The following is a 144,179-nucleotide window of genomic DNA, read 5'->3' as shown; positions in this document are numbered from 1 at the left end:
CTCGATAGTTCGCCTACTCCATAATTTATGGGTGTGTTTTTGAATGATTTTCTTCGGTTTTGTTTTCACATCTCTGGAAAAGCTAAGGGAGTTACATTGCTATGCCAAGGCAGGAGACTTACTTGAAACTGGGTAAACCTTAAGACAAATCCCAGATCTGCCAATTACTAGCTCTGTAACCTCAGACAGATGACTTTGGTTTCCTCCCTCGTTCTCCCATGGCTGTGTTTATACTTCTATTACATGTGTCACATCTCTGTGTCCCCCAGGAGATTTTAAACTTCTTAAGATTAAGCTTTTCTCTGTCTGGGTAACAACCACAGTGTCTGTCACAGTGCCTGCCACACAGCAGATGTCCCCAAAATGTTAAAATTCAACCTCTAAAAATCTATGACATTGAGATAATTATACCAAATCGTAAACATTAAATAAGGCAATTCATATGATTTATAAACGATAAAGAATAATACATATGTCTAAAAGTTATAACAACATCATTATAAAAATTTGCATAGCTTTTTAAAGAATTTGGTTCTATTAAATTATTCTTACTTCATATTTGAAAAGTTTAGGGTAAGGGATTTGTGGGGAAAAGCTAAGAGTTCTCATTTGCAATGACTTTAGTATTCACATGACTTATTCTGTTTCTAGCATGAGCCCCTCCTTATGTTCTCAACTGTAGTGTTTTTTCATTCAACTAGTTACATCGTTTAATGGTTGATGTATTTGGTGTAAAGGATGATAGCTCTAAACCATGGTTTCTCAATCTCCACAGTATTAACATTTGGGGCAAAATAATTCTTTGTTGGGGGGGGGCTGGCCTGTGTTTTGTAAGATACTTAGCAACATCTCTGCTTCCCTCTACCCACTAGATGCCAGTATCACCCTCCCCCTAGTTGTAACAACCAAAAATGTCTCCAGATATTGTCAAATGTCCCCTGGAAGGGGGTAGGGGGCAAAACTGCTCTCCTCCCTTCCCTGTTGAGCACTACTGCTCTGAAGTTTTGACTTATACTTTTTTCTGTTGCATCTTCTATTATTAACTTTCTCAATATTTTAAATGTATGAGCTTAGGTCTCTTAAGCACTGCAAAATAAGACCACTCAGTCCTACTCAAAGCATTTTTCACTCACTTGGGGTTGAAGACATGCATGTCCTTCAACATATCTGATTAGTCAGAGAGAATTTCCTAGCTTGCCAGAGAAATTCCCTCTTTCTCTTTCATTCTTCTTCCGTATTCAGGGTTGGTACAGCCTTAGTATCTATCCTTACACCAGGACTTTGAAGATCAATCCTACAACTCCATCACCATTTCTTCTAAGAAGCAAGTGGGCTTCTTGTCCCTAGGGCCGATGATGGCTGACTTCTCAGAGTTCCCCACGTGGACACATAATCAAGCCCACTCTTCTAGCCACGCTGCACTGGAGGGACCCTAGGTTTATAGCTTATGTATATTTGGGTGTGGTAGCTTTATATTATCACAAAAAAACAAGTCTCTCCTAAGTGAACTATCTTCCTTTTTACACGTGTACATTTTCTCCTCACCTCCTTCCCTTCTTCTGCCTTTAGTGTCTTCATGGACTTACCCCAATTCACAGGCAGTGACTTCACTTTTCCATCCCCTTGATGGCTGGAGCCAGTGTCACAGTCTTCTCATGCAGACAAGATGCCTACTTTCCTCCCCATCTCCTGTCTAGCCTCCTTTGAAGAGCACAGACGCCCATGGTTTTGTCTGACATGCATTTTCTCCAGTGTGCAAAAACCGTAATAATAGTCTCCATTTGTTTGCCTGTGAACTGGTAAGCACAAATTTTCCAAGTACAAATGCTACCCACTCCTCTGAACACCTGTGATACTCACACTCACTTAATAGATGCTTCTTTCCCTGATGAAAAGGATACTGTCTCAGCAACTGAAAATGACCTTGCGTACCATGCACACAGCTTCCACTCCTCCTTGAGAAACCACATTCTTTTTTTTTTTTTGAGGAAGATTGGCCCTGAGCTAACATCTGTCTCCAATCTTCCTCTTTTTTCTTTTTTCTCCCCCGAGACACCAGTACATAGTTGTATACCCTAGTTGTAGGTCCTGCTAGTTCTTCTATGTGGGACACCACCTCAGCATGGTTTGATGAGCAGTGAGTAGGTCTGCACCCAGGATCCGAACCAGCAAACCCCAGGCTGCCGAAATGGAACACATGAACTTAACCGCTACACCACCAAGCCAGCCCTGAGAAACCACATTCTTGTGGGCAAGAAAGAATAGGACTTGCTGTTGTCTGATAGCATTATGCCCACACTGGAGGCTCAATATCTACCACATAACACTTCTACAGTTGCTTTTAGCAAGAGAGTTTGCTAACTCAAAATTGTTATCTTTACAAAGTAGCATAACCAGCTACTTTTTAAGTTAATATTGTGAAGATATGTTGACATCTTCAAAGACAGGAGAGTAGTTAACTAGGAATTCATCTGAAGAGGAAATTTGGAAAGGCTGTTTAATGTGTCCAACACGTCTCAAAATAATTCTCCTCTCGTTGACAACCACCATCACCATCATCACTTTGGGTGCCTACTTAGTGCTTGATGTACATTATGTCATTTAAACCTTACAACAATCCTGGTGAGATTTTATTGGAGAGAAGTATTACTATCTCCATCTTACAGATTAGCAAACTGAAACTCAGAGATGTTGTGTGAACTTGACCAAGGGCACACAGTTGTTAATTAGCAAACTTAGGATCCAATCCAAAGCCCAACAAAGTGAGATGCTGGATATCACCATCCAGAACAGGAATTTCTATGAAACTCGAAAGCAGACTAAAGAGCATCTTGTCTAATTCCAACAACTACCACACTAAGAAGTACTAAAAAACATCTCACAGAGTAGTGTGAAAAAATACAAGGTTAGGAATCAGAAGATCTGGATCTTAATCCATACTTGACTACTTTCTAGCGGAATGATCATGGACAATTGATTTGCCATCACTGAGCATCTGTTTTCTCATCTAAAACAGTGGTTAAGGACTGTTGTGAGTAATTATGTGCTAACAGTTATGCTCTACAAAAATGTAGTTTGACTATAGGCATTTCCCAGGAGTCTCATCATCAAATCATGGGAAGAACCTAGCTTTCCTACTCAAGTCAAGTTGGACAGCCATTGCTAAGGCTGTCCAAAGTGTTATCTTTCCCATAACATCAGCGGTGACACAGGGAGAGTGAGCATGTCAGGCCAGGGGGGCTGCCTCTCTAATAGTCTGACCACATTTGGAACACAGACGGGGCCTCTTCTGAGCAACCACAAGGAGAGGACAGACTCAAGGGCACACGTCCAAGTGGCTGGCCAGCGCCCACGGGCTTTGGAACACTGTGGTTAGCCCCAGACTGTCAAGAGGGAAAAGTTCCAGCTCCCAAGTTAGTCGCTTCCAAAAAAGTAAACCAAAATGAGTCATGTGAGGATGGAGAAACCACCAGAGACAGCCTTCCTTGTAAGGATCACTAAAGACTTAAAGCTGGAGATGGGAGAACTCTAAGAACCTGGGCGGCTGCTGTTTCCATCTCAGTGAGTCAACGTGTGAGAGACATGAGCATGTGTGTGTGCATGTTCACACTCACATGCAATGAAGGAAAAGCTTTGTGTATTCTTCTGCCTTCCTTAACTTGGTTTGCCAGCTGCTGCTCAATATCGTCCTTGTGGATTGGAAACTTACACAATAAAATTATTTATATCAGAGGAAGAGCCTGGTTCTTTTTAATATTATAAAATTGCCCTTTAAAAAGTTTGGACCAATTTGGACCAATTTTCAGTCTTGCAAGCAGAGATTAAAGGGTCTGTTTTCTTCACCAATGCCAACACTTGGTAATAGTATTATTTCCACTTTTATTTTTAAAGTAACACCTACATGTGATGAAAATTGTATTCAAATAGTACATAACACTATGAAAAATCTCCTTCTCCCCTCCTTACCCTGTTCCACTCCCTATGGTAACCAACTTTAGCCAGTTCTGATTTTAGTTCTTCTGGTGGTTGCCACAAAATACTAAATAATATGCTTATACCTCAATTTCTTGATTTGTCAACTTTCTACAGTATTTATTGGCTCCTACACATGAAGATTTTGCTAACTTACCCTTTCACTATCTCTGTCTCTTTTCCCTTTATAATTTGAGACAGTGTTCCACTTGATTCCTCACTATGAAAATGAGGAAAGTGTCCCTCTGCTCTTTCTCCCCACCCTTTCTCCCTACTTTCTTCACCTCCTGTCTTCAGCTATAACTGCCCCGTTTCTTTTTATATTTACTAGATTTACGATAGTTATATTCTATTCTGAAACCAAAGTTAAGTCTTTCATACTTTGTCTAAAAATTTATTCTAAAAATAGAAAACAAAAAGACAGATTTTATAATTCTGCAAATATATAAAAATTATTTACTGAAGAATCAAGTAAGGAAGAAAATAATTCTGAGCCACTCAAAAGAGAACGTTCAAAAGCCAAAATCAAATAAATCCTCTTTCCTTACTCTAATCACTTTCTCACAACTGTGCCTTAATTTAGGTTACTTCTTGTTTGGATTAGGATTTTTTACCTCTGATTTGGGGGTTTTTTGGAATTTCTACTTGCTTCTCTTTTTTTAACTAAGGACAATAGAAACATATATCCTCATTACCATATCATTAAGATCATCCAATTTCTTAAACATACCACTTTTGAATGGCTTAATTTTGCCTCATTGTCTTCTAGGCATGTACCACAGTTGCTGCCATGTTTTTTTTATTTGAATTACACTTATATTATTTCTAATATTTCTTGGATCTAATATTTCATCATCTTTCTTGGATTCTTCTTTCATCTTATTGGAGTGCACACACAAGTAATCTTTCCATGCTATGGTCTGAATGTTTGTGTCCCCTCAAATTCATATGTTGAAATCCTAATGCCCAATGTCATGGTATTGGGAAGTGGGGTGCCTTTAGGAGATGCTTAGGTCATGAGAGTGGATCCCTCATGAACAAGATTAGTGGCCTTATAAAAGAGGCCTTGGAGAGCTGGCTTGCCCCTTCTGCCATGTGAGGAAGTCGGCAGTCTGCAATCTGGAAGAGGGCTTTCAGGAGCACTCGTCCATGCTGCCACCCTGATCTTGAGCTTCCAGCCTCCAGAACTGTGAAAAATAAATTTCTGTTATTTTTAAGCTACCTACTCTGTGGTATTTTGTTATAGCAACCCACATGGACTAAGATAGTGGATAAATGTTCAAGTCTTTGTTTTGTCTATAGATAAAATTAATTCTGAAAATTGAAATCAATTGTCATTTTTTTAATATTATAACCATATAAATATTATTAACTGAAGAATTGAGTAGTGTGGTTCTGAAAAACTCTTTGTTTGCCTTGATGCTTGGTGAATGGTTTAGTTGGATTGGTAATTCTAGATGGAAAATCACATTCCCTTGGTACTACAGTGGCATTGTTCCACTACCTTCCAACATCCAAAATTACTGACAAGAAGGCCAAGGCCATATTAATTCTTATTCTTTTATGTATCCTGTCTTTATTCCCTGGAAGCATTGAGAATCTTCTCTTTATATTTTGTGTTCTAAATTTTATCACAATGTATATGGGTCATTTTTAAAATTCTTTTTGCTCAATCCTCAGTGGCTCCTTCCAAGTTGAAAACTCTTGTCTTTCCTTTGATAATTTTCCCCCTCATGTTCTCTGTTCTTTCTGGAATTCCTGCCAGATAGATGTTAGACATCCTGAATTGATCCAACGTGTCTTTTAACTTTTCCCTCGTATTTTCCATCTATCTCTTTCTGCTCTACAACCTGGAATATTTCCTCAACTTTGTCTCCCAGCCCTTCTATTGAAATGTTTAATTTTCAAGAACTCTGGCCATCCTTGTTTATCCATTCATGTTTATGAGTATATGTCAACAGGTAGAGCATATGGATTCGCACTGCTCACTCAGGTTACAGGCGTAGAAATCAGGCTGACAGGATGCTCCCCACTCCCCTGCATGCCCCCCTTCTCAGGGCCCAAACAAGAAGAACTTCGCCCTGGAGGACCAACCCTCACTCAAGGAGCCCTTAGACCTCTCCAGGCACACTATCGAATTCCCCTAAAGAGCAGACTCCTCTCTGAAGTGACCATGGCCAGCTGCTCTGCACCTGTGGCAGGGAAGTGGTGGGGGTAAGGGTGGGCAACGGCTCAGCTGCTTCACAGGTTGCCTTGCAAATAGTCATCTTGATGGCCAACCCACTTTCCATTCCTTCTTCCCCTTTCTGTCAACTCAGAGCTTGGTGCTCCTTCCAGACCCCCAGGAAGACGACTCTCCTTCCCAGGAATCTGGCTCCCTCTCCATTGCAGCATTCTGCCATACCTCAGATACTGCTTCTCCCTCTGTGTTTTATTCAGCAATTCAACCCTATTTGCTTTCTATCTCCCAGAAAGTTATCAAAAACTCTGTTGATGTCCCCACCTGCTGCACTCTATGCTGTGAATTTATTCCCTTTTGCACATCTTTAAGGCCATTTCAATAGGCCTCTGAGTGGGAGGGAAGGAAATATGTGGGCCCACTGCACTCTCTGAACTAGAAACCCAAAGTGGTACTGTTAAACATTTTAAACTTTGTCTGGGAGGCAAAAAATTAAATCTCATCTTGAACTTGCCTGTCTATAACTTTTAGTGAGGTTGGGTATCTCTCCTATTTGGCTGCTCATTTAGACTCTTCTTCTGTGGACAGCCTGTTTATACAACAAATGGGTTTAGACATCATTCAAGTCCAGCAGATGTTTTACTTCAGCTCCTTGCACAGACTATTTTAGGTTGCAAAGACATGCCACTGGTGCACTCTTAATCCTTGTAAGTAGTAACCATCATTTTTTGTGAATTATTAATCCACGAAAATAGAGCTGTCAGTTAAAAGAGCTTCATGTTCTCCTTTCTCCAACTTTTCCTCCTGCTCCTCCTTACTTACTTTGTTGAGAAATTAAGCGCAGAGAGGAATAGATGCACGACACCATGATAATCTCTCCTTAAGTCAGGTGTCCATCTTGCAGCCTACCTGAATCCTGACTCCCATGTGTTTCTCTGCTCTCAGAGTTGTCCCATGTGGGACTTGTGGTTGGAGCCCCCTCATAAAAGTCCTCTGGCACATGCCAGGCTGGCACCCATGCCCCATCTTCCCCAGCAGGACCTAAATGTGCGATGAAAGGCTCTGTGAGCGGCACCATTCCTGCAGCTGGTGGTCACAATGACAGGTACCGATGTCCACTTTATCAACAGCCCAGGGCCCCCTACCTTGGTTTATATAAACTGATCTCTCTCTACCCCTACAGCTCAGAATCGTGCTCATGGTAGCTTATTTCAATAACTTGAGCGCTCTTTGAGCATAGCTCTTTATTTGGGGAAATGTATCAAACCCTTTCTGAAAATTAACCCTTGAAGAAACAGTCATGATAATGCTGAGAAAACTTGAAGTCATGTATGTGCCTCTTAGGAGTTTTATTTTAAGTAAGACAAGGAATTTTAATACCCTCACTCAGCAAACTGGGAAGATCTGGGAAATGCAGAGCCCACGTACTCCCTCTCAGCCTGGCTGGGGCTACGGGGTTGTGAGTCTACTTGTGGCAGAAAGCCTTTGCAGCAAGAGCTTGAGAATGACTCTTCTCCCACTTACCTCATGAGTGCACACACTTCTGAAGTTAGGAGGGAGAGAAAAGAGCCAGAGGGAGTGGCCTTCTCTCAAAACTTCTTGGGAGGCCACAATTTTATCTTAAACCATATTGTCACAGGAAAAAATGCCACCTAAGGAGACTCAAAGAATGGGAATCAAACAGGAAAATCCCAGTGAAACCATTCAGGGATCCTCTTTTGCAACCCCCAAAGACAAAGAAAGGACTCTGTACACTGTAGGTATTTGTATCAGTCTGCCAGGGCTGCCACAAAAGAATACAGAGGCTGGGAGGCTTAAACAACAGACACATATTTTCTCACAGTTCTGGAGGCTCAAAGTCCAAAATTAAGGTGCCTGCAGAGATGGTTTTTGGTGAGGGCTCTCTTCCTGGCTTGCAGAACTTCTTGGTATGTACTTGCTTGGCTTTTCCTCTGTGTGTGTGTGTGTGTGTGTGTGTGTGTGTGTGTGTGTGTATGGAGAAAGAGAAATCTCAGGTGTCTCTTCCTCTTCTTGTAAGGACACCAGTCCTATCTGATTAGAGCCCCACCTTTACAACCTCATTTAACCTTAATTGCTTCCTTATAGGCCCTCTCTCCAAATACAGTCACACTGGGGGTTAGGGCTTCAACATACGAATTTGAAGAGGAACACAATTCAGTCCATAGCAGTATTCAATAAACACCTATGGTTAATTAATTAATTAATGCTCTGACTGCTTTCCTGGAGATGTGGGGGCCCTGATTTACTGCATGGAGGCTGTAAGGAGAAAGAAACCCTCCTTCTTGCCCACATCATTCTTATACTTCCTGAAGGTGAAAGTCATTGCCAATATGATGGCACTACCAAGGTCATCAAGGATGCAGCTTTTACTACATCCTTATGAGGTTACACGGACTTGTTCATCCATCACTCACATGTCTGTGACCAACCACCACCCCCATTCCTGCCTCCACATTGAGGCCTGGCTCCTTCTCTCTATCTCTGTCTCTGTCATTGTCTCTCTCTAGCTCAGGAAGTGGTGAAAGCCTGAGCTCTGTATTCAGAATTAGGGGATCTAGGAGGCCCCACTCAGTTTCTAGCCTTAACTGTGTGCTTTAATTCGGCATCCCAGAACTCTGCTCTGGAGGGGCAGGAGTGGGGACAAGCAGAGAAGCAGAGTGGGTATTGTGCATGGCCCACAGAAAACAACAGTGCTTTGTTTCCCATTTGCTATCATTCTCCCCCCACCCCAGAGAAGAGGCATCATTGGCAAGGAGAACATGGACATTCCCAGGGCCTCTGCCAAAATTCCGTCAAAATCTAGTCGACATCTTTAATAAAGACTATGAGTTTATTGTTCCAAAAGTCTACATGTCTTGTCTAATAAAGAGTCGTATAAACATAAAGAAGGTCTGGTTTCCAGCTATAAATGTGTTTGCTCACTGCCTGAGTGCCTAATTGAATGACTGATTGTGCTACATGAACAGACCAGAACTGTACAAGCATGATCCTCCCTGAGCACGTGTCACCCAGTATGATTTCTCCAGATGCTCATTTCCTTCCACCAGTTGTCCCAGGTCTTCTGTGTTGTATTCAGAGCTGTCCTGGTATTCTCCTGACTCCCTAGAACATCACAGCTCAACATCTTTCTTCTTTCACTCTCCAGGGGGCCTACTGAGCATGTTCATTTCCTCCCTAAATCCTTTGATCCTCAAAAATATCCCTAACACATTTACAGTTTGCAAAGTATTTTCACATGTCATCATTTAATTCTCACATGTACTCCGTGAGGTGACAGAAACTCATTCATTCATTCATTCATTCAACAAGCACTAATGGAGGGCTCAGCACCATGCCAGGCACTGGGGAGACGGAGGTGACTGAGGCATAGTGCCCACACATAGGAGCTCACAGCACCCTGAGGGAAATAGACGATGTACAGGCATCACCTTTCAGTATGATAGGTGCCCTGTGAGGAGGGCACCTCGAGGCCACTCATTGTGGCTCAGCTGTCCAGGAAGGTTTCCTGAAGAAGAATATGTATCTCAGGCCTGATGGGAGAGTAGGGGCTGGGCAGGCAAAGAAGGGGGCCAAAGAATGCCAGCCACGGGAGCAGGACAAGCAAGTTATAAAAGAGAAAGTCTGTCCCATTTGTGGAACTCTGAGTAGTTGAGTGTGGTTTGAGGTAGAGCGTAAAGTGGGAGAGGGAAGATGGGCAGGAAATGACTCAAGAGAGGAACTCAGGGGCCAGAATAAGGCAAGTATATTCCAGGACAAGTTAAGGGGTTTGTATTCTTACCCCAAGGGAAATAAATAGGTAATCACTAATCACTACTATAAATAGAAACAAATAGAGAGGCATATGAAAAGATTCGCAATTTATAAAAAGTAATCATGCAATGGGGACATCAGACTGAAGAGTGAGACAGGAGGATATGGAAATTCTCCGAGAGAGATGATGAGATTTCAATTCAGAGCAGTGGCAATGGGAGTGGGGAGTAAGCATGGATTCAAGAGATATTTAAGAGACCTATACAGCACTTGTGACCGAATGAACGTGGGAGGTATAGGAGAGGCTAGGGTAAACACCCAGCTTTCTTTTTGGGCTCATGGGTGATGACAGTGTCATTTACCTAAGTGCAACTAGGAAGAGGGGCAGGTGTGGAAAGAAAGGGGAACAGATCAATTGGGCGTGCTAAGCTCTAGGGACCTGCAAATTCTAAATAGATGTGCTCAGGGAATTTTAGATCAGGGCTCAGGAACTTAGGGGAGTGGTCTGACTTGGCAATTTGGATTTGGGAGATATTGGCGTATCAGCAGTAGTTGCTATAACTGGAACGTGTGAGGTCACCCAGGGGAAGGATGCAGAAGCCTGATGTCCTTTGACAGATGAGGAAACTGAGGCTGGCCCAAGATCTCACGGCTGATACATGGCAAAGCTGGGCCTGGACGCAAGGCCAGCGCCTGTCCTGCCATTTCAAAGCCTCTGCAGGGACTTCTGGAATGAGCCCAGGCTGTACCTGGGGGCCAGGGGGTTTTGCCTCTGTGGTTCTCCTGCATTATCTGTAGGAAGCAGCCCCTGAGCAGCAGCCCCAGTGGGCAGAAGCTGTGTTGTTCTTGGGAGGCTGAGAGGGTCGTCTAAGCACCCATCCTGGAAATACCCTTGCATGGGATAGGGCAGAGAATGCACACATTTGCCGCCACGTTCACACTCTCATTTGATTCTTACAGCTGCCCTACGGGGCCCGTCACTGTCCCGCCTCCTTCTCTCGACTCTGCCCACATTAGGACCTTTGCTTCATCTCCCCTCTCCCTCAAAATTTGCCTGTCTTAGGTGCCATTCTATCTCCATTCTAGAATCTAGGTTATCTGCTAGACCGTGTGATAAAGCAATTCCTGCTAAGATGGGTACTAATAGGTTACTAAGAAATCCATTCCATGATACCCACTCCTTTTAACCAGAATTCCTAGAGACATGTAAGTAGTATTGCTAAAGGCAAGAATTTTAAGCCACTTGGGAGATTACTGAGGAAAGCGTAGGAGACTGAGCAGGAGAGGAAGCAGAGAGAAAGTTGGGAGCTAGATCACCACGGGTATATTTCATATCACATTAAGGTGTTTGGATTTGAGTTCATTCAACATGGGGAAGCAGGAGTCTGCTGGTCCACAAGCCTCTCCTTGTCAGGACAGTTGATATTCTATTCTACCACTTGGCAAAACAATAGATGTGCCCTTGACTGTACACACACACATACACATACACATACCTCACAAGCATCTCTCTCCTCCAGGTCTGAAATACAACAGGAGCGAGACGGGGTAGTTGTCAAATCAAGGCTGCAAGTTCCAAACCTTCTTTCTCAAGTGCTGAGAGTAAACTCATTGGTAGATCCAGTGCTGGGCCAGCCTAGAAACCTACTCAGAAACAGTGTTTAATAAGGGGTGAGTTGAGAAGAAATCCTCTGGGTGAGGGATTTTTTTTCTCTTGGCAAAATATACTTTGCTGTTTTCAAGTTAATAAGAAGAGGAGAAAAAAAAAACCCTGAGAGGTCTTTTAAAGGAAGTACAAACTTGGACAAACAAAGAAATAATTACAAAAGAGCCTGTTCTGCTCTGTCCTGTTCCAGCCTTGCAAAACTCAAGCCACAGTGACTCCAAGGTCATTGAAAGAAGAGGCCCACTGGGGTTGGGGTTTGAGGAGGAACAGTGGTGTTGGGCACATGATGCTCAGAGCAGTGGTTTATCCCATGGGTCTAAAATTTTACAGCAGGCCTCAGGGCATGCTGCCTGCCCGCCTGCATAGCAATCAGCTACCCAGCTCCTCTGCTGTAATTCCTAGGAGGAGCACTGGGCCACAGGTGGTGGGGCAAGCCCAGCCTATCTCCCAGCTGCAGACAGGAAATGCTGGAGCACTGAGAATCAAGGGCAATAGAGTTCATGATATCACATGCTTTCCAGCTGGAATGGAATTGTAAGGTTGTCCAGTTACACGCCCACCAGTTGGCGTTTGAATTCCCTCCACGACATTCCCATCAAGTGGTCAGTAAGCCAGATCTTGAATAGCCCCCATGACAGGACACTCTTATCCTTCAAAAAAGTCCATTTTATCTTTATCTGGTGTGAGATGATCCTCTGCAATCACACACATTCCTTTCCATGTCTTAATTTTGAATAATTCTTGGAGTATTTTGACTTTACCCAAGCTTACTTTTTAAAAATCAATGTTTCAACTATTTCATTTAAAATTAGCCTAAAGCTTTTTTGGTCCCTTATCACAAACTCTGTGGATAAAATATTAGTAGTAACTAATAATAAGCCCTAAAACTATAGTATAAGCCCATACTATAAGCCCTAAAACAAGCACTGAAATAACAAATAAAGAATTTTGGTGAGCCAGACCTGATGGGCTAGTGGTTAAAGTTTGGCACGCTCCACTTTGGCGGCCCCACTTTGGTTCCCAGGCACGGAACCACACCACTCGTCTGCCAGTGGCCATGCTCTGGTGGTGGCTCATATAGAAGAACTAGATGGACATACAACTAGAATATACAATGGTGTACTGGGGCTTTGAGGAGGAAAAAAAAAGAATTATGGTAAGAAGTCAACAGAGGAGACAAAGTAGATTAATGAAAAAATACTGAATTAATCCCAAAAAAGGCAGAAAAGAGGAAAAATAGAATAAACAACAGAAGAAATAAATAGAAACAAACAAGATGGTAGATTTAAACTCAATCTTATCAATAATCACATTAAATGTAAATGCTCTAAACACCCCAATTAAAAGGCATAAATAGCCAGATTGGATATAACAAAGCAAGACCCAACTCTATACTGCCTACAAGAAACCCACTTTAAATAAAAAGACAAAAAAGTGAGAACTAAAAGAATATAAACACAAACAAAAACCAGAAAGCTGGAATGGCTAATATCAGAAAAAATAAATTGCAGACCAACAAATATCATCAAGGATAAAGAGAGTTTTTTAATAACAATAAAAGCATCAAATTATGAAGAGGACATTGGAATTATAAATGTTTATTTCTCTAAAAACCAAGCTTCAAAATACATGAAGCAAACATGGATGAAATTGCAAGAAGAAACTGACAGATTCATAATTATAGTCAGATATTTCAGCACTCTCAATAACTGATAAAGTAGAAAGAAAATCAGTAAAGATATGGAAGACTTGGATAACGCTATCAACCAACTTGACCTAATTGATATTTAGAGAACTTTCTGCCCCAAAACAGCAGAATACATGTTCTTTCAAGTACATATGGAGCATTTTCAAAGACAGAGTATTTCTGAGCTATAAAACAAGTCTCAACAAATTTAAGAGGATTCAGATCAGCATACAAATACACTAGTCCCCCCTTATCCACGGTTTTGCTTTCTACAGTTTCAGTTACGAGGGTCAACTGCAGTCTGAAAATATTAAATGGAAAATTCCAGAAATAAACAATTCATAAGTTTTAAATTGTGCAACATTCTGAGTAGCATACTGAAATCTCAAGCCATCCTACTCCGTCTGCCTGGGATATGAATCATCTCTTTGTCCAGTGTATCCACGCTGTATATGCTACCCACTCGTTAGTCAGTTAATAGCCATCTCAATTATCAGAGTGACTGTCACAGTATCGCAATGCTTGTATTCAAGTAACACTTATTTTACTTAATAACGGCCCCAAAAGTGCGAGAGTAGTGATGCTGGCGATTCTGATATGCCAAATAGAAGCCATAAATTTCTTCCTTTAAGTAAAAAGGCGAAAGTTCTTGATTTAATAAGGAAAGAAAAAAAATTGTATGCTCAAGTTATTATTTTTACAGTGTATTATTATTACAGCATATTGTTATAATTGTTCTATTTTATTATTAGTTATTGTCATTAGTCTCTTACTGTGCCTAATTTATAAATTAAACTTCATCATAGGTGTGAAGTATAGGAAAAAACATAGTATCCATAGGGTTCGGTACGATCTGTGGTTGCAGGCATCCACTGGGGGTCTTGGAACGTATCCCTGGCAGACAAGGGGGGACTACTGTATATTCTCTAACTAAAATGGGATTGTCAGATATCAATCACAGAAAGATGTCTGGAAAATCACTGACTATTTGGAAACTAAATTACACACTTATAAATAACCTATAGATCAAAAAGAAATCAAAAGGGCAATTAGAAAGTATTTTGAATTGAATGAAAATGAAAATACAATGTATCAAAATTTGTGAGATGCAGCTCAAGCAGTATGTGGAGCACTAAATGCCGTCATTAGAAAAAAAGAAAGGTCTCAAATCCCTGACTTCAGCTCTGATCTTCAGAAACCAGAAGAAAAAAAGAGGAAATTAAAAAGCGGTCTAAGCAGAAGAAGGGAAATAATAAAGATCATATCAAAAATCAGGACAAAGGCAGGGTTGGCCCAGTGGCATAGTGGTTAAGTTCACGTGCTCCGTTTCTGTGGCCTGGGGTTCACAGGTTCAGATCCAGAGTGTGGACCTCTGCACCATTCATCAAGCCATGCTGTGGTGGCATCCCACATACAAAAAATAGAGGCAGATGGGCACAGGTGTTAGCTCAGGGCCGATCTTCCTCGGCAAAAAAAAAAAATCATGAAAAAGGGGGTGAGAGAAAAAGGTACTGATGCAAGTAAAATTGGAAATGAGGGAAGTCTGTAAGACTTAAGGCAAAAAGAGTGATATATAAGCATTGTACTCTAATTGATAATGTTGTTTCCCATGGGAATACAGCCTAACAATTCTGATATTGCTATACATGTATGCTGGAACTGAACAATTAAATAAGTGGATGGTGGATGGCGGGAGACAAGTTTCTCTCTGTTGGAGTGGGAGGTTACAGATAACCAAAGAGAAGAGGCTAGAATGGTCAACGTAGTAAGACGAGAGTTGGAGACATCAGCACAAACTCATGTTTTGCTTTACGTTGATACAGCTATTATATATAGAAATATTTGTAGATGTCCACATACACATGGGTTAGTATACACACACATATTCCCTTGCTTCGTCAGCTGAGAGGGCCTAGAACCAATGACACCTCAATAACAACAAGCACCCCCAGCACCCAGATCTTGGTTTCTAATACCATTCTCCAATGAGATAAACCTGGGCTCCTTGGGGAAGTTGCTGATTCTAGGACTTAGAAGGAAATAAGTAATAGGAGCCTAGAGTATCTTGTAGTGACAGAAAGGAAGGAAGTGCTCAAAAAAAAATTTAAAAACCCACAATGATGGGGATATGTTAAAGGGATACAGGAACCAACTGAAAATGTTCCCAATGTCCAAAGCAGGAACAATGAGGAACAAAATAAATATTGTAGCATTGAATTATAAACCAAAGTATAAATTACATATCCATAAGGCAATACCGATATAAATAAATAATCAAATAAATAAATAAATGGGAAAGAACGGGAAAATCTCCCATGCAGAGGAATTCCAAGTAATTTATGCAGATACTCTGCCCTCAAGGAGGTGGAGCTTAACTCCCAACTCCTTAAGCGTGGACTGCACATAGTGACTTCCTTCCAAAGGGTACAGTGTTCGAAGGCGAAGGGAGAGAACATTTACAGTGGAGAAACATGACAAATACTCCTTCAGCCAGGCGATTAGGATTCATATGAACAGTGGTAAGTCATGCTGATACTACGTACCCTTGATATGATGTGACAAAAATGGCACTTTACCTTTGTGGTCTTCTTCCCCAAACCCCATAACCCCAGTGTAATCATGGGAAAAGCAATAGACAAATTTAAAATGAGAGACATTCTACAAAGTACCTGACCACTACTCCTCAAAATTGTCAGTCATCAAAAACAAGAAAAGTCTGAGAAACTGTCACAGCTAAGAGAAAGAAGCCTAAGGGGTCAGGACAACTAAATATAACGTGGTATCCTGTTTGGGATCCTGACACAGAAAAAAGACACTAGGTAAAAACTAAATACATTTGAATAAAGTATAGACTTCAGTTAATCATTTTTAAAAATCAATGGAATAACATCAAAAAATGTTAAATACTTGGAGATAGATCTGACAAAAGCTGGGAAAGACTTATATGATGAAAACTACAAAACATTGCTTAGAAAAATTAAAGAAGACCTAAATAAAAAGAGAGATAAACTGTGTTCATAGATTGGAAGACTCAGTGTTGTTAAGAGACCAGTCTTCCTCAGGTTTATCTATAGATTCAATGCAATCATAATTCAAATCTCAGCAAATATTTTTTAGAAAATGACAGACATTATAAAATCCATGTGGAAATGTGAAGGACCTTATATTAGTCTGCTAGGGCTGCCATAATAAGTACCACAGACTAGGTGGCTTAAACGACAGAAATTAATTTTTTTCGCAGTTCTAGAGGCTGGAAGTCCAAGATCAATGCGTCAGCAGGGTTGTTTCTTCTGAGGTCTCTCTCCTTGGCTTGTAGATGGCCATCTTCTCCCTATGTCTTCACATGGTCTTTTCTCTATGTGTTTCTGTGCCCTAATCTCCTCCCCCCATAAGGACACCAGTCATACTGGATTAGGGACCACCCATATGACCTCGTTTTACCTCAATTACCTGTTTAAAGCTCCTGTCTCCAAATACAGTCACATTGTGAGATACTGTGTTAGGACTTCAACATATGAATTTTGTGGAGGACATAACCCCCTAAACACTCACCCCATAAGGCCTAGATAAACTAAAATAACTCAACTCTGAAAAAGGAAAACAAAGTTGTAGAACTTATACTACCTGACTTTAAGACTTACTGCAAAGCTACAGTATCCAAGACTGTAGTACTGGTGTAAAGATAGACAAATCGATCAATGGACCAGAATAGAAAGTTTAGAAATAGACTCACTTGTATACAGTCAGTGGATTTTCAACAAAAGAGTAACATAAAGACAATTCTGTGGAGAAAAGTTAGTCTTTTGTACAAATGGTGCTGGAACCAAGTGGTTATCCATATGCAAAAAAAACAAACTTCAACACATCACTTTACCACTTACAAAAATTAACTTAAAATGGATCATAAGCCTAGATGCATAACTTAAAACTATAAAAACTTCTTGAAGAAAATATAGGAGGGGCCGGCCTGGTGGCAGAGCTGTTAGGCGCTCACACTCCGCTTTGACAGCCCAGGGTTAGCAGGTTTGGATCCCAGGTGCGCACTGATGCACCGCTTGTCAAGCCATGCTGTGGCGGCGTCCCATATAAAGTAGAGGAAGATGGGCACAGATGTCAGCCCAGGGCCGATATTCCTCAGCAAAAAAAAGGAGGATTGGCATTGGATGTTAGCTCAGGGCTGATCTTCCTCACCAAAAAAAAAAAAAAGAAAAAGAAAATAGAGGAGAACACCTTTGTGACTTTGGGTTGGGCAGAGATTTTTTAGCTATGACACCAAAAGTGTAATCTATAAAAGATAGATAAATTGAAGTTCATCAAAACTTAGAACTCTTCGAAAGACAAAATTAAGAAGTCTTTGAAAGACACTGTTAAGAAAATGAAAAGATAAGCCACAGACTGGGAGAAAATATTTGCCAATTACATAACTGATATAGGACTTGTATCTAGGCTATATAAGGAGTTCTCAAAACTCAATTGTAGGAAAACAATATAATTTGTAAAAATCAGCAAAAGATTTTAACAGGAACTTCACCAAAGACAGTACACAGATGGCAAGGATATGAAAAAATGTTCAACATCGTTAGTCATTAGGGAAATGGAAATTAAAACCACAATGAGTTATTACTATGCACCTACCAGCAAGTTTCAAATTAAAAGCACTGATCATATGAAGTGTTGGTGATGACATAGAGGAACTGGAACTCTCATACACTGCTGGTGGAATGATAAAATGGTACATTTTGGAAAGCAGTTTGGAAGTTTCTTATAAAGTTAAACATACACCTACTCTATTCTCCATCTATTCCCCTCCTAGGTATTTACCCAAGATAAACAAAAGCATATGTCCATAAAAGACTTGTATACAAACATACATATCAGCTTTATTTGTCACAGCCAAAACCTGGAAATAATCCAAATGTCCATCAGTAGGTGAATGGATAACCATATTGTGATACATCCCTACAACGAAATACCACTTAGCAATAAGAAGGAATGAACTATTGATAAAAGTAACAACATGGATGAATCTCAAAATCGTTATCCCGGGTAAAAGAAGCTAGACAAAAAAAGAGCTAGAATTTGCATAAAATTTTTGAAAATGCAACTAATCTATAGAAATGGAAAGCAGATCAGTGGTTGCCTGGGGACTGAGGACGGCGGGAGGGAGGGATGATGAAGTGCATGAGGAAAGTTTGGGAGGTAAGGGAAATGTTTGTTATCTCAATTTTGGTGATACTTTCACAGGCATATACATGTGTTAAAACTTAGCAAATTGTATAATTTAAATATATACAGTTTATTGTATGCCAATTATATCTCAGAAAAAGCCTTTTTAAAAAATATTCAGACTTCCAAGGCCCAGAATCAGAATCTTCAGGGATGAGACACAGGAATCCTAATATACGACTTGGATTTGAAACCACTGAGATTGGATATAATAGGAGATAAGCAAAAAGAACCAAAGCAAATGGGAAGGGATAGAGTATAGGGAGATGGGATAGCATGGGCCTTTAAGTTCTTGCTGAAAAGTTTTAAGGGGACTTGCAACACAAATACATGTGATTTCTGCGAAGGGAAATGATGTAATCAAAACAAAGCTGCCCAAACCGGATGCTTCAAGAAGGTTCAGAAGTGGTGGTTCCTGTGTATTCACAGAACAGTAATGACTGGTTGACTGACGCTTCGTTTCAAGAACGCCAAAGGCTGGGCGATGTTTTCTTTGCTGACCATCTTAATAGATAATTTAATTGCATCATATGATTCTACAATTCTGGATGGTGACTTTTCTAAATGATTTTGTGCTAGAAGTTCTTTACGTTTATTAACATATTCCTGGTGTCTAAATTTCGAATATTCTGCCATATACTCAGAAAAGATTAGAGTTTTTATCCTGTCATGATATTTATAGGGACTTTAGAGGTGAGCATCCAGCCCATGACACCTTCCTGAGAACTGTCCCCACCATGTGCACAGCAGTGCACACCTTTCAGCAGCTATGCATGAGCTGTATGACCTTGTTCACCCAGCTGGGCCAGAGTCCCCAGGAAGCTGGAATTGGGATAGAGAGACTTGATCTGGCTCTCTCTGGCCCCTTGACCTGTGCACAGGCCATTCGGGTGCTATGCGGTGGCTGAAGTCGTGAAGGTCACTCTGCAGAGAGAGACGCCAGCCTATTCGGGGAGAGGGAGAAGCAGAGAACAAATGGGGCTCTTGGAACTCTGAGACTCCGTCACTTGCTGTCTTGGGTGACCTGAGACGACCCCATAACCTTCCAATACACCGGTTTTTCTGCCAGAGCTGTTTTGAAGTGGGCTTCTGTTAGGAGCCACCTCGAGAGATTTGATTTTGATAGTTACACAACCACAAACCCACTTACACCTGTTATTTTCAGTATGTTTATTTCAAATTAACAAAGGAATTTAGTACAGCTATTTCCAATGGGGAATCCACATCCATTGCTTTTTGCTCCTTAAAGTAACAGTGATGCTGACTTTTACGGTCAAAGAGAAAACCACTGACCAAGAAGGGACTGAGCTGGTTTCCAGTAAGGGGGTTGGAAGGAGGCATCTCTTCCCATCTCCAGGCAGTGATGCAAAGATTTAAGCTCGGAAACAAAACCCATCCTGAAAGTAAAACATCTCCTGCTATCGGCCCCATTTGAAAATTCTTTCTTATATCTCCCCTAAACTCTTCAGACCTTAACTTGAGCCTTTTTCTGAGGAGAACAGGAAACAGCTGTTATTAGTCTCTTTGATATACATTCAAGCTACCATTAAGGTGCTGTTCACCTTTTTCTAGGCTAACCAATCCCATTTCCCTCATCTGCACAACCTGTCACCTCTGGCTCTACCCAGACTGTTATCCATTTGCTCTCGCATTCCCTGCTGCCCCCACTCTGCTCAATTCCCACACTGGGGTTGGGTGTAGGTAAATCTTCTCTTTCTGCCTCCCAAAGGCTTCTTTGGTCTCTTCTCTTCCCTCTCTTCCAGTCTCCGCCACTTCCAAAGTTCAGGCCCCGATCAACTCTTGCCTGCGTTTTGTAGCTAATACCGCTGCTCTCTCCTGTCTCCCTGCATCCTACATATAACAGCCGACAGACTTCCTCCTTGACCAATTCACTTCTCTAAGGCCGACCCATGATCATACCATTCCCTTGCTCAAAAGCCTTCCATCTTGCACGTAGAATAAAGTCCAAAGTAGTCCTGCATTCATTCCTCATCCTCCATTAGCTGGCCCATTTGATCTCCCACGAAACCGCCTTTGTGCTTCCTTCCTATGGTGCAATCAAGCATGCTGGTTGCCAGACATGATGTTACTCACGTTTTATGGCTTCCACGTGCCCTCTGCCCCAACTTTCCTTCCCTTTCTCAGCTTGTCAAGGTCCTACTTACTCTGCTTTTCTTCCAAAGCCTAAGCTGATGTGCCTTCCTTTGCAATTCTCCCCAGTCAGAATGAATTACTCTGCTCTTCCCGGTCACACAGTTTATATTTCTGTTTATAGTTTATAAAACTTTTTAAGGTCCGACTTGTAGTCCTTGGATATGCACCTGTCCTCCCCACTAGAAAGCAACCTCTTTGTGGACAAAGCCAGGCCCTGCCCCTCTCAGTAAGCTCCGGGTTCCTAATTTATGTGGGGCATGCAGTGTGTGATCTGTGACTATCGGTTGAATCGAGTGTGAAAAAAATATGTGTCCACCGGCAAGCTGTGGGCCCATAACAGTGTGCTCTGGTCATGTGACTACTCTTGCAGAAGATCCATGAGGTCAAATGACTCAGCAAAATTTGCAGGCCAAATGACAGGAAATAAGAGCTTCAGAAGCAGACACTATTAACACTGATCTAAAACACATGTGTCTGGAGCCCCGGGGTCTGCAGCCTGATACTGTGCCCCCGGATGGGGGCAAGACTGACGAACCACAGGCTCCCCACCCCGCCCCTTCCAGCGTCTGGTGCCCCATCGAGGGCACTTAGGAGGCCTGCAGAGCCTTGAGGATGCATACAGAGACGTGCCTCCTTTATCCAAGAAATCCCTCTGCCTGGATTTTCCAGATAACCAAGACTTGCCCCTATAGGCAACTAAAGTTTTCAAAGTAAAATTCATTTTGATAAACAGTTTTCAAAGGAGGAACACGATCTCACACTTTCCCACCTTCTTAAGCTGTCACGAATGTTATTTGACCGCTTCTTGATGGATCTGGGCTGACATCAGTGTATTAGTTGCTGTTTTTCCCACGGGATTGCCCGCCCCACTAATGCGGTATACCTTCAAATAATAATAATTACAACAATAATAAAAGCGAACATTTATGAGCACTTCCTATGTGCGCAGCACACTGAGAGGCACCCTACATACATTATTTCATTTTGGCTTCTCAACATCCCTAATAGGTAGATGTTATTTTTCCCAGGTTTTTTTTGTGTGTGTGTGTGAGGAAGATCAGCCCTGAGCTAACATCCATGCCAATCCTCCTCTTCTTGCTGAGGAAGACTGGCCCTGAGCTAGCATCCATGCCGATCTTCCTCCACTTTATGTGGGATGCCGCCACAGCATGGCCTGACAAGTGGTGCGTCGGTGCACACCCAGGATCTGAACCCGGCCACCAGCAGGGGAGAGCGAGCACTTAACCGCTACGCCACGGGGCGGGCCCCTGTTTTTCCCAGTTTTTAGTGTGAAACCTGAGGGAAGTTAAGTAACTTGCCCACGGTTATACGGCAAATTAAACAACACAGATAGGCCCTAACCCAAGCAGTTGGCTCTAGAGCCCGCATTGGCAAACCCTTCACTCTGCTGCCTCCTCAGACACAAGCTGGCCTAAAATAAGGTGATGGGCTTGTCCCGGGACTTTCCTGGTTTTAGCACTGAAAACCCTCAGTCCAGGAAAAAACCATGATGGTTGGTCACCCCAGCTTGTGAGCAAGAAAGCGCTCGAAAGAAAGGTGGGAGCTTGAGAAATCAAGAGATCTATTTTGGACCTGTTAAGTCTAAGATGCTTACTCAACGTTCAAATGGATTTGAAAACTAAGCAGTTTAGATATTTGGAGACCAGATGTTCCACTCCCAGTGGCCCATCCCTAGTGTTGAGGACAGGGAAGGAACCCAATAACCAAACAAGTCAAACCTGTAGGGCCGGAGACACAGGGGCCCCTAGGAGAGTTAATAACGTCGTTCCCCTTGAAAGTGTTTCTGTTCAACATTAATAGGAGCGAAAAACCTTCTATGAGTAAAAATCGTATATTTCTTTCTTTATGCAGTATTCAAAACAAGACAATGGCTATGTACACTTATTGTGGGCAATTTTCTAAGCCAGACTGTTTTGTGAGGCATCTTAAAGAGCTTATCATTTAGGTAATAAAAGATAATGAACCCCCTCACGCCCAGGAACAGCATCTTAGGAGCCAGGCATCATTCGGCTGACGGAAACGTGACTCCAGTCTCAGCGTGTGGACACAGGTGGTGGGAGGAGGGGCTGAGGTCTGGCCTGCTGGTGTGCCCTGCTGCTTGCATGGAGGCGTCACAAAGAGGAATGCTTCATTGAGAAGTCCCATGACACAATGATGAAGTTTGCAGGAAGGAAGTGCTTCCACAGGAGCAGTTGTAAGTCAAAACCTGAGTTAACTGACATCGCGTTTCTAGTTTATTCTGGTGGGGTTTTAGTGCTCCTTCAAAACCAGTGTCCTAGGCAGTGCCCATACTGCTCCGTGGGTCTCCTCGTTAATCTGCCTAGTCCTCCGGCCTGAGAAAAGAGGATGGGCTTTGTGACCGCCTTTTCCTTAAAGGCCTTTTCCAAAATCTTTTGTGGCTGGGCAAGCTGAGGTCGATGGCAGTCTTGGCCCCCAGAATGGAGGGGTTGCTGTTTTTGGAGGGTGTTGCTTCCGCAGGACATTAAGTGCTCCTTTGAGGGGTCAAGATTAACTTCCAGGGAAAACAAAGTGGCGTGGCTTTCTGCCTTGCTTCTTGCATCTGCACAAGCTGGGACATTATCTTGGCAAGAAGACTGAACATTTTAGGGAAAGAGAAGAGACGGAGGAAAGTTGATCAGCCTAATGGCAAGATGGGCGCTGCTCTCTCTTCTGAAGGCCCTTGGCTTGTCTTGGACGTGCTATGCAGCAGCCTCCAACGGGGACTGGACACAGAACCATGCCCTTGAGCCTCCCCAGAGGGAGTCCCCAGCTCCAAGCAGGAATCGGATGGGGCAGCCAGCTTACTCTTCAATGAGCTAAATAAATTACTCCTTTAGGAATTAGAAACCAAATAGTTTGAGGCTGCCAGAAAAGATGACTAATTTGCCTTTCCTTAACTATACAAAAGATTGTTCCATGGAAAATTATAAAGGCACTTTTAAAAGACATTGGGGTTTACATTTTTATTCATTTTATATTTCATTTTCTTCTTAAATTTAACTACTTAGGAAATTACTTTTTAACACCAAAAGATCAAGATATTTTCTTTCTTAAAGCCAAATCTGGTCTGTTTTCTTTCACAGGAAGCTCATAGCGTCTTCAGGGAGGAAAGTGGTCACCTCTCCTTGGTGTCTGAGTGCTGCTTTGGCTCAATCTCCACAAATACTATTATTTAGTTTGTGCTTTTCCCAACGTTCACCTACCCAGCCCATCCATGGGCTTTTGAATCTTCTAGGGAATTTCTGCAAATTGCCACTGACACAGTGTTGAAAGCCTGTCCAGTCACTCACCTTTGTACTAAGGTGGGATTCTGGACGGACTCGGCTATGTGCCAGAGCAAAATTAGATCCCGAAACACAATCTCTCACTGCAGAAGGCCACCTTCCCCAAGAGTGTTAAATGGGTACCCCAACTTCTATTCAGTTCACTGACCTCAGTGCCCAAATAGGAAAATCTGCTAAGAGCATCCAATTTGTGGGAACATAGGAAGAACATGCTGACCAAATGGGATAGACTCAGAAATGTTAAGCCGTTTTCAAAGTAATAGAATCTAATTTCACACTAATTAGATCAAAACAAACTATAATTTCAAGGTTATTTGTGTAAGGTGTTAAGCCCCAAAGTATTGACGACATCTTGAAAGTTAAAATATGCTGAAGTTGTGGCCCCTTCCAAATGGATGAACGGAGAAAAAGCTATAAAAGCCTGTTCTTTGGCCCTTTGTTTTCAGTTTAAGGCAAGTTAGATACCGTCATCCTCAAGATTCCCAGATTCTGTATTTGCAAATTTGCCTACTGGCAAAAATTTCCTTGTAATCCCCCAATCAATATTTTCGGTCCCTTTGCGGTTATTAGCAGACATGCGCAGAGCAGCAAAAACTCTGTCAGCAATGCACTAGTTTCTAGCTGAGGTCCTAGCAAGGAGACTGAGGTTGAACAAGGGGATGCTCTCCCTTCTTGTTTTGGCTCTCTTACTGTAAACAAGCATCCTTTTCAAGATCTATTTAGTGTCACGTTTTTTACCTCTTGTGCTTTTTGTTGGTGATTTCACTGTTTAAAATGACTCCCAAGCATATACTGAAGTGCCGTCTAGTTTTCCTAAGCACAAGAAGGCTGTGAGGTGCCCTATGGAGAAAATACGTGTGTTAGATAAGCATCGTTAAAGCACGAGTTATGGTGCTGTTGGCCATGAGTTTAATGTTAATGAATCAACAGTATATAATAAAAAAGATGTCTTTAAACAGAAACACACACAAAACAAGTTTATGTATTGATCAATTGACCAAACTGTTGTGACCAGAGGTTTGCAGGATCTAACCCTGTATTTCCACCAGGATGGAAACGCTGATGGTTCAGTGTTCATGAATTCAATGTTCACAGAACTTTATAGACCATTACCAGGATAATGAGAATTCACTACTTCCCTAAGCTTATAAGGGCCCTTTAAAGAGAATTTAACTTATATGGCATCTCTTTGTTGCTCCTTTCTGTTCACTCTCACTTATTAAGTACCTGTTGTGTGGGGAACACCATGATAATCCCTTTGAGGGTCCAGAGATGACCAAAGCTAACATATTTGACCTCCAGAAGCTTCTGATCCAGCAGAGGAGAGAAGAATTTGGATTGATGGAGCCTAACAGCCTGAATTAGAAATACTAATACCTGTTCAAGTGTTTATCATCACAAAATTACAAACTACAAGACTTAGAAAAATCTGGTCCACTGCCTCCTCCTTCAACACTTTTCTCACCTGGCTGCCAGGACACCACACGACATCCCTGGCCTCTCCTTATCAGTCTCATTTGCTCCACATTTCCTTTACTGTTAAATGTTGGAGTGCCCCAGAACTCAATCCTTAGATCACATTCTTTTCTACTTACAATACTTCTTTGGTCATATTATCTGGCTTTCTGATTTTAAATATTATACATTGATGACACCCCCTGACCTCTAAATTCACATATTCACCTGCCTGCTTGACTTCTCCATTTGAAAGTCCAAGGGGTATGCCAAATAAAATTATCTCCAACTCCTGATATCAGCTCCTGATCTCACCCCTCCCCAATCTCCTTCTTCTGTAGTTTACTTCGTGTCAGTAAATGCCACTCCATCTGTGGCAGATTTTAGTCTCCAAAAATAAATCCCACAACAATATATCCACTCCCATGTGCTCTTGCCCCTCTCCCATCAAGAGATGGGGTCTATTTCCGTCTCTTTGACCCTTGGCAGAACTTTGTAACTGCCTTGATGCATAGAATGTAGCAGAAGTGACACAAGACTTCCATGTTGAGGCCATAAAAGTTGATGCAGCTTCTAAGACCACTCTCTCTTTCTGAGGCCACTCACCCTTGAAACCTGGGAACCCAGCCAACACGTTGTGAGGAAGCCAAGCAGCCACATGGAAAGGCCACAAATAGATAACCCAACCTCAGCCAAGAATCAGCATCAAACACTGCACACGAGCCAGCAAACTTACAGATGATTCCAGCCCCCAACCTCAGAGTTGCCTCAGCTGACATTGAATGAGCCCTGCCCAAATTGCAGATTTTTGAGCAAAATAAATGTTGCTATTATTTATGCCACTAAATTAGGGAGTAGCTTACTATGCAGCAATAGAAATCTGAAAACTATTCTTAGAGTTGCTCAGGCCCTAAACCTTGGAGTCATCCTTGCCATCTCTCTTTCTCTCATACCCCACTTCCAATCTGTCAGAAAGTTCTAACAAAATGTATCCAGATCCAACCTCTTCTTACTACCTCCATTGCTACCAATCTTTCACCATCGTTTCTCATATGAGTGATTTCAACAGCTTCCCAACTAGCCTCCCTGCTTCCACCCTTGCCTCTCTTCAATCTAATTCTCAACACAGCAGACAAAGTGATCTTATTAAAATGTAAGTCAGATCACGTTAACTCTCTAATCTAAAGCTCAAATGGCATCCCATGTCACTATACAATTTGCTCCCACGTCCCATAACCTTTCTGACCTCATTTCCTATTATTCTCTGTCCCCTAGGTCCCATTGGCCTCCTTAATGCTCCTCATACACACAGGTCTGCACATGGGCCTCTGCAGATGGTTCACTCCCTCACCTCCTTCAGGTCTTCACTCAAATGTCACCTCTTGCGTGAGGACTTCCCCAGCCGCACTATCCTCCTTCCCTGCTTTGTTTTTCTTCCTAGCACTCCTTGGAACTCACATCCTTTTAATTGTTTATCTGGTTTCTCGCTTGCCAGCCCACACCAGCTCCACCCTCACACACAGACACCACAGAATGCATAGTAGACTGTTAGCTCCACGACAACAGGGATTTCTGTCTGTTTTACTCAATATCGCATCCCTAGTGTCTTAAACAGTCCCTGGTTGGCGCATTGAAGGCCATTGCTAAACATCTGTTGAATAAATGAATGGGATTAAATGCTTTGGTTGAAGTCATATCATCTAACTAGCCTTGGGAGAATTTGAACTAGCTCTCTTGCTTTAGCTTTTATACCAAGTAGTATACTTTCAACTACAATAATAGAATACCCAACTAAATCAATAAAGAAAATGTATTATTTTCTGAAACAAGACAAAAGTCCTTAAGATCCTTCCATAAGCTGGTTATGGCTACATGGGCTGTTCCTTCTGGACAAACTTGGCAGTGCTCCCGTCTTCATGGTTCCCTTATTTCCCTCCTCTCTCCTTTTCCCTCCATCTCTTCCTCTCTTTGCTATCCTCCCCTGCTTTCCTTTTCCTTTTCTCTTTCCACATAAATAGACTACCTAATATGACCTCAGAACAGCCCCAGCCCTCGAGGAGTTCACTATCTAGTAAAGGATATATCAATAATAATTATTATTCTTTTAATGAAAATAAACGCTAAAATGCTAACCGCTAATATTTACCGAGCTCTCACTACTCCCCAGATATCCTGCTAAGTGCTTTTCATGCATCAGCTCATTTAATTTAATTCTCGCAACACTCTGATGTGGAAGGAACTGTTATCCCATTTTGAGTTTCAGACAAGGCAAATGACACACCTCAAATCTCACAGCTCTTGTCTGACAGAGCTTTTGGAACAAATGAAAAATCACGACGCAATGTGGCAAGTGCTACCATAGTGGTATGTACAAAAGGCAGGGAAGCTGACAAGATGGAGAGGAAAAGGATCTCTCCCTACATAAATCCGGAAAGATTCTTCAAAACGGTAGCACTGAAGAATGAGAGGGATTTACCTGATGGAGAAGAATCTGATTGCCAGATTCGATGAACTCATGACTAAGAAAATGATGAAGAAGAAATAAAAAGTGTCACTGTCATGTAATAATATCACAATAACGGAAATTACGTGGTTTGTCATTAGGCTATATATTAACGCAGATGCTGAATTGTTGTTTTTTTTTTTTGCCAAAGAAAAAAAATAACCACTTCATGATTTTAATTCTTGCTTCATTTCCTGCTCTATGCTAAGTAATGCTGCCTATACTCATTGAAATGGTATGAGCCTTTTCTCTTAGCCTCTTACCTGCCCTTCCCCCAGTTTCCAGTCCATACGTTTGTTAATCACATGGTTAGTTTCCAGAACCAAGTGCTTGAGCATTCTTTACTTCTTAAGAAATGTTCTAGAACAGGTCAGTCAGGGAAAACCCCTTCACTTTTTAGGAAATGGCAGTTACATGAAGGCTTTAGGTGACTGGTCCTTCATTTAAGTTCTGGCTTTGATTTGTACCCACTCACATATTTCAGAGTCAGAAAACGTGGAAATGTGATGTTTTTGCTGCTCAGCACTCACGTTCTCCTCTTAGATGATAGGAACTCAGTTTTTCTTGGGGAACCGCTGCTTTCCCAATCTCAGTCCAAGAGGCAGAGAGTGATTACCTGCCCCAGGGCTAATCATGGTCATAGTCATACTACATGGCCCAAGCCGGGCCAAAGAGCATCTGCCTTGGAACTTTTACTGGTCCTCTTGGGAAAGAGGAAAACTCTTCCCATTTTGGCACGAAAGCTGGTAGGATACCAGCCTAGAGCTACAGGTTCCCCTCTTTGCCACCACTCGAAGAGAGCCTACCTCAAAAAGAAGATAACACCGTGTCAGTTTTTCTGCTCAGGTGGTTAATGCCCTTCATGGCTTTCTCTCTACCCACACAGGCTACTAGTGTCACTGCAATTGGACACTACCAGAGGAGCCCCTGATAGCGGACACAGTGACCCCCTAAAAATCTCTTACTTAGTGTCAGATTTCTGCTTCCAACACTGTCCTTGTCCTCTACCAAGACCTGCCAGTCCCTTCTTCATGTCCCAGGCAGTACATCTGAGCAGTCAGTCTGGAACTCTCTCAGAGCCAATATCAGCTACTCCATCATCAGGGTGACACTGTCTTACAGCCAGAAAGTCTTAGACTCTCCATCTTCCCCTGAGGTTCCAGGGTCTTCATGCAGAAGAACAAGATGTCAGGCTTCTGCTTGGATATCTGTGGCTTCAATACAGGTGCCATCTGAGACTGCCTGCTTCTCATACCAACCCCAATCTCCAGGAAGCAAGTTGCGGTGCCTCAATGAGTCTACACGGAGAATTTCCCTTCGAACTGCATCAATATGCAATAATGCTGTTTGTTATTTGTGATGGCCCAGGCGTTCCCCAGAGCTAATTAAACAGCATCACGCTCAACCTTATGATCTTCTGAAATGAAGCTCTGATTTGCTCTGGTTCATCTGCATCTCACTGAAAGTCATGATTGCTGGTGGCCCACCGTAATGTTTCTGGGCTACATTCTATTCAGCCAGATTATCTAAGAGATTAACATACCTGGAAGGACCCCTCCCTCGTCCATTTAAAATACTCTAGTCTTCCTAGGCCACTTAAGGAAATGTCATAGCCACATAGTGGTCTATAAACTCCAAGTCCACATTCCTGATGCTGCACCACTCTTCCTGCTAGGAACCAACCACAAGAACAAAGGCCATCCAGGTTTCCTAGCAATGCCTTGTTTGTGGACAAATTGCAAAACAGCCACTGTTGAACCAGAGTTTCAGGCAGGTCTCAACTCAGATTGATTTATATCTTCCAAGGTCACTTAAGCCAGATCTTGAGATGCAGATTCTTTTTTCCCGTGGAAACAGTGTGACAGAATGTATGAGGGCCTCAGGTCACGCCATAAGTGCCTACAATAGCCATGGTGCCAAGAGCACTATTTCAGTAACTTCCAGTCACTATATATGATATTGTTTCTGTAGAAAAATGCAGGTCAAGCTCCCATGCAGTGTTCTCAGAACATATTTCCCAGCCCCCACATTCATCCTGGCAGCGTGAGAGAATGACCTCCATTGATCAAGCATTCATTCATTTCTACAAACATTTATTGAGTATCTATTTTCCACCAGGCACTGCTCTAGGTGCCATAGATACAATAGTGAACAAAACTCACTCCCTAGATGTTCTAAAATGGGGACACAAGGTCAGCTGCCACCATATTGGCCAGCATAATGTAGGAAGGGCCACCCAACTGTTTCTTCCAAAATGACTAGGGTGCCCCAAAGGTAAATTTCCATTTATGTCCTTGAATGTAGAAATGCAGACTCACAAAATGTTAGTTTTCTAGCTTAACAATATTTAGATCTAGTCTTCACTTTGCATCTCTTTTTTCATGTTTGGCTGTTGATCCTCAAGTGGACCAGAAGTAAATCATCTAGATAAGAAATATTCCCTCTTCTTCCATGCGGCAGAGAAGATCCCGGGAGGCACATTGAGTCTCAGGTGGGTTTGACTGGCTTGAGGGCTTCAGGTTCCTTGGGAATTATGAAAGGGCTTGCAGGGTGGGAAGGGAGTGATGGTGATGTTCCTCACACCAATGGAACCACTGGGCCAGTGGATTTCCAGCCAATCTGGATGGCAAGAAGGAAGCTACATTCTTCTGCTTCTCAACTGATCTGGGAGAACCTTCTGGATAAATTCACCTGGACTGTTTATCTCTCTAACATTTGCTTGCTTCCTTACCCGACTGAGCATCCTGCTTCAAGGCTGACTGCAGAATGGAGTTTACAGATTTACCTAGCTCTTTACTCTCTCTCATTTATTCATTCAGAGCACCCAAAGTGTTCCTAAATTTAAAGGAATATTGATAATTTTCAAGTGCTCATTGCTTCTTATAAAGTGTTCCTATAGGTTTATCCCCCTCTACCATGTTCAATGGTTTTTTGTTATTGGTTTAAAAAACAAGACAAAATCCTTTTCCTTACAGAGAGAACAAGAAACTCCAAGAATAATAAATCTCTGTGACATTTTATAGCTCCTCCTTTTTCTTAATAGGCTTATTTATATGGATTAAAACTTGCATTAACCTTTTTTTCTTTTTTGGATTTGCAAAATATTCACAGTAAAGACCAGTGACTTCCCAATGGCATCATTTAGATCATGAGCTTCCTTAGGAAAAGGAGTGTCTTTAGTTCTGTTGGAGAGTGTATGATGAAAGTTAAACAAGAAATAATAATAAAATAAAATCTAACAGTTATACCAATATTGCTCAAAAACTGACCCAGACTTTCACTACCAGGGTAACACATTTTTCTATTGACCTGACACCAGAAAAAGCAAAACAATCTTCTAAAGACACGGACAAAATGTTTCTGGAATATGTCTGTTTAAGATTATGGGAGGGGAAAATTATACTTGTTTTATTTGGCAATAATAAATTCAACCTAGACGTGTGTAGAGGATAAAAAAAATTCCTTCTCCATAACTTTTATTCCCATAGCGAGTGCCTTCTCAAAGGTCACTAGAATGAGTTCAGAGACTCAATGTTGGTAAACAGCATTCCTCTGTCCTCCCTGGAGTGAGTGCAGCTGCGTTCCAAACCCCACCACCAGAAACTTGAGACCATGTACCAGCCCATCACACTAGAGTCCAGTCCACCCTTATCTCTGTGGCCCCTGGTTCCAAATATCAAGAAGGGAGGTGGAAGTGGCTGGGCCTCCTCTCCGTCTTTTTTACCCTTCTGTGGGGATAGGATGTGGAGATGGGAACAGAAGAGCAGAGACATGAACAAGTATTCCCCTCTGCCCTTTAGGAGTCTGAATGTGAAGAACAGAAGACCAGCATCCAGCAGGAGACAGCAGCTCAATGGCCTTCATCCCCAGGAGCCTCCCTGCTGTGTCTACAGAGATTTCTGGATTGGAGGGCTTACAGTAAGCCAGTTTGACTCCAGTCTCTGCCCCTTTCTAGCTTTGGACAAGCAATTCTTTTCATCCATAAAATTGGGAATAATATAAATTCTACCACTTAGGGCTGAGGATTGGATGAGTTAACATTTGTATAGCATAACAGGGCACGTGGAAAGTGGGCCATATTGGTAGCTAGTATTCCAGAGGATGTTCCTCAGGTTTTACTTATGTGAAACCACAAAGCCTATACTTTCTTCCCCACCTTGGAGAAGATGCTTTTCCATTTAAGCCCAAAAGATCCAGAGCCTTGACAGTTTGCTGGTGAGGCCCTGTGCCCAGCATGATGGTCAGCAGGAGGATCCTAGCCTCTGTGTGAAGTGCTCTGCTAGACCCTGAAAACAAGCTTGCTTTGGTTTTTCTGCTCAAGAATGAATGATATCACTGCCCAATTCCTTGAAAACCAAATGCAGAAGTCATGGAGGATGGCTTGTGGAGTTTCCCGACACATTTCTAGTGCATTTCCTGCAAGCCGACATCGCAATCCCAAGCAAATGAAAAGTTAGGCAACACTTTAAAAAAAAAATATCATCTATGTAAAGAACACTGTGCTCTGGTTACAAAGGCATGAAGAGCTGGGGGAAAGAATGCAATAAAGTACCCGGGGCTGGACATTTCAGGATGGAGGCAGTGTGGGTGGTGGACTGAGCACTGAGCTGGGTGTCAGAAAAGCCTGGGTCCTGGTCCCATTCCCTCCACTTAAAAGCTGTGTGATCTCAGGCATAACAGTCAACGTCCATGGGCCTGTGTGCTGAAATGGACAATGCAGGGGGTGGGCTAAATCATCCCAAAGGCCCCTTCCAGGCTGTGGTTCCAGTTAAGGAGGAGAAAGGAGACATGAAAAGATGTGAGATAAAGAACAGAGCAACTTCTCACTGCATCCTAAATCCTGAGAAGGCTAGACTAGAGCAAAGGGGTCATTGGGTAGAAAGTTAAACTTCCTACCACTTTTCACAACTAGGTTTGTTTAAATGTTTTAAATTCTTGAAGCACCCACTTTCCTCAGCTTATCAGAAGGAACTAGGAATGAGAACATGAGTTCACCAGATCAGAAACCTGCGCTGCTGGCGAGAGCTGGACACTCTGCAACGTGGAAACCCTCAGGAGCCTTAATAAGAAAATGGGCCATGAAACAGTTTATTGTGACAAAGGTGTTACAAAACTCTGGTTAGCCTGAGTTAGAAAGGGCTTTACCTCTGGGGCAGGAGCAAAATGATCTCATGGAAATCCGGGCCTCATTGTTTTTCACCTGTGAATAAAACCCCACCCACGCATCACTTGACATTGAGGGAAAACAAGGCCGCCTACTGTGCTGAGGAACAGACTGAACTGAGGGTGTGCCTCTCCCAGGCCTGCTGCCCAGCGGTCCACCCCAAAGATAAACCAGCCCCAACTGGCTAAGGCCTCGTTCTTCCACAAGCCAGCCGGGGGGCAAGCCCACTTGACTTTTCCACAGAGGTTTCAGACATCAGTGTCTAGGGGAGGGCAGCCAAACTGCCCGTTTCAGCCTCTTTCAATTCTGAGATTCTAGGAACCCTCAAGGTTCAGCCCCCCGACCTCTCCCACACCCTGGGAACCCCACTCCAGTTCCCACTCGAGTTGACAGGGCCTTGGCAAGAGGTCTTTCCATCACCAAAAAATGGAGAGACCATGGAATGAATCATAAATATGGAAACAGTGTTCTCTTGGGATCCCTGTTACAGGAAGTAGCTGAAAAGGGGATGCCTTCTCATCCCCCTACTGGTGTCAGCTGGCCAGGAGAGTGGTTTCTCAGAAACTTACCGGGTGACTGCTCTTGTAGACACTCCAAGGTGAGAAAGCCCATTGTCCCCTGGAACAAACACCACCAGACACTGCTAACGTGTTTAGGAACAAACAGTAACCGTTAAACCATGCCCACACCCTAAGAAAACATGCAGAGGTGGATTCCAACCTTGCTGGGAATTCTCACGCCTTGGTGGCTTTCATCCTCCTGTCCTTTCCACCTAGAACACCTTCCTTTCCTGGCTAATTTGCACTTGTCCTCCAAGACTCACTGGAGATCTGAAGGCCTCTCCCTGAGCACCTGCCTCCCGTGGCGTACATACACCATGTCCTCGCTACCATTGTGTGCCAGTGTCTGCATTCAGAGCAGCTTCTGTGCAGGCTCCAAGTGCCCAGCTCAGTGCATGGCCAAGAAAGAGCTCAACAAAAGCTTTTAGACAAATGATCAAGGACCAAATGGTGGCCTTCAAAGGCCCTCTACTCCAGAAGTTCCTGGAAATAGTTTCATACCTCATTTTCCTTCATAGCATGGCAATATCCATACTTTTGTTTGGGGTATAAATTAATAATTTCACTGGGTCTTGTCAAAGGTAACATCTCCTTCCAATTAATTCATCGGTGGGGAAAGAGAATAAATTGGTCATGGCTCCAAAGTACACAGCAGCCTGGAACCTCTATGGGAACAGCAATGTTTTCCAAACAATGGCATCTCCCAATTTAGAGAGAGGCAACTGACCCTGGAGAAAGGATATATTATTATTCCCATTTAATTGATTAGCAGCTGAGGCAGAAAAGTTTCATGGCCATCAGTCGTGATTGTGCAGAATTGCTACGAGAAGGCCAGTTTTTCATTCATTAACTTTGCACTCATTTGGCAAGGGCCTCCATTGCACCAGGCACTTTGCTAGACACACAAGGTGTTGAACAAAACACACTTGGCCTCTGTCATCACGAAGTGGGTGTGGGAGGACTGATGTCAGACAAATAAGTATACAATTAGAGGCTGTAATTAATGCTATAAAGGAAAATACAGGACACCATGGGAGATCGTATAAGGGGAGAGGGGCCTGATTGGCTGGCATTTATAAAGAATTTACTGTGTGTTGGGGATTCTGCGAAGCTCATGCTTGGCTCATTGGACCACAGCCCTCAAGAACCAACTCAGGGCAGGGATTCGAGATTCTCCCACAGGGAGGTCCTATGGCTTTTCCGTGGCCTCAGTTTCCTCATCTGTCAAAAGCAAAGGTAATTACAACTTCCCTACCTATTTCACATCCGAACCTGAAGATTAATGTTCAAACACTTTGTCTTGTAAACATACGAGGTGAAATTAATGCTGAATAAAAGCTTTGACAGAAATGAGCAATTATTTCCTTGAGTTCAGATTTATAGTCAACAAACAGAACTCACTTCTTCAACCATCCCAACTCTAATTTTTTATATTATAATTTTTTTTTCCACTTTTTAAAAGACCATGGCACTGCTAAAAGGTAAAACCACATGGACTAAGATGCATGCTTCCCTCGAAACCTGCATAGGAAGTTCACATTTCCCCGCTCCCCACGCCTTCCCAGAGTTGGAGAGACAGAGCTTCCCGTCTGAGACCAGCTGAGGGAGCCATTGGCCTCATGTTAGTTTGTGTGTTTCTCCTGCACGGCACCACTGCGCAAGGAGACAGCATGAGAACTACAGAGAGAACGAGATGGGGGTCCTCCGGAGCTGAGGGAGATGCAAAGTGAGGCCTCCACTCCAGCCCCTTCTCCACCTTTCACTCTGCCTGTCGGCAGCTCTAGGCCCCCCACTGCAGCCCTGGCTTTGACGCACTCACTTCCAGGTGAGTCAGGGAAGGAGAGAGGAGTTGCCTTGCCCTCATGTCCATGTGACAAAACTGTGGCCTAGAATGAGGTCCTGATGACAGGACAGAGCATAGCAGGCCTCTGTGGGCAGCCTCCCAGGAGGCTCAGAGCCCCGAGGGCCAGGACTGGCTGATGCTAGGGTGCAGCTCCATGGTGGATGAGCTGCAGGGCACCAGGAGGGCTGCCCTAGGGGAGCTGCATGGCAATAAAGTGGAGTTTGGGTCAAGCCCTGTCTCTCTCCCCAGGTCTGACTTTTCTCCAGCTCAGCCTGCCTCCTGCCTGGGGAGGCTAGGAACTCAGCACCAGCCTTTGTCCCAATGAGGGAGGAAAAAGATGCAGCTAGTGTCTTCATGGCCCCAGTGCAAGAGACTGGAAGAATTTCTCTGGAGAAGAAGCTACACAGGAGAGGCGTCTGCAGTGACAGGGCTGGGAGGCTCACCTCTCACCTGACAGGGATGAGCATGGGCAGTGTGGCTCACCAGCCCTTCCATACCTGCAGCCACATTTGATCTGCATCACCTTTGGGCAGGTAAGGCACCTGAGGCTCAGAGGGTTCGCTGAGCGGCCTGTGGCCACACAGCTAGGTGGTGATGGACTCAGCCAGTCGGGCATATTTGCTGTTACACTGCTGCCTCCTCACAGCCCAGGGCCTCCTACTACAGAGAAGACAGAAGATGATTCCTTGACCGTAGCCATATGACTTGCCTTCTCCCTCTTCCCTCCAAAACTGGAGAAACTAGTTCACCCAAACCCTAAATTGTGAATGACTGATAAGCCCACCTCCCAGCATATTTGTGATTTAAAGGAATAATGCCTTAATATAAAGGAATACTTTCCATAGTAGAACATCAGGCAAAAGATCCACAAGGATAGGTCCTCACTCCTTTCCACCAGACAGGAAGCTCCCCCTGCAGGGCAGGCCACGTCTGCTTAACCCTGTGTCTGTGGTGCTCAGCACAGTGCCTGGTGCACGACAGATATTCCATAAGGTATTTGATGATGGATGAATGAATGAGTGGATGGATGCGTGGGCCACCCACAACCTCCCAGTAAATAAAACATTCACTCACTTATTCAAATTATATTCACTAAGCACCAAGCCTGCACCAGGCAATAAGCCAGGCACTAGGAATATTGCTGTGGACTGGACAGACGGAGCCCTGGCCTCACAGAGTTTCAAGTCTAACAGGGGAGATGGTCATTAAACAAACAGTGGCCAAATAATTATTTAGTTATGGTTGAGACTACGTGTGCTATTAAGGCTAATGGCTATAACTGTCGATTCTGACTATTTTCGTGTCCAGCTACTAATTTACTAGTAATCTAGTTTTGCAATATGGCCATTATACCTGCAAAAATCCACTTTGATGTTGTTTAAACACAATCTATATGTTATAATTTTTTTTTTCAATTCAGAAGAATTGTATTTAAGGTCCACAAAGGAAAGCCAAGGCACATATATTAAAGCTCTAGGGAATCAGGTTTAAATTCCACCAAATGAATTAAGAAATTTCCACCAGCCCATTGAAAGATTAGTATTTTAAAGTTCAAAATAGCTTCTGCAGCGATGTTACAATTATATAAAAATTACATGCATAAAAACACTAAAAGGAAATCATAAAAATATTAATAGTTATTTATTAAGTGACATGACTATGGGTGATCTTTTTACTATTTCCAGTTTTTAAAAATTTTTATTTAATGGACTATTATTGCTTTGCAATAAAATAAACTTTTTTAAAAGCTGTGAAAATATATCGTAGTTTATCTCATTTTCCTTTTGGAATTAGTCATATTGCTCAGTCTGCAGTATCTTATACTCAGTGGATGTTTATTACATCTTTCTTTTTTCCGCACTATGTATATCTTGAATGAAGGAATAAATGAATGAATTTTGAATCTCAAGTCTATAAGACCAAAATATTGAAATTTTGGTCTTAAAGTATTAAGGACGGATTTCCCAAACAATGACCAAAGTCAAGATCTTCGGGCTTTCTCAAAAAAAGATTTATCATAAGTTTGTTTTAATTGCCTTATTCAGTTCTTGGCTATTTTATTTGTATTGTAAATATGGATTTCAAATATGGCAAATGGATGAAATTAAAGAACAAATACTTAAACACGTTCTGAAACTTAATACTTCTCTAAATTCCATTATTTAAAAATGATCTGTCTCTTATCTTGCAGGCTTCTCAAGAAATCTCATTTATTATAACAATCATTTGGATCACATCAGAACATTTGCTTTTCATTTGTAAATGTATCTCCTTTGGAGCCCTTCTGTGATCTGTCTGGTTATTATGACTCGTAAGTTAGAAAAGATTATCTAAAATGTATTCAATCATGGAATTTTACATTCTGAAGGGTCATTAGTGGTCATCCAACATCCCTCCCAAAGTAGGAATTCCTTCTACGACCTTGGTCAGTGGTCTGCTTGAATATCTCCTACACTGGGATGCTTAGTTTGTTTTTAAAAGCTGCTTATCTTTAAGTTCTATCCATCACAGAAGAAAGTTTCATGTTGGCTACACGTGTATCCCTAAACCCCAGCACAGAACTCAGCACCTCAAAAATGTTCAATAAATGTTCCTTGTGTGAACAAGTGGAATTTATAATTCATTCATTCATTCAGCATATTTGTTGAACATCTACTATGTGGGGGTGTTATTTGAAACACTAGGGGTTGCAGTGGACAAGAAAGACATGGTTCCCAGCATTTTCGTTCTAGCTGGAATGAATCATCTACCCATATTTCCCTCTCCTGTTTAAATCTTAGACGCAAGTCAGGGAGCAGATCGGGAGCAGTACCGTTGGGAGAAGTTGGGGAATATGTAGGGGTTTCTTGAACAGTCCTAGAAATTACTCGGGAACCCCAGAAGAATACTGGACTTCCTACCAGGCTGGGCTGGTGGACATTCTAAGTCAATATTGTTTGAACATTAGAGAAATGTAAACTTATTTTATCCCTAAAGCTAGTGAAGCAGGATATTCAATAAGTTAGAGTAGGAATTTCACCAGGAGAAAAGGAGAGATTAGGGTGAGGCTCTCCAGGCAGAGGAAACGTCAAAAGCAAACGTACAGAGGAATAAATGAGCAAGGTGAGTTTGGGCAGCTGCAGGTACCACGTCAGCCCCTCCTCTTTCCAGTCTATTGCAGAGAAGCACCTTCTTCTGTCTTCTACTGCCCAGAAAACAGCCTGGGGTGCTGGGCTGATAGGGAGATTCTAAAGGAACGAGTGTGCAGAACCCTGGCACTCTTTTTGCTGTGACCTTGATGTGGTGAGACAAGGCCCGATCCCCCTGGGAAGGGCAGAGTTGGTAAAGTCCTAGCTGAAGGAGATGAGGGACCAGAGAGCTCCCCACTTCTAGCAGAGCCTCGGGGAACCCACCATCAGCAGTAACTGAGAGAAGGCAGCCCAGGAGCTGAAGAGCAGCCAGCGGGATGCCCATCCAGCCTTCTCCACAACAATCACTGTTTACTTTGGATACTGGCCGTCCCCACAACTCACACAAAAGATTTACCACCAGAAGCTGGTCACACGGACTGTAACACTAACAAACTTCCCAAACACAAGCTTTCGCCCCGAGGCTAGGGGTGGAAAATGTAAAATGCAGAATAACATCCAGGTTGGGGGAAAATTTATCATGCTTTATGTATTTAGAGAAAGTAAGTTCTCTAGAAATGTTAGGAAGGCTTTCCTTCTATCTTTAGCAACTTTGGTATCTCATCTCCACAATGGGGTAATATACTAAAATTTTAGACTTCATTCATGCTTCTTGTATTTTCCCCTATGCTCATTTCAGTCTGGAAACCAAGCTTTGTAATTTCTTTTTTTTTTATTTATTATTTTTTTAATGAAGTATAGTTATATAATCGCGGTGATCATTTCATAGTGTATATAAATGTCAAATCGCTATGTTGTACACCTGAAGCTTTGTAATTTCTTGAAAGGGGATTTCAGCAAGTGGAAAGCAGATGTCAATTCTAGAGCAATAGAAGTCTATTCTTCTAGAGGCTGGGGCAGGAAGAGTGTCTTTGAAAAGCAGTAAGGTAGGAAATAGAGATTTTTGGAACTGGAAAGGAGATGATAAGGCTTCAGAGAGGAATGGCTAAGTGATTACAGACTCACCAAAGATTCCTGGAGCCCAGGCTTGGCCCTGAGGAGAATACGGAGAATGGACAAACAGGTGGTAATTAGAATGACCTAGAACAGGAGGGGCCTCACTAATGCCTTAATACTTAAAACCCTGGGACAAGGCTGAGCCTCAAAATGACTGGGTTGGAATTTCCTAATAGTCAAGTAACATGGGGACTCAAAAGAATCTTCTTTGGCAGTAGAAGCAGCCTTTCCACTCCCCTCTGTGGAGATTAACCTTGCATTGCCTGAGGAAACTAACATCCTCTCCTGAGGTAGCTGCCATGCAAGACACTGTTGGTTCTCCTCAGGACGCACCCCCACCACCCCTCTTTGCTTCCAGGCCTGTAACTAGATTCAAGTCCCAGCAGGCCCCGAAAGATGAGGTACAAAGCATGACCCATGAGGAGATGCACTACACTCCAAAAGAAGTACATTATTTCTCCAATATATACAGACAGAAATCTGGGGAACATGTGTGGGAATGGATACTAAAGGTGTGGGATAATGGCGGAAGGAACATAAAGTTGGATTAGGCCAAATTTATTGATATGGGCCCACTAAGCAGAGATTCTGGATTAAATGATGTAACTCAAGGGGTTAGAAAGAGCTTTAAGAGTTTGTTTGGTTGGTTGGTTGGCTGAAACATGGACCAAAGAGTGGCCTACACTAAATGAAGTTGAAATACCAGAACTGTCTTGGTATACTGTAGAAGAAGCTTAGGAGGATTGGAATAGCAGAGTGATTTCTCATGGAAGATCTGCTCCCTCACCCTAAGAAGGTCTAGAGAAACATCTTTCACCATGACCATGAGGAATAAGTTTCTGAGGGGAGCCCTAGCATCCTTGAAGAACTCAGTGGTTGCTCTTCTCTATAGCTCAGTAATCTCCGTGGTAACCGCTATCTCTAAACTGCAATTCTTAGATGCAGTGGGGATAATTAGATCCTAGGGTAGCAGGGGCCAAGTGGTGGCACTTAATCACCAAAGACAAGGTGGGTGTGGTTACCTGAAGACAACAGAGTCAAAGCAATAATCAGAATAGTGGGACTCACAGAGAACTATGGCATTGGCTGGTTGATCCTGGTGTCCCTAAAAGGGACATAGATAGGCAGTCTATTAAATTCTTACTTATCTGTATAAGCAGAAGCGTTCTAGGCCAAATGAATCAAAGTCTAACTTGAATCATAAAAACAGAGTCATGGCCCCTCAATCAACTCCTAGACTTAGGCTGGTTTACAGACCCAGAACCCCTTGAATAAAGAGGAGGTTGGACCCCACTACACTGCCAAAAATTTATACTATTAATATATCTTCTAAGGTGAAGGATGAATTGTTGTATCTGGCTCTTCTTACAACCAGAAAGTGGGATTCTTTGGGTTTTGGAGGAAACATATTTATCATTTGGGTGTGCTATTCTGGCCCATTCACCAAGTGATCTGAAAAACTGTAGTTTTGAGTGGGGCCCAGAACAAGAGAAGGATCTGCAAGAGGTCCAGGCTGTCATGCAAGCTACCAGGCCACTTGGGCCATATGGCCCAGCAGATCCAAGGGTGCTTAAAGTGTCAGTGGCAGGTAGAGATGCTGTTTGGAGCCCTAGAGATGAATCATAGCACAGACTCTTAGGATTTTAGCACAAAGCCCAGCCATCTTCTGTAGATAAGTACTTTCCCTTTGAGAAACAGCTCTTGGTCTGTTACTGGGCCTTAGTGGAGACTGGATGTTTAACTGTGGGCCACCAAGTTACCATTCAACCTGAGCTGCCCATCATGAACTGGGTGTTGTTTGACCCATCAAGACATAAAGTTGGGCATGCACAGCAGCACTCCATCATCAAATGGAAGTGGCATGTACAAGATCAGGCTTGAGTGGGCCTGGAAGGTACAAGCAAGTTTATATGATGATATGATATGGTATGCAGGCACCATTTGAAAGTGGACAGCTACAGTACTACTGCCTCTTTCTGGGACATCCCTGAAGGATAGTGGTGAAGGAAAATCCTCCTTATGGGCAGAACTTCAAGCAGTGTACCTGGTTGCTCATTTTGTTTGGAAGGAGAAATTTCCAGATATGTGGTTGTATACTGACTCACAGACTATGGCCAATGGTTTGGCTGGATGGTCAGGGACTTGGAAGGAACACGATTGGAAAGTTGGTGACAAGGAAATTTGGGGAAGAAGTATGTGTATATATTTCTCAGAACGGGTGAAAAACATGAAGATATTTGTGTTCCATGTCAATGCTTACTAAAGGGTGACCTCAGCAGAAGATTTTAATAATCGAGTGAACAGGATGACTCATTTTGTAGATACCAGTCAGCCTCTTTCCCCAACCATCCCTGTCACTGCTCGATGGGCTCATGAACAAAGTGGCTATGGTGGCAGGGATGGAGGTTATACATGGGCTTAGCAACATGGACTTCTACTCATTGAGGTCAACCTGGCTACAGCCATGGCTGAGGGCTCAATCTGCTAGCAGTAGAGACCAACATAAAGTCCCCAATACGGCACCTTTCCCCAGAGTGATCAGCCAGCTACCTAGTGGCAGGCTGATTACACTGGACTCCTTCCATTATGGAAGGGACAGTATTTTGTTCTTACTGAAATAGACACTCTAGATATGGATTTGTGGTACTTGCACACAATGCTCTGCCAAAATTACCACCTGTGGACTTATAAAATGCCCTATCCACCATCATAGTATTCCATACAGCATTGTTTCTGACTAAGGAACTCACTTCAGAGCAAATGAAGTGCAGCAATGGGCTCATGCTCATGGAATTAACTGGTCTTACCATATTCCCCACCATCTTGAAGCAGCTGGCTTGGCCTTTTAAAGACTCAATTACAGTACCAGCCAGATGGCAACACCATGCAGAGCTGGGCCAAGGTTCTCCAGAAGGCTGTATATGCTCTGAATCAGCGTCCAACATATGATGTTATTTCTCTCATAGGCAGGATTCACAGGTCTGAGAATCAAGGGGTAGAAATGGGAGTGGCACCACTTACTACTATTCCTAGTGATCCACTAGCAAAATTTTGCTTCCTGTCCCCACAACCTAATTCTCTGCTAGTATAGAGGTCTTGGTTTCAAGGGGAAAAATGCTTTCACCAGGAGACATAGCAATGATTCCATTGAACTGAAGGTTAGGAATGCCACCCAGCCACTTTATTCTCCTCATAACTGAATCAACAGGCAAACAAGGGAGTTACTATATTGGCAAGGGTGATTGACCCTAATTACGAATGGGAAAATGGATTGATACTACATGATAGAAGTAAGGAATGCTATTTCTGGAATATAGGATATTCCTTACAGCACCTTTTAGTACTACCATGCCCTTGTGATTAAAGTTAGTGGAAAACTATAACAACCCAATTCAAGCAGGACTACCCTACAGAAATTTAAAGGATTATTATGAACAACTTATTCCAACAAAATAGACCATCTAGATGAAATGGACAATTTCCTGAAAAAAGAAACCCCACAAATTATGAAAATTTACTTAAGAAAATCTGAGTAGATCTATATCAAGTAAGAACATTGAATTAGTAATTAAAAATCTTCCCACAAAGAAAAACCCAGGTGCTGATGGTTTTCACTGTTGACTTCTATCAAACATTTAAGGAAGAAACAATATCAATCCTATACAAATTCTTTCAGAAAACAGAAGATGAGGGAACACTGTTAAGTTTTAGTAGCCCAGTATTAGCCTGATATGTAAGCCAGACAGAGAAGTCACATGAAAAGGAAAACATAGATCAATATCACTCATAAATATAGATGCAAAACCCTTAACAAAAAATAGCAAACCAAATCTAGTAACATAAAAAAAAAAAAATCACCATAACCAAGTGGAATTTATTGCAGGAATGCAAGGTTGGCTTAATATCCAAAAATCAATAAATGTAATATACTATATTAAAAGAATAAAACATAAGCCCACATGATCATCCGACAGATGAAGAAACACATTTGGCAAAATCTAATATTTAGTCGTGATTTTTTAAAAACTCAACAAACTAGGAATAGAAGTAAATTTTCTCCACCTGATAAAGGGCATCTATGAAAAATCTATAGCTAACATAATATTCAATAATAGAAGACTGAATGCTTTCCCCTTAAGATTGGGAATGAGTCAAGGATGTCTGTTCTTACCACTTCTATTCAACACTGTACTGGAGGTTCTAGCCAGTGCCATAAGGCAATTGAAAGAAATTAAAGGCATACAGATTGAAAAGGAAGAAGCCGAATTGTCTTTATGTGCAGATAACATAATCTTATAGGTAGAAAATTTTATAAAATCAACAAAAAATGTCCTAGACCTAACAAGCAAGTTTGGCAAAGATCTTTTTTTGTAGAAACTGACATGCTGATTCTAAAATTTATATGAAAATTCAAAGGACTTAGAATAACCAAAAAAAACTGAACAAGAAGAACAACATTGGAGGACTTATACAAAACTTACCATAAAGTCATCAAAATAGTGTGATACTGGGGCATGGAACAACATATAGATCAATGGAACAGAGAGTCCAGAAATAAATCCTCATATTTATGGTCAATTGCTTTTGACAAAGGTAGCAAGACAATTCAACAGGGGAAAGGATGATCTTTTCAACAAATGATACTGGAACAATTGGATCTCCAAATGCAAAAAAAAAAAATTAACTTAGGCCTTTGCCCCATACCATACACACCATACATAGCTAAAACTGGATCACAGACCAAAATGTAAATCCTAAATCTATACAATTTCTAGAAGAAAACATAGGAGGAAATCTTTGTGACCTTGGGTTAGGCAAACATTTATTAGATATGATACCAAAAGAAAGATTCAGAAAAGAAAAAGAATGTTAAGTTGGACTTCATCAAAACTAAAAGCTTTTGGGCCGGCCCCGTGGCTTAGTGGTTAAGTGCGCGCTCTGCTACCGGTGGCCCGGGTTCGGATCCTGGGCGTGCACCGACGCACCGCTTCTCTGGCCATGCTGAGGCCACATCCCACATACAGCAACTAGAAGGATGTACAACTATGACATACAACTATCTACTGGGGCTTTGGGGGGAAGAAAAAAAAAAAAGGAGGAGGATTGGCAATAGATGTTAGCTCAGAGCCGGTCTTCCTCAGCAAAAAGAGGAGGATTAGCATGGATGTTAGCTCAGGGCTGATCTTCCTCACACACACACAAAAAAAACTAAAAGCTTTTACTCTTCAAAAGATACCATTAAGAAAATTAAAAAACAAGTCACAAAATGGGAGAAGATATTTGCAAATAATATATCTAATAAAAGACATATGCAGAACATACAAAGAACTCTGTGAACTCAATAATAAGAAGACAAACAACCCAATAAAAATGGGCAATTTGAATAGATTTACCAAAAAAGATATACACTTGGTTAATATGCACATGAAAAGATTCTCAACATTAGTCCTCATTAGCAAAATGCAAATTAATATCACAATAAGACTCTTGACCCACAACAATGCCTATAATAAAAAAGACTGACCATACCAAGTAATATAGTGTCGGTGGGAAAATAAAATGGTACAGCAACTTCGGAAAACATTTTCAGTTTCTCAAAATGTTGTCACATGACCCAGCAATTCCACTCTTAAGTATCTATCTATGAGAAATGAAAATGTGTCCACACAAAAACTTGTAAGCAAATGCTCCTAGCAACAATATTTGTAATAACCCCAAACTGGAAATAATCTAAATGTCCATCAAATCGTGAATGAATAAACATACTGTGGTTTATCCATACACTGGCATACTGCTCAGCAATGGAAAGAAAGAAACTACTGATACATGCAACAACATGGATGGAGATTGAAACATCATGTAAGTGAAAGATGCCAGACGCAAAAGACTACATATTCCCCAATTCTATTTACATGAAATTCCTAGAAAAGGCAAAACTATGGAGACAGCAAGCAGATCAGTGTTTGCCTGGAGCTGAGGGTGGGAGTGGGGATTGATAGGCAAAAAAGGAACTTTTGGGGGTGATGGAAGTGTTCTAAACTGAATTGTAGTGATCCTGGCAAATCCACAAAAGTTTACTCCAAAATCATCAAAGTATACAGTTACAATGGATGAGTTGTATGGTATATAAGTTATACCTCAATAAAGCTGTTTTTTTAAAACTGGACTAATTCTTACATACTTGAATTTGTAGATTTAAATTCAGACCTATTTCACCAGCTTTAATTTTCTCCAGGCAGAGATCATCCTTTTTACTATGAGAATCAGTTTGAACAAAAGCTGGCCACTTGCCTGCGTTATTCCGTAATTTATTTTGAAAATGCAAAAGCTTCTGTTACATGCCTTTCATTCCTTGTCCTTCAAAACCTTTGCTGCTTTGCAATTACTCCACTTGGGAAGGACTCAATCATTGGGTCAGAATACAAGAATCCACAGTAATCATGAGGCCCAGGTACATTTCATCCCCTTATGTACCATCTTTCTTCCAAATCTATAGCGACGATTACTTGAAGCCAAGATTACTGTGTTTTAAAGACTGAAAAACCCATCAGAAGACTTTTAATTTCTAATCGTATTAAGTCTTACTCTTACTAAGGTAGAGATGAAATTAAGTTAATTGTGAAGCCACTATCTAGAGCCTGTTCTATAAGCCTTCCAGATCCAGTGTCACCCAGGATCTGAGTTCTGAGATCTTGGAAACCCTGGGTAAACCTAACTGGGCCATTTGGCCACACTTTGCAAATCTTTCATACTTGGAAAGTTCTGTGAGTGGTTTAAAAGATTTTTTTTAACTTTTCACATAATATGAAACCCAAATTAAATCATGTTTATGATCTCTTTCTAAATCTATAAATTTCAACTTAACAGAATTGTTGATGAAACTATCACTCCAAATAATACAGCTCAATGAAATCTGAACCAAACTATACCTACCAGTTTGAGCAATGAAATCCAGAGTAAAATACACACACGATTCTGGGAAGAGTTGCCCAAATCTAGTAACAGAAAACCCATGGCTTTATTTACAAATGGTGGTTTTTAGATGAAATGCAACATTTAAGTCAAGATAATGGTTATTTCTCCAATGGAAATAGCAATAGTTATATCTTTACCCTTGTTTTTCGTTAACAAGTCACCAGTTCTTCCCAGCTACTGTCAACATTGCTTCCCCAGAAAGGAGAGTGTCTGTCACTGCCCTTTCGTTCAGATTATTTTGGTCAAAGCTCTCTGAGATTCTGGCAGGCTGACAAATTGTCTCCCGGAAGAAACTTTGATCAAAGACTCAGCAGAGTAAAAAGTCATAGAATGATATAATCTCAGGGGTGAAGGAGACCACCCCCCTAACTCAGGAATTCTCCCTATAATTACCCTGGTGTTCATCTATATAATTCTAGGAAACCATGACTCTCAAAGTTTGGAAATCCATATTCTAGTCATTTTTTCTATTTTGTTTAGCCATTTGCATATCTCAAACAGAGGAGGGAATCAGTTCTGGCTATCTTTGAGTTCGATGACCGGACCTGGGGAGGATTATACCAAAACCTGGGGAGAATTATACCAAAACTAAAAAGTAAATATCCTGAATTTAAGCACCAGAAAGAAAATGGTTCCCTCCCTCTTCCCAGGATCATCCCATTCACAGTACACCAGTGGTTTCATATTGTTGACTTCAGATACTATCCCCAGATGCCACCTCCTGCCTAAGGGAGGGCAGAGGAGCAGGCAGAGGCCTGCAGTTTCTGTTCCTGGTTTATGGTTTTTATTTTTATTTTTTTTTATTTTTGTGTTTTTATTTTTGTGAGGCAATGATAGGGAGATGCTTCCTCTACCCAACTTAGTAATCTAAACTGTGAGTCATTATACAGGAAGTAAAAGGAATTCCCAAAGCCCAGTACATACATCCTTTGGGGTTTTTTCATTAAATGAGATTTCACGTATCATAAAATAACTCGTACAAATTGTGAAAAAACAATTCTTAAGCCATTCAAAGGAGGACTTCAGAGTGATTATCTACCATTAGCATCATCTTGCCGAATAGCTATTACTCACGGGGTTGAGGGTTATTTTCATTCTTTCTAAAAATAGATCTTTCCATGAAAAAGCACAATAAGTTGTTCGTGTATGAGGTAAAACTACCAAAGAAGTTATTTTTATCTTTCAGGAGGTTAACTTTGTATTCTGAATGGAACCAACCCAAGTAGTTTACAAAAAGGGAACCCAGACATCCAGAAACTTGCTGTTTTTCTTTTCCTCCAGTTCACATTCCTGAAATGCCTTTTCCTATCACACAAACCCATACTCTCTTAATAGTTATGTCTGTTATTGAATGTCCCCAGCTCGTAGAAGTAAATTCATGCTACAAAAACGAAAGGAAAATAAATAGAGAGAGAAAGATCATATCATTCAAAGAGTAAGCAGCCCACTCTACAACATGCCGCCTTCTCCTATCATCTGTCCTAGGCTCCACACTGAAAGGCAGAGCAGTGTTTTGAAAGAGCCTGATCTGTAATTAGAAAGATCTAATTGCAGAGATCCGTGTGGGAACAGTAGCTCCCTCACTGACCAACTGATCTCCAGCAAGACTCTTCATCACTAGCAGCTCAGTTTCCTCTTCTGTCAAGTGGGGATAATAGTAGCTCCCCTGTCAGGGAGGAGGATTAAGTGAGTTATGTGAGCAAATACCTTAGCACACTGCCTGTCACACAAGCCCCGCAGGGATCAGCAAGTACGGTCCTCGGTCTTAGACTTACACAGAATTTTGCGGAAGGAGTGTTTGGGAACAGCGAGGAGAAGAAGAAAGAAAAGTAAGAAGGGAAAGGACAAGAACAGAGGCGGAGATTTGCCTGGTGACCGCCCACATACTCAGGTCCTTTAAGTACTGCAACATTTGACACCACATCTTTCTGTCCGGGTGATTCTGAAATCACACCCAGTTATTTTTCCACCCAATATATTTGTAAGGTGGCTAGTCATAAACTTCCATTGTTCATGAACCGAGCTGAAATGCCATAATGTTGAAGGCCCCAAGGGAAAGCCAGAAAGGAAACCTACAACTTATCGTGGGCATTCTGCTGCTCTGTCCATGAGCACCAAATGGGTCTAATTGCCATTTCTTTAAAAAATAAAAATAAAAATCTCTTATACATGAATTTAGGTGAAAATACAAAAATTTATGATGATACTGTAAACAGGTAAAAAAAATTACATATCACAAGAACTAGAAGGTGACATGAGCAATTAAAAACACAATTTTAATTTAGGATAAAATTATATGCAATATTTTTGTTGGATTTGCATTATTCGAAATTTTTAGAATAAAAACTACATTACCCATGCATAGATCTTAGCACAGTCAATATTATTCTTTTCTTTGCCTTTCTTTCTATCTCTTTCTCTAAATACTAAAATCCAAAATCACTGGATGATGAGTGAAGCCTTTAGCAGACCTACGTACTAGAAGATTCCCTCCCAATCTAGTTCCACGATGCATGGATATTCCTATGAGACAATTTCCTAGTAATTGTGGCCCATTCCTAGCATAATTATTTACCATAAACTAAAGGAAACCCAAGAAGAAAGTCAACAAACCATTGAGTACTAATTGCAAAGCACATCGTTTTTAAATCTTAAAGGCAGATTCCTAGGACCAGCTGTCTGAAAGGTGGAGCACTACCATCCTGAGCACTTGACTTGTCTTAGAAGCATTGCAGTCCTGAGTTACTAGATAGTCCAGAGCTGGAAGGGGCCTCTCAAATCACTCCTGAAGGAAGGTAATTATCAACATACAACCCAAGAGAGGGCAATCGCTTTCTGCTTAATCCCACTCCCATGCAAAGCCGCGTAGAACCATTGTGCGACAATCATTCCACCTGAAAACACATGCAAGAGAAGGGGAGAGAAGACAGAGGAGGTGGATGAGAGCAGAGACAGTGAAGAGAAAGGACGAGAAGGGACTTCTGCCATTCTGGAGTCCAAGAAGCTCTTTTGTCAGCTGAGGCCGCTGAATGAAGGAAAGATAAACTGTTCTTTGAGAGGGAGCGCTGTGTGCTGACAATTCCCCAGAAGTCTGATGCCTCTCCGGCAATGTGCCAGAGGCTGCCCACGCTGGGACAATCCATCCGTCCCTTTGAGAGCAGCAAGAACATTCCTATTTCTGGACAAGATCCACAATCTCATGCTCACTAGGACTGCCGTTGAGAAATTTCCAACATTGCATTCCCATTCCCGGAGGTAACACTCAGTGTTCTGTGACCAGTTTTCAAATGGCAAATAGGATATTTTTCTATATAGATTGAGCATAGTCATATAATAAATAGTTGGCTTTCAGCCAGTTTTATTTCACAAGAAGCTTGAGGACTTCCTCAAAGTGTGATATATGGGCTTGTTTCACAATGTCTTAAAAAATTGTATAACAAAACACACACACAGAGCGTGCGAATGTCTAGTAAGCGTCATGTTTTACTAACCATCCTGGTCTACTGCTCCACTTCCTGCCTTCGTGAACAGGATGTGACCCAACAGGATGTAGCTCTCCCTTGTTTTCCATTTACCAGCTCTAAAAAACCGCTCTCTGGGTTTGATGACTTGATCATTGACCTCTGGTGATGATGGCCAACAAGGGAAAAACCCACACTCCAATAATCTGAGCCTCAAACACTGTTGCACTTTCGGTTATTTCCCTAGGTGACTGGAAGTCTCCTCTCCCGAAGCAGGCAAAGGGCGGGTAAAAACTGAACAACTGACCCATCATATGACTGGATCCATAACTGTTCTGCTGCATCTTGGCCAAGGGCTGTGCTGCCCTGAGGGGTGAACATTTTACACTGTGGGAGAAGATGGCAGGAACCATAAGTGAACTCACAGCCCACCCACTACACCCCAGTCCCCTTACTGGACACTCCACTTGATGCTCTGAGATCTTGGTCACTTGCCCAGCTGGCTGTGTGGAGGGGGTCTGATCCTGGCCATCAGAGCTGGCTCCTTCTGAAGGGCTGTCATTTATCTAGTTTTTTAGGTGAGTTAACTGAGGCATAGAAAGGTTAAGCAACTTGCTCAAAGACAAAGATTTTTCTACTCCAGCACACTTCTAAGGGAGCAGTAGTAGAGGAACCTGGAAACTTGGGAATTGCCAAGTATGCCAATAGAAGACTAAAGACAGATGCCATGGGAGGGCATGAATGACCCCCTTTGACTTCAACCCCAGCTCCTCTTAGTCACTTGCCGTTCACCAATTTGTGCAACCCTTTTGGAATCTGTTTACCTCTCTCACCTGTGCCAGCCCTCAGGGTTCAGGATGCCACTCACTATAGACTTTACTATGCTGTCTTTGCTTCTCCAGACAGTGCTGTGACCAGAGAAGCAAAAACGTGAAGAAGGAGAGAGGGAGGGGGAAGGTTGCCCCAGGCTGGCCTTCTTGGGCTTTCAGAGCTGGAATCTCAGTGGTCAGGGGCTCCAGCCAGTGCTCAGGCCCATAGACCACCCACAGTACCCCAGACTGGTCTGGGCCAGCAAGTGGTATATTTCTCTAACTGAGGAGACAGCATCAGAGATGTACAGTAACCTCTGTTTTACTGCAAAGCACACGATTGCCCACTGTGCCACAAACAAAAGAGGGAAGACGAGTTTTGGGAAAAGGCGGGGGGAGCTAAGAACTCTACTGGGGAGATACATTAAATTTGGGGTTCCAGAGGACTATCTAGGTGGACTGTTGAGTAGGCAACTGGAACTGTCTATCTAATGGAACTTTGAAATCCATGCAATAAAATATAATGAAGACCTTAAATAGCACCTTGATTCTCCCACAATGTGATTTTATTCACGACAATCTAAACTATCTCCCGTAAGATGTTTCCTTGCGATAATCCTAAATCAGACTTAAATAAGCATAACTGTGATTTGTGCAGCTCCATAAGTGAGATGGAGTGAAGGCATACCTTCAGATGACTAAGGTATTTTTAAAATATGTCATGTTTAAAGGGAAAATAGAGTTTATTCAAATCCAGCTAAAAGAGTTTCCAAATTTTCTTGCTGCTTTTTGGTATAAATAATAAAATTTGTCATAAATACCATGAGGATTTCAGAAACATGGTTTTTTAATAGTCTTATTTCTAAATCCATATGATTATGAAATTACCACTCTCTTCCCGGCTTTAAAGTCCTTTGCATGCATAGGTTAAGGTACCGATTACATGGTGAGCTGCTAGCTCATCTTCTAACCCACAGGTCTGGCACTGTGCTTTGCACACAGTAGGCTTGCAAAAACTATTAGGAGACTTCAGTTTAAATGGCTCTTGGAAGTGGCACGTGCTTAGTAGTCAGAACTCTTACAATTGAACAAAACATTTTAGAAAGTTAATCATATTTATTTGTTTAAATGCCTGTCAAGTAAATTTTAAGATAAACATCGAATTCAAAGGGACAGCAAACCAAATGCAGTTGTATAAAGTAAGAATCTAGGTATGTCATGAGCAACATCATCACACTGATCTCTAATTCACTATAACCATCTATAGCAGCTGTTCTCAGCCTTGGCCACAAATTTTGATACCTGGGCCCAATCTCTAGAGGTTATTTGGTTCAGCAATTAATTTAAAAAGATGGGATTTTTTTTAAAAAATTCTAACGTGAGCTGGAAGTTGAGAAACAATGAACTACAGTTCACTCTCCTCAAAAACATGATTTTCCAAAATGTTCAGCCCCTGAGTACCTAATTAAAGAAGTTAAGATTGAAACTTGTCATTATCTAGATTATCAGATAGGCAAATACTAAAATAAATGTTAGTATCTAAGCATTGAGACATAGTGTTTTTCCAAACTGTGAGTGCCCACCCATTGAGGATCATGTAATTAACTTAGTGGACCATCTCTGGAATTTAAGAAAATTTTCAAAAGGAAAGGAAAGAGGAGAGGAGAGAAAAAGAGGTCATTGAATCTGGTCAGGAAAATAGTACACTTTGTTTAAGTGTGTGTACACTGAATCACTATATAAAATGTATTTCTTACAGTAAGTCAAGGTGCAGAAGGTTTGAAAAACACTCTAGAATGTAGAGAAAAACACACTCTCCTGTGCTGCTAGCGGGGAATGTAAACAGGCACACCTTTTCTTGAGGACCTTTTGGCAAGTATTTTAAGCCTTGAAAATGTTTACTTTGACTCAGACATTTCTCATCTAAGAATTTATCCTGATGAAATAATCTCTCAAGTGCACATTTGCGTGTAAGGATGTGCATTTCGTTGCTGTTTACAATAGGGAAAAATTTTAAATATCCAGCCATGTGGATTATGGTTAAATTCATTATGCGACATCCATGCAATAAAATATAATGAAGACATTAAAAATACTGAAGTAGATTTATCTCTGTTGACTTGGAATGCTTTTCAGATACATTAAAAAGAAAAAACAGGTTATGAGACATTAGGTACAATATAATCCCACGTTGGTAAATATGTGTTTATAAATATATCAAAGCCATGGAGAGAGAGGGTAAGTGCACAGACTCGGAGCCAGAACACCTGGGTTCCACAACCTGGTCCTGCCACTTCCCAGCTGCATGGTCTCGACAAGAAGCTGAACTTCACTGATGAAATGGAGACAATCTCTGTACCCACCGCAGAAGACTGCTGTGAGAGTGAACTTAGTTAACACGTGTAAAATTCTCCAAGCAGTGACAAGCTCGTGATAATCACCCAGGAAATGATAGCTCTATCCATTCCAGAGAGAATGAGAGAGTTCACATCACAAATTCTAACAGTGGCCGCTCTCTGTGTGCTAGCATGACGAATGGGCTTCATTTATTAATTTACACATTTTGTATATTTAAAATTTATAATCAGAAAAAGACAATACACAGCATAAAAATTTAAAGTATAAATAATTCTATCTTAGAGTTCTAAAATGTCTTTAATTTGATGACTTTAGGTTAAAAAATAAATAATACTAAAACAAGAATGGCAGAACATGTTTTAATTGGATTTTGCTTACTTCTTTAAAGCGATAAAGTTTGAGGGTTTTTTCCTCCCCAATCAGGCAATGAATTCTGCTCTGGAATTCCATTTCTCTGATTTTGGAATTTCTGTTAACTTCCGTGACTGGTACAAAGAATCTGCTTCCTCACCCTCTTCTCTAAATGTGTTCTGCTTTCTCTCGTTTTATCAGTCCAAGCAAGGCCACTGACAGGAATCCATGTTAAATGGCCCCATTGTACAGACCCCAAAGCCACTCCCCTGTCCCAATATCGTACCTTAGGTGATTGCATTTCTCATGAATAATGATGACATCCTGTCCAAAGAAAACAGTTCAAACTGAGCTGTCCTTTTTGTTTATCCCTGAGTTATGAACAGGGACCTTAAATGGCATTGTGTGGGGCTGAGAGATTCATTATTAAAGAAAACGGGGAATTACAGAAACACGTGGAAAAAAGGATTTAAAAATCATCCATTGTTCCTCCACTCAAAATCCATTATTAACACGCTAGTATATTTCCTTCCCGGCTTTCTTTACAGATTATCACAGGTGGCTGTAGTCATATTACAGACACAAGTAAATTGCTTCACTCAGTATTATATCATAAGCAGTTACCATGCTATTATATAATTTTCAAAAATATTATTTTAATGACTCCATAAAGTTTTCTTGAGTGAATAATTTAACCATTTTCTTTTAAAGGACATTCAGATTGTTTTCAAAACAATGAAAAATTTTGTGAATGAGCTTTTTATGTATGTAAAATTTTCAGCTTTTTTCATATGTAGAATCAAAAAAATGGAATTACTGTGTCAAAGGTAATAAGCATTTTTAGCCTAAGGACAGATGTTGGCACATTACAACTGACGTTACTGTCTAATTGACCTTGCTCCTACATTGGAGTTGGCATCATAAATTGATACAAATCTTTAAGAAGGCACTGGCAATATGAATTCTTAATTTCAATGCAGCCTTGTTCCAAAAAGGATTTGAAGCAGTTTCCAAAAGAAAACACAGCAAAACAAATATTTTTAAAAGTGGGAAAATTAGGGTGAAGGGAGAAAACAAGAAAAGTAACAACTAGCATTTCTTGAATACTTATTATCAGGCACCATGTTAAGTTCATCATATATAATCTCATTTAATTCCCACAGCGAAGAGGTAGGTATTATTATGCCTATTTTACAAAAAGAAAACTGAAGCCTGGAAAGTTCATAACTTGCCCAGTTTCGCAAAACCAGCAAGTGACAGAGTAGATATTCAAACTCCAGAATTTGAGCTCTTAGTTATTGTGCTGTACTTCATTTGGGGCTACACAGAGGTACCTTTGTTAGGAGTGAGCCAAAATAAGAGTCGGCTTTCCAGTGTTCTAAGCAAAGAGGGAGACAGAAGACATTAGAAGATTCACAGCATTCAAAAGATAAAGACAAACCAATTTCTTCTAAGTGTGAGCATACCTGTTACATCACACTCTCTCCAGCAATTATTTTATTTTTAAATGTGTACATTTAAACTGTGTATGTTAGTGAATGCTATTTCAGTGTGGTTTTCATTTTAACATCAGGCGTTGGCATTGTTCCATATGCACATTTATTCCTGTGTTTGTGTATCTTCCTTTGTGAAGTGGCCAATTCTTTCCTTTGCTCATTTTTCTATTGTTTTCCTCTACAATCTTTAAGATTATACCTTAGAATAAAGATACTAAGGTTTTTAGAAACTCTTTGCAGCAAATATTACAATCTCTTATTTAATTTTGAGTTCAGATAATTTTACATTAATTTATGTTCTGTAATCAAGTATTTTCCATTATGATTTTCTTTCTATCACTTGGAAACTCAGTCTTTCATCTTCTAGAAATTTGACATATTTTAAAACTTATATCTATTCAGCTTTCCTGTGGTATAATATCTGTTTAACTCTAATTCATCAGGAATGCATTGGGGCCATGGTATGAGAAGAGAACCTACACTGATTTTTTTCTTTTTATTTATTACTATTATTTCTTAGTTTATTTTATATATTTGTTTATGTACTGCCTTCTTCTAACAAAGATTAATTTTATTTACTCATTATTGTTTATTTATTCTTTCTCTTTATAATACACATTGAATTCATGTACATGTAATAGGCACTATCGTTAGGCCATTAATTCTGCTCTAGGGAACTGGATCCTTTCATCACATTACTGTTTCTTTACTATTTATGTGCTACCAGCTAATAACCCCAGTACTTTCTTAATGGCTCAGTCTCCTTTTCCTCCTCTTCTTTAGAATTTGATATGCTCTTTCCATGAATATATATATATATATTTTTTTTTTGGTGAGGAAGATCAGCCCTGAGCTAACATCTGTTGCCAATCCTCCTCTTTTTGCTGAGGAAGATTGGTGCTGGGCTAACATCCGTGCCCATCTTCCTCTACCTTAAATGTGGGACGCTTGCCACAGCATGGCTTGATAAGCGGTGCGTAGGTCCACGCCTGTGATCCAAACCTGTGAACCCTGGGCTTCCCAAAGCAGAATGTGGAAACTTAACCGCTACGCCACTGGGCCAGCCCCTGGATATACTTTTAGATACATTTTAAGACTATTTTGCCAAGACTTCTCCTCTACAAAATAATACCATTGGATTATTTTGAAACTGCATCAACCTTGTGAATTAATTTTGAAAGCAGTCACATCTTCCTAATGTTTACTTTTCTCGACACAGTGAGCCTTCTCTTCCAGTCTGCTTTTGCATTGCACAGAAAAATTTGTACTTTTATTTCTATCTGTTACATTTGGCTCCCCCTTCTCCTGTCCCACTTCAGTTTCGCCTTGTATCCTCCTGTTTCCTTAGAGAATACACATCCCAACATGATACAATAGGCCTTCTATTGCTGCAGATGAGAAATCCTGGATCAGTTCTCATTTATTAAATAATTCGCTAACCAAAATGTTGCCTAAGAGGCCGTGCTGTAACTAGAAGGGTAGAGTTCTCTAAGCCGTTGGTTTCATCTGGTTAATAACCACTTAGAATATGAGAGTCATGTGTTTTGGGGGGTGTTTTGGTGAGGAAGATTTGCTCTGAGCTAACATCTGTTGCCAATTTTCCTCTTTTTTTTTTTTTTGGCTTGAGGATGATTAGCCCTGAGCTAACATCTGTGCCAGTCTTCCTCTATTTTGTGTGTGGGTTGCTGCCACAGCATGGCTAATGAGCGGTGTCGGTCCGTGCCTGGGTTCTGAACCCGTGCACCCAGGCCACCAAAGCAGAGCAAGCCAGACTTAACCACTACGACACAGGGCCGGCCCCCATGTGTTTTTTTTAAAGTTACTTGGCTCCCTCTTCAGGGTCGAATTCCGAGTACTTGGAGGAAGGAGAGTTGGAAGTCACCAGAGCAGGGCCCAGACAAGAGTGAGGTGGGGGAGGTGCCTGGGGTGAGTAATTTCAGGAGGGCTCACTCTCAGACGGCCTGGGGGCCTCACTCTCCTCACCCTACCCCCGCCCTGCCCCAGAGGACTGCCTGCCGTGTGCCAAGTAGTCGGCCAAGCAGTTGGATGAGGAGACTGCCCCTAGAGTCTGCCTCGAGGCCGACAGGGGTGGGAGTTCACCTGTCCCCATCTGTGAGGGGCTCCTGGCCGTGTCTGACAGATGGGCCCCCACCTTTGCTCATCCAGGTGACTTTGGCGTTTTCGTAGCACAAGAGATGTGCGAGCTAGAACAGCTGGAGAGTCTGACACCCATCCAAACGCTCTCACAGACTCCCTAAAGCCAATCGATTTCAATTTGAGAAATGCTTTGTTGGAACTGTTTACTGGGTTAATGGGGTCATGACTTGCACTCTGACTTTTGCCACTCAACTGTCCAGAGCAATCACTGACCCAGAAGGACCCAGAAAAGCCTCGGGCACAAGACCAGTTAAACAATCCAAGAAGAGCTGGAGATAAGCACATGCAAGCAGCTACAATTACACACATTATAAAACCTACGTATCGGGGCTAGATGCATGTGAGGCTTGATTCTGTAGGCTGTGTGCTGTGCAAACACACAGCAAAATGGTTTGGGTTTTGTGCTATTTATATTTAGATGTTTCAATATCTTTATGTGTTTTTATCTTTAGTTCTATGCCTTTTGAAATACTCATCAGTAAATCATCAAAAGATGAAAGAAAGGTTTGGGTGAGGAGAAATTTATTTAACTGTCTTAGTTAAAATAGAGAGCACATTCTCCTTGGTTAGAAATGGCTCTAAAAACAAAGAATCTGAGATGATAAAATTCAGACTGAGAGATGAAAGGAAAGAGAAGAGAAAAGAAAGGTTGTGGAGTAAACAAGATGGACGAGGACATCAGAGAGCAGAAAGGCGACAGGAGACAGTAATAAGAAGACCCTGGGATGGGGGCAGGGACAGAGGTGCCAGGCAGAGAGGGCTGGCCACTTAGCGGGGGTCAATGGGCCTGCCCACACCATCCCACACAGATTTCCCACAATAATTCTCAAAATGATCATACAGTAATAATTTATGTTCCTAATAACGACCCTATGTCATTAAGAAAGTTAAGGTACACATACCACCCATTTGAAGCAGCTGTTCTACTCTGTCGTTATGATGACACTGGTCTCTAAAATAGTATGTTATCAAAGTAAATAGATGTGCCAACCCATAGAGGACACAGCGATCTATATTCTCCCATGCACTGAGTGCTGTCGTAAGCTTGGTGACAACGACAGCTGTGCTCTCTGGCAGTGAGTATTAACTCACATCTGCAAACGCTCTCAGCCACGAGCCCTCCACTGCCCCGTCCTGAGCTGACATCCAGCACTGTGTGTGGCTTACTCCACTGTGGCCTTGTCTCCTGTCATTTAACTTGTGTTCCAGAAAAGAAGTTTGACCTAGAGGAGCAGACCAAGTACAAAAGCGTTCGTGGTAGACCTGCACCAAATATATACATACATATGTGTGTGTGTGTGTGTGTACGTACATAGATACGTACATTTATAGATATAAATATGGATTCAAGTTTTTGGCACCTTAAGTTGCCTTCAAGGAAACGTTTGAGGAGGAAGAAACTTAAGTTCAGCAGGCAACTTGATCATTTGAGGGGCATCATAAATGTCACCGGAGCCTTGAAAGTCTGACCAAGAATTGCATGAACAGCAGCTGGGAGAATGCGTGTCCAGACACAAGTCATGACTGAGGGGACTGATGGTGCTGGGAGACCCTCTTCACGGAAACTTTGCTGTGTGTGGAGAGCTGGTCCAGCAGGCTCTCCCTGCTCCAGATATCACATGAGCCTGAGTCTGGGACCTAGGAAGCCATCAACAAGTATTTGTCAAATAAATAATTTTCAAAATAGTGTAGACATTTAAAAAGTTGAACTTCAGTTATCTAGAACTCACTCACCAATCTAGAATTCTCATTTTCTATTTCATACAATGGAGATAACACTTTGTTACTGGCACTGCCATCATGCCATACCCATTCATTTTTTTTAATATGGTTTTTTTTTAATTGAGATATAATTGGCATATACATTGTATAAGTTTAAGGTGTACAATGCGTTGATTTGATACGTTTGTATATTGCAATACGATTACCACCATAGTGTTAGCTAAGACCTCGATCTTGTCACATTATTTCTTTTTTATGGTGAGAACATTTAAGATCTAGACTCTTAGCAACTTTGAAGTATATAATACAGTATTGTTGACTATAATCACTATGCTGTGCATTAGCTCTTTAGAATTTATTCGATTTCTAGCTGCAAGTTCAAGACCCATTCATAATGATGATAGAAACCACTGCAAATACAACTGACCTGTGAAAGATGAGTGACACACGGGGAAGCAGAAAGAAGGAACCAGAATTGTCCTTTAGTTTTGTTTTTCCACCATCCAATAAGCAATTAAAATTACCACAGGGGCATAGTGGTTAAGTTTGTGCTCTCCGCTTCAGTGGCCCAGGGTTCGTGGGTTCAGATCCCGCATGCAGGCAGACGCATAGCATGTCAGGCCATGCTGTGGCGGCGTCCCATATAAAGTAGAGGAAGATGGGCACAGATGTTAGCCCAGGGCCAATCTTCCTCAGCAAAAAGAGGAGGATTGGCAACAGATGTTAGCTCAGGGCTAATCTTCCTCACAACAACAACAAAAAAATTACCATATGATTCAAGTACTACAGAAATTTAGTGCCACAGAAATTGAGCTAAGTTAATATGATCCCAACACTAACTACTGTAGGAAATCATACTCTGGGTCAGAGTTACACATATTTTTGTGTCCCTACAAACAACATGGAGAACTTGTTTAAAAGGCACACTCTGTGCCCCACCTCCAGGGATTTTAAGTTAGTAGGTCTGGGTGGGCCCAGGAATCTACCTGTTTAACAAACACCCCAGGAGATTTTGTTCTGGGAGCCACATTGTTGAAGATAATAAAGTCATGCCATCTGGGCTAAGTGCCAAACAAGGGCCCAATAGCCACAGCTCCCAAGTCAATTAGCTAATTCATCAAATAGCACAGGTGCAGTGTACCTATTTGTTGTAAATTAACAGAGGACTGTTTCACATTTCATTGTTAACCTAAGCTTTTTAAAATTATGTAACACTAGCTGGAGATTATTGAAACTGTTGTTGAAGCCAGGTATCTGAGGGGTACTGTAGATATTAAAACCAATTTGCTAATTTTCCTGTTTAACTTGAGGGGTGACTCAGGGGTCTCGATGATTTGTGAGCCTGTTTTGCAGGAGAAAGAGAATGTCTTCGGGGAGGTTGCAATCACTGGATGGCTGGACTGATGGCCGGCCCTCAGCAGTTGTTGATGCCCAGAAGTCAGATTGCCCAGAGGCTTATTGGGGGTGACCCCTTTGTTTCCCTGAAGTCCCTCCTGCCAAGCCCCTTAGCTCTATAAAACCCCCCTGCTTTCTGTTCTAGGGGAGGTGGATTTGAGTGAACCCAGGCTCCCACCTACTCATTTTGGCAAATTCGAATAAACCTTTCTCATCTCCAAGCACCGATGTCTCAGCATTTGGCTTGCTGGGCATCGGGCACACGAACTTGAGATTAAGAGGGTCGGTATCATTTTGAGCCAAGTTATATGGTAGACATACAATAACAATCTTCCAAATTAGCCACTGTCATCACCATTTTAAAGACGAGGAAACTGAGGCTTACAGAGAATAAGAAATTTGCCCAAGATCACACAGCTGGTAAGTGTCCCAGTCTGGTTTCAAACCCCTGAGTCTGTCCAACCCCAAAGCTCCAGTGATTCCCAGACAACTAAATAATGCACCACTTTCAATTCTTCAGTAAGAACTTATGTTCAGTGACTTTGAATATTCTCTACAGGTAATCAATTCATTCCATATAGTGCTAAGGTTCATAACATATTGAATGCCCTCCATTCTAAGACAATGTTAAGATTTAATAAGAAACACCATCAATTTAATGACAACTTTCAGGGGTATAAAACTCTATAGTAAATCTAAATGTTGAGTGTAAGATGCCTCACAACTTTGGAAATGTGAAATTGCAAATAAATAAAATAAATAAATAAAGATGGAGGAAGAGATCTTAGAATCAATGGGAAAAAATGATATTACAATTTATGGCTGGTTTGACTTCACAGACACTGACTTACAGTGCCACCTGCTGTAAGATAGTGGCAACTACATTAGCCCTCAATACCAAGGCGTTGGCAGGATGCTGGTTGGTCCAAGGTGTATAGCCAGGTGTCTAACAGAGTGAGTGCTAATATCAGATATAACGTGTAGATATGGAATAAAGGCAAAAATAAGAATAAACATACAATATAAGAGGAGGAAAACTAACGAGGATGGGAAAGAAAAGCAATGTACGGTGGTGGTGTCACATCACTGATCACTATATCTATCTCTTAGATACAGTATCTATCTCTTAGATACAGTGATCTTAGATACACCGATCATTAGTATCTATCTCTTATTACCTGCCAGGTATTTTCCATATTGTATCTCCAACCTATTTTATTGATCTGTCTTACAGAGGCTTGCATTTTTGCTTTTTTCAGTCTTTTCAAAACATATGCTTTTGTTTTATTGATCATCTCTATTATATGTTCATTTCTATTTCACTTATTTCTGTTCATCTCTGTCACTTGCTTCCTTCTACTTACACTGGGTTTTTAGTTTCCATACGTATGCCATGTAATTTTAAACCACAGAATTTCAGAGCTGGAAGAAGACAGAGAAGAGCCTGGCTCTCCTCCCTCCTTTTACAGAGGCCTGGAGAGAAGGGAGATGCACCTCATCTCCTACAGCTTGCAGCGGGGCTCCATATTCTCGACTCACTGCTCTTTCCCCATTCACTCCACCATGCCTCCTCCTCCCTTCCTTTCTCTCTCCTCTCTTTTTCCTCTCCCCTCTCCCCACCCGGAACAGGAAAAGAGAAGATTGCTGGACTGATAAAATTCAGGAGAAATAAGCAAACTTCTCCACTAAAAAATTTGCATGTAAGACTTTAAAAATCAGAGCACCTTGTGTTGGTGGTTAGTGATTCTCCTGTTTTCATAACACTACACATTTAAACCAAATAGGTTTCCTGTTGAAAGAGAAGAGAGAAAAAGTCCCAGGTAATCAAACACAACACAATTTTAGGAAAAAAAAACACTCAATCTGCCTTCTAGAAGTTTTTGTATCTACTAAAAATTCTGATACTTAGATATTTGGCAAGAAGCAAAAATAGATGGTATCTTAATATGTCAGTTATCAGGGTCAAAATGCAAATGAAGTCTTACATTTCAAGTTAAACAGATGAGCACGTTCAGTCATAAAATATATTGAATTGTGCAGTAAAAAGCACTGGCCCTGAGAAGGTTAAAAAGAAGCTTAAGTTTGACCTCTGGGCTCCTGTACTGCCACCCTCTGTCTTCAGAAGCCCGGGTGCCTTGAGGTCTAGGTCTCTTGCAGTATCAAGACATTTGATAAGAAAAGAATCTGGTATTAGTCATTCATATCTTGGTATGGAGATATTACTCAAGTGCCTTCTCCCTGGGCCATCTGTGTTGTAAGTTTTCCTTCAATGTGGGCTAAAAGGCTTTCTTCTCTAAGACACCTGAAGTAGCATCCATCAGGTGAGCTAGGTGTGGAGGAACCTAGATGTTCCAGGTGCCTTGAAAATCATTCCAGACAGCTCTATACCATATACCACTATTTTTTATAACATCCCCTTAAAAAACAGACTAAATTGTATTATTTAAGGATTAAGATAATCTGAGAGAAAGTATGTTTAAGCAGAGATTGATAAACAAAATTCAGAACAGTGGTTACCTCTGAGATTGAAGGTTTGACAGGGGTTGTGTTCAAGGAGAAACATGATGGTAACGTTCTAGTTCTTAAATTGTGTGGTGGGTTCAGAGGTGTTTGTGTTATTATGCCTTATAAATGAGATATGTTACATATATAACATATATGTGTTTCATACTATTTTATTATGTAATATTCAATATGTACAAAGGATATATTAACATAAACAATGTAATTTAATATATATAACCTTTTGTAATAAAAAAAATTTTTTTAACCAAACAGAAAGTCCCTTGGAGCTTGAGAAGAGCTGCATTCCAAGGAGCACATTTAGGAAGGGAGCCTGGTGGCAGTACTGTCCCCGGGTCTCACTTCCCCATAAGAGTTTTCTCCCAGGATTCTTGCCGCCCCCACCATGCTCAGCCCCCAAATTGTCACTCTTGCTTCCAGCTCTTCTGAGGTACAAGGAAGACACAAGCCCCTCTCCTTCCAGGCCTCTGAGCACAACCAGGGCAGAGTAGCATTTTCCAAAAGCTGCTCTACAAAGTGAGGGTGAATGGGGAAGACAAAACCACAGGACAAGCAGCTCCTTGTATGGCAGGCCGGGCCCTAAATGGCTGGGGGCTCTCTGCCCTCAGACTCATGAGACCCTCCCCCCGCCCTCCCCTCACTCATGTTCATCCTCCCAGTACCTCATTGCTTGGGGTTCTCCGTGCAGTGCCACACATCCAGGCCTTTGTCCCAGCTGTTTCCTCTGCCTGGAATGCTCTCTCCATCTTTCTCTGCCTCGTCATCTCTTACTCACACTTGACCACTCAACTCAGACACCCTTTCCCGGCAAGGCTTCCGGGAACCATTGCGCTGGGCAAAGCACCCTCCTCACATGTCTCATCATCAACCCCCAAGTGAGCACGACGTCCATGAAGAGGCAAATATTCTTGCTTGGTGTTTGTGCCCCTTGAGTTGGCCCAATCCTGGCACAAAGCAAATGCTCAGTCAATCCTTGTTGGATGGAGATCGGCTAAAAATAGTCAAGGTTCCAAAGACTAGATTTCTGATCCAAAAACTTCAAGGAGAAAAGAAAGAATTTTCTGACCCTCCACACTGAAATTACCTCAATCCAGCTCCAAAGGGCTGGGACTCCTTTGCACACACACACCTTGCATGGCTCCCTTCCCTCCACTCCATTCTCTGTCTTGTAGCCAAATGGCCCTTTACAGCCCCGTTATCTGTCCAGGGCATCTTGAGCCATTCCTGGACCAACTACAAAGACCAAGTTCAAACCCAACATCCCTGTATCCTTCATCTCATTTCTGGCTTCCAATCTGAGGGATGAGTCTTCATGCCTGACAGGAAAGGAAAGATGATGAAAGATCTGGATCCGCAGGCCTGAGTCGATGGTCCTGCCCGCTCTAGAGCCCCTAATAACTGACTCTATTAGGTGAGCCCTTATTCTTGGAAGAGAAATTGCTTTATCACAGTCCAACATCACAGTATTTTAACCATAGGGTGTCAGGCTACGGTTCAAAGCATTCTGGGAACTAAGCCAGAGGAGCTGGTGAGGAGGGAAGGGAAACTTGAGCAAAGTGGAATGGAAGGTGGGAAATCTGACCTTCCCCAGGTGCTGGCCCCAAATACAGCATCAATGAGATACGCAGGCTGAAGCTCAGCTCAGGCTTCCGTCTGCACCTGGGAGACCCAACCTGCGTGGTAACGGTCAGACGCTTGAAAGCAAGACAGGCAACTGGAATGGTTCTAAGTGCATCTCTGGCTGGCTAGATTAGGACAGGAATGAGAGTCCAGCATCTGTGGAGAACTGTTATAAGTAAGGAAGGTGCCAAAGCCTTTGGGAGGGAGGTGGATTAGGGTATCAGGAAGGACAAGCACGAAGATCATGAGAAACTTAGGGATGGATGGGCAGAAGAGGCAGTGGGAGGGAGGGATGAAGAGACTCATGTAGAAGAGGAGAAAACGCTATGGCCCGAGTGCTACAGGAGCACCGGGGGCTTGGAAATGGGGTTGGAGAGGAGAATGAGGGAAACCTTGAGAGCGAGGCACCTTGGCTAGGCCAATGGGTCTGGAGACACAGCCATCCTAAGGCCCGGCACGGGGCGTTGCCTCCTGAGGAATGGATGGGATCCAGCTGAGCGGTCAGGTTGTGGGGGTGGGGAGTAAAAATGGAGAGAAGGCAAGTATGTTCAGGAACAGGTACATATGTGCAGTAAGTGTTAGAGGCTGCCTAAGTGGAGGCTCGGGAGGTGGCATGCTTGTTTTCTCTGTGTGTGTGTGAGAGTGTATGCGTAAAGTTGCAAATATACAAAAGCAGAGAAAACAATTCAATGAACCCCCCGTATAGGTCCCCCAACTTCAGCAATTACCAGCCGATGGTCAACCTGGTTTCTACACTTCCACCCACTGCCCCCTTTGTCCTGGATTTTTTAAAGCAAATCCCAGACAGCATATCATTTTGTGAAAGTTTGAGTATATAAATCTAAAAGATAAGGACACTCCTTTTTAAACTTTACCCCAATGACATCATCAGATCCCCCAATTTCTTAATATAAATTACTTAAAACCATCAAATATCCCATCAGTGTTCACATTTCCTAAATTGTTCTCCCAATGGCTTTCTTTCTTATTTTTCCATTTTGTTTAATATGGTTCTAAACAATGCCCATACATTATAATTAGTTAAAATATCTCCCAAGTCCCTTTTAATTTATAGTTTTCGCCTCCCTGATTTTTTTTTTTTTCCTAATTTTTTTTGCTGAGTCTGCACTATTGTTGATGTTCAAACTAGGCCATGTGTCTGAAGACTTTCTCATCCTTGGTTTTGCTGATGGCCTCCCTGTGGTGTCATTTGACTTGTTCCTCTATTCCTTATACTTCTCATAAATTGGTGGTCAGATTCAGGTGGACTTTTCTGGCATGACAACTTCACAGGTGGCAGTGTGTTCTTCACTGGGAGGAGGCTGATGTCTGATTGTCTCTCTTTTGCAATGTTTAGAAAACTGTGATGTCCTAATTTCTATCATTCCTTCTGCACTTATAAACCAGACTACTTCCCTAAAGGGAAACCTCCTTCACCAGTTATGTGAGTACCCTGAAGTATGGTTCATCTAGGAGAGGCAGGATATGTGCTTGATTCTTTCCCTTTATTTAGCAGTTTTTGAAGTAATGAGTTTAGACTCTTCTAAAGGCAATCAATGTCTTTATTTTTACTTAGTATTATTGTGAATTTCTGAATATAAACATATTCGACATGTTTCAAGGATGAGATATTTATAGGTTTTTTAGGGTCGGATATAAAAAGGGTCTTTCAGAGCAAGGAGGTTGATCAGATTGGGCAAGTTTGTCATATAATCGTTGAGGACTGGTGGACACAGCAAGGGGAGGGTTTGAAGTGAGCCTTGAAGGGCACAGTCATGTGATAATCCAGTTGACTGATCTGTGGTTCTAAGGAGGAGCTGTTACTCTGATGAGAGCTAGTTGGGTAGCTGGTCTATTGTTCCAATAAATGAATTTTTAGGAAATCACTAAAACAATCAAGATATTTGAAATATATATACTTGGATTGATACTTGCCCTTTCAATCTGAGGCTTATTTCTTTCTTTCAACCTTGGAATTTATCTCCATTATGTCTTCAAATATTTCCTCCTCTCCATTTTTATATCATTCTCTTTCTGTTCTAGTTCTATTACTAGAATTTTTATTAATTAGAAAATTTTAAAATAAACGGCCTTATTTTATTTTTTTGACCTTTGCTTGCTGCCTCTGGAGAGTTGATGAAATTGCTTTCAATCACTAATTCATCTTAATTAGCTGCACTCAGCGGCATCTTTTCTACTATTTATCCCCTGTTATTAATAAATAGCATCAATGAATATTCATTCCAATTATTATATTTTTCATGCCTAATATTTCTAGTTTTAGTTTCATGATATTTTTTCCTGATTTATATTGCTATTGTCATCCCTCATCCTCTTAAACATATTTATCATGCTTATTTAAAAATCTTGGTCCATCTGCTCTAATAATTAGGTTTCAGATGGTATATGTGGCTCAATTGTGGTCTTTTTGTAGTAGCTATACTCCTCAGATGTCTAGTTATTTGTCTTGTGAATTCATGTTCCCTGGAGTTCAACTACTCTGATAAATATACATCAAAGAACTGAAGTCTCAGGCCCCAGAGAACATTTTCTGACACTATACCAGATCATTCCTCCAGCCAGGTTTCTACCCTCAGGGAGAAGCAGTATTATTATTATTATTTTTTTTTTTGGTGAGGAAGATTGGCCTTGAGCTAACATCTGCCAATCCTTTTTTTTTTTTTTTTTTTGCTGAGGAAGACTGGCCCTGGGCTAACATCCATGCCCATCTTCCTCTACTTTATATGGGACGCTACCAGAGCATGGCTTGACAAGCAGTGTGTCTGTGTGCACCCGGGATCCAAACTGGTGAACCCTGGGCCACCACAGTGGAACACGCGCATTTAACCACTTGCGCCACCCGGCCAGTCCCATTATTTTTTTTTTTAATTTTTTTTTTTAATTTTTTGTTTATTGCAGTAACATTGGTTTATAACATTGTATAAATTTCAGGTGTACATCATTATACTTCTATTTCTGCATGGATTACATCATGTTCTCATGTTCACTACCCAAATACTAATTACAATCCATCACCAAACACATGTGCCTAATTATCCCTTTTGCCCTCCTCCCTCCCCCCTTCCCCTCTGGTAACCACCAATCCAATCTCTGTCTCTATGTGTTTGTTTGTTGTTATTTTTATCTACCACTTAATGAGAGAGATCATACAGTATTTGACCTTCTCCCTCTGACTTATTTTACTTTGCATAATACCCTCAACGTCCATCCACGTTGTCAAAAATGGCTGGATTTCATCGTTTCTTATGGCTGAGTAGTATTCCATTGTGTATATATACCACATCTTCTTCATCCATTCGTCCCTTGATGGTCACTTAGGTTGCTTCCAAGTCTTGGCTATTGTGAATAACGCTGTAATGAACACAGGGGTGCATGTATCTTTACGCACTGGTGTTTTCACATTCTTTGGATAAATACCCAGCAGCGGAATAGCTGGATGGTATGATAATTCTATCCTTAATTTTTTGAGGAATCTCCATACTGTTTTCCATAGTGGCTGCACCAGTTTGCACTCCCACCAGCAGTGTATGAGAGTTCCCTTCTCTCCACATCCTCTCCAACACATGTTGTTTCCTATCTTGTTAATTATAGCCATTCTGACTGGCATGAGGTGATATCTCATTGTAGTTTGGATTTGCATTTCCTGAGAGTTAATGATGTTGAATATCTTTTCAGTATTGAAAGGAAACAATCACCTGGCAGCCCTGGGGGTGTGCAGGGGGAGGAGTAGAGAGTGAAAGAGAGGTAAGGGGGGTCGGCCTGCAGTTGTTTCAATTTCTCACCCAACAGCACTTCTGTGCTGGTCTGCTATTACCTGGAGGACTCCCCCACAAGTGGCTTCTGGGTTGCTACCATTTCAATTGGGAAGAGTCGGGCAATGCTTGCCCCAAGGCAACGTGGGAGAGAGGTGAGAGCAGAGCCTAAAATTCTTTCATCCCCCTAAAGTCTCAGCGTTTCCTCTCGCCACTCACCTGCGACACACCCACAGACTAAGGCAGTCTTCACGTGCCCCAGGGTTTTTATTCTTGTTTTGCTACCTAGAACCCGTGGTTCCTCCAGCTACTTTGGTCCCTCCAGGACAGACTTTGTGGGCGAGAGCCAGCAGCCTCTGGGCCCACCGTCTTGGTAGAAATGGCAGCTGAATGAGAGAGAGAGTAGTGTTTGCAGAGAACCACCTTGAGAGCGTCTCCTTGAGTGGGTTCAACTCCTAGCTCGCCGTGTGCTAGCTGTGTCTCCTCGAGCAAGTTACATCGCTGCTGTCCTGTGCCTCAGTTTCCCTCCCTTGTTGATTATTTAATAACGCTTGTCAAGCAGTTAGAACAGAATCCGGCACAGGGCAAGTGCTTCTTACCCGTGAGCTCCGAATAACACAGCACTGCAGGGTCCCCCACCCTCAGGAAGGATTTGCTGAGACCCCCTACTTCCTGCTCCCTGCAGTGGCGGTCCAGCTAATTAGGCCCCGGCGAGGACCCGCCCCGTGTCGCGGCGGGGCCAGCCCGGGGCCTCCGCGCTGCAGTCTGCGAAACAGGCGTCCGGGGAGCGGCCGCCGCGCGGGTGGGCGAGGCCGGAGGGCGGGGAGGCGTCCCGCCTCTGCTTCCGACACGCAGGAAGGACTCCGCCGGCGGCCGACCGCGCTGGGCGGGCCCAGTGCCCGTGGGGAGCTGGGGCCGCTCGCTCGGGCGCCGCGGGCGCAGGTCGTGGTGACCGGGGGCGGCCGCGGGGCGGCGCTGCGCCCCTTCGCGCCGCTCGGCCTCCTGGCCCCGGGCCCGCCCGCCGGGGGCGCGTCGTCGGCTCGCAGTCGCCGGCCCCGGGCGCGGAGCGCAGGATGCAGTGCTTCGGCGCCGAGTATCGGGTAAGCGCCCGCACCTGGCCCCCGGGGGAAGGGACCCCGGGGACAGCTCAGGTCCCCTCCTGCATGCACCTGCCCTGCCGGGACGCTTCCGCCTCCCCCAGTCCTCGGGGATAAACCCCCGCCCCGGCGCTGCTGTGTCCTGGGGACACCTGGCGAGGAGGACCCCGGACCCCACTCAAGTGCGGGGCCGGGGGCGAGGGAGAGGCTGGCGGCGGGGCACGAACGTGGGGCCGCCTCCGGGTGCACCTTCAGGGAAGGGCTTGGCGACTGGAGATTCGCAGCCGCTCCGCAAGAGCAGGTGTTTCACAGGCTCCCAGGAAAGCTTCAGGCCGCCACGTTAAAAAAAAAAAAAAAGCAGTTTTCGAGTAAGTTTGGGTTCAGTTTCCGGGTGGGAACCCATATGGTTATTTATCCTCTTTTTCTCAACTCTCTCCCTTCTTTTTCTGGAAGGTTTCTGAAGAGAGAACCCCCAGGGAAAGAGAGTGGCGACCTCAGATTTATAGGAAATGCACAGACACGATATGGTTATCCCTGTTCTTTCTCTTTTGGACTGGTTTGGTAAGTGTGGGTGCTTGGCAGGGAAAAGACCAGAGTGTGTGTGTCCCGAAATAACTGTGCCCAAATGTAAGTCGCATTCCTAGTGCCTTCCCCGTGGAAGCCCAGGGCTCCGGGAGGTACCAGGTTAAAGTTTGTGCTGTAAAGAGAAACATCTGCCCTTACGGCAGAGTAAACATAAGTCCTGGAGAATTCTTGTCAGGTATCTCTAAACCTCCTAGACTCGCTAAATCAGAGAGGCTCTCTTATTGCCACAGGCCACGTTGTCATGGAAGACTCCATTAGGAAATGAGACTCACGGCTTGCAATGGCCTTGTTATTGAATAAGCCAGTGTGTGGTCTCATTATCCGAGCTCACGGCTTGAAAGTTCTTTTACTATCTCAGCCCCCAAAATAAAATATTCCTCAAGTGTTTGCTGTTCTTCTAACATGGGAAAATCCAGGGTGAGCCTAGAAATTAATTACTCTTACTTTAGCTGAGCATAACACACACACTCTTGGTATCTTGCGTTTAGCAGCTAACAGGGAAACCCGCCTTTGATTTAAACCCGCAAGTTAGATAATTTTTCCCCCACTCTAGTTTCTAGGTGTGTATGGTTGCCGGTACACCTCATCAGGCTGTGCCATTTCAGTCCTGGGAGACTCTCTTGGAAGCTGAATGTTGGTGCTCTGATACTTATTTTAGAGTTGTGGGTAACAACAGAAAAAGGCTCACTCAACTGCTTCAAAGAGCGTGTTCATGGAATCATCGTTCCAGACTGGGGCGTGCTGTTTGCGGCAGGGTAAATGATTAATTTATAAAGCTTGATAATAGCTACCAGATAGTAATTACCTTTGTTGAAAAGAATTCAGTTTGAATGACTCTAAAATACCATGTTTGTTTCTCTTTCCAAATAAGAAAGGTATTTATTCACTTGTTGATTTTACCAACTGGTTACAGGCACAGAGGAAGGTTGGGCCTTAAAGACATGACCGAATGTTCTGGGTTGCCTAAATCACAGCCCTTGGAGCTCTCCTCTAGAAGCTGAGAGAAACTGCACCTCCTCCCTGACTTCCCATAGATGCTGATGTTTCTAGCCGGGTCTGCTATTGTGTAAATGCAGGGAGCAGCTGTCCTGCCTGCGCCTGGCTGCTTTGACCTCGGGCTGTTAATGTTATTTGATGATCTTCTGTAGTCCCTCATCACTACCAGACTCGCAGCACAGCGGCTGTCTGGGGAACGGATATGTGGATGGCCCATCACAGCCTGAAGAATTATGAACCATCTGAGAGGTGGCACAGGGCTGGAAACTGCTTTAAAATTACATGTCATTTGCAAAATCAATCTGAAGGCTTCAATATGCCCGCATTCTCTTTACTATGTTAAATTTGAATAATGAGAGTCCTTCCTTAGCTGACTGGCTTTCAGTATGTTCTGCAACATTTTTTAACCACAGATATTTAAAACAGGGTGAGGAGTGTTTTTTCTGTCTCTGTTGTTCGGCTTCCTGTCTTGTGAACTGACTGGTGACAAAACACGTGCTGGACGGGATGATTGGTGGGGCTGCCCCATGTTAGGGTTGGACAAAGGAGGTTTGGGGTGAGGGGCCAGAATCACAAGCAGGGACAGTCTGTTGCAAGTAGAAAGACTGCCAGCCTTTGTTTATATTTGCGTAAGACACATAGAATGTCTCAAAGTCTCGACCATCTCTGCCTCTACTTACCTCTCCAGTGTCCTCTCCCATCTTGCCCTCTCCTACTCGTCTTTCAAGACTCCATTGTCAGGATCTCCCCCAGCACAGCTGACCATGACCTTGGTAGCCCCACCATACCTGGTATACACACCAACTATTATCACCTATCATATGGAATTGCAATTGTCTGTTTGAAATTAGAACAAAGTTTTGATGGTTTAAAGTAGTAATGGTATGGCAGAGACTCAGGATTACCCAAATGCCACCCCCGCCAAGAAAAAACCTCCCACTTCTTCCCACAACCTTCCAAGGGAGATATTAACATAAAGGATGCTAATAAATGGAAAATATTGATTCCTTATTAGATCTCTGGTGAACTGGGCAGAAGTGCAGGACCCCTTTCCTCCTCTAAGTCCAGACCCAATCAGGATCTTAGCACACGCCAAGTTGGAAGGGCAGGGGAGGAGCAACGTGCCGCCCAGTCAGCCTACTGTGCCAGCCACGTGGGCGCATAGTCAAACCCGCACCTACAGCCTATAAGTAAGGGGGGAGTGACTTGTCTGCCAGCAAAGGTGACCCACTCATCCTGGGTCCTGGAGTCTGACCGTGACACTGAGGAGGTGCTGGGGGCATGGGAGGGGCAGGGAGCCCCCTTCCCAGGAGGTCTGCAGTTCCCAAGCCCTGAGCCCTGCCTGTCTTAGTTCCTTGAGGGCAGGGACTTGGTTTTGTTCATCTTTATGTCCTCCAGTAACAGTCCCTGCACTTGAAGACTGTTATTTTGATTTCTAAATTAGTAGGGAATGCAGAATGTCTGAAACATATTTCACTTTGGGACAATGTACCTTTGGAACATATGGTATCAATACTGTATTTCACTGAATTATTGTACCATATCCCCTCTCCTGGAATGAGCCTGTCGGTACCAAGTATTAAATGGTGTTCTCTGCATTGTGTATTGGGAAACTTACAACACTGGGTTTGTGTAATGGGAAGATACATACTCAGTGTTGGTAAAAGGCGTGTCAATGCATATTAATGGAACAGTCGTCTGAGCAGAAATTTCAAATATTCCACATTCACTATGAAATTGGATAAACATGATTATAGATTGCAAGATGTTCCTGTCCAGCAGAATTCCTGAGATTCTTTATTTTGTATATTTTAAACCTTATTCCAAAACACCGTTTTCACACTTGTTATGAGCAGTATTTGGTACATATCACCTATGTTGCATTTACCCCTGAAGATCAGAGTCCCCTAAATATAAGAAAAAAAGAAAAAGGGAGAGGGAGAAGGAAGAAGGGATGGAAACTTAGAGAAAGAAGTACAGCCCTGGGGCACTTAGATAAACCAGGAATGTCAAGGGGAAAAGATTGAGTTGTCCTGGTGAAGTTAGGCCAAGAAGCAAAAATGACAGACTCTAGGAGAAGAGAGTGAGAAGCACAAAGAGGGGAGAAAACGGAGAGCAATCTGTATCAGCGTTTTAGAATGTTCTCCCTACCTAACCTGTTAACACAAGTATTATAGGAGCAGCTTCCTAGCTGATTTGAGTTGTTGATGTTGTTGCCAAAGGAGAGCGGTGCAGTGATGCTGGGGAGGTTCATTTTCACCTGGTTCCATTTTACATCAGCATCTTCAGGGATGTGGGGACCGTGTTTTCAGCCCATTGGCCAGGCTCTCATGTGCCGCCTGGGTTTTGGCAGATGTTCATCATGGGCTACTCGGTGGCGGCGGGAGCCACGGGAAGACTCCTCTTCGGCTACGACAGCTTTGGCAACGTGTGTGGCAAGAAGAACTCCCCAGTAGAAGGAGCCCCTCTCTCAGGGCAGGACATGACCCTAAAAAAGTAAGTGTTCAAGTAAGTCCCCAACCTGTTAAGAGGGGCTGTATTTCAAAACTTTGTATAAATTAGTCGTTTTGAGCCTGGCAACTGTTTTCCTATTCAAAACTCCATCAGCAGGGGCCGGCCCCGTGGCACAGCAATTAAGTGCCCACACTCCGCTACTGGTGGCCTGGGTTTGGATCCCAGGCGCGCACTGACGCACCGCTTCTCCGGCCATGCTGAGGCGGCGTCCCACATACAGCAACTAGAAGGATGTGCAACTATGACATACAACTATCTACTGGGGCTTTGGGGAGGAAAAGGGAAAAAAAAAGGAGGAGGACTGGCAGTAGATGTTAGCTCAGGGCTGGTCTTCCTCAGCAAAAAGAGGAGGATTAACATGGATGTTAGCTCAGGACTGATCTTCCTCACAAAAAAAAAAAAAAAAAAACTCCATCAGCCCATCTCGTAAAAAGGGAGGCGTATGTGTGGTAGTAAGGACACAGGTTTTAGAATCAGCCAGTCCTAAGTTCCAGTTCAGCCTCTGCTGCTTTTCAGCAGTGTGACCTTGGGCAGCGTACTTGAACCTCTATGAGCCAAGTTTTCAACTTTTTAAACTGGTTATTGCATCCACCTCACGAGGTTGTTTTAATGATCCGCTGAGACACTGCACGAGCTAAGGCTTAATAAATGTTAGTTGTTACTGTTATTCATAATGTGTCAAATCGTGTTACCAATTGTATGTTACCAACTGTCCACCATCCACAGTATTGTTTCTGTGAGGAAATACATGAATACCCCTGGGAGTGCTGGGGACTGTCTCACTTCCTCCTCAGTCTACACTCTCAGTTCTGGCACTGTAGTGTTGCGTTCCCCCACCCCCCACCCTTGACTTCAACACAGAAACAGGAAGGGGAGAGAAGAGACAGAAATCCCCTGAGGGGAGAGAAATCCCTGGCTATGATTTTCTATGATGGAGACTGCCTTGTAATAACTTTTGAGACTTGATAATCAAAAGCAGCTCCTAGGAGAGAAATCTTAAGGGTCTAAATAGGTCCTGAGTATAGGTTTGGAGTCACCAAATACAAATACAAATACAAATTCAGACCAGGCCTTTTCTACCCTTGAGTGTTGCTCCTGAGGAGAGCGGCGTGGCATTGCTGGACATGGATTGCCCCAGGGGAATTTCCCTCTGCACATGTGGGTGTCACTGACAGAGAAGACAAGAGGAGGAAGGGGCTGCCCAGATGCACCCATGTTCCTGTTTCACATTGTATTCATAATGCAAGGCTGAGAAATAGTCATCCTCTTTAAAATAAAAAACTATCTATTTTATTATTCTCAATACCCAAAAGGTAGAAGCAACCAAGTGTCCATCAGCAGGTGAATAAACAAAATGTGTATACATATAATGGAATATTATTCAGCCTTAAAAAGGAATGAAGTTCTGATACATGCTACAACATGGATGAATCTTGAGGATATTATGCTAAGTGAAATAAGCCAGTCACAAAAAGAAATATTTTATGATTCCTTTTATATGAGGTACCTAGAGTAGTCGAATTCATAGTGACAGAAAGTAGAATGGTGGGTGCCAGAGGCTGGGGTGGGGCGGGGGGGAGCGAGTTATAGTTTAATGGGGACAGAGTTTCAGTTTTGCAAGATGAAAAGAGTTCTGTGGATGGGTGGTGGTAATGGTTTCACAAGAATATGAATGTACTTAATGCCACTGAACTGTACACTCGAAATGGTTAAGATGGTGAAATTTTATGTGTATTTTACCATATTTTTTTAAATTTTAGATAAAAAGAATAAAGTATATATTTTTCATTCACCCAAGAAATCTCTTCCCCCATCTCCTGTCACACCATTCCCTTTTCTCCCATCCCCTGTTGGAAGGAAAATAAGCTTCTGGGACCCCTTCTCCTTGTCCCTCCCTAGAGGACTTTTCCTCTATAGGGCTTTTCCTCTGGCATTCCTCTGATTTCAGCAACCTGGGTAAGTGTTGGGCATGGGTCAGGGAGCTGCCACTGCCAGCCCCACACGTGACCTGTTAATGGCAACGGCCAGTTTTCTCCTTGTGCCCCAGCTACCCAGTGGGCAGCAGGAAGGGTTTCATGAGTTTTCTGGCTCTGGGAGGTGGGGCAGGGGCAGACCTTTAATTCACAGCCTCGGCCCCCTCCTTTCCGCTTCTCACTTCCCCAGGTTCAGCTAGTCTCTGAAGTATAGTTGAATGCTCTTGGATGCAAAAATGCTTTCTGTGGACTTTATTGAGCCGTTTATGCGCTGGCCTGGTATAGCAATCCATGGGCTGTTTATTCAATCCCTTCCCTTCCTCAGTGGCTTCCTCAGATAACTCCCTGGTGTTATCTCCCAGAAAATGCTGAATCTGGAAAAGGAAAGTTTTGTTAACATTTGAGTATGGTCCCTCAGCTGCATAACTCCATAGATGACCCCAGGAGGCGTAATACATATTAAATCATGCTGAAGCATTTGATGATAAAAGTTTGCCTTAATTATCCCCACGTTTGATAGCATGTGGGTATTTTTTAAGGCCCATAGTGAAACCCAAGGAGTGGAAATGCTCTAAGACATTCTTCTGTTTGGTCCGTCTCCTAGATACGTGTTCTTTTTGAATTCCTGCAACCTGGAAGCCAACGAAGGGAGGCTCAGTTCCACTGTCCTCTGCGTATCCAGCTGTCCTGAAAAGCAGCTTGATACCCTGGAGGAGGTTCAGCTCTTTGCAAACAGCAGTGGTAGGCACCGAGGGATGGGCTCGCTCTTCCCCCTGAGGCTGGGAGCTGCGGTGGGGTAACCTGTGCAGACCTACATCAGAGAACTTACCCTGACACTGCTTTCTCTGCAAAGGTGGGAATCGTCCTTCCTTGTGGGTGCTGCTTCTTGTGTGGAAAAGGCCACAAACATTTTCTCTTGAACTTGTTCAATTTCATTCTGGTTTATCTGGAATTTATCTGAAACCCTAGCTGTTCTCTGCTCACTGGGAATGGTCTTCCATAGAGAGCACAGAGTAGATGACAGACATTTAGGGACCACAGGCAGGGTCAGACAGAGGTCAGAGAGCTTTGCGCTGGGCCCATCCAGTCCTAGAGAGGCGCCCGCAGGCTTCGGGTTGAATTGCCGACAAGTATGTTCTTTCATTAAAATGTTGGATACTTTCACTGACCAGACCAGTGGGATAGTCATAAGTGGTACCAAACATTTGTGTAACTGAAGCACCTTGCTCTGAGCCTGCTTTTCAGATTTATGTTATAAGGATTAAACAACTGAAGGAAAGGAAAAGAAATTCAAGGCAACCTACTGCAAATTTTATCTGCTTGTGAGATGGTGTGCCAGATTTTTAAAAATTATTTGCAAGGCTGGGTTAAAAATATCAAGCGTATCCAATTAATCATCTTCAAATAACCTTCAGATCATTTTAGTACCAATCATATAGCTTTTAGTTTTGAATTTGGAGTTTTGGAGGGAGAATAAGAGAGGACCTAACTTGGCCTCAGATGGTATGCTTATTCTTTTGTGTTTAGGTCACCCCTAGGCCTGTTTTCCAAATCCAAGTGATTTATTCTGTCTCCTCAGTTTGGTAAAATGACTATGATGTCCTTACTGGCTCTTCTAAAAAGATGAGCACAATATGGGAAGATGGTACAGTCTGTGTGTCTTCTGCTTCCAGGGTCCTTCCTGTGTGTTTATAGCTTGAATTCCTTCAACTACACCCAGAAGCCAAATGCAGACTCATTGTGCCCCAGGCTACCAGTTCCTCCAAGGTAAAAGCTTCCATACTTTTTCCTTATCCATCAACAAAGGTTATTGGGTGCTTGGTGTGTGTCAGTTACTCTTCTAGGTATTGTGCGAAGCACAAAGGAGATATTGGGTAGAGCCCCTGCCTGCAGGGAGCTTACCATCTACAGGAGGCCAGGGATAAACGAGGAGGGACTCTTGGCAATATACGTAATGGAGAGTGGGTTAGGAACCAGGATAAATAAGGAGAAAACAAACAATGAAGATACACATAGTCTTCAAATGACAATACTAGAGCTAGCAAAAGTAATATATGAATTATTACCAAATGAGTGGTTTTATAAAGTAGTTGGTGTGTGTTTTTTCTACTCCAACTATTTATTACAAAGTAGAAGTCATTTACTTTTGCTTTCTATTGCAACCAGACATTATTAGTTTTTATAGATTTGTCCATAAAAAACAGACCTAGGAGGGCAAGGCCAAGTGGTTACCACACCTCTCTTCTCAATGAGAACAGCAAACAGGTCCTTCTTAAGAATACCACTCAGTGAGCCCCTTTCAGGGTCTTATTCATCCCTATCAACTAGGGTAGTACCTGGCACATTGGAGGCACCTTATAAATATCTGTAGAATAAGGCAGTAATGGTGAAGCAGTGGTTGGCTCACGTTTGCGCCACTGAGAAGACTAAGGGGAAAAATACAATTAATAATCATTGCCACTGCAGGATGCTGAGATGTACTGAAGGAGGACTTGGATTTATTTAGCATTGCCATTCTTGTGAAAATTCTAAGTATGTTTACCATGAATGAGACCGCTGTGTAAAATCCCTGAGAAATAATGATAATTTAAGTAGAACAAGGCGTTGTGCCAACTGTCTAATACACTGTTTATCAAACTCTTGGTTGGGACACAAAGTAAGAAATTTATTACATCATAATCCCTGTATACACACACCTTCATACATACTTACGTATATGAAACAGAAATAGAAGTCTCACAAAACAAGACTGCCCCTTACTGCATGTGATTCATACTAATAGTCCTATTCTATTACACTTTTTTAAAAAAGTAATTTATTTCATAATTTTCTAATAGGTTGCAAGTGTAGCTTGAAAAATATTGAACTAGCAGGTACATAAAAAAAAAGGAGTAGGTTTTAACTGAATAGGAGGAAGAATATAGTTAACTATCCTTGTGGTATTCTTTTCTAAAATCAATACTTTGTGTTATAAGTAATTGAAAGAGGAGAGAATTATTTGCCAAGGAGAGTACCATTCTATTTTTCTATAATTTTTTTTGCTGGAAAAGATTCACTCTGAGCTAACATCTGTCTTTTTTTTTCTCCCCAAAGCCCCAGTACATAGTTGTATATTCTAGTTGTAAGTCCTTCTAGTTCTTCTATGTGAGCCACCACCACAGCATGGCTACTGACAGACGGGTGGTGTGGTTCCACGCCCAGGAACCAAACCCAGGCTGCTAAAGCAGAGCACGCCAAACGTTAACTGCTAGGCCATCAGGGCTGGCTTTCTATGATATTTTTTTAATTTTGGTTTTTGTCAGATAGCATAAACTTGTCTCAATGAAACATAACTGAACCTGGGAAAAAAAACTACAATATTTTAGTAGGTTGAAAGAAAATTATTTAACACTTAAAAAGAAAGATTATTTTTTAACTTTATACCCTTTGACCAACATCTTCCCATTTCCCCCTCACCACCACCCTCCACCCTGGGCCACCACCATTCTGTTCTCTGCTTCTATGAGATTGACTATTTTAGATTCCACTTGTAAGTGAGATCATGCAGTATTAGCCTTTTGAGAAGGATTTTTTAAAGAACACTATTTCTAACTGTGCCTACAGAAGGAATTGAAAGAGAATGGAACTTTCAAGGTTGTAATCTAACCAGAGCTGATAAACTCTCCTCTTACTATAAATGGACGGCAACTGTAATTCCATGGGAAGCTTATATCCTGCCACTGCTGATGATACTAGCGAACTTTTATTGAGTTTTTGATACTTGCCAGGCACTTTTCTAAGCTCTTGACGTGTATTCTCTTATTTGGACCTCACCTAACCTCTGTGTTGTAGACATTGTTTTCATCCCTATTTTACAGCTGAGAAAACTGATGCAGAGACAGGTTAGGTCCTACAACCAGCAAGGGGAAGAGCTGGAATTCAAAACCAAACAGCGTCCATATTTGTTTATGTGATTCAAAACAAGCAGTCAAGGCTTCATTTGGTTTTAATGTACCTGGAAAATAGCCTCTGTAGGCTCACATCAAGCTGGAGGAAAAGTCCCACACCATGGGTCCTAGGGTCACCATCTTTCCTACCTCTCAACCAGTCCTAGTCCTTTTACTCCTTAAATGCAGAGCTTTCCAGTACTAACTTTTCAAGTGAAGACGAAACTGCTGATTGACTGGCCTTTCTTGGACAGAGTTAAGGAGATAGAAATAGGCTTGAGGGCTCCATTTCTTTCTCCTGCACAAGCATTTGTTTGTCTTAAGAGGGAAATGATCATATTTATCCTGGAAGAGCAGTGCCAAGAGCGAAAAGCTTGAAAACATGAGAAGTGTGGCTACAGGGCCAAAGAACATTTTCTAAATACCTCTTTTTGACCAAACCAGTTGTTGCTTCTTCCTCGGTTGATCACGTGAGGTATAACATACCCTTTTAGAGCAGTGGCTGAATATCAAGAAGGTTTGTGTACCTAGGAATGAGCTTTTAGGAGAAGTAAAAAAAAATACTGCAGAAGATAACAAGCAAGCATATCTTTTCCCCTTTGGTGTTCAATGTACTATTGTCTTTTGAGTCCCCCATGTATTTAATGTCTAAAAGGCTTGGAGTTTTCCCTCCAGTAAATTCTAGTTCCAGCCTCCCACACAGGTGCCCATGCATGTCACTGCATTGTCTGCTTGGATGAATTCCATCTACAGGGTCATCTAAATATACAGTCAGCTCTCCAGATTACTTCCTGCACATTTGAGTGGCTTTGCTGTGGGGAGAGGAAAAGCAGAAGTGGGGAAGAAACCACAGTCTGTGGCCAAAAGACACATCCTCCGCCCCAGCTAATGGCATACTTGTTGGACAGCTGGTCAACCACCCACCAGCGGCGACCCACACTTTATGTGCCTCTCTGTGTCACTTTCAGGGCTAAGACGGGTCATTCTTTACCAGCACAGGGTTATTAAATGCCTAAAAAGCACCATATTTGACAACTTAAGTTTGTCAAAATTAAGGTCTTATGAAGAATTGTGTTTGAAGAAAAACAAAATAACGTTAAATCCATATCTGACCTTATTTTTCAGAAACACTAAATGAAAGTTCAGAAACCATTAGCTTTCAAAACAGTTCAGATTCATTGGTGTTAAGACTGTTTAGTAATAGAAAAGAAAAATTCGAGGTTTAAAAATTGGAAAGCAGGTGGTAAGATTACTACTCTGCAGTTGTTAAGAAAATTAACTGGAAAACTAAAAATGATGAGAACTTATTTAGGTGGCAGGGAATGAGATTAATATACTAAAATCTGTATAATTCATATATATATATATATATATATATATTTTTTTTTTTTTTTTTTTTTTTGGTGATGGAGATCAGCCCTGAGCTAACATCTGTGCTAATCCTCCTCTTTTTGCTGAGGAAGACCGGCTCTGAGCTAACATCTATTGCCAATCCTCCTCCTTTTTTTCTTCCCCAAAGCCCCAGTAGATAGTTGTATGTCATAGTTGCCCATCCTTCTAGTTGCTGTATGTGGGACGTGGCCTCAGCAAGGCCGGAGAAGCGGTGCATCGGTGCGCGCCCGGGACCAAACCCGGTCTGCCAGTAGTGGAGCGCGCGCACTTAACCACTAAGCCACGGGGCCGGCCCGCATTCATATATTTTTAAAAAGACTCCTTTTACCACAGCAAGAAAAAATACGTACAAAAACACAAAAGCACCTAGAAATAGATTTAACAAGAAATGTACAAGAACCACAGAGAGAAAACTTGAATGTGTTCCTGAGGTACAGACAAAACTTGAACAAATGGAAAGACAGACTGTGTTCTTGATAGTACCACTCAACATCACAAAGATGTCGTTTCTCCAAAAGTAGAGCTATTGATTTATCATGATTGCAATAAAAATAGAATTTTTTCAGTAACTAGATAAGCTGATGTGACAGTTTATAAAGAAAATTTAAAGGAAAAAAAAACAAGAATGGCCAAGAAAAATCTGAAAAGGAAAAACAACTAAGGGAACTAGCCCTTCCAGTTTTTAAAACATTTGATAAAGTTTAATAATTAAAATACTGTGGTACTAGTTCATGTGTAGAAAGATCAGTGGAACAGATTAGATAATCCAGGAGTAGACCCAAATGCTTACAGGAATTTAGTACATGATAAACGTGGCATCTGAAATCAGTGACAAAAAGATGGACTATCAACAAGTGGTGTTGGGACAACTGGGTAGGCATAGGGGGAAGGCTGGATCCATACCTCGTGGCTTATATGAATAAGTTCCAAATGGGTTAAAGATTTTAATGTATAAAGTGAAACCATAAAGTACTAGAAGCCGTGGGAGAATTATTTTATAACCTGAAAGTAAGGAAGGCTTCTAACTATGACTTAAATCTCAGAAGACATAAAATAAAAAATTGATAAATTTGGCTGCATTAAAAACAAACATTTCTGCATGACAAAAACACTAGAAGCAAAATTAACAGGTAAATAAGTTGCAGTTCCTATAAAAAAGAGATTAATTTCTCTAATTTATAAAAGGTCTTACTAATCAACTTTTGATAGACCAATACCTCAATATAAAAATGAGATAATAATATGAATAGATGCATTAAAGAAAAGCATAATGTTTTTAAAACATACTAAAATAGGCTAGACATCCCTCATGGTAGGAGAAATTCTGTTAAGACTCTAATGTTTTCACCTCATAGACTGGCAACATCTAAAGGTTTGATAATGCGCTGTATTGGCAAGGGTGTGGGGAAAGAAGCACTTTCATGCATTGTGGAGGCAGGGTCCACGGGAGGGCAATTCATCAATATTCGTCGGTGATGAATGTGCATACCTTTTAATCAAGCATTTCTGCTTCTAGAAATTTAATCTACAGGCATACTTTTACCGGTGTGAAATGACATTTGTGCAAGGTTACTCACTGCAGTGCTTGTAACAGCAAAAGATGGAAAACAGTCTAAATGACCATCAATAGAGGGCTGCTTAAATTATGGTATATCATTTAATGTAATACTATCTAGCTCTTTTTTTTTAATAAGAAACTAGCAAGCTAGGAATAGCTGAGAACTTCCTCGTCTAATAAAGGGCATCTATGAGAAATCTACAGTTAATATTATACTTAATGGTGAACTATTGAATGCTTCCCACCTAAGATTAGAAACAGGGCAAGGATATCTGCTCTTACCACTTTCACTCAGTGTTGTAACAGAGGTCCTGGGAATTGCAATAAAGTAAGGAAAAGAAATAGAAGGGAAGAAGTGAAACCTTCTTTATTTACAGATGACCTAAGATACAAGGTTAAATTGTATTTCTATATACTAGCAGCAAACAATTAGGACATAATATTTTAACTCCATCTTCAGAAGCATCAAAACATATAGAATACTTAGGAATAAATTTAACGAAAGACATGGAAGACCTCAACTGAAAACTTCAGGCCGTTGCTGAGAGCAATTAAAGAATACCTAAATAAATAGAGAAATATACCTTATTCATGAATTGGAAGTTTTTAATATTGTTAAGATGTCACATCTCCCTAAATTGTTCTATAGATTCAAAACAGTCTTCCCAATGAATTTTGTAGAAATTGACAAGTTTATTCTAAAAATATAAATCAAAAGCTAAAGGCTTGGAGCCACAAAAAAATCTTAAAGAAGAACAACAAAGAACTCATACCACCTGATTCAAGAGTTATTATAAAGTTAGAGTGATTAGGAGAGTGTGGTGTTGGAATGAGGATAGACAAATAGATAAATGGGTCAGAAGAGAGCCCAGAAATAGAACTACATGTACATGGTCATGATTTTTTTTTTTTTTTTTGAGGAAGATCAGCCCTGAGCTAACATCCATGCTAATCCCCCTCTTTTTGCTGAGGAAGACCGGCCCTGAGCTAACATCTATTGCCAATCCTCCTCCTTTTTTTTTTTTCCCCCCCAAAGCCCCAGTGGATAGTTGTATGTCATAGTTGCACATCCTTCTAGTTGCTGTATGTGGGACGCAGCCTCAGCATGGCTGGAGAAGTGGTGCGTCGGTGCACACCCGGGATCCGAACCCAGGCCGCCAGTAGCGGAGCGCGAGCACTTAACTGCTAAGCCACGGGGCCAGCCCCTGGTCAATGATTTTTAATGAAAGTAGCAAGGCAATTTCAGGAGGAAAAGGAGTCTTTTCAATAAATGGTGCTGAAATAAGTGGAAAGACATTGGGGAAAAAATGACTTTTGGTCATTTTTATATGAGGACTCTTACCTCATATCACACACAAAAATTAATTTGAGATGTATCTTAGACCTAAACATAAGAGCTAAAATGATAAAGCTTCTACAAGAATATCTTTGCCGCCTTGAATGGCAAAGATTTCTTTGAGAGGACACGAAAAGCACTATACATAAAATAAGAAGTGATACGGTAGACTTTGTCAAAATTAAAAACTTCCATTCATCTAAAGATACCATTAAGAAAATGAAAAAAAACAACAGACTTGGAGAAAATATTCATAATACATATCTATGACAAATACTTAAATCCAGACTATGTAAAGAATTTCTTTAAATCAGGATCTATAATCTTTTTCTGTAAGGGCCAGATCGTAAATATTTTAGGCTTTGCGGACCACAGAATCTCAGTAGCAACTACTTAACTCTGCCAGTGTAGTGCAAAAGCAGCTAGAAAATACATAAACAAATGGACTGTGCTGTGTCCAATAAAGCTACACGTACAAAAACAGGTGGGCCGAATTTGGCTGACCCCTACTTTAATCAATAACGAAAAGCGCAATAAAACTGGGCAAAAGGCTTGGACAGACATTTCTCAAAAGAAGATATACAAACAACCAATTGGTACATGAAAAGATGCTTAACATCGTCAGCCATCAGGAAAGTGCAAATAAAACCACAGTGAGGTATCACTACACACCAACCAGAAGGGCTACCATTTTAAAAATTAGCAATACCAGAGCTGGTGAGGATATTGAACAACGAGAACTCACATACATTGCTAGTGGGAGTATAAATGGTGCAGCTGCTTCGGAAAAAGTTTGGTGTTTCTTATAAAGCTAAGCAAACACTTACCATAGGACCTAACAATTCCACTCGCAGGTATTTACTCAAAATAAATGAAAATGTACCTCCATAACAAGATTTGTATACAAATGTTGATAGCATCTTGTGTTTAATAGTCCAAAACTGGTAACAACTCCAATGGCAATTGACAGGAGACTAGATAAACAAGTGGTGGTATATTCATGCAGTGGAATACTACTCAGCAATGAAAAGAAATGATCTGCTGATACACGCCAACAGCTCAGTGAAAGAAGCTTGACACGAGAGTACATACTGTGTGATTCCATTTAAGTGACGTATGCAAGAGTCCAACTAATTTATAGTTGTAGAAGTCAGATCAGAAGTGCCTTAAAAGGGTTGGAGAGTGATTGGAAGGAGGCATGAGGGAACTTTTTGGGGTGATATAGATGTTCTATACCTTGAAACGGGTGGTGGTTACATGGAGACATATATATTTGTCAAAAGTCATTAATTGTATGTTCAACGTGTTTACATACGTTTCACTGTATGTAAATTTTACCTCAGTAAAATTAGAAATCCCGTACATTCTGAAATGAACAGACCTGCAAGATGTGTTAAGTTAAAAAAGCAAATGATAGAGCAGTATGCAGTGTACTACCTTTTGCATAAAAAGGAAATATCGGTGTGACTTATGTGTTTATATACATATAAGTGTATATATGTATGTATAGGTTATACAAGCAAATATATATATGTGTATATTTTTGGCTATACAAATATATGTATTTACTTGTATAACCATTACATCAAACAAACATGACCTTTAGGGTATAGTCAGAAAGCAAGTTTATTTTTGTCTGTCTCTTTAAATTTATTCAGTGGGACTAGTTTTTTCCATGAAACCCTTGTCATCTGACTCAGGAGTAGCATCCCTCACCCTCTTCCCCTTGAGGACAGGGATGGATTCACATGACCATTCTCTCTCTCAAAAAAAAACAACTGAGAATTGCTCTTCTACATGATTCTACGCATGTGTCAGCTCCCGTACAGAGTGAACTTGACTATATCCAAATAAACAATAAAATCAACCAAAGCTGAGATCTCAGGATAGAATGTAGACTACGACAGATGAATGTAACTGTAGTACAGATGTAGAACATAATCTCACTGAAGGGAGCAGAGAGAACAGGAGCTGACCTAAGTTACTCTGGAAAACAGCTTTTTAACTGGACACTGTAAGCTAAAGATGAGAAATAAGGTAAAACTAAGAAACTGTCACAGACCAAAGGAGACATGACAACTAAATGTAACGTGGGATCCTGGATGGGGTCCTGGAACAGAAAAAGGACATCAGTGGGAAATGGGGAAATCCAAACAAAGGCTGTAGTTTAGTTAATGGTGTAGTACACATGTTAATTTCTTAGTTTTCACCAGTGTGCCGTGGTTATGTAAGGTGGGAACCTTAGGGGAAGGGGAGTGAAAAGTACATAAGAACTCTCTGTAATACCTCTGCAGTTTTTCTGTAACTCAAAAATTATTCCAAAATTAAAAGTTTATTTTTTAGAGTATTCTAATCTCCAATTCCCAACTCTTTTATACTCTCAGTATGGGTGAGGAGTTTAAGAATAACCTAACCAGTTCTCTCCCACCTCATGTTTGGTATAAGCCCCGCATGGTGGGTTCTGGCATCTTGTTTTGGAATATAATTTTTATTATCTTTGAGCCTCAGCTGCAAACTTGCATTTAAATTTTCTGTTACATTCACATGTGCTAAAAAATGTCTCTAGAATGATATACAAGAAAGCAAACAATGGTGGCCTGTGAGGAAATGTACTTTGGTGGCTCAAGGAGATGAAAGGGCAATTTCTCACAGTTTATTCTATTGTACCTTTGGAATTTGAGGCGTGTGAATGTGTTACACTTTCAAATTTTTTAATTAAAAAAAACCAACTGCTCAGTTGTATTACTTTTCTTTTGAATCACTATTCAGTGACTCAGGAGCTATTTCTGTAGTGTTGTGACTTCCTGAGCAGGAGTCTTCCATATGTTCTATGTTGTGCTTCATTGGAGGTTTTGGAAGTCATTTTTTCTTCGTGGAAATGTAATATTGATTGCATTTGGGGGTCTCCCTTATTTCATCTTCACACATTTCACAAAATACTTGTGACTGCCTAATAGTTTAGCAATCCATCAGATAATTTGGGTTGGGATTATTTCCACTGTTTGCGGCCAATGGAAGGAAAGAAAAGTAGAACCCTGTGAAGATGTTTGTGGCCTCATTAAGAGCCATTAAGGTGGGGGCCAGCCCCATGGCGCAAGTGGTTAAGTGCGCGCGCTCCGCTGCGGTGGCCCGGGGTTCGCCGGTTCAGATCCCGGGTGCGCACTGATGCACCCCTTGTTAAGCCATGCTGTGGCGGCGTCCCATATAAAGTAGAGGAAGATGGTCACGGATGTTAGCCAAGGGCCAGTCTTCCTCAGCAAAAAAGAGGAGGATTGGCATCAGATGTTACCTCAGGGCTGGTCTTCCTCACACACACACAAAAAAGTATAAAAAAAAAAAAAGAGTCATTAAGGTGAACATTCCTGGGCATTCTTACATTTCAGGAAGGGACTCAAAAAAGGTTAGCTTTCTCATCTATGCGAGGCAGTTATCAACCACTGCTTCATTCATCACTCATTTATTAAGCACTCACTCTGTTTGTCGCAGGCCTTTCAAGCCTTATACGTTTTCCTAAGAAGGACTGAATAAAGTTGGTAGTTTCATTAATACGGCTTCTGATTGACCCAGTCCATGTCTCTAACACTTCCTTAACGTGATTCTTGTGTTGGAATTGGTAGTTTGTGTCAAAGAAGGACCAAGACATGACAGTCAAAAGTGTCACTCTCAAATTTAGGCTTCTTGTTTCTATGGGACCCCATAATCGGTTTCCCATCCAGAACATCAGCTAGTCGCTGTCGCAGAGTACGGTTGCCTGGCTTTGTAAGATGTACCGTGCTTTGCAAACAGGATACTAAACCCCTTTTTATTACTACAGATCTTATGCTTTCTTGGATGTTGAGAATTTTAAATAATTTGTTATAAAAAATATTTGTGTATTGAAATATAATTAAATTATAAATAAATAATAATTTTAAATAATTTAAGTAATTAAATAAATGTCTTCGCCATTTATTCTTTTATTTTTAGCAAGTCTTTTCCCTTGTTTAACCGATGCGTCCCTCAAACGCCTGAGTGCTACTCCCTGTTTGCATCTGTTTTGATAAATGATGTCGACGCCCTTCATCGAATTCTAAGTGGAATAATGTCAGGAAGAGACACAATCCTTGGCCTGTGCATCCTCGCATTAGGTAACCCTCAGTTAATTTTATTTTAGTGTCTATTTGTGCCAAAGTTTCTAGCATTTATGTCTGTTGTACAGTGAAGTTAGCCTCTTGACTTAAATATAAAACTTCACTTTGTATATTTTCTTTATAGATACTTTCAATGTTTCAGGTTCAAGTGGGGGAGGGGCAATAAGATGGGGAGAAGACCTGCTGGCTCTCTGCCAAGAGACCTCACTGGGTGGGGGTCACCTTAATATAGTGACCGTGTTCCAGTGCCTGGTATTCAGCTCTGCATAGGTTGGATATGCAAAGCAGATCACCAGTTTGTGAATTGGCCATCAAAAGTACAACTGTCAGGGGGACCAGAAATGTACGTTTTCTGGCCAGTGTGCCCTCTTCTTCTAGGCATGCTGGATCAGAAGGCTGCTTGGTGAGCAAGGGAAGGAGGTGTGTGCATCCACATTAAATAGCATCAGACAGCAATGGCCTGATGTGTCCAGCTCCTCCAAGGAACGTGCCTGCTTTGGGTTATAGGCAGGTCAAGGCCTTGGGCTGGAACATGCATCTTCCGGGCATTTCTGGAAGCGGCTATCCACTCTTGACCCTTGACTTCCCATTTTCTGTGTTTCTGCTTGATGAAGCCCTTTAAGAGTCCCTTTCTCTTTGAACAAGTTAGCATACTGTGTTGCGTTAGACAGTAGTAATGGCCTGTTATCCACCCCCTTCCCCAGTGGCTGCCTCCCTACCTCTTGGTTGAAAGAAACTCTTTGGTCAGCCATTAACATAATTTTGCCAGTTTACAAATTGTTTTCCATAATTTCATTACCAGCAAGTTACTAATTCCTGAATGCTTGGGAATGCTTAACTAGTGACCAGTATGTAACTTCCAGACTTCTTATGACCTAAATGTGCCAGGCAGTGTGCTTACTCTTAACTCATTAAAACCTCATCAGAATCTCATCACCATTTGTAGGAGAGGAAACTGAGGCTTAGAGAGGGTAAGTGCCTTGGCCAAGGTCACACATGTAGCAAAGTAGGTGGCAGAGCTGAGACCCAACCCAGATCTGTCTGATTCTCAAATCATGTTCTTAACCACTACACCGAAGTATCTGTCTGTAATCCTGATTTTGTGTTTAGAAAAAAATAATATAGTATTTATAGATTCATAAAATACTTGGAATAAATCCGTAAGCTTAAAAGCCCACATATTAGAAAATAATATGCAGATTTTTTACACATACAACTTACCCTATAATTAGAATCTTAAATTTTTCATTTTTAAAGGCATTAATCTTTCATATTTAATACTAATATCTGAGAACATTTAAAGTTAGGACTTTGCATAAGCCCAGTATGAAGTCAAAAGAGTTTTAAGCGTGGTAAAAAAAATTTAGAGGCCGGCCTGGTGGCGTAGCGGTTAAGTTCATGCATTCCACTTCAGCGGCCGGAGTTCACAGGTTTAGATCCTGGGCGTGGACCTACTTAACTGCTCATCAAGCTGTGCTGAGGTGGCGTCCCACATAGAAGAACTAAAAGGACCTACAACTAGGATATACAACTATGTACTGGGGCTTTGGGGAGAAAAAAAGAGGAAGATTGGCAACAGATGTTAGCGCAGGGTCAATCTTCCTCAAAAAACAAAATTTTAATGGTTCATTTGGATTTAAAAGAAAAAAAGATGTGAGTATTTGAGAATAATATCTGCTTTTAAAAAAATTTTTTTTAATTTAAAAAGAATGCTAGCACTTTCAGAGACTGGCTTTCTATAGCCGACTGAATTGGTATATGCTTCAGAGAGTGCCCTGGGTGTGTCTTGGTGTTTTTGTTTGGTGTTTGGTGGATGTCCCGAGATATTGAGAGACTGAAGCAAATCCTCAGCCCTCCCTCTTCTGGAGGCTTTAGTGACTGCAGTCCCATCATTGCCCTCCCATCTTGGTTGCTGTTGGGTTTATATGTTTTGCTTAATTTTTCAGCCTTGTCTCTGGCCATGATGTTCACCTTCCGATTCATCACCACCCTTCTGGTTCACATTTTAATTTCGTTGGTTATTGTAGGATTGTTGTGTAAGTATTTCTACTTGATTGATTTCTTTTTCATTAAATGAAAAGCCTTTCCATTAAGTGTAGAACTTAAAAGTTGGCATTTTTGAGCTAAATGGGGTCTTAGACAGTCTCTCATCCAACCCTGTCATTTTACGTATGAGAAGACTCAGGCCCAGAGAGGACAAAGGGAGTTGCTTAAGTCTCATAGATAATTGCAAAATTAATGCCCAATCTATTGTCTCTTCTACTTTATGCCGCCTCTGAGATGAGCCTGCCAGTTGAGTGATCCTGGTATCCATAACATTGAAAGAGAATTCCAGTGCCTGTTGGAAGCATTTTAAAGGATTTCTTCTGAACTTTGACATCACCCGTTGGCATGTGGGTGCCCATGACTGTCGTGCAAAGGCTCTACCCGGTCTGAAGAGCCACAGGCCCTGAGCTGGGGCAGGGCCCGGGGAGCCTCTCCTGTGCCCACTGTTCCCTTTGCATTGCTGGATTGTGGGTCCATCCAGGGGTTGTCGGAAAAGGGGTCCGATGGGCAGGGGCATGCAGGAAACTCAAGGCAGCAGCTATTTACCAACTGGTATGGGGTATTTTAATTTTTAATAATTGGTATGACCACAGTGTTTGATTCCCCTGGATAATCAGCTCTGCCCTCAGCAACTGGTAGCCCTGCAGTGTCCAGGTACACAGCATACCTGTGCTGGAAGATGGGCACCATGGCTGGTGAGGGATGCTTTCCCCATCTACTGCTAGTAAAGATGACTGTGACCTTCCTACAGTCACTGTGGATATGGCATAGGTGGCATTTAGTACCTAAATGGAGAGCATTTGCAATGTCAAGGTATCTGTCCAATGTTGTGGGTGCCCAGCCAACCGGAGTTGTCGCCACAGAGCTCACTTGGAAATTTTAGACTTTGAACTCTAATGTTGTCCCTCTCACCATGCTGTTGGTACAATTTCCTCCCAGCTCACACCCAGACCCAAGCTGTGGGATAGACTGACAGGACACACCTGTGTTCTGGGGTCACCTCCCTGCGTCTCCCAAAGACAAGTGGCCGCCACAGGTCTGGCGGGTCCTTGGAGAGCTGCCCTCTCCCTGCCCAGCTCCTTCAGAGGGCCAGTCTTTGCCCATAAAGCTCTGGGATTTGGGCCCCACTGCCTGAGCAGGGCACCCACTGTGTGGTTCCCCGTGCGGGGGTGGGGTTGTTCCCTTGTGCCATGTGTGCTGAGCCCCGCTGGTGTTTTGCTTTCCAGTTGTCTGCAGTGTCTTATGGTGGCTGTATTACGACTATACCTATGACCTCAGCATAGAATTGGACACAGAGAGGGAAAATATGAAGTGTTTGCTGGGGTTTGCCATTGTATCTACAGTCATCACGGTAAGAAACAAGTAGCCAGCCAGAACTTTTGGATTTTAACCAAAAACAACTAGAATTTGTTTTTCTCTCACCTCCGAAAGTGTGGTGAATGTATGTACATATTTAGTGCCTTCTTTTTATTTGAGACACCTACATAGGAGTAAGTTAAAACCTTCAAAAAATAAGAAAAAGTTCTTACTTCTTTCCAAGTCATTTCTGCCATCTCTAAGAGGTTGATTCGTTACTCTTGAATGCAGTATTTTCACCGTCAAGGGCGCCCTAAGGTGGACGCTCTAAAGTGGAGGGCAGACTTACCACGGTTCCTGTTTCCTGTCTGTGAGGAGAGGCCCCTGTCCAGCCAGAGACGCTCTGCTCTCTCCAGGCTGTGACAGATCCCACTGCCCTTGAGCACAGAGAGCCCTTTGTTTCCAAACCTGCTGGCCACTGTGTTATTTTGGTTTTCAGAGAACCTGCCGCCTCCTCGGTGAACTCCCTAGTTGAAAACAGGCAGACACAGAATGTTGAGGCAGCAGATACTGGTTGTTGGGGGAGGGCAGTTGGCAACTGAAAATCTTTCAGGTCACACCCCAGGTGGTATTAGAAGGCTAGAACCACAAGGCCCTGGAGAGGGTCTGGAAATTATTTCGGGGGACCCATGGTCATCCTTGCTACTGCGTTGCTTACTGTTTTATGGAGGAGCAACAGCCGGGGGTCTCCATAAGCCCATTAAGTCTTGCAGCGAATGCAGACTCTCTCACCAACTCAATTCTCTCTTCTAAGGAAGTCCTTCAGTTCCCATGTTTGGTACAGTGTTTACGTATTCTCCTTTCTAGTGAGGTTCCAGGTTTGTGTTCTTCACATAAACTGCATCTCAAGGAGCAAGTGTACGGCAAAGCAAAGCTCCTGATTTGCCCTGCCTCAGGCGGGGTCCAGGACCATAGCTGAGCTGGGGCCTGTGACGGAGGCTGGAGAAGAAAGGACCCGCCTGCACCCCAGGGCATGGCTGTTGGGAATGGGGGTTGGGGAGCAGGGCTCAGAGCCGGGGAGAGAGCCGCTTCTCCCTGAGCCCTCCACAGGGCTTTCTTTATCTTCACACACTGAACCATTAATGGCCACCCAGATGCCAGGGTCAGGGGTGAATTTTCCTCCTCACTGAGTGTAAGGTTAGGGAAAGGGAGGCTGTGAGAGCAGACAGAGGCTGTTTTCACCTGTGTTGGTGAGGACTGTGCAGTGGCTGCTACAGAGGGTAGAACTGAACCACAGGTCACACACCATTCATTTGGCACATGTGTCACTGCCACTTACTGATTTCCTACCAAGTGCTGGTTGCTGGATGAGCTTATCCTTGTAAGGGCCCTAGATTCTTTATCGTCATCACCATTTACTGAGCCCCTATTCTGCACAGAGCCCTGCACTAAGCAATAGAGCTAGCAAGACACAACACATAGATAGCACATGCCCCATGATAAGACGGATTACAAAGCAAGCAATGCCATAACGTGGTCCACAGGGAAAGATTCCGGCCTTTGCAGTCTTTGGGCCTATATTCAAATCCATGCCCCACCACCCACTTGTGACCTTGGAGAAATGACTTCCCCTCTTAGGCCTGGATCTCCTCATCTGTCAGATGGAAACACCACTGCAAGGTTGCCCAGGGGTATGGACTTCCCCTTCCCTAGGGGGCATCCACCGTGGAAGCTCGGCATTCCCACCAGAGAGCCGCCCCCAATGCTCCCTGGCTGGACCCCTGAGTCTGGGGAAGCTGGGCTGGCTCCAGAGCAAGAGGAGGGCCTTGCCCGCGAAAACCACTGCCAACCTGCTTCTTCCCTCTCCACCCCGGTCTCGGCTCCCACAGACCCTGCGCAAAGTGAGGGAAGGACGACAGGGAGGGAAAACCAGGGTGTGTCCCCTAGTCAGGCACCACTCCCTGCCCAGCGCCGGTCTCCAAGGGGAAAGAGGAATTATCAGCTGCCCCTCTTTTCCCTTACTCCCCCTTTCCTACCCCACTTTCCCAGAGAGGGGAAAGAAAGGAGAAAACTAACATTAGCAGGAGAGGAATAGAAGCAGGAGGAGGGTCACCTCCCTCAGCCCTCAGCCCTTCTTACTCACCTGGGAGCCCCCATCTCACTCATCTTCCCGCACGCCCTCCCCTCGTGTTGGAGCCCAGCAGAGACCCTGAGAGGCTCACCTGGTGGTCTGGATCCTGGGGAGAGCCTATCTGCTGCCAGGACCACTTGGGTAGGGATTTGTCTTCTGTCTCCTGAGTTCTTAGCACCTGCCTTACAAATAAACTTGAAAATGTTGTTTTCAACAGGAAAGATGGGGCTACCTGTGACTATTATTTACATAGTTTCAATATAACCGCTAGCAGCAATGAAGAAAATGGGGTGAATGGCATTAAATGCTGACCTCAGGGTGTCAGCCTAGGAGCACAGGCTGAAAGGCAGCTCCTTGCAGCTTAGAGCCCAGAAGAGTGAAGTCAAGGCTTGGCCCCTGTGGTTGAGTCAGCTGTGCTGCCAGGCCCAGCCCAGCCCACACCCCTAGCACCGTCCTGTTAGGTTATGCTGGTCTCCACTGAGGTGGGGGATGGGCAGTAATGGGTTCGAGTTAACACAGCACTTCTGATGAATATCCACATATGTACCTTGAGTAGGAGGGGAGCATTTTATGCATATATATAATAAGTTGTGAAACACACTCACATTTAAATACATATGTTAGCCTTCCACTCAGGAGCTAGAAGCCAGTGTATTTGCCTAAAGATTATATCATTTTGCTTTGTTAAAATATTAAGTAAAAAGAAAAAAAAAAATCCCTCTTCCTTGTTGATTGTGCCAGGCATTGAGGACACAGAGATGGAATTCCTACTTAGCCTTTACAACTCTTGGGTCTCCTCCAACCATCTTCCCTGGCTCCTACTGACACTCCCCACAGCTGGGTCCAGAGGCTCTGCTCCCAGCTCCCAGAGCAGTTTTGCACAGTTTATCACACCATCCTCTGACTTTCCTCCACTTGACTGTGAGATGCTTGAACCAGGAATGCCCAAGCCCAGCTGGAAGAGAAAGGGCATGTTAGGCCAAGGGGATGGCATGTGTAGGGTCACATGAACAAGAGAGGGACCTGTAGGAAGTTCCCTCGGTGGAAGCCTGAGATGCAGGTGCAGGGAGAGTCCGTGGCAGGAAGGTCCTGATCTGCGATGATAATGACTTTGATCTTTATCCAGAGGCACTGGGGAACCACTGGTGGATTTTGGGCAGGGAGATGACATCCTTGATGCTACCCTTTGCAAAGATCCCTTTAGCTGTGGGTTGGAGGAGGCATTGGGGTGGGGGTAGGGGGTCAAGGGGATTAAAAGCAGAAGGCTAATGAGGAGGTTATTGGGCTCTAGATGGTAGAGGATGAGATTTGAGCTGTGGCATCAACAGTGGGAATAGACAGAACAGGATAGATTGAGAGATGAATCAGGAAACTGAATCCCAGGTGATTGGGATTGTGCTGGGCACTGGGCCCGGTGCCAGGCCTTGACAAGAAGGGATGGCCCTGCCTTCAAGGAGCTTCATCTAATGGAAAATCCAGACAGTAAATATTTACGGTAGAATATGTTGAGTGCTACAATAAGGCAAGTATGGAATAAAATAGAAGCACACAAGAGAGGAGCCTAATTCATTCTTGAAGAGCCCCGGAAAATTAGGGCTGCTGGAGTAGGGAATATAGGGGAAAGAGATTTTAGCATGAAGCTAATGAATTTGGTTCAGGACAAGTTGAGTTTGAGTTTATTTGAAGGTTATCAGCATCTAGGAAGAATGCTAAAACCAGAAAGGAGTAGAAATACCCCTGAAAGATCCCAAGAAACAACAACCGACGAAGTAGGAGGAGAGCCAGAAGAAAGAGCAATCACGGAAGTCAAGTTTAAGAAAAAGAGGAGTGGACAAGAGATTCATGTGCCATGCTGAGTTCAAGCAAGATCTGGAATGTTTCCATGGGATTTGAAATTCAGGAGCTCAGAGGAAGCGACCTTAGGAAGAGTAGTTTCAGGAGAGTGTTGCGGTCTGGAGGTTTACAGGTGGTTGAAGAATGAGTTGGGGTATGGAAGTGTAGATGGCGAGTGTATATAAGTCTTTGAAGAAGCTTGCCTGTGAAGGGAATGAGAGGGATGGCAGTGGCTGGACCGGGATGTTGGGTGAAGGGTAGTTTGTTTCTTTAATATGATATTTCTATGCAGGGATGCCAAAACCCGTGGAGAAGAAGGCACAGAAGGTTGTTTCGAGGCACAATCACTGTGCTTTTCCCTCATACTCGTATTCCTTCACCCTTTTGCAGTCCTTCAGCATTCTCTGAGTATTTTGGGTGCTTTGGGGGAAAAAAGACATGGAAGACAGTTCCGTGACCCTAGAGGACCTTCTTTTCATTTTCTCTTGCTCTCTGACCAGACTGCAGGCTCCTGGAGGGCAGGAACTGTGTCTTGTTCACTTGTAGCTGCAGGATCTAACATGGGGACCACCACATAGCAGATGTTCCATTAGTGTTTGAGAATTTCTATGTTCAACGATAATAAAAGTAGTGAGTAACTATCTTAAAAGAGCTGTTTTCTGAGATGTCAGTAAAATATTAGGGTTTGTTTTAAGCTCTTCTCAGTTCTTCATTATTTTGACTAATTTGCTCTAACCGCTTTCTCACCAGGCAGTTCTGCTCGTGTTGATTTTTGTCCTCAGAAAGAGAATAAAATTGACAGTTGAACTTTTCCAAGTCATAAATAAAGCCATCAGCAGCTCTCCCTTCCTGCTGTTCCAGCCACTGTGGACATTTGCCATCCTCATTTTCTTCTGGGTCCTCTGGGTAGCTGTGCTCCTGAGCCTGGGAACTGCAGGTACGGGCAGGGGGGTGGGTGCATCACCTTGGAGTCATGCACAGAAGCTGATTTTGGAACCGTTGGCCTGTTTTTGTAGGGACCAAACCTCCCATTGACTAGAGGTGTCTGAAGACAACAGTGACAGTGCTAGGGGCTCTGTCATGGGGCAAAGCAGGAAATTCTTTTTCCCTTTTTATATGGTCTTTAAAGAAGCTGGGTTTGTGTTTCATGAGAGAACAAATTCAGTAAGGACTGAAAGAGCTTCAGAAGAACTACAATATGAACAGAAGCCTACAGAAAGAATATTATCAAATGTCTCTGGGTTTAAATTTTATCCAAGGTAATTTGCCAACTCCTCTCAAATCAGTAGGAAGAAAGAAGAAGCCAGGAAAGACTCTATTAAAATTTTCTTGTGCTCAGCAGAGCCAGCTTAAGTGTAAAGCAAGTGCACACAGAGGTTCACACTGCTTTGATCCTGAGAAGACAATGCTGTGTCCTCCATCCTCCTGTCATATCCATGTGGTGGTTTCTACCAGAGAGAGTCCTCAGAATCAGCTATGGTGCTTTACTAAAATACAGATGCCTGGGCCCCATCCTCAGAGATTCTGACTCATTTGGTTTGAGGCAGGGCTAAATATCTTTTTTTTTTTTTGAAGCCACGTACAAGGCAAAGCAGCGCTATTCAAAGTGCTGTCTGAAACCAGATAAGGAGCTTATGCCAGAATGTATATCATTCCATTGCTTCCTTCACCGAGAAAGTCTTACTGTGAAAAAACAATGTCAGCAGAACAAAACAATGGGCTTAGTGATGCAGTTGACCTACATTCTGGCACAATCCCCTTATCTCATTGCAAACTAGTGACAAACAGCGTGAGGACAGGCAGCCAGTCTGTGGACCACACTTCGAGTGGTGCTATTCTAGATCTCTGATGCCTCTATTTGATTTGGTTAAGGCCCAAATTCACACTCTGGTTTGAGCGCAAAAAAGTAAGTTGCTTTCCGAGACTGTCACCAGGTAGATAAGAACCACAGCAGACGTCAAATCAACAAGGCTGCTGCACCTCAAGTTTATGTTTATCAAGTTTATTTCGTCCTCCATTGGCTCCAGTCATATATGTAAGCACAACTGCTGTGTAGTAGATTCTTAGTAAACTGGGTTCTCTTCCCTCTCCTCTGAAATAAACTGACGCCTTGGAGATTATTTCAAGATGGGCAGCAGGCCCCCTGGAAGTTGCAGCCCTTGGAAGCCCATATTTCCAGCTTCAGAGATGCTTTAGGGGCATTCTCTTCCATTGGAGGTCTCTGGAAGCTTGCTGAGGCCTGCAGTGAATTTCTGATAATTATCCAGAAAGGAATCTTGATCAAACAGGTACAGGACAGTAATGAGTCAGAATGAGGTCTGTCTGGGGTGACAGAAAACTCAAAACCACAGTGGCTTAGACAAGCTATAAGGTCATTTCTCTCTGACATAAGTTAAGTCCACAAAGAGGAGACCCCATGCCAGTGTAGTCCTCCAGACAGGCACCTTCTTTCTTGTTTCACAACCTTTACCACTTGCTTCCACCTCGTAGATGAAATGGGCACTTGGGCTCCAACCACCATGTCTTATTCTAGCCATTAGGAGAAGTCATGACAGCACTTCCGCTTACACCCCATTGGCCAAATCCTAGTTTCATGGCAACACCTATCTACAAGGGAGGACAGGAAAGGTAGTTTCATTTTGGGTGGCCACACACAGTTAAAAAATTAGAGGTTCCATTATCAAGAAAAGAGGGAAGAACAGATATTGTGGGACAGATGGACGTCTCAACTAGGACAACATTGAACAGTCTTCTTCTAGCTCACTTGCTTGAAGTGGTCTCATTCCTGGTCAGAAAGGAGGGCAACGGCCTTTGTGCATGAAAGAGGACAAGCATTTGTTGAAAATTTCCTAAATTCCAAGCTCTGTGCTTGGTGCTTTCTTATGTTCTCTCATTTAAGCGTTGTAGCCCCCTTTTGTTGTATGTTTTGTTATGCTCAACTTACAGGCAAGAAAATTGAGGTTCTGAGTAAGTAATTTGCCAAAGGTCATGCAGCTAGGAAGTGCGATGACTCTGACTCCAGAGCTCTAGAATAGAACCTGTCCTCTTTCCACTCTCTCACATTTTCCTTGTGTCTGGGATTCAAAGCTAGGAAATCAAAATTAGGCCTCCTCAGTTCTGTCTGTTTGAATCGACCACAGCAGCTGGCTGGCAGATGCGGGCTGTGCCCATAACGTGGTGTTTGGGGCCTGCGGCTGCAGGGCGACATGGCAGGGCCAGAGGTTGAAGCAAGAGTGGGCTGGGAGTGACATGTGGCAGGAGGTGGCAGGAGGTGGCAGGGCACAGCACACGGGGTGGTGGGCTGTGGTACTTGAGCCTTTGCCCTGTAGAATCACCAGAGGAGGGGCGAGGTCTCGGGAAATATGGCTCAGGACCAGAGAAGGACCTTCCTCCCCCAGCCTCTAGGGGCTGTGAGTCTGGATGAAGGAAACTGGCTCTGTGGTTAAACCCATGATGCTTTGGAGCAGGACACATGCTTTCGTTCTTTCTTTAATTCACAAACGTTAGGTGAGTTCTGTGGGGACAAGGCCCGGGGCAAGGCGCCAGGGACGAGTGGTGGTCTCTCCCAGCAGCACTTTGAGTCAAGCAGGACAGACCAGCAAAAGTTGATGAAAGTCACTGTCGGAGAAATTTGGGGAGCTATGAGAACACCAGAACAAGGCTCCAACCCACTTTGTGAGTCAGGGAAGGCTTCTCAGGAGATGGGCTGGAAATTGCCAGAAAATACAGAAAGAAGCAAAAGGATTTAATGGAGTCACAACCAAACACAGGAGAGGACCCAGTCTCAGAGGACAAGGAGAGAGTCCTGAGAGTTGGGGGTATAGTCAGAGAGGAACAAGCCCCACAGCTGACTTGAGGTGAGCTGCTAGCATGGTGCGCCGTCAGTCCCCTCTCTTAGGCCCAAGTGGGGCCCAGGAGGCATTAAAGAGCCTCAGCCCCAGGATTGAGAGCAGGAGGGGCAGGGAGACAAGCAGGCTCTTCTGGAGGGCTGACGGTGGCACGTTGGTCTGTAGCCACCTTGGAGGGTCATGTATTAAAGTGTGGCAGTTCTCTATCAGTGTAAGAAGCAAACAAGCAAGAGTGAGAGGAATCGAAGGACAGGAAAGAAAGCTGGGCGCCAGGACCTGATGTGGCATCAATGATGTTCGAGTTGATATTAGACTTTACAGGAGGCAAGGTGTTGCACAGAGCAACCGCCTTCCCTCCTCCCTGCGGTCGGGCATCATACAGCCAGGCTGGCATCCCCTCAGGCCACCTGCCTCTCCTTTCCACTCACCGCTGGGCTGACCCAGGTGCACAGAACTCTCTTTGTGTTCAAAAGCCTTTTCACCAAGTGCCAGAGCAACCGGCTCTAGGCCAGGGCAGGTCAGCAGCTGCATCGCTTTGATCTTCAGGCGGTGCCCCAGCTACACTTGTGAGAGACCGAGCTGCTCTCACCGCTCGTGCGAAGACGCCAGGCGATCTGGCGGTGAGAGATGCCTGCACCGCCTGATTGTCTCATTCACGTCCCCTCAGCTGCTTATGGGGCCCTCAGGCTCGTTCTCCAGTCTGCCCAATGTTGTGGGGGTGTCCTCAGTGGGTAAATAGTTGTGAGTCTTTGGTTTTGTCAGATGGTTGAAGTAATGATTATTTTGATGTGTAAAAAAGAAAGAAAATACAGAAAAAGTAAACTTAGGTTGATTGTTTTTGCCCAGATGAGCTGTATTTCTCTAGTGACTGTTAATCAGTCTCTTAACTAGTTGACAAATTCTGGTTTGTTTGGGGATTGTTTCAGCAGAGCATATCAAGGCCCCCCCAAGCAATGACATTTATTAATCTCTTGGGACTTGTCTGCTAATAGCAATGTGACAGTGACTGCTAAAATCCAGTGGAGGGCCGGCCCTGTGACGTAGCGGTTAAGTGCACACACTCCGCTGGTGGCGGCCCAGGTTCCGATCCTGGGCGCGCACCGATGCACTGCTTGTCAGGCCATGCTGTGGCAGCGTCCCATATAAAGTGGAGGAAGATGGGCACAGATGTTAGCCCAGGGCCAGTCTTCCTTAGCAAAAAGAGGAAAATTGGTGTGGATGTTAGCTCAGGGCTGAGCTTTCTCACAAAAAAAAATAAATAAAATAAATAAAATAAAATAAATAAAATAAAATAAAATAATCCAGTGAAAACTGTAATAATCTTGGGAATCCAGCAGGTGTAGTTGGCAGGTTGGAAAGAGCCCAAGTGATCTGATTACCCCCAGTTGTCATTATGGTGGTCTGGAGGCCCCGAGTCTGAATAATGGCAGAGGCTCATTTTGGAGGGTTGAGGGGGTTCCCCTCCCCATGATGTCACAGTTAGAAGACGTAACATAGGCATGTCTCGGCATGCTTGGGACAGGCAAAGGACCATGCTTGGAAAGGAGGCAGCAGGATCAGACAGAGGATTTTCCATCAAGGGACCCAGGATTCAGGCTGGCTCTGGCCTTCCTTGTGTGTTAATCCTCTGCACTTCCGTTTTCTCATTTTTGCAATGGAAAACTGATGCTTTCCCCAGGCTGCCTCACAAGGATGTTAGGAGGCTGAGATGGGACCAGAGCTTTGCTTTGCAAATAAAGGACCATACATGTTCCTAATTTTAGGAATTAATGTCAACTAAGGAAAATTGAGTACTAGCTTCAGCTTTGTGGTTTATTCTCTGCTCTGCTTGGCACATTTGAGAACATAGTTTAAAAGAAAATTGTCTTTTTTTAAGTTATCAGAGATCTAGAAGATAATTGAAGTTATTTTACAAAAGCCTGCTAGTGGCCCAGCCCTGTCCTAGGAACAGAGTGAAGGGAGATTGCACAGGAGAGATTTGAAACAGCTCCTGCTTTTCAGAAAGCATGGTCCCTTTGGGAAGGTGCAAAGGAAAACAACCTCCATGGACATCTCCATGCCCTCCACCTGCTATGATCTTCGTCTTGAATCCCCACCTCTTCCCAACTCTCTCCCCAGCGTTCTACTCCAAACTTCTTGGAAAACTAGTCATTCTTCAAGATTCGTTTTGGGTATTATATTTATTAAACAATCTCCTATAAATTCCCCAGGCACACTTAGATATTTCTTTTTCATTTTCCTTGCATTTTTTATATTCTTCATTCTTTCAACAAATGTTCGTTGCATGCCTACTATGTGCCCTGGGTACTGGAGATACAGCAGTGGGCAAGCCAAAGGCACTAGTGAGCGGGAAAAGAGGGAATAAATAAGTAAATATATGTCAGGTGCTGCTAAGTCCTATGAAGAACGATAATGCAAGACAATGCCTTGTATGTTTTCGTCCCACTTGAGTACAAACATCTCGAGGGCAGAGACCATGTCTTTTTCTTTCCGTGTCTCTTAGCTCAGTGCACAGTCCTTGAATGAGTCCAGTAAGTGTGTGCTGAATGAGTGTGAATTCACATCACTGTTGTGAGTAGGAAATGAGATGGAAACCTTGAAAGAATCTGGTAAATTGCAGGCTCTATGTCAGTGCGATTTCCTTTTTTTCTCTCATCCTCATGCTGTCGGAGCAGAAGCTAAGCCAGTGGGAGACACAGGCAGGATGGGTATCAGCAGGCTGAGGGTCCAGCAGGACACTTGAGCCTACTTGCTGGAAGAGACCAAGTACACAGAATGTGCTAGAAAGTTGAGCCCTTCCAAGTTGGGCGTGCTTTCCTTGGGAAATTATCCCAACCAGCTGGACTGCCTTCCTTGAGAAACTGCCATTTATATTGATCACTAGTATCACTTTAGTCTTTTGAAATTCTTTAAAGTTTGCTTGTAATGTTCAGATTTACAGCTGGCTGCATGATGAATTTCCTCCAGGTTATATTGGTAGTCTCTAGAAGATCTCCAGAAAATTGTCTCAGATCTCTGTGATAGGATATATTAGTTGAGGAAGGTTGGTTCATTCATTCATTCAACACTTATTGAACATGTACTGTCTCAGACCCTGTTATAGATGCTGGAGATACAGCCTTCCTTCCAGTTTGGAAGCTAGAGGGAGATAGGCATTAAATAAAATAAGTAAGTGAATTTCATAGTACATTAAAAGTTGATAAGTGTTATGGAGAAAAATAAAGCAGAGAAGAGGAAAAGGAAACCCTTAAGGGAGGGGTGCAGTTTTAAATTTGGTGACCAGGAATGGCCTCATTGAGAAGGTGATATGTCATCAAAGATTTGAAGGGGGTGAGGGCAGAGCCATGAGACTGTATAAGGGAAGGGAGAATGTTCTAGGGAAAGGGAACAGCAAGAGGCAGAGGTGCTGGGGGCACCGCATGGAGGCCCATTCAGCCAGAGTGGCGTGGTTGAGGGAGGGCGTGGTTCAGGAGGGGGTCAGAGAGAGCACAGAGTCAGATCCTGGGGCCTTGTAGGCCTCTATAGGAACTTTGATTCTAATCTGAGAGAGGAAGTCATCACAGTGTTTTAAGCAGAATACTGACATGATCTGACTACTCATAATAGCGGTGATCCAGGGAGGAGATGATGATGGCTTAGAATAGGGTCGTAATGGTGGACATGGTGTGACATATTGGATTCTGCTTCTATTTTGAAGGATTTCCTGATATATTCAATGAGGGGTATGAAAGAAAGAGGAGTCAGGGATGATACTGAGGTTTTTGCTTAAGCAACTGGAAGGTGGGATTGCCATCAACTGAGATGGGGCAAGACTTTGAGTGGAGCATTTTAGGGGAAGATCGGAAATTCGTTTTTGGTTGTGTTAATTGAAGGGTCTTTTAGGCAGCCAAATGGAGATGTCAAGTAGGCAGTCAGCTGTTTGAGTCTGAAGTTTCTGGAGAGGTCCCAGGTAGAGATCTACATTTGGGAATTTGGGGGCATATAAATAGTATTTAAAGCCATAAGATTAGAATGAGTGTAGACAGAGAAGAAATCCAAGGACTGTGCTCTGGGGCACTTCAATGTTAAGAGGGCCAGGAGGTGAGGAAGAATAAGGAAGGAAGCTGAAAGGGAGCAACCAGTGGGCAGGAGGAGAGAGAGTATGCTGTCCTGGAATTTGGGTGAGAGTTTCAAGATGTGAATGGCCCAGTGCTGCTGATAAGTAAGATAAGCACTAAGGATTGACGGTTGAAGTTTGCAAAACGGAGGTGGAACAAACCCGTTTCAGAGAAGTGGGGGAGTGGATCAGGACTGGAGTGGGTTTAAGAGAAAGTGGGAGAAAAAGAATTAGAAAAAGTAAGTAGAGAAAATCTGAGGAATTTGTCCACAAAGAGAAACAGAGAAAGGAGAAGGAAGCTGGAGAATGAAAGAGTCAAGAGTAGATTTTTTTAAAAACATGTGAGATGATTAAAAATGATTCAGGACAGAGGAATATTTTCATGAAGCGAGAAAGAAGGGGAGATTTGAAGAGAGATCTTCAAGTAGGTGAGAAAGGGGATCTAGTGGAGGGGCTGGCCTTGGGATCATGGACAGTTCATCATATCAAGGGGGATCAGGTTATGGACACGTGCTGATGGCAGGTAGAAGTAGGGGGAAGGCTCTAGCAGAGGTTTTCTGATTACTTCAGTTTTCTCAGAGAAATTGGAAGTTAGGTCGCTGACTGAGAGCAAGGATGGGAAAAAACTCTCCAAGGTCGGAGGAGAAATTATAAACAGTCCAGAAGGGGAGACGAATAGATGAATAGACGAATGCCATTGCTAACATGGCAACATGTGAGTTCCTGATAGTCACTCAGATGGTATCTTCTTTCCGATTTTTTGTTTGCCTCTTTCATTTTCTTCTCCTAATAGCTAATGTCCAGTCTAATTCCAGTATTCAGTAGATGCTTAATAAATATTTGTTAATTTCAGGGCTGGACTCGTATCTACCTATATCTCAATTACAGCTAACCCTACACTGTACTTACTATTCTAAGTGCCTTACCCATTTAATCCTCATAGCAGCTACATATATGGCATTTAGAGCCATGAGGAAGTGAGAAGTAGGTATTAGTACCTTCAGATTACAGATGATGAAACAGATTTAAAAAGCTCCCATAACCTGCCAGAGGTTGGTCAGCAGTTAAAGGACAATGCAGAGATGTAAATCTCAGCCTGTGCGACTCTCAAGCCGAAGCCTGTAATCACTGTCCCAGGGCTCATCTTATCTACCTTCTTCATCTTTATCCTGAGAGAACTGAGGCCCAGGTTGCTTATAGCATATGTCAGAGCTGAGACAGGAACCAAGTCCTCTCCTAGTTCAGGGCCCTTTCCACCACCATCCCCGAGATCCATCATATCTTGGGATGTATCTGTAGCAGTCCAGTTCCCATTAGCACCTGTTAGGCACCATAGTAGTAGCTATATTGTAACAGCCCTTAGTAACAAAGCAACTGGTCATTTGATGAGAGGCTCATGCCTGCACCAACTCAGCTATCCAGGAGAGGGCAGTCATGTGCGCATAAACGCGCCTGCCCCACCCACAGATTAGTTCCTAGGCTTTCCCCTGAAGCCAGCATGAGCGCCTGATTCTTCAGAGAATGTTTGCTTAAAGCAGTGGTTCTCAAGCAGCAGTTTTGTCCCCCAGGAGGCGTTTGGCAATGTACTGAGACATTTTGTATTGTTGTAACTGGAGGAGAGAAGGGAGGATGCTCCTAGCATCTAGTGGGTAGAGGCCAGGGAAGCTGCTAAACATCCTGCAATGCACAGAACAGTCCCCCCACCCCCAACAAAGAATCATCTGGTCCAAAATGCCAATTAGTGGGTTGAGAGGTTGAGAAGCCCTGTCCTAAAGGAAACTATATAAACAGGCTTGTATAACTGAACCAGAAGAACAAATAGAAGATGGCTTCGATAAAGATGTTCAAAAACAAGCAAGCAGTCAAGAATAACGTACAGGTTCTGCTTCTTTGGGGAATCCAAGGGTTTGAAGGCCTGCACGGATCCTGACTTACCTCTCTAGCTGCTCTCCACTTGCCAACTGCCGCCATCAGTGTACCCAGCTGTGATGTGTGTGAATGTGCCGTTGGCAACACAGGGCAGCACGAGGAGAAACTGTCCCCCCTTAGCATCCAGGGCCTTTGCACTTACCTTTTGTCTGTAGAGGAAACCATCCCTCCTGCTCTGTGGAAACATTCTCCAGCCCCAAACCATTTATGAAATTGTACATCTAATCTTGGAAAACTGCAGTCTGTCCCCGGGACTTGTAGACCTTGCAGGAGCAGCAGAGTGCTTGTTGGCTGGCCCCTGTCACGTCTGCTCTTCTAGGGAGTGCTTCTCCAAGTCTCCACTGACCTGATCTACCCAAACATGCCCGTTAGTTGTGAGGGGTCACCTCCTTTGGAATTGGGAATGCTTTTCTGAAACATACCCATTTTGGAAAAGCATAGGCATTTATCGGTGCCTTACCTGAATCAGAGATTGCCTCCAAGCCAGAATGAGCCCAGTGTTCAATAAAATATTAACTTCTCTCTGTAAATCAAGCTGCTCCACTATTTCTCATAATGTGACTCTTGTTCAGCAGAACACAGAGCGTAAGGAACCAGGCCCAGCCTTCGTCTGTGGAATCAGTTTGCTCCACAGCATGATTATCTTCTCCCACTTCCTTTGCACACACTCTATTGTGAATGTCTAAATACCCATGAATTATGAACCTAAAAGCAATTTATAGCTATGAAAGGAAATCTGAAACTATCTTTAAATGTTGTTCAAGTTGTAGGTTTTGCAAAGACCAAAGTGCCCATCTTCTTACTTACAGTAGTTTATTTAAAATTAATAGTGGAGGACTTCTAGAAATCAAATGCAATCCCAGAGCTGGGATTTACCAAATCCAAATGGAATTGAATTAAATTGCAGAGGGCTTCTTTAGATGAGGGCACATAAAGGGGGGTATAGAGCATTGTTGGGAATGGCAGAGCATGGTTGGGGTCACCTTGCTGGTCTTGGTTTAAGACAGTATTGTGCTCCTAAAATTTGATAATAATAATAATCATTATCACTAATGGAGTGCTATTCCAGGCCCTCTGTTAAGCACTTACCGGGTAATGTCACTCAAACTACCACCAGGAAATGGGTATTGTAGATGAGGATACTGAAACTCCAAGAGGCCAAGCAGCTTGCCCCAGGCTACCCAGGAAGAGGTAGAGCTGAAATTTGAACCTAGAAGATTAACACTGAGGCCAAGTGACATTTTCAGTGTGTTAGAAGAGTTTGTTCTTGAAATGAAATCTGAAATGAATCCCTTGGAAAAAATGAAGATCCTTGTCTTCTAGAATGGCTAAATTTTGGGTGAAGTAAGGTTCTATAACATAGTCCTAATGGCTTTGTGTGGTTTCATCAACATAACAACTTTTGTTTACATCACAAAGTGGTGTAGTAGAAAATCCAGGGGTTTTAGAGTCCGATGTGTCTGGGTTTATATTCTCCTCCCACTAATCATGAGCAGTGAAACTTCACGACAAGTACTTGTCTCTTCCAAACCTCAGTTTCACGTCTACAGAGTGGAATGGGTATTAGAGTACAGGTCAAGTGTCTTGCAAATTCCCTACCAATCAGTCATTGTAATTATTGTTGTTGATGTTATTCATAAGTTAAATGTGTGTTTCAATTTTTAGTTTTTGCTACAGAGATCTTAAATTATGATGAGTGCTTCAAACTTTACTTTGGCATCATCTGTGTTTCATGTAATGCCAAAGGCCAGGCGTGAGGAAATATGGCCTGTGGAACCATCTTCCACCCTTGGCAAAACTGGTGTAAAGTGTGTTTGTGTTTTAAATTTTAGGAGCTGCCCAGGTTATCAAAGGCGGCCAAGTGGAGTATAAGCCTCTTTCCGGCATTAGGTATATGTGGTGGTACCATTTAATTGGCCTCATTTGGACCAGCGAATTCATCCTGGCCTGCCAGCAGATGACTATAGCTGGGGCTGTGGTTACTTGTTATTTCAACAGGTAGGTCTGGCATGTTACTCCTATTGGTTTGTCTGTGTGCTTCACGTTGTGCGTCTCAAAAGGTATTTTGGGGTTTTGACATGACCCCTTAAAAGCAGTTGGCCAGAGTGAAAGACTAAGCTAAAAATTGGGTGAGATGCTCATTTGGGAGTGAAAAGAAATGTTATACCTTAAATCTGTCATATTTCCAAGCTATTTTGCTTTAAGCTAAAAAAAATTCAGAAGAAAACCAAACAGGGAAGTAATCATACTGTTTAGCATTGAAAGATACCTAAAAGGAAGAGTTGACTTCTCCTGTAAACATCCATTCTTACTGATTCCACACTTTAAAAAATTACTGGTCTGGGCCGGCCCCGTGGCTTAGCGGTTAAGTGCGTGCGCTCTGCTGCCGGCGGCCCGGGTTCGGATCCCGGGTGCGCACCGAGGCACCACTCCTCCAGCCATGCTGAGGCCGCGTCCCACATACAGCAACTAGAAGGATGTGCAGCTATGACAGACAACTATGTACTGGGGCTTTGGGGGAAAAATAAATAAATAAAATCTTTAAAAAAAAAAAAAAAAAATTACTGGTCTATTTGGAACGCACTTCAGTAAGTTCTGTGAACCTCATTTCATCCTATGTAAAATGAGGAGAATTTCTTCTTGGAAAATAATTTTAAATCCTAAGGGAATTGTATATAACTATAAAATATAATTCATGTTCATATAGTCAAGTACTAGAGAATAATTACTAGCTTCTATGTTCACCATGATTCTTATTGAAGTGTTTACACGCCGTTACCTCATCAAATAGTTGAGGACACACACCCCTTAACTTTTCACCTCTTTTGTGTGTGAGACTCTCCAGGGGGCAGTGATAAAACTACAGGCAAGGAGAACTCAGCCAGGACAATGACAGGGTTGGACCCAGAACAGGAAGTTTACTCCCAATAGAGCCGTCCTCCTCTAATCTCTCAGACCAAACGAGCAGATAAACATGAGTGTTCATAGGGGTAAGAAAGTCAACCAGGGATGATTCATGCAGATGAGCAGTTACATCCTGAAGATGAGGAGCCCTGTGGGTTCTAACACAATGGTGCTGTTTGGGAGCCTCCATCATTAAAGACTCTGTAGGATGGAGGACCGCAAAGGGGCTATAGCCCTTGGCATTGAGAACCTCTGAGCAGCTGGAGGTGGGTGGTGTGTGTTGTTTGCTCCTGAGTAGGGGAGTAAAGATTATTCTAACCAAATTGGCCAGCAAGTAACAGCCATCTGACAGCAGTGATTTTGTATTATCTTAGAATAACAAAACCAAAGCATTTTCAATGAGGGCTTTTGGACCTCCAGTGAAGCATATGAATGTATCTCCTAGCCCCTCCTCCCACTCCAGCTCCCACCCCAAAATCATGAAAGAATGAAAAAGGCATAAACACACAAGGACAGTGACAAACAGAGACAGTGACAGCAGATAAGATACGTCAACAGAAAGGATGGGCGAGTGGTGACTCTGAGCAGACTAGAGATAGCTAAAAATGCCTGTCTGCGTGGGGGGTGGCGGGCAGTGGGAGAAGAGGTGAAAATAAGGTGTAGGCTGATTTGAGCCACAACAACCTAGAGAGGCTCAGGAGTTCATGTGCAAAATGTAATTCCGAGGATTAGTTAAAAGTTTTTCTAAGGAGCAGTTAGGCCCCAGGTCTCCTCATCCACACCAGCAAAAGATATGAGCTTTGCTCTCTGGAGAGGTGAACCAGAGAAGGTCTGGACTTGGGGTATCTGGCACAGCTGAGGCTGGAGGGGAGGCTCTGCACTAAAAGAAAGGGGAGTAAGTGAAAGTCTAAATAGTGAATAGTGAGGACCCACCGCCACCATCCCTGACCCACATTTCATGGCTCAGCTCCCAGGATGTTGACAGCCAGGTTGAAATCCCTTAGGCAGGAGGTCAGAGGATTCTTTTTTGGAGAAATTGTCTAACCCAAAGTCAAGACCTACAGATAATGCCATATGGGGTCCCTCAGTGAAATGGCCTGATTCTCTCACTCTGAAACAGACAGTGAATCTCACTAGTCAACCAGTAATACCCCTCATATAGAGCTTCTGGTTCACTCTTTAGTGCTTCACTCTTAAATGTGAACTGGTGAAGGGAGGAAGACTATCCTCTACCCACTCTGGGTCCTTTCTGGCTGGGCTACAAATTAAACTGACATGAGACCAAATAGCAGGAGAAAATCAAACAAAGTTTTATAACATGTATACATGGGAGAGATCAGGGAAACTGAGTTTTTCACCAAAATTACAGAGGTTCTCTTCTTAAATAACATATTCAAGTAAAGACAAAGGAGGATGTTGGGGGTGGCGGGAGTCACCTATGGGAGATTACCAAAAAAACACAGTAAACAAGAGTATTACGTTGCAGATTTAAGGCCTTGCCTTCCGCATTGACAAGTTTCTAGAGATGAGGTCATCCTCCCTTCTTCTCAGTACAGAGAGGGAGATACCTTTACAAATGGAGATTTTCCTTACAAATATAAATGTTTGGTAAACAGAACTTTGATAAGAATGGGCTTAGCAAGGACCCTCCCCGTCTATCCCTACCCAGAGTTATCTATAGTGATGGCCTGTCCTGGGGACAGGCCTTCTATCTTAAATCCTTTTAGGCAGTTAGTATGTGCAGAGGGTGTCATAGTTTCTTTCAGAGAAAATATTCAAGGTAAAGAGACATATTTTGAGGTGGCCAATTCTGATCCCCCGCACTGGTAACCAGTGATTGTTAAATATTTGAAGAAAGCCTCTAGTGAAAGAAAGAGATCAAAATGAACAAAACAAACAAACAAAAAGACTTTAGAGAAAATGAAATAATGCAGGCAGCAGAAGAAAACTACCAAAAAAAAAGAACTGTAATATTCTCAGCGAGAACAAAGAAATACTGTATCCATAAAATAAGAACCAAAGGAAAAGGGGGGGAATAGTGAGAGAACAAGACTTCTGAGTAATTAAAAATATTATTGCAAAAGTGAAAATTTTCTATTGAGGAATTAAAATGTAATGTTGGAGAACTGTTCCAAAAGGTAGAGCAAAAAGACAAAGAGATGGAAAATAGGAGAGAAAGGATGAAAAGTTAGAGGATAAATTTAGGAAACACAACGTCTGACTAATATGAGTTCCAGAAATAGAGAACAAAGAAAAAAGAAGGGAGGAAATTATCCGAGAAAATTTCCCAGAGCTGGAGGACATGAGTAAAGAGAAGATCCCAGAAGCGTCTAGAAGGAAAAACAGATCACAGGCAAAGGATCAAGAACTGGAGTGAAATCTGACTTTCAACAGCAACTCTGAACCGGGAAGACAGTGGAACAAGGCTGTCAAAATTCTAAGAAAGATTATTTCCAACCTAGAATTCTATACCTATTCATACTATCAGTCAAGGGTAAAGGAGAATAAAGTCATTTTCAGGCATGCAGCATTCCAAAAGAATTCCCTCCCCACTCTTTCTTAGGAAGGATGTTCTCTGCTGAAATGAATGAGTAAGCCAGGGAGGAAAACATGAGTTTTGGGAAATGGGCTCCAACACAGAAAAGAAGAGAAGGGTGGTAGCTATGCAGCAGGTGTGAAAAACATATAGTCCAAGGTGGAGCAGGAGGGCAGTGGGCTCTTTTTTCCTTCAAGAAAAAAAGGAAACCAAGAGAATACCAGATGTGTTTGAACATGTAGAGAAAAGATTTAGACTTTGGTGAAGCATTCGGTGAAGCCCATGGAAAACCAAGCAAATAAAAATGTGAAATGATTATTAACTTCAGGAAACCAAAAGTTGTACAAGAAAGGAAATATAATCAGAATACACTACTTGGATCAGTTGTGAATGTTATTTATATACTTATAATATGAACACTAAACATTAACTAAAACATACTCAAAGGTGAGAGGTTGAAAGCTTCTCCTCTAAGATCAAGAACAAGATAAGAGTGCCTGCTCTCACAACTCTTATTCCACATAGTTCTGGAAGTCCTAGCAGAGCAATCAGGCAAGAAAAAGAAATAAAAGGCATCCAAATTGGAAAGGAAGGAGCAAAATTGTCTTTTTCTGCAGGTGATACCTTCTTATATATAGAAAACCCTAAAGATGCCACCAAAAAACTGTTAGAACTAATCAATGAATTTGGTATAGTTGCAGGATAATCAAGAAAACAATCCCATTCATGATAGTGTCAGAAACAGTAAAATACTTAGGAATAAATTTAACCAAGGAGGTGAAAAATCTGTACACGGAAAACTCTAAGATTTTGGTGAAAAAAATGGAAGAGGATGCAAACAAATGGAGATATCCCAGGTTTGTGGATCAGAAGAATTAATATTGTTAAAATAGCCATACTATCCAAAGCCATCTATAGATTCAGTGCAATCCCTATCAAAATTCCAATGCCATTTTTCATGAAAAGAGAAAAAATAATCCTAATATTTGTATAGAATCACAAAAGGCTCCAAATAGCCAAAGCAATGATGAGAAAGAATAAACCTGGAGGCATCACACTTCCTCATTTCAAACCATACTACAACGCTGTAGTAATCAAAAGAGTATGGTCCTGGCATAAAAATAGACATAGAGATGAATGGAACACAATTGAGAGCCCAGAAATAAACCCTCGCATGTGTGGTCAACTAATATTTGACAAAGGAGCCAAGAATACTCAGTGGGGAAAGGATAGTCTCCTCAATAAACGGTGCTGGGAAAACTGGATAACTACATGCAGAAGAATGAAATTAGACCTCTATCTTATACCAGTCATAAAAATTAATTTGAAATGGATTGACGACTTAAAACATATGAACTGAAACTATAAAACTCCTAGAAGAAAACATAGGGAAAAGGCTCTTTGACATTGGTCTTGGCAGAATTTTTTGAATATGACACCAAAAGCACAAGCAACAAAAGCAACATTAATAAGTGAGACTACATCAAACTAAAAAGGTTCTGCACAGCAAAAGAAACTGTCAACCAAATGAAAAAGCAACCTGTGGAATGGGAGAAAATATTTTCAAATCAGATATCTAGTAGGGGGTTAATATCCAAAATATAAAGAACTCATACAACTCAATAGCAAAAAAATAAAAATCCACTTAAAAAATGGACAGAGGAACTGAAGCCGTTTTTCCAAAGAAGACATCCAAATGGCCAACTGATACATGAAAATGTGCTCGACATCACTAATCAAAGGGAAATGCAAATCAAAACCACAATGAGATATCACCTCACTCCTGTTAGGATGTCTGCAATCAAAAAGGCAAGAAATAAAACAATGTTGGAGAGGATGTGGAAAAAAGGGAACCTTTATGCCCTGTTGGTGGGAATGTAAATTGGTACAGCCACTGTGGAAAAGAGTGTGGATGTTCCTGAAAAAATTAAAAATAGAATTCCCATATGATCCAGCAATCTCACTTCTAGGTGTATATCCAAAGGAAATGAAAACAGGCTCTCAGATATCCATACTCCCATGTTCGTCACAGCATTATTCGCAATAGCCAAGATATGGAAACAACCTAAGTGTCTGTCAATGGATGAATGAATAAAGAAGAAGTAATACACACACACACACACACACACACACACAGAGGAATATTATTTGGCCATGAGAAAGAAGGAAATCCTGCCATTTGTGACAACATGGATAGACCTTGAGGGCATTATGCTAAGTGAAATAAGCCAGACAGAGAAAGACAAATACTATGTGATATCACGTATATGTGGGATCTCAAAATGCCAAAGTCATAGAAACAGAGAGTAGAGTGGTGGTTACCAGGGGCTGAGGTGTAGGAGAAATGAGGAGATGTTAGTTAAAGGGTACAAACTTCTAGTTATAAGATAAATAAGTTCTGGGGATCTAATGTATAGCATAGTGATTCTAGTTACTAAGACTGTATTATATACTTAAAAGTAGCAAAGAGGGGCCGGCCCTGTGGCTTAGCGGTTAAGTGCACGCGCTCTGCTACTGGCGGCCCAGGTTCAGATCCCGGGCACGCACCAACGCACCGCTTGTCCGGCCATGCTGAGGTGGCATCCTACATACAGCAACTAGAGAGATGTGCAGCTATGACGTACAACTATCTACTGAGACTTTGGGGAGAAAAGGGGAGGAAAAAAAAGAAAAAGTAGCAAAGAGAGTAGATCTTAAATGTTCTCACCACAAAAAAGAAATGGTAATTGTGTGCTGGGATGGAGGTTAACCAATGCTATGGTGGTAATCATTTTGCAGTATGTAAGTGTATCAAGTCAAGACATTGTACACCTTAAACTTGCACAATGTAATATGTCAATTATATCTCAGTAAAGCGAGAAAAAAAACTTTAGAAACTTCTGTATAATTATGTTGAGAAGAACGGGATGGAAGAATGAGTGTACTGGGGAGTTTAGGCTTAGTAAGGGCACTAAACCTGCATCTTCCATTGTGGGAACTCAGTGGACGATATCTGAAGCTGAAACATCAAGAAATAGCAGTAAGGGGACCGGCCCCGTGGCCGAGTGATTAAAAGTTCCGCACACTCCGCTTCGGCAGCCCGGGTTCACAGGTTCAGATATTGGCCACAGACCTTCACCACTCATCAAGCCATGCTGTGGTGGTGACCCACATACAAAATAGAGGAGGATTGGCACAGATGTTAGCTCAGGGCTAATCTTCCTCAAGCGAAAAAAGAGGAAGATTGGCAACAGATGTTAGCTTAGGGCTAGTCTTCCTCAGAAGAAAAAAAAACTAGCAGTAAGAACATGTAATTTAGAAGTGTGGAGTTGAGTTCCAGAAGACACAGCTCAAAGATTATCTCTAGGGAGAGAAAATTAAGGATGGGGAAGAAAACTGCTGTTTTTCCTGTGAAGCCTCGTGGTGCTATCTGACTTTTTAAGATATGTCACTTATTACTTTGATAAAAATAAATTAATTTAAAATGAAATACAAGCTTTATTTTTAGCATGACTATTTCATTTATTAAAGAGTTCTGCTTTCTTTTTGACTTTGTGCCTAATTTTGAAACCTCAAAGATTTTCCTTATCTCAAGGTTGACTATTCTTTAATCTCATGTTGTAGCCTGTATGCAGGGTGAGGATTAAATATAGCCAGAGTGCATTCATCTTTGTCATTCCTTTAAGCGCTAAGAGGATTGAAGAGTTCATGCAAAGACTCAAGTACCAGCGTAAGGACAAGCTGTAAAATCTCCCTTGTATAACCATTTGCTTAAAGAGGGGTCCACTGCGACGTGATAGGAAAGAACTTGGAGAAGGGACACTTGAGGCACGACTTCATCGTTCTCAAAGATACAAAAGATAGTTTCCAGCTGCTCCAGATTCACCGAGGAAGAAGTGAGGAAATGCATTCACAGCAGACCCTAAGGAATTTAGGTAGGAGACACATGAATTTCCTAACCCTGACAAGAATTGCTGAGGACAGCTAAAGAATCCTGTTCTTCGTAACAAAGACAATTTCCCTTATCTGTAGGATTGGAAAGATGAACCTTACAGCTTCTTCACAGCCCTCCCAACTCCATCTTGCAGTGATTTTGCCGAAAGAAATTTCAGGAAAGGACGCGGTCTCTGCAGGAACCACACAGTGCTCCTTCGCTCGGGACCAGATTTACATTGGAGGCCATCCATCCCGTGCAGCCTGGTCTGTGTCCTGGAGCCTCAGCACAAAATTAATTTTCCATACTATTTGAAGAGTTCTTAGTGAGCAGTGGGCTGGATCTAACTAGAGCTAAAACTTGCCTCTAGGACTCTGAAGTTGCTTGCTTGGCCTTAGGCTCTGTTGTCCGAGGGACTGGTCGTTGCAAAACAGTACTTTTATACCATGACCCAGTGGTGCTACAGGACTTGGATGGATGGGACCGTTAAACCCTTTGCCCAGCAACTTGAGTTGATGCTATATTCTAGGGCCCTGGCTTTGTGGCCGAGTACCTTTAGCACTCAGGGTAGCCACAAGTTTAAAAGAAGAGGGAAGCTGGCCTTGTGGGGCAGATCGTGGAGTCACTACTCGCTCACACTGTCTAGGTGTTCGTTACTGCTACCATCCACAGAGTCAGGGTGGAAAGTGCTCAACATGCGGTACTTCCTAGAGACAGATGAGTGAGCCTGACTGGAGGCCCCAGCCTCCCTAGCCTCCTAATAAGCTCATCACTGAGTCCCCCAGTATGCCCAGTACTGCACCGCCATCCCTTAGGCCAATTCTCAAAATATGGCGAAGTCCAGAGATAAGTATTATTTCAAGCCTCACCAGCTATCATCAGATCCTCTTCCTAAAGGCAGGTTTTGCTGGTTGTGAAGGGAACAGAGATGAAGGCCCCAGCTGCATACACAGCAGGGCAGGGATGACAGGGTGATAAAGGTGGGGCCCTCAAAGACATTCCACTTATTTAACCTTTTTCTGTAGGGTGGTGTCTTGTTTTCAGGGCAAGATTGAGTGACTCCCGGCATTGTGAGCTAGCCCGGGTTTAAAGGACCTTCTTTTCAAGTTCTCTCTCTCATCATGTGATAACTCAGCTTCTGGAACCTCTGCATCTTCTTCTGACGAAGCCCTGGAGAGCCTGGAGTCATAGCCAGGACGTGTCATGGAGCAGGGCCATCCAGACAGTGTGGACGTTCCTCTGCCTGAAACGGTTAATCCCATCACAGCGAAACCTGCTCAGAAAGCTGAGGCCTAACCCCAGACTCCTCTAGAGGAGCAGACCCCCAGGCCCGCGTGCACAGGGGCCTAGGAATCATTTGTCTCCCTGCCAGATGGAAAGCAGGCGTTGTCCTCTTCTGCCTGCATCGCCTCTTGAGCACCGTAATAAGTTCTAAGGCACATAAATCTCCTAAATGGAAAAGTAAACAGTCTTCCTTTAAATTAAAAAAAAAAAAAAAACTGAGTAAAGGGAAAAAATGTGTCAGATTTTCCTAGCCCGTGCTATTCTAGTTGATCAGATCACAATGAATTCATATCAGCAATAGCTTTGCTGGTATTTCCTATTTTCAGTAATATTGAGTTGAAACACACGTCGCCCTTTTGTGGGACAAGTGGATTTCAGTTGTTCTGCTCCCAATATTACTTTCATGTTCTCTTTTCCTTCCTGGATGATTTAAGTAACAGCAAAATACAGCCATTGCCAACTCTTGAAACATTTCTGTCTGCATTCCTTTTCCTCCCTCAAAACCGAGGCTCTTGTCAAACCTTAATTCATAGTGACTTATTAGCAACCAGAGCAAGTTGTAGAATAATCCATTATGAAGAAACCAAGCTTCACTTGGAATCAGTGAAGTGCCTTCTCGGAAACGGCTTCATTTTCTAGAACTGGCATCAGTGGGAATTCAGAGGGTCAGCTGAGGGGTTGTATCAGTCCTCCCTCCTTTGTTTTATCTTTCAGTTTTGGGGTAGGGCAAAGTCTGTGCCCATTCTGTTCTCTTTCACTTTTTATCTAGGCTTGTGAGACTGACTTTTGCGTTCTTGGGAGCTGTGTCATGACAAGTCCAGTAAATGATTCACACTGAGGTGACCTTTAAAGAGCAGAGTAGGAATCAGCTGGATTTCAGGAGCCTAGAGCTGTGCATAAACCAAAACTTTCTGTTCCTTCCCTTTAAGCTGGAGGTCACTGTTACCTCTCTGGCTGCCGGTCCTGGTCATGTGATTTGGTGGTGTTTTTAACCTGCCAGTATTTACATATGCTCATGTGTAATTTAAACCGTGGAGATTATTATATAATTATACTTCTGAAAATGAAAATGAGATTAACAGACAACTTAAAGGATTGGTGGAGGGGTAGGTGTTATAAAGAGGGAAACTTGTTTATTTTAACTCATTAGTATTTTTTTTTAGTTTTCTGTTCTATGTTTGTAGCATTGAGTGCCACCAAAAGGAATTAACTTAGTCCAAGACATAATTTAACCTTAGCTACCAAGGAGTATAAAAATTTTGCCAAATGCTTATTGCCTCACTGCTTTATAAATTGTTAGTGCCGTTGATGATTTGGACCAGAGAGAAGTTTTTCGTTTCTTTTTAAATAGTGTTTTGTAAATGCCCTCTTTTTTTCCTATTCCCAGAAATAAAAAGGACCCTCCTGATCGGCCAATCCTTTCATCTCTCTCCATACTTTTCTGCTACCATCAAGGAACAGTTGTAAAAGGGTCACTTGTAATCACCTTGGTGAGGATTCCAAGAACCATTCTCCTGTACATTTATAACACTCTGAAAGAAAAGGTGAGGCAGCACCTTAACACAGAGGGCAGTCTGTTCGGGTGGCAGAAAAGTCCATCACTGGAAAACTACAGCAGCTCTGGGGACAGGAGTGTGACGTGTGACAGTGGCATTCGGAATGTTCTTCAGGTCCCATGCCCTCACCCGACCTCCACCCCCACCCCAGCAAACTTTTTGTCCCCAGTCTCTGTTTTGTTTATAGTTTAGTTTGTTGGGTTTTTCGCTAAGACAATGGTGGAGGTGCGGGGAATAGTTCTGAGTTAGCTGGTTTTCCTTCTTATTTAAATGCCGAACAAATGGGAGGAATTCTTCAGATGAAACTTAAGTTTTTGTGGACATGTGTCATGCTTTTTTAAAAAGTAAGAAAATATACTACAAGATAAATGTAATATTTGTTTGTTTCTGTTTTAATGCTAAAATATTCCTTGCCTTTGTGTTTCCTAGAGGGTTACTGGAAGTGACGGGGGGGGGGGGGGGGGGGGGGTGCACACACACTTAAGAGGGAGAACTAGGCAAGCTGACCTAAATCTCAGTTCAAAAGACAGAAAACTGAAGGGCTTTTGTGCTTGGGGGTTTTTCTCCTCCCTGGTTTTTATTTCCATGCACATTTGGTTATGAATGCCGGTGGAAACCAGAACACCAGGAAAACAGCTGTTCTCATGGTATTTCTGGCCTGCCAAACAAGGGAAGGTTGGATTTTTCCCAACTTTTCTGTTCTCACACAGTGTTAATCTCTCCTCTGTCCCCACCTCAGTATTGGTGACTTGGTCAGAGTTTCACATACTTACCTGATTCCCACCTTTTGGGTATAAGTATGTGTCTTTAGTAAATTGGGGAAATTTTACATGTGGATTCATTATCATATTTTAGAGTTGCTTTTATTTACCCTTTTAAACATAAATCTGAATTGTTGATATTTTTAAGTCCATAATGAAGATTTAAGATTAGTATATCAGTTAGGAACAATTGATTGAATTTCACATAAAATTTTCTAGCTTCCTTATCTTGAAATGCATGGTAAGCAGTTGCTCCTGATCATAGAGTATTTACTTGTATTTCTATTGAAATATTGCCTTGTGGATACCAATTATGTGCCCACATTAAAAAAAAATCAAGTTTAACTTTTTTGGAAATAAATCCTATAGTGAGACTATCAGGGCTAAATTTCAAGGGATTACAAAATATATACATTTTAGTGACTTAAGGAGGCATTTCCACATCCAGGCCAAATCTAGCTACTCTGGCTCCTGCATTTTGAAATTCATCTTTTAATTTTAGGAAACTTGGAGAAGGATTTCTTGACGAACAGAATAGCTTTTTATTTTAAGTATATTCATATATAATATATATATGCATTAGTAATAGATAATCATAAATTAATGAGCAGTAGAGGACCTTGCTGTTCCTCCTGGAGCTAGGCGGCTTACTCTAGGGAAACTGCCTTCCATAAATCTAAGATGTCGGTGGGTCAGGCTCTCTGACAGAGATCTGAAAGTTTATTTATCACTCCCCAGATGCCATAAGGACCAAGGGGCCAAACTCCCTGTTAGTGATGTCACTGTTAGAGAAATGTGTCCTTTCTTAGGTTAAAAAGAAATGGTCTTCCTCAGCAGCCTTACCACCCCGTAGTACTGTGTCTACAATTTAAACATTTCACACAGCCGCTGCAGGATCTTTCCTACGTTAAATGGCTCATTCACAACCACCGCCAGGCTGAAAAGTATCCAGATCAAGTTTCATCCAATTGAATTAACATTGGGACAAGAAAATGTCCATATAAGGCTGAGTTATTCCTGGGGTCCTCATGGAAGACTATTTCAGGATTGTTTTCAGGGCTTTTTTTTTTTTTTGACTCGGGGCGGTGGGTAGGACTCATTCAATCACCCCTCCTCCAAGAGTTTCATTAAATTATTCACTCGAGTTACACAAGATCCAAGTTAAATTTCAAAGGACTAATTTATCCCTTGAAATTTAGCCCTAAAAGTCTTAATGATAGGATTTATTTCAAAAAAAGTTAAACTTGATTCTTTTTTTATGTGGGCACACAACTAGTATTTACAATGCACTATTTATTCTGTCTTTGGGATGTGAATTTTTCATGAATATAAACTGGTTTGAAAAAGCAAAGTTTATCATTGAAGCCACTTAGGGTAAGATGAAGAGGGAAGAGAGATTTGTTTTACTAGAACCAGAGGCCTAGTTTACCTTGGCTAGTAAATATAGACTAACCAATTCCCTTTCTGCTGAGGTCAACAGCAGTCAAAACAGGTGAGCCCACAAGAGAGAAACTTCACTCACCTGTAATAATAATAATAATAATTAGTAATAATAGCAAAATAATTAGTAATGTGCAAAATAGAGGAACTTCTCCCACACTGAATGAGAATTGCTACAGTGCTTCCCCAGGTGCGTAAGTCTCCAACGAGAAACAGTGTTTGTCCACAGAAATTGCCTGCTTACTTCTTTCCTATGTTGCTTCTGACTCTGTTCCTTTGTTCTGAACCTGATCCCAGCAGCGCAGTGCATGGTCGAGGTGCGCGTTCAAATGTTGCTTCTGCTGTTTCTGGTGTCTTGACAAATGCCTGTGCCATCTCAACCAGGTATGTCTCCTACCACGTGCGGCAGGGGCACACAGAGGGTCTCCCCTCTGGTGGGCTCCATCTCTTAGATCAGGGATTGGCAGATTTTTCTGTAAAAGGCCAGATTGTGTAAACATTTTAGGCTTTTGGGCCATTCAGTCTCGGTCACAGCTACTCAACTCTGCCATGGTAGTGGGAAGGCAGCCATAGACAAAATGTAAATGAATGGGCATCACTGTGTTCCAAGGAAACTTCATTTATGGGCACTGAAATTCAAATTTCATATAATTTTCACATTGCAAAAAATGTTCTTCTTTTCATTTTTTTTCAACCATTTAAAAAAATGTGGAAATTATTCTTAGCTCCAGCCAGAGGAAAGCAGGCTGTCTGATGGACTGGCTCCTGGGCTGTAGTTTGCAGACCTTACCTTAGAACCTTAGGTCATGAAAGCCATTCTTCAAATTCTGAAAGCAATGTGTTCCTCTTTTCAGAAATAAAAAGGGGAAGAGGCTTTAGAAACCCTAGCATAATGAATATATATCAACTGAGAGCTCATTTTCAATGTCTTCTCCAAGAACTATAATTTTCCTGAAATAGGAAAAGAATTGCCTCCCTAATTTTTATATATTTCACCAGACTTTCCCTTTCAAGCTATAAATATTCCTTTAAAAATCAGAAAAATTATATGCTGCGATTGTTTGAATTTCAAATTTTTCTCTCTCCTGAGTCTTTCACATTGATGGAAATTTAAATATATGTTTTATTTTTCTGTAGATAATTTAGTAAATTTTGATAGCCATTAGTCAAATTTACACAAAGCAATATTTTTGTAACTCAGCAGGCTGTGTTATCATTTAAACATCTACAGAAATCTCACTTAGAAAAGTACTTCTTGTCATTGCCCCCTTCCTAATAAAGGTACCAGTAGAAGTAAAGGGACTAATTAGACCATCCATGTTTAATGTCTTATAAGTATATTAAGGATACCTTTCATTGTTCGGGAGGAAGTAGTCATCTTATAGTAAAGCTCTATTTTTAAGGCTCTTGTTAAGAATCTTGGAGTACATTTCAGAGTGTATTGAGTTTTCATTTGGGTTGCTTCAAGCCAGCATGTATAAAATATGGTAACATACCATAGCACCTTTCAGAATGGTGGGTCATAGAGCAAGTCAAGCCAAACCCTATGAATGTCTTGTCGTGGTGTAATATGCCAGCCTCTCTCTTCCTAGAACTGTGTGCACATATCCAGGCACCAACTTCTTCCACCAAGATTTTGAGATGCATTATAAAAATGTACTAACTATGATAAAATATACATACAATGAAAATCAAGGCTAAGAAACAGACAGATAGACTAGAAAGACAAAAGCAATGGGACAGTTGATATCCAAATATGTTGGCCATGTGGTCCTACAAGGCCCTAGAGTTGAGTTGCTTTCCCCTCACCGTATTGTGTAAATTAAGGTTCTTTCTGTGCCCCTCTGTCACTGGTAGTTTTCCAATTGCCGCCATGGAAGCCTAGGGGCTCCTTGTGGGTGCTGCAGGGGCCACCTCTTCAGGAGGGGAGAGAAGTGGGGGAGGAGGAGGAAGAGTGGGCTCTGGCTCCATAGCACCACCACCCTACCTGCCTTCCCACCAGAGCAGCTCCACTTGTATCTGGTTTAGGAGTGGGAGTCCACTGAAGGTTTCGTCTGAAGATAGGATTCTGCTGCTAAAACACCTTTGAAAACCATTGTCTCATACCATGTTCATGTTTGTTTTCTCTGCCCTGTCTTCCTGAAGGACATATTTTCTGCATTCTGAAATTTCACCACCTTGTATTAACCCTTACAAGATCATAAGTAGTGTTAGTACTAACCACACTACAATTACCATTAGAAAGGTGAGGAACTCATCACAGATGTACAGTGGGAGTGATTGTCCCTGAATCTCGAAAAGGCTCAGCTGACTTTGATCTAGCTCGTAGTGAATCAGTGTTGCAACAGGGATAGGTCCTTTGGATTCTGATCATGGTGCTGGTGCACTAGGCCTTGGCCTAAACCAGCCGTCAGAGCATCTTTAGCTTGGGGTGGCTCCTACAGGACTAGGCAGTGCCAGCTGATGTGGGCACTGCTGGGAGGCCTCAGGTTTAGGAGATTGAGAAAGAAGAGGAGGAAGGATGGAAAAGAAAGAAAACGAATTGATGTGAACATTGATGGAGAGGGAAAGGTCACCTCTAGTCTAAATCAACTACTGGAAAGCAGAGCGACATAAAGATTTTTAAGGATAGTTATTGTATCGTGGTGGGCAGAGTTATGGTTGATCTCATTTGGCTGTGGGCAAAGGAAAGTGAGTTTAAAGGGAGAGAAGGAATTTAGATTAACCTTTTGAAAAATTTCCTGGCACTGGAATGAGTTACTAGGGGAAGATTTCTCTGGAAATCAGATTTAAAATAGCTAAGGCCTATTTTATTTCCTTGTTTTGTGCAATAGGAGCTAGGAAATGCTCAAAGAGAATGAGATCCATTTGTTACCATCAGAACCCAGATGCTCTTCTTTACTTAACATCAAGGAGCTGGTTGTGTCTCACCATTGCTGCTGAGAAGCCTCATCTGTCTTCACTAGTCCTGGGAGGGCGGCAGGTGGCAGTTGGTGCATTTGGTAGACAGCCAGCCTAAGGCTGCACAGTAATTCACTGGCAGAGAGGGGGTAACCCCACATCTCCTCATTTCTCATTACTTGTCTCTCTATGTCATAAATTCCAAGTGTGTACATACCTTAATAATAGATGTGTACATCTCACACATTTGTTTATCCTGCAACTATCTGTTTATTTATGCTGTATTCCAACCATTTGAACCCAGGCGTAATGGGGGAGGGGGTCCGTGGTGAAACAGAATCAATATAGAGCAAAGCCAGGCCTTCCAGGAACTGACAAGCTAGTTGGGGACTGGGGAACAGTGTGAGACATTTATATACCAATACAGAGAAGTGCGTGTTTCAGTGCTGGCATGAGGGCTGTGGAAGTTCAGGAAAGGGGAATCTTGGTAATTGGGGAGGTACTTTGACTTGGTAATTGGGGAGGTGTCATAGAAGAGGTGGGATTTGTCAGAGCTGAGCGCAGAGCACCCACTGGAGGTCACCAGCTGATAACAACAACAACAGTTGCTGTGGCACTTGGCACTCCCTGTCCTGCCGGTTGTATACTAAGTTCCTGCATTGTATCAGTTGTGAGTTCTCACTGCAGCCCTTTGAGGTACTATCTCCAATTTACAGATGAGGAAACTGAGCCTTAGAGAGGGCACAGAGTTAGTGGCGGAACTACAATTTGAATCCATATCTCTTTTGTCTCCAGGACCCAAGCCCTTAACCACTATGATTTTTAAACAGCCAGAGAGGGAGTCACAACCGCTGTCTGGGGGGATCCCTTCAGCGCCCGTCCAAGCCGGGGCCCAGACGGGTCCGTTCACTGGCAGCTGAGCAAGGCTTGTTACAGGCAGATTTATGTGGAGGAGAACTGGAAAGGTGTAGGGACATTGAAGGGGGTGAAGGATGAATCATGCGTTTATAGATCCAGAAAAGGCTTGGTTGGGAAGTTGGGGCCCACCTCCTCCCCTCAGGCAAGTCAATGACAAAGCTTCTGGGAGGCCAGGCTGGCTGTTCTCAGAGATTTTCAGGCAAGGAGGTCCTGCGGCATCCCCCTCCCTCCCAGCATTTTCCAGAAACCTGACTGAGAAGTTCCCCTATGGGCCTCTGCAAGCTAACCCATCAGCAGGAATGACGTGCCTCTTATTGTTTCTTACATGTCCACACACAGTTCTTTTTGGAAATGTCTCCCTAAGTGCACATCTCGCATCCACTGAGAACACAGACGTCTGTTCCAGCTCTGATGCTGGTTTTAGATCAGTGTTCCTCTAGGTTTGAAACCCGCTGGTGGGCCACAGGACTCTTCCTGATGGTTCCAAACTGATCTGAACATTCCAGAGTGTCTTTTCTTTAATTCTTATAGGCAAATGGCAGAATGTCCTGGATTTTCATTTTCATGTACAACTAAGGGCTATTTACCAATCAGTAAAGTACACAGTGTGTCACTAGGGCTTACTAAAACGTGTTATTTATGAACCAAAATTGGTGTTTTACTTAGTTTCCTGAGGACTCAAATTCATTATTCTGTTAAGACGTCTGGCTGCCAAGGCGATGCCTGGCAACCCTGAAAAGCTGCGCCTGTGCCCGTGCAGAGAGCTGGGATTTTACAGACTGCGGCAGGAATACTTTGCTCTGGGTCTACCACCAGAGTTGAGTTGGCTGTGTTGTTCAACTGCCGTTATTCTTGTCTTAATTAACATTTTACTTTGTTGATTATGTGGCTCCTTTAATTTGTCATTTTTTTATCATGTTGAGCATTGCATTCCTCTTCAAGCCTTTGTTCTTCCAGCAGAAGTGGGAATGGGTGCGGGAAGTGAGCTGTAGGCTGAGGTCGAACAAGTCTGAGAAGGACTATTTCCGCTCCGGTCTGCTGGGAGCGGCTCCCAGGCAAAGGTGTAGCAGCAGTGGGCTTCTGCCTCCTTTGTGGAACTTGGGTGAATCCCTCCACCTTACTGAGCTTCTGCAGAATGAGGGGGTCGGCTTCAATGGCCCCGAGGTCCTCATGCGGCTTTCCGACGCTTGTCGTGGTGCCCAGCTGAGAGCTGGGGCATGTGGGTACCAGGCTGCTACATCGCAGCCGTGACACTTTGTGTGGGACATAGGGCAGAATGGAAAAAATGTGAACTGTGTGTTTTCTTGTCGTGTTCCAAATGACAGGATCATGCTTTTCACATTGTACTTCTTACTCATAGTGAGGGATCACAGACATCAGCGATGTTTTATGTGGCCCCATCTCGAGCCTCCAGAATCTTGTGGAGTGGACTGAGAATGGGAGCGGACAAAGAGGAGACGCCTTTCTGCGTCCCCCTATGGCGATTCTCCCAATGCTGCTGCCACATAATGGTAACAACAAATAAATAAAACAACCTGTGACGAGATTCTGGTAAAATGCCAGTCACCTCAGTCATTCTCAGCAGGGAGAGTACTATAATGTCCGACAGCTTTCACATCCCATTTCTGCCATGGGTCATTATGCAGGGTGGCTGCGTGCCTGATGAATATCTGCAGCATCTCCTCGTCGCGCCATGAGGAGAGGACAGGATGACTCGGATCTCCCTTAATGCAGTCCGTAAAGCTGGCAGCCGACTTTACTTTGGCATCTGTCTAGATAAGAGATACTAAGAAATGCACAGATTATTGCCTCCTGACATTTGATCAGAAATGCCGGTGGCTTCCTGTCTTCCTGACTGACAAATGTACTGGTCAGAAAGGCCCCAGATCATCTTGTCGAGTCCAGTGCAGAGAAAAACTTGCTGCTACTTGGAAAATATACACACTACCCTCCCTACCTCATAGCCCACTCCCCAACCCACACTGCCTGCCAATACATTTTTCAGTGCACATAATGTTGGTCTCTGTCTTCTAAGCCTTTGTGGCAGACTTGACTTTGTAGTATCTCAGAGCCTTCTCTCCTCCCAGCTTTCCTTGCAGTTAGCTTCAATGATTCTCTTTCTTGCAATCCCTCAATAGCAAAGGCATTCAGTGACTTTTCCATGTCGGGTTTTGGTTCATCCCAAGCCAACTGGCAGATCTCCAGTGACTCCTCTCCCCTCCCCAGAGGAGCATGTGCATCTGGGGAGAAAAAAAAAGTCATGAATATTGTGCAATTTCTCTAACTACATTATGAAAATGATATAAAGGTTCTTAAGAGGGCACAGTTCTTTTGGTCGCTGACATTGCTGCGATAGGTAGCCTCACCACAGAGCATCCAGACAGCTGTTCTTCCATTGACAGCAGCGGTTCTGAATCCTACCACCCCCATCAACTGGGTTGGAGCTATTCTGGGGAAGGCAGCTGATGATGAGAGCCCTGAAGAGGTGCCTCCATGTGCACATGTTTCAGAAAGAAACTCACATGTGTGTCAACATGATAGTTTGCATTAAGGCCCATTTATAGACAGTGGTAATCCTCACAGCCCAGCTGTTTCATGGCAAATGCTACTACCCTAGCTTTAGATAGAAAGGGATTGAGACACCTATTTGTCAGAGGCCCCAGACTGTCTGGGAGAAACCTAACTGTATCCTCATGTTTCCTGGTGCACAGCTCAGAACCTGCTGCGCTTCAAGCCCTGGCTTTATGTGGCTTCCTTGGGAGCAGCCTCTCTGGAGCCTGGCTCTCACCTGCTGTGGGCGTGTTGCAAGGGTGAGGCCCAGGAGGGTGAGGCCCTACAGTCCTTTTCCCTAAGTGGGCCTTAGCAGCTTCTCCTCCTTTTGGGGTAAGGCCCAGTGAGCAGCTGCCATCTAAGGATGGACTCTGAAGTCCTTCTTGACTTGAAATTCTTCTACCTTCTCGGAGAGGCAGTTCATGTTTGTTGAACGGATGATTGCCTCACTATAGGGAAGGGAGGGTAAGTTATGCAAGGGGCCCTCAACTAATCAGAAAACCCTCCTGGGAGGCAACTGAGTGTTAGGCATTTATTACTTTGACTCTCTCCAAGGTGTGCAGCTCCTGAAGACAAGAATACCTACCACTTACTAGGCACTTACATGTGCCGAGCACTGTGCTAACTACTTTACATGTGTTAACTACCTTCATCCTCACAGGTAATCTTGTAGCAACATGCTCTAGGTCAGACAAGAGGAAAGTAACAGCTGAATGTTGAGGTTTTGGAGACCTAATAAATCATTCCCTTGTCCTTGTCCAAGTTCTGAACAATTGAGAGACACAAGAGTCAAGCAGATGAAGATTTAAAATGTCACCTTGAGGGCCAGCCCTGGTGGCCCAGTGGTTGAGTTTGGCGCACTCTGCTTTGGTGGCCCGGGTTTGGTTCCCAGGCGCCAACCTACACCACTCGTCTATCAGTGGCAATGCTGTGGCAGCAGCTCACATACAAAATAGAGGAAGATTGGCAACAGACGTTAGCTCAGGGTGACTCTTCCTCAGCAATAAATAAATAAATAAATGAAATATCGCCCTGAATACCTAATCAGTGGGTTGGAAAATACATTGTAGGAACAGCTTGGTAATATTTCACCCCTGAAACAGAGAGACCAACTCAGCCTCTCCCAGGCCCAGCCAATGATGTAGACCTGCCCCTGGGGTCTCCAGTAAACTTACAGCTGAGGAGCTGAGAAGGTGCATTCTCAGTGATAGCTGGATCCCACAGAGAAGGCGAAGGGCTGAGCCAGTCTGTGCTCTGTATCTCCCTCCAAACTCACCCAGAGCCTTAAGTCAGCCTCCTCCTCTGGGAACAAATGAGAGGTATTACCTTAAAGGAGGTCCCTGGCCACAGTAATACAAATACAAGATTGCCTCACACCGGGATTCAAACCCAGGTCTTCACCGGTCCACTAGGGCTCTCCTTTCATAGGGGAGGAATTCAGATACCAGAACTTCAGAGATCATAGAGCACCCTCCCCTCATTACAGCAAAATCTGGGGGCGAGAGGCCTTGAATGCCTCTACCAGGGTCAGGGTCACACAGTGGGCAGAGCTCTTTCTGATTCCCCTCTTCTCTACCTTGTATCTTCTCTCCCCCTGCCCTTCCGAGCTTCACTGAGACACTGGGGACAGATGTGTATGTCACATTACACAGTATGTCAATGTGAGCTGCCGTGGTTTCCCTTTTAAGTAGAACTATATGTAGATCTCCCCATCCCTTGGGCAACATGGAAGTCAGGCCCATGCTCAGAGGGCAAAAGGGTGGGGAACATTTGGATCCTGGGAAGGACGAGGTCTCTCTTCTTATTAATGGTACCAAGCCCCCAGCTTCCTTCTCCAAGCCTCCTCTCTTCTCCTTACACCTTAGCCCTCCCCTTCTTCTGGAAGATATTTGTCCACATCTTATGAGAGCTCCTTCCTCACCCCTTCGTCTCCTTGGATCTGGACCGTATATCCATTTCCCAGCAGTGTGATGGAATGGGAAGAAGGCAGACAGGTCTGAGTGTGAATCATAGCTCCTCCATTTATTGTGTGACGTTAGACAAATTACTTCACCTCTCTGAGCCTTGCTTTCCCCACAGATGAAACAAAATTCTTAACAGCTGCCTCACAGGCAGTTAAGAAGGTTAACTAAGCTAATACATATAAATATTATAGCATGGTGTCAGGCTCTTAATATATGCTCCATAGATGTTAGTTTCTCTTGTGAGAGGAAGGAGAGGGTTTAATTAGTTTATTCATGCATTCACCAAATATTGGAAGTCTACCATGTGCCAGGCAAATTGGGTATTAACAGTGCTTATCTCCCGAAATTATTATAAATAATTACAGAGATAATGTTTGCAAAGCTCTTAGTTTTGTGCCTGGCATGTGGAGGTACATACTGAATAAATGGAAGTCATTATCATTATTATCAACCCACTAAGTGTATGAGCTCTGATTCTATCCTGGGCACTTAGAATAATGCTGAGTGCCGGGGTCATCCGTGTAGCCTGCTCAGTTAGGGATCATCAGCATCCATGGGGAACTTCTCAAGATACGCCTTTCTTTTCCTTACCCCACCCGCCACCAGAACCACTAATGACTTGTTGGGGGAGTTGAATTGCTAAGAGCGGCCCTTCCAGTCCCTGCAGTCCAGAATAATGCCCGATTTTCCGCTCGTGAGGGGTGATGGTGAGGGAAAGCCGGGACTCAATCCACACCCATGCACAGGAGACAGAAAATGACCGTGGCTGAGGTGAAAGAAACCTGCCCTGCACAGCACATCCGTTTGGCCCCCTCCTTTCCGCATCCAGCCTTCATTTTCTTTCTCTACTCTCCTGTTTTTCAGCAGTCAAGGGCAATTGTGTCACTGCCTAGCAAGGGCGACTGGGACTGTTTCCAACAACACAAAAGTCATCTGATCCAAGGACTCGCCATTTGCTTAACTATAAGACTCCTTTCCCAAGTCTGAGCCCCATGTAGGACATGAAGCAATCCCTTAATGTCCTTTGTACCTTCCTGTCATGACATACTCTAGGTATGCTGGCAATATGCTGAGGGAGATTACCTGTGTTTTCAACTTTGATCTATGAAAACTACCTTTGGAGTCAGCAAAATCCAATTTCCCCATAAATAAGGAAGCAGATGACAAATGAAAACACTGTGCTCTGATGAACAGTGTTGGAGGTGGGGCTGTGGCAGCTGCAGGTTGACTCCGCCTGTGCTCTTCCCATCCGCTTGCTAGTGTCTGCCTAGGGCGCCACACTCACGGCCGCTGAGGCCGGGCCTACCATCATCTGTGATCACAGCCAGGGTGGGGCCTGGGTGGGGGAGGCAGTTCAGAAAGGAAGATGGAACTTTCACAATCCAACTTCTCAACATTATCCTAAGTGCTTAAGAAATGTAAAAATTACAGATTAGTTTCGACATTTCCCAAATTCATTTAGTGCGGGAAATGAAATTAAACCATTAAGTAGCTCCTACCCCAAATCTAATCTCCCTCATGATGGACAGCAGGTTTCTTCTTGTCGTTTCCCTTTATCTGGGTCTGCCTCTGGAACAGAGTTAGCGTTAGAGGGCTCAGACTGCCCACCTTTGAAGCCCACGTCCCCCTCCTCCCTTCCTACCGTTCTAAGCAAGGCCCTGACTGAGTACATTCCTCTGCTGTCGTTCCCCAATTGTCTTTGTCCTAGATATTGAGACTTGTTGGGAGAAGGAAGTGATTTTTGGCCAGGGACTAGAAAATGCATTCATAAAAGGAAAAAAAAGATGTGTCATAGTGGTTGAGGGAATAAAAGCGGCTCTGATGCAGCCATCACGAATTCACGTCCTGCTATGAGCTGGAATCCAGCAATGCCCTGGGCCACCAGCACCCAAGTCTTGATTTTGCCTGACTTCCACATGGGTGTGAATCTCAGCCACAAACTCATATGTGCAGGAAATATTGGATCATGTCTCTCAAGCTACTTTCTGATTTTGAGCTCCCATTCCACTGGACTGGCAGTAAATTTCATTTGTTATTCTTGGCCTACCCCCCAACATGGGGTTCTGTGAGATTTCCCGTGTCCCCAGGTTGCCCTTGAGGCATCCATCTTCCCATTTTCATGGCTCCTTCAGGCCCTGCTTAGGAAGCTGGAATCTATTTCAAAGTCACCTATGGCCCTGTCTGCGTATATGTGCTCATGTAGGGTGACCAACTGTCCCGGTTTATCTGGGACTGTTCTAGTTTTAGTGCTGAAAGCCCCATGTTTCTGGAACCCCCTCACTCTTGGCAAACCAGAACCCTAAGAGTGGCCACTTCTCCATGCTCTGCTGAAAAAGGCAGACCTGGACCCTTGGTCAGGACCCACAGATCTCTTTTCCCTCCTTCCCCCAGCCCAGGGGAGTCTCATTGTCTAATCTGTGGGTAGAGGAAGATCTACATGCTCACCTGCTGCTCCAAGACATTTGACTCGTATTGGGAATCCCCTTCCTTCACCTTCTCCGCTGGTAGGTAAGGGCTTAAGGAGCTTAAATTTTTGGAAACCAAAAGCCAAAGGTAAAGGGCTTATTGGATGAAGAGTTGCAGACTGGATATCTTCCTGCCCTGACCCCCCACCACCCCCTAACCTCACCTGGGGGGAATGAGCACAGAGCCTGAGTCCTGCTTGAATAGAGAATGCAGAGACGAGGGAAAGGAGAAGATGCATGAGGGGAGAGAAACAGAAGTCAAGAGAGCAACAGAGAGCGTCACACATATTCGTGATAGCTGGACGGTCCTTCCATTTAGAGTCTCGTCTCTATAGACTGTGAGGAACAAGTTCTGTGAAAAGCGGGAAAGAAAGCAAGTAAGAGACTTTTGGTTCAGTTAGCTTTCTTATCTAGGCGGGGCTAGAAAATTCCTAAAAGTTTTGGCAAGTGGATCCAGGCTTTGACAGTTCTTGAAGTGGTTTCATCTCCCCCCTCCTCTTGCCTTTTACAGAATGCCTCCACTGGCACAGAGGTGGGGCAGAGAGAAGCATTTGCTAGACTTGCATTCATCCAAGGAGTGAGACAGCTGAGGCCAAATGACTTCACCAGGACCCCTCTCGGGGGGGTGTGGAGAAGGGCTCTCAGGGCCTGTTCCCTATGTCCACGTCTTTTCTCCATCAAGGCGGAAACAAAGAAACTGGGTGAGGTCCTGAGAACATGAGGCTACTGATCTGGATCAGTGCCCTGTCCCCAGCCCGGAGCTTGTCTGTGGATGGAAGGATGATTGAATATGAGGGCTTGGACATTCTCAGCAGCAGCCTTGGGTGCATGCTGCCTTCACACAGCTTTTAGAATTTGCTAAGAGTAGCAGGGAGGCAATAAAGAAAAAGAAAAGAAAAGCTCTAAAGAGCTGCCCTTTCCTGTTGGAGCTGCCCTAACAAAGCCTGGGACTGACTGCCAAGGAAACTCCTCTCTGAGCAGAAGTGCCGTGGACAGAGGTGGCTAACATGGGAGGGCCCGGAGTCTTTTGAAGCTTTGGAAAGAAAAGAACTGTTATTATAGTCAATGTCTTTGAGCAGATGGCATTTTTCTTGTAAGAGAGTTTTTCACAGCAAGCTGGGCCACACTGTGGGACAGAGCGGTCATTACTCCCAGCCACCAGTGACCTTTCCATTGACTGCCAGGCTCTCTGTCAGCAGGCCTGTCTCGGGCCGGGCAGCTTTGGCTTCACCAGCGCCACACCCACCAGCAGCGTGTTCACGGAGGGCCGGACACCTGCCTTAAAATTGTTTTCCCCAAATGTGCAATATATGAGAACATGTAAACATTCCTATTTCTGGCATCCGTCTCCCTCAGAGATGTTTGACATTCTCTTAACTAGAGCCAACCTTCTAAAGTCTATCAACAACACAGCCATTTGCTGGGTTTTACAGTCTGCCAGGCATCATGGTAAACATTCACATTCACATCTAAGGTCATCCTCTCGATCAAGGACGCTGCACATTAGGCAGGTGTTACCCCGTTTGTGCAGATGAGGAAGCTGAGGCCCAGAGGCTGGAGAGCCTATCTGGGATGACAGCACTGCCATGTGGTGATCCGCGTGCCTCCAGAATCGATGGCTTCATTGTGCTGCCTGGAGTTCCTTGTCAAGGAGAAGGATAAGGAGGAGAGGAATCCAATGGTCTTCACTAACTAGGGACAGCCCATCTATTGAGTCTTCTTTCTAATAAAGCCTGAAGCCAAAAAAGAGAACAAGCATTTCCCATCCCCTGCGCTTCCCGTTTCACAGGTCCACAGGCTCAGTTTTGCCTTAACGAGGACCGGGCTCCCTTCCCCCTTGCTCATTTCCTCCACGCATTATGCGCAGATCAAATGAGATTAAGGGATGTGAGAGCCCTCTGTAACGGTAAAGGGCTTATTAGAAGAGGGCAGCACTTCCTGCGTGGCCCTGTCTCCTGGACCTGCCCCATCATTAAGAATCTATCACTGTTCTGGTGGGTTTCCATTGCAGACTACAGAGCTTTGCTAGTGCATCAGTGACGGGTCAAGTTCAGCAAGATGCAGTTGCCTGATCTGGCTTTTTCTGGATTTGTGGGGGGAGGGGGCGCTGGCTGTGAACACCTGATTCATGTCCCATCCTCATTACCTCTGCCTGGTCACTTAGCCTGTTGAAGTTTCCATTTCCTCATGAGTAAAATGAGAGGGTTTCCCTAGGTGATGTCTGGGGCGCCTTTGAATCCTAACATTCTACTGAAGGGACAAATGTACCAATCAATTGAATCTGGGTTTTCTATGAAGAAATATTATTTGGAAGACATTCTTGGTTTGCCAAAGGCAAGAATCTTCCTTTATCCATTCAACAAACATTAGCCTCAGAGAGACAACAGGGTTTGGAAGGGCATCTCGGCAGAGAGAACAGCATCAGCAGAGGGACCACAGGGGCCCTATGGGGCAGTTGGAAGTGCAGCTGGCACGAGGCGGGTGTGTGAGGTGACAGGCACGGTGGCTGTGCTGGGTACATTTCGTTAAGGAACTAATCATTGTCGAAGAGGCTGTAAATGTCCAAAATCCTGACTAAGTCAGAATAATAATGAAACTCAATAAAATCAGGAAGAGGGAGAGTGTGAGAGGACTCATCTTTCACCATCCATGCTGCCTGACTTAAGACACAGTGTTAAAAAAAATAAGTACTCTAACCTTTAACATTTTTCATAATGATTTTAGAAAGATTGTTTACAAAGCTGTCTTGTGTGTGAAGATACATTTGCCTATAATTAAATATTCCTTCAATTCAGTTTAGTTTCATTTTCTTTTGTTGTAGTCAAATTAACATTAGTGCTTTTATTTAAAATGCCATGTAGAGTATGGTTCCATTTTTATAACTTGTCCACCCAGCCTCCCTTCCTTCTGTCTGTGTGTATTTGCAGAGAAATGTTGGGGTGAGGTCCCTGTGATGTTAGCAATGGTTATTTCTGAGGAGTAGGATTGGAGTGATTTTCTTGCTTTCTTCTTTGTCTCTTTCTATCTTTCTTGATTTTTTTTTGTGATGAGCATGAAAATAATAAAGCAATTATTCTAAAAAATAAGCAAAAGGGGGGCCGGCCCGGTGGCATAGTGGTTAAGTGCGCGCGCTCCGCTTTGGCAGCCCGGGGTTCACAGGTTCGGATCCCAGGCACGGACCGATGCACTGCTCATCAAGCCAGGCTGTGGCGGCATCCCACATACAAAGTGGAGGAAGATGGGCATGGATGTTAGCCCAGGGCCAATCTTCCTCAGCAGAAAGAGGAGGGTTGGCAAGGGATGTTAGCTCAGGGCTAATCCTTCTCACAAAAAATTAAATAAAATAAATAAGCAAAAAGTAAATAAATTTAAAAAGAGCTAACAAGACAGCACTGCTCTGTGCCTGGCTTACAGCAGCAGCAGATCTCAGCAAAGGCGCTGTCCTCTTTCCACCCCCCTCCACCTGGTCCCAACCCCAGAGGGGACTGGCAGGTTTTCCCTGCTCACCATCTCGTTGGACTTTTGCAGCTGGTGACCAGCGGACTCCTGAATGGCTCTGAAGGGTGAATGCCACGCCCTGGAAGGCCCAGAGGCCGTTTATGCACCGCTCACTGGGCATGTGTTTGTGATAAAAACAGAGCTCTGGGCCGGCCCTGTGGCTTAGCGGTTAAGTGCGCGCACTCCGCTACTGGCGGCCCGGGTTCGCATCCCAGGCCCGCACCGACGCACCGCTTCTCTGGCCATGCTGAGGCCGCATCCCACATACAGCAACTGGAAGGATGTGCAACTGTGACATACAACTATCTACTGGGGCTTTGGGGAAAAAAAGGAGGAGGATTGGCAATAGATGTCAGCTCAGAGCCAGTCTTCCTCAGCAAAAAGAGGAGGATTAGTATGGATGTTAGCTCAGGGCTGATCTTCCTCACAAAAAAAAAAAAAAACAGAGCTCCGGATGAAACTGGCCTTGGATGGTTGCTGCAAGTTTACTGTAGGTGCAAGGAAGGACCCTTGTGTGTGGGGGGATGTATCTGGGCTCAGATTTCCCTGTATTTCTTTCAATTCTGAGGAAAGTATGAATACTAGTGTTATTTATTCATCATCCAGTTTCTCAAGTTTGTTTTAGTGGTTCTTGTTTCATTTTGAGTTAATATCGGCATTTTGTTAGGAAGGGATTCCAGAAATAAAGCTGGCTATTCATGGCATGGCTTTTGGCAAATCCTTCCTCCCTATGTGGAGGGAAACTCTGTTCACCTTTTTGAAGAGTCAACAGATCCTCGGGTTCACAGTTCCGCCACCAAAAGAAGAAACTGCTTCAGCTTAGCAGGGGTGCAAACGGCTGCCCCTAGTGATGAAGGACACAGAGGGGAACCCTGCAGGCTTCGGTTTTGACTTGAGGAGCAAAAATGTTCTTTCTGTGTGAAAGCTGCGATTAACATTCTTGGATAACTCTCAAAGTAAAGCAGTAATCCAGCTTTTCCGTTATCTAAAAGTACACTTAAATCTCTTTCGTTTTCCTTCAATAATTAGAATTTTCCGTAAAACAGGAATAATAATACCCATGGAGATGATTTCACTGAGTTGTGGTGAGAAACAGATGAGATCAAATAAGATGATAATAAGAGGCGCCTGGTCCACTCCCAAGTACTGCGCCACACAAAGCATCTTTAACTTCAGAGCTGGCAGACGCCTTTTACAAGCAAGGGAATGGGGCACCGGAGAAGTGACATGACTTAGTGGAGGCCACTCAGCCAGTCTTTGGGGGCAATGTGGTAGTAACCCAGCCTCTTTCCACTAAAGCATCCTGCCACATCCTTGGCTCTTTTTAATGATACATCTCAGGAGAGCACCACTTTATTATTTTGAACCTTTTGGGAGGAAAAGCACAAAGTACAGCTCGAAGTAAATGTTTTCCTGCAGATGGGCCCGAATGAGTCAGAGGTTTACTTCTTGTAAGAGTGATGCAACATTGTGCGTGTGTGTGCCTGGAGGCGTGCTACCAACCTCTCTCTGCTTCGTTTCCTCACTGACCTCATCATTGAGTTGAGGCTGTTAAGAGAATTAAATGAGTTAATACATTCAGGGGAATATAGCATAGGGCCTGGCACCTAGTATGCACTCCATGAATGCGTGCCATTATTATTTATTGTTGTTATTTGTACACAGAAGCTGCACACCTGCCTACTAACAGAAAAAAAAAGGCCACAGAAGCAAATTAGGAAGCTACTATCAGGTCTATGGCAAGCCATTTGGGATATATCGCTAAGGCATCTCTTGAAATGGGGTGGAAGGGAGCAGAGTATCTGGGAGGAGTTACAATTCCTAATACTCTTATTTTCTTCCCAGAGAAGAGCTCATTTTCTTTGGACCTGGCCCGTGGCTTATGACTGCTAATGGCGCCAATGTGTTCAATGGATGGATGGTCACGCAGCACTTATGCGTAACTCCAGCAGAGCCCAGTAGGCATTATGCAGGTGCTTGGGGGCTCCCCAAAGGCTTAGGTGAGAATGAGCCTTGGGAGATGTAGGGCTTTGTGGCTCAGCAGAAGATGGTGATGAGGGGACATCTGCCCTGAACCTTCACAGGGCAGCCTGGGAGAGCTTCCAGAGGCTCACGCTGAAAATCACATGAGCCCTGAAACTTCCTGTTGCTCCCCTTACTCCACGGCACGGCATTTCAGCCCCACCAGGGCTGGCTCCTGACTCCTCCAGACCTGTCTCCCACCACACTTCTCTGCTCAGCCCCTGAGCCTCACTTCACTGCCTCTGCCTCCTGCTGCTGCCTCAGCCCCCACCCACCCCCATTCCGTGCAGGGGACAGCCAACTTCAGGGACCAGCTCAATGCCGCTTCTGTGAAGTCTTCCTAACCACTCCCCTCCCCCACGCTCCTTCCTCCCTTCACCCCACCTTGTGTTTCTCCTGCCTGTTGCTCTCCCATTTGTGCCTGGGTTATAGTTCATTGTTCACAAGTCCTCACAGCCAGGCAGGACCTTGCCCCCACCGTCCCACAGCTTGTGGCAGACACCAGCCGACAGTCCACGAAGTCAGAAAACTAATCAGCCTGTACCCAGAGGGAGTCTTGAATCCCAGGCAAGGCAATGAGAATGGGGGACTAATGTTGAGGTGCTACCACTACCAAGTTGGGAATCCTTCCTTCTATCTATTTTACGTTTTTATATCCACTTGTTTGGTGATGCTAAAGAAATATGCACAATAACTTTGGTAATCAATTAAAAGCCTGATACCACTACCTCTTTTTTCCTGGCTTAATGATTAGCCTTCAGGATCTCCTGACTGACTTTCACAACTAACAAAACGTGTTACCTAATCCTTATTATATCCAGTCCTTTCCTCATATTGTTAGAGTCTGTGGATGACCTTAGCGTGTTCACCTCGAGTTCTGTCAGCCCAGGCAAACACAAATGCTCTGGGCAAGGACTTCCGAGGAACATTAGCGCAGTCCCTCTGCCAGCCGCCTGACAAGGAAGCAGCTTCTACTCAGAATAAGTATAAATTAGCTAATGCTGAAACTGCAGAAATTTTCAGTCCATGTCTTGTGTCTTGAATGATTCTTCCCTCCTCCAGCTGTTCATTCAGACATTAATTCTAGGTCTCTGTCACACTCAGGGTTGAACCTTGTGGTGAAATGCTAGTGGTATGGTAACTGTAGGAAGGCATATATAATTTCCCTGTCAGCGTGGTTTTAAAGTCCTCATTCAGTGGGCATGATATATTAAAGAAAAGATAAATGGTTATGGGCCAAAAAAATCTGTGGAGTCAACATATGCATGAGAAAGTACCGTTTTAACCTTTAATCATTTTAGCCAAGGAGCAAAATCTATTTTTATTGCTTAGGAGTAGTGGTGCTAATTTGATTACAAGCCATGGTCTGTAGGGAAAGGAAGTCCCCACAAAAACTGTAGTCCCCAGTATGAATCAGGAGATACACAAGAACCTCAGTTTAGAGAGGGGACAGAGGCGGGTGGTGGGCTGGGGACAGAGCCTCAATGCAAAGAAAGAGGCTGAGCGGCATGTGTGTAGCTGCTGCTGCAGAGCAAGACCACGCAGGGGCCTGCATGGAATGTGATCTGGAAAGCAAGGCCTGCCCTTCCTGGATCCCTGTGAGTGTGCGGGATTAAGGTCTATGGATAAAGAAACCACGGGTCCTTTCCACACCTCTTCAGTGCTTACAGAGTTGCCTCTGTGTTTCCCAGGTGTAAATGAGATCGTCTTTGGTGAGGTCTGATCATAATAACCACCCTTTATTATATGCTTCCTGTGTGCGAGGCGCTTTGCTAAATGCTTTATAGGGAATATGTTCTTTAATCTCCCAACAACCCTTTGCAGTAGGTGCTATAGCTCACTTTATGGACAAGGAAATTGGGGTCTGAGAGAGGTTGATCATTTGCCCAAGACCGACAGCCAGTCAGTGGTGGAACTGGGATTTGAACCCAGAGACTGTCTGCCTACAGAGCCTGTGCTTCCCTTCACCACCATCCTTTTAAATAGCACTTTGTTCTATCATTTGCCCAAGACCGACAGCCAGTCAGTGGTGGAACTGGGATTTGAACCCAGAGACTGTCTGCCTACAGAGCCTGTGCTTCCCTTCACCACCATCCTTTTAAATAGCACTTTGTTCTAATGAAAACTGATAGTGTCATGTCCACAAAGTTAGAGTTAAAAAAAAAAAGCTCTCTGATTCACCAGGGGACTGGGGAAATGCCCTTGAACTTGGTTTTCAGTCTATAAAAGAATGATTATGCCATTCTTCACCCACCCACCCTACAAATGTTATTTTCAGGATTAATGAATTGGTCTTCAGGGCTCTGAGAACCTTAGATGATTAAAGATGCTTAGTTAAATAATGAGCAAATGAGAATGTCCACGTCCCTACTCAAGACTTAAGTCCCCAAACTGGGGACAGCTTTCCACCAACAGCCAGTTTGGGATTTTAAAGCAAATTTTGCATGCATTCTAAGTCAGAAACCAAAAGTTCTTTGTGGAATACCATGAAGGCATTCCTGAGGGACTTTGTCCGACATCTGACTGAGAATATCCCTTTTGAGGCAAACGGGGTTATCCTCTGGGGGAGGTGGGCACCCAACCTTCTGTCTTTAAGAACCAAACATTCCTCTCCAGTTGGCTGGGTGAGGAGGGAGTTCGGTTAAGTGGGTCAGTTCATTCTACTTCCTTACTCCTAGACTTGTTACTCCTCTGTCACTTACTCTGATTAAGCCCTGCCTCGTTGGGGGCTGGATTACTGCAATAGACTCCAAATTGGTTTCCTTACAATGTTTGTGAAGGGGTGTATGAAAGGATTAACTTGCATATCATGAGATAAAAAGCTTTCATCCCTTATCCAAGCCAAAGGAATGACAGAAAGCCACGCAGGCAGTATTCAGTGTATTTTCCTAAGAACGTTATCAATTCTTTGTTGTAAACTGCAGTGCAAGTAGTATTTTTAAAGATTTCAAGGGAAATATGAGAACTAGATGGCTTGAAATTATCATACGATCATATGGGGAAGGTCATTTGGAATAATGACCCATTATTGTCTTCTCATATGAATATAAACACACACAGACACACAGATACACACCTGATAGAATATGTATTTATTAAAACTTAAAATTACAAAAGCCAGGGAGCAAGAAGAAAATGTTATTATATAAAGGAAAAAAGTCAGAGATGTACAGTAATGACACCGTACCATTTAAATTGTGTACTTTTTCATTTCTAGAGTTTCTATTTGGTTTGTTTTCTACTCTGCCTCTTCATTTTTCACACCAAGCTGTTCATTCCTTATGGTCATCTCTTTAGCATCTTAAGCATAGTTCCTTGAATACTTTATTTCAGATGATTCTCAGGGTACAGAGTCTCTTCTTTGTGGTGCTGTTCATTTCCTTGGGTCATCTGTAAAGTTTTCCTGTGAACACTTCATCCTCTTCAAGGGTTGTTGTCTGTGGGCCTCCCCCTTTCCCTGGCCTCGGGGGATGTGGTTTTGCCTTGCCTCCACAGACCACAGCGATGGTTCCAGGCAGATGGTGCATTTCTTTACCACTTGCCTGGGATGGTTGGTTGAGTTTGTATTGAGTATAAATCCTAAATTTGTGCAGAGAGCTCAGTTCTCTAGCAAGGGCCTGCGCATTGTCTCTTACCCATAAGGGGTTAAGTCCCCAGCCCCCAACCCCCAAAGCCTTTACTGATTTCGTGCTCATTGAGACTTTGGGTTCAGCTCTCACCAACCACCAGGGCCTGCTTTTTTTCTAGCACCTAAACTTCCTTTCCTGCCCTCAAACTCTGCTGTGCATTAAAAAATAATTTATGCTTTACTTCTCATTTCCATAGGTTTGTAGTGGGAAGTTCAATCTATCATATTGACAGAAGTACTTATTTATCTTTTCCATTTACTGCAACTATATGAAAATATATGTGCATATAATCAGACTGGAAGGGACTTGGAAATGATTTGTTATGGGTTTATAGTAACTAGTTTTATTTTGTAAATATTCTATGTTGTCATTATATTGTCTTTAAATAATTTTATTTATTTATTTTTCCCCCAAAGCCCCAGTAGATAGTTGTATGTCATAGCTGCACATCCTTCTAGTTGCTGTATGTGGGACGTGGCCTCAGCATGGCTGGACAAGCGGTGCGTCGGTGCGCGCCCGGGATCCAAACCCGGGCTGCCAGCAGCGGAGCGCGCGCACTTAACCACTAAGCCACGGGGCCAGCCCTATATTGTCTTTAAAACAAGAAGAATCATCATCTTTTTAACTATTGTGTCTTTTGTTTCAGAATGTGTATACTACAACTGCCATTAATGGGACAGATTTTTGTACATCAGCAAAAGATGCACTCAAACTCTTATCCAAGAATTCAAGTCATTTTACGTCTGTTAACTGCTTTGGAGACTTCATAATTTTTCTGGGAAAGGTGAGATGTATTCATTAAAATAATAAATAAAGGAACTTGGGATCCAAAAATTAAGCCATACAACCAGGCTTCAAAAGAGAACTAATGTTTCTTGAGTGCTTACTCTAAGGTAGATGCTGTGCTTCATTATCTCACTTAATCCTCAATCCTGTGAAGTATCCCTTTTTTGCATATAAGGAAACTAAGGTTTAATAACTTGTCTAGGATCCCACAATAGGTAGAGCCAGGATTTGAATCCTAGTCGTACTCTTAGTTATGATCAATTCTCTCTACCATTCCGAGTCCCACTTTTTACTATCTAAAATGAAAATGCTACTAGCCTCAGAAAATGGATACATTTTGTGTGGGGGGTGGGGGTGTTGTCATATAAAGACAAAATTGTTAATGTCCCAGATGGAGCCAAAGTTACATTTCTGCTGTCTTCTGAATTGTTTTTTTCAAGGAATTGTATGTAGTCTTGTGAAACAAAGGAGCATCTTGGAGCTCCAACATCTCATGGTGTAAAGGACAGCCCCTGAACTTGGGATCTTGAATACCTCCGAACCTCAGTCTTCATCCCTATAAACTAAGATGACACATGCCCTTTCCAGGCAGATATTGATGAAAGTGGTGTTACAGCCCCTACTTGACCATGCTCCAAGTTGAAGGTTCTTCATACTGTGCCAGTGTCTCTCCATGTGATTGTCACCCAGTGGGCCTAATACTGCACACCTCAGTTTGTCTGATCCCACTTCCACTTGACTCCCTTCAAATTCTTGACCACACCCATCCTGACTTTCCCACCACATCTTCACTATTCGGAGCTAGACATCCTCGCTTCTTCCAACCGTTCCTCCACATAGGACACGAATGCCGGGGCCTTCAGTTGTGCCCCAAGTGAACAGGATCTCGGTCTCCAGTTATGACACGGCCAATGCCAAATATGGGGACTCTTGGCTCCTCATGTAGCATTTTGTGCTTCTGTGGCATTTGGTATGTCTCTGGTGCATTACTATCATAGTTAACTGTCAGTGACAAGTTATAACATGCTTGGATTTCACAGGTGTGTGTTAATTGCACATATATTTTAAGGCTCAGCTGGGCCCCAGAGACTTTTCATGTGACACTAGCTCTAGAAACACAAACTGATTATGCCTTTCAAAACAGCCTAAATAAGTTGTAGCTGTATTTAAATGGATAATATTATTTATGTTAGCTTGGTAGGATTGTAGATGATATATTTTCCAATAACTACTTCCAAAAATTTTTGGAATAAGGTTTCATCCTTATAACAGATTTATCTTGTATTTCATTTTAAGCAATAATTCATTTTCCTGTATTTCCCACAAGGAACACATAATTGCTAACAAGCTTCTAATGAGCATGTGATAACCAGTGATTCTTTGTTTTTTGAATGAAGTAGCATTCAGATATTCACGTCCATCTTTGTGGATATCCAAGGGCAACGGGGACTCCAGATGGGCTCCATTTTGTCTGTTAGAGAATTAGGTACATCATGGCCTATAATCATGTTCCTGGAAATATAATAATTACATATAGCCAAAGCCTGGAGTAATGTTATTATCTCCCCACACCAGCCTTGGAAAGCCCTTCTGCTTTAATCCCCAGGGTAACAATCATCACATAATTTAATTGCAATATATCCACTCAACGGATTGTCGTACTGTTATTAGAAACAGCATTTATAAAAAAGTTTTTAAACGAAGATGCTTATTTGTGATGTTAAGGGAAAAAAACAATAAAAATTTTGTGATGTATCATCACATCTACATAAATACAGAAACCAGACCCAGATAAAATGGAAGTACATAGCCTCTTCCCACTCTCCAAATTAACTGGGTTTTCTTTGGGTATCATAGCTTCTCATTTTTTTCTTCTTCCTATTTCATCATACCAAATTTTCTGACATTTACAATAGGGCACATACACACACACATACATACACGTATATGGTACTATTACTTGTAACTGACAAAAATCTTTCTTAAAATATTCTAACCAATCAATTTATAAAGATTTTCAACAAAATCTTGTTTTGACAGGTGTTAGTGGTGTGTTTCACTGTTTTTGGAGGACTGATGGCATTTAACTACAACCGTGCACTCCAGGTGTGGGCAATCCCTCTGCTATTGGTTGCTTTTTTTGCCTACTTAGTAGCCCATAGTTTTTTATCTGTATTTGAAACTGTGTTGGATGCACTTTTCCTGTGTTTTACTGTTGATCTGGAAACAAATGATGGATCATCAGAAAAGCCTTACTTTATGGACCAAGAGTTTTTGGTAAGCAAACGTTTCATTTCCTGTCGCAATCTCCATCCTCACCATCTCAAAAGTGTGGAAGTCCCACACATAAGGGAGGCTTGTCCCTAGCCTCATTTTCTCTTACGGGGCCTCTGTGAGCTTCCACCACATGGCCTGAAGGTCCTGAGAGTGAGATTTGGACTTTATTTTCCAAGGCTGAACTCACCTCCCTTATTGAAACCCTCTCCCTGGAGAGAAGTGAAGCTCAATTAACACTAACCAAATGACCCTGGGTAGGTGTTCTGGACACAGTAGCCGTCCAAGTCCCTTTGGTGCTAATGGTTTGGTCTGGCCTTTTGGACAGTGTGGCGGTTTAACAGTTGATCTTTTACTAAAGCATTTTTGCATCACCAAGTGCCGCGTCCTACCCGTTATATTTTGGGGAGCACACACTCCAGTGTAGACTGATCACCGGTATTGACAGATCTGCAGTTCTCAGGTCCTTTATTAACTGAGGCATACCAACGTGAGGAAAGCCACACCCTCAGCGGAGCCCCCATCCTGCTTCTAATCTGGAAATAGCAGGCAGCTGTTTCCAACAGCTTTTGCGACACAGTTGTTGCTTATTTTTCTTATCCTGTGTAGACAGGGATATTTTAACAGCTGAATGAAGTCTCTCATCTCTTTCTGCTGTCTGGGTCAAGTGACATTTTCTTTCATTCTGTTGCCATAAAACTTAGGTGTTAAAGCCCTTTTGCTTTTAAACAGAGCATTCAAAGCACTCTTCAGCCAGGCACTGAAGTTTCACAAGCACTTCTGTAGTTTTATCATTAAATGTATCCTCATCCTTCTCCATATGAAACATACAAATACAATAGCACTTTAACACATTTGTATGTACTCTCAAGACAATATTTCTGATGGTGGTAGGAAGCTAAGCAGGTCTTCTTTCCCTGATTTACACTTTTTCAATTAAAAATCTATTATGAGGGCCGGCCCCGTGGCTTAGTGGTTAAGTGCATGCGCTCCACTACTGGCGGCCCGGGTTCGGATCCCGGGCGCGCACGGACGCACCGCTTCTCCGGTCATGCTGAGGCCGCGTCCCACATACAGCAACTAGAAGGATGTGCAGCTATGACATACAACTATCTACTGGGGCTTTGGGGGGGCGGGCGGGGGAAGGAGAAGGATTGGCAATAGATGTTAGCTCAGAGCCGGTCTTCCTCAGCAAAAAGAGGAGGATCAGCATGGATGTTAGCTCAGGGCTGATCTTCCTCACAAAAAAAAAAAAAAATCTACTATGAAATCTAGCCCCCAAAATATTTTAATTCAACAGGGAAAACTTTTCTAAGGATTAAATTCCCCAAAATGATATGGCCAAGTAAATGACTGCCAACAGTGCAGATACATAACACTGGTCTAACTCATTCTTCTGTTTTTCAGAGCTTTGTAACAAGGATCAACAAATTAAATGACGCAAGGGCACAGAGAGACCAGAACTCCTTAAGGAACGAGGAGGGAACAGAACTCCGGCCCATTGTGAGATAGGTGCCCGTTAGGTATTGGTAGCTGGACAAAGTTTCCTTCTTCTAAGAGCCATTTATAGAATAAATGATAAGGCCCGATGGGCCTTATTCTTCACTGTTTTTGTCCTATTGTTCGACCATGTTACAATACAAGAAACATAAAAGTTTACAACCTTTTTGTACCAACTGGGACAGAAAAACTTATTAAGACTGTGTTTATATGCATCAAAGAGCACACTATGTAAAAACTCCTTTCAGGGCACCAATGAAAAGGACACTCCTCACTCAAAACCAATAAACAGACCTTAGCAGAAGTCTCTGGAATGTTGCTGTAGTACAGAGCAGAACTTTTC

General features: G+C 42.9%; 1 protein-coding gene and 1 pseudogene across 6 annotated transcripts in view; one reads left to right on the top strand and one right to left on the bottom strand.

Moving 5' to 3' along the window:
* The window catches only part of LOC101401280 (large ribosomal subunit protein eL36 pseudogene), an 18,747-nt pseudogene extending 7,028 nt beyond the window's left edge, over positions 1–11,719 (bottom strand). The window contains exon 1 of the transcript XR_015549142.1: positions 11,419–11,719. The product of XR_015549142.1 is annotated as a large ribosomal subunit protein eL36 pseudogene (transcript). The remainder of the gene's footprint in view (positions 1–11,418) is intronic.
* A 57,484-nt stretch (positions 11,720–69,203) lies between these two features.
* Positions 69,204–143,946, top strand: SLC44A3 (solute carrier family 44 member 3). 5 transcript variants are annotated; one of them, XM_087447074.1, is made up of 16 exons: positions 69,360–69,714; positions 69,800–69,907; positions 70,485–70,686; positions 73,281–73,423; positions 76,019–76,155; positions 77,088–77,181; positions 87,593–87,753; positions 89,703–89,792; positions 91,029–91,153; positions 95,813–95,999; positions 106,768–106,933; positions 116,960–117,116; positions 119,630–119,713; positions 139,923–140,060; positions 142,103–142,339; positions 143,744–143,946. In XM_087447074.1, exons 3-16 carry the CDS (start codon positions 70,498–70,500, stop codon positions 143,846–143,848), a joined length of 2,013 nt encoding a protein of 670 aa, XP_087303200.1. In that variant the 5' UTR covers positions 69,360–69,714; positions 69,800–69,907; positions 70,485–70,497; the 3' UTR covers positions 143,849–143,946. The 5 variants fall into 5 exon arrangements, with proteins under 5 accessions (XP_087303209.1, XP_087303205.1, XP_087303200.1 ...); XM_087447086.1 differs by having other exon boundaries at positions 119,627–119,713; positions 142,103–142,168; XM_087447071.1 differs by having other exon boundaries at positions 119,627–119,713.
* The last annotated feature ends 233 nt before the right edge of the window (positions 143,947–144,179 follow it).

This window comes from Ceratotherium simum, chromosome 2, assembly GCF_057802395.1.
Source record: "Ceratotherium simum simum isolate JZ-2026a chromosome 2, ASM5780239v1, whole genome shotgun sequence".
NCBI lineage: Eukaryota > Metazoa > Chordata > Mammalia > Perissodactyla > Rhinocerotidae > Ceratotherium > Ceratotherium simum.
Note: the sequence above shows the minus strand (reverse complement) of the source record. Positions and strands in the feature narration are given on the sequence as shown.

Coding starts and splice junctions, on each gene's coding strand:
- SLC44A3 (XM_087447071.1), top strand. CDS start 70,498: ATGGTTGCCGGTACACCTCATCAGGCTGTGCCATTTCAGTCCTGGGAG. Junction 76,156..77,087: donor GCTCTTTGCAAACAGCAGTG/GTAGGCACCGAG, acceptor TTCTGCTTCCAG/GGTCCTTCCTGTGTGTTTAT. Junction 117,117..119,626: donor ATAACACTCTGAAAGAAAAG/GTGAGGCAGCAC, acceptor ACCTGATCCCAG/CAGCGCAGTGCATGGTCGAG.